This window comes from Microtus oregoni, unplaced genomic scaffold (assembly GCF_018167655.1).
Source record: "Microtus oregoni isolate MIOR12 unplaced genomic scaffold, Mior012 000021F_ref0000039, whole genome shotgun sequence".
Taxonomy (NCBI): domain Eukaryota; kingdom Metazoa; phylum Chordata; class Mammalia; order Rodentia; family Cricetidae; genus Microtus; species Microtus oregoni.
The window spans coordinates 26,395,134-26,539,312 of NW_024543080.1; the positions used below are offsets into that span (position 1 = coordinate 26,395,134).

Consider the following 144,179-nt stretch of genomic DNA (forward strand, 5'->3'; position numbering starts at 1 on the left):
TGTTTTCTATTAGTCTTCACATTTCTCATCCACAGCCATAAATTGACGTTGCATCAAAACACCATTGTCTGGATTGCTTATGCAGCATTTTGCTTTCTAACTAATCTGTGTGTTTACACTTTAGACATAAGGGGACCATAAATACACAGATTAAAAGGTGACACCTCAAGGGCACAGAATTCTAAATTAAGCAGTGTGAGAAACCAGTGTGGACGTTTTCTACATATTGATTAGCACTAATATTAAATTCCAGTTTTATTTTCTTTTTTTTTAACTTTATTTTATTGAGAAAAGGAGAAAAAAAAAAACAAGTTTCCTCCTCCTCCCAGGCTCCCATTTCCCTCCCCCTCCTCCCACCCTTCTCCCCCTCCTCCCACCCTTCTCCCCCTCCCCCCACTCCTCTCCCCCTCCCTCTCCAGTCCAATGAGCAGTCAGGGTTCCCTGACCTGTGGTAAGTCCTAGGTCCTCCCCCCTTTTCAAAATATCTTTATTCTTCTATGAAAACTATATTCTTATTCTAACTGACCTTTTCTCTAAATTGTGCATTTTTAATTTTCCAATGTATTATGTCTGGAAAAGTTCAGAAAGTGCAGAATAGAATTATAACAAGTGTTGCCATCACAATGCTTTTTCTTCTCCAAGAGAGCTAGAGTTTTAATAAAGATACTTCACTACAGTTTAAACCATTTTCCCTCAGTGAGTTTATACAGTTTGCCAAATGATCTTCAACAAAGCCAGGGTTTCCTGAATTAAAAAATGCTTCCTGATAAAAATACTTTACGGTCACTTCCATCAAATGCAAGATCAACCCAGCAGCATGAACCATGAGACCATCTCTTCCTACAAGGGGAAAATGAGACAAATCTCTAAGAGAATACTTGCAAAGAGAACCCTATTTCCTAGCGTAATTGGTCCTCCAGCTAAACACTGCCTTTATTTGCCTAAGCAAAACCAGCTGCTTAAAATCTGAGAGGTGATGAGAAATGTAATGATGAATTGCCTTAGGCATATCACCCACAGTGCCCTTAGCTACTGCTATAGCCCAAGACTTAGCTCCCGCCTTGCTAGCAAACTTCCATTTCCCATACTTACAAGACTTGCAGGTTCTCCCCAAGCTCTGGGTAGTACATTTCTTATGATGCCTCCTGCCTCTTGATTGTCTGCAGCCAAGAGTACCACCCTATCTATTTGCCTGCTTCTACTACCCAAAGACATATATATATATATATATATATATATATATATATATATATATCAACAGCTTTATTTCTTCCCACATCTCGTGTACTTATTATTGTTTTGCATTTAATTGTGTGATTAAAAAGCCATACTAATTTTAATTAAATCAAAGAACCTGTTATAATTAAACATTGCATGGACTCATTAAGATTCAAGAACAATGATAGAGAAAGCTGTCAAATCTATGAGAACTAGATTCAAGACACTGAATATTATTCTGTAAAACTGAATATTAAGAAAAGGTTACTTTCACATGAATAATGAATAAGGAAATCAAAGTTCCAGGGAAAATAGTTTGATGACTATTCTTGGTTGTCAACTTGACTACATCTGGAGTGAAGTACAATCCAGAAATTGAGGGGAACTTGTGATCTGTAACATGAGGACCGGCTTGTTGGGATTTCTGTCCAGCCCGATACCCCACAGCGGGCAAGCCCCAAAGAAAAATCACACAGTGATCTCCATAAGATTATAAACTGATTGGCCCATTAACTTAGGCTTTTTCTTAACTCTTATAACTTATATCAGCCCATTATCCTTATCTATGTTAGCCGCGTGGCTCAGTACCTTTCTCAGCTGGGTAGATTACATCTTGCTTCTCCGTGGTCTGGGCAGGAATGGGAGGAATGGGCTTCCTCCTTCCTAGCATTCTCCTGTTCTCATCGCCCCACCTCTACTTCCTGTCTGGTTGACCCACCTATTCTTCCTGCCTGGCCCATCAGCATTTTATTAAAATACATGATTGACAGAATACAGATAATTCTCCCACACCAAGAGCCCACTTGTTTGTCCTGGCTACCTGGCTAGCTTTGCCCCAAAATAACCACATAGAAGTTATATTAATTAAATCACTGCTTAGCCCATTAGCTCTAGTTTCTTATTGGTTAACTCTTACATCTTGATATAACCCATTTCTCTTAATCTGTATATTGCCACGTAGCAGTGGCTTACTGAGTAAAATTCAGCACATCTATCTCTGGCAGTGGATCCATGGCATTCCCTTGACTCTGCCCTTATTCCTCCCAGCATTCAGTTCTGTCTTCTTTGCCTACCTAAGTTTTGCTCTATCAACAGGCCCAAAGCAGTTTCTTTATTAACCAATAAAAGCAACACAAAGACAGAAGGACCTCCTACACCAGAAAGACACACGTCTTTAATCCCGACCTTGAGACTGGAAAGCACACCTTTAATCTGGGCCATACCTTCTACTGGAAGCCCATAAAATGTGAAGGGAAGAAGGAATAGGGTGGATGCATTCTTCACCTGCTTGTTTTTACCTTGTCACCACATCCATTCCTTCACTAGCATTGGAACCTTCTTCTTCAGGACTCCAGCACATACAGAAGACCAGCTGAGAGACACCTGACCTCATGGGACTGAGCAACTACTAGATTCTTGAACCTCCCATTCACAATTAGTCACTGTTGGACTGCAGTCTATAAATCATTCCAATAAATTTCTATATATACATATGTGTGTGTGTATTATTATATACATGTAATGGGGCGAGAGAGATTGATTCCATAAGTTCTTAACTCTAGAGAACCCTGACTAATACAAATGAACACAAAATTATGAAATAATATTATAAGGAGAAGATTTACTTAGAGTCTCACTCTTCTTTTATAAGGAAGTCCGAATGGGCTTCTGTACTACTTGTTAAGTTCTGCTCATGAAAGACAAAAACAAGATTAAAGTTCCAAAAAATTATGTAATGGATGCTAATAGCCTTTAGAAAATAAATTTATTTAAAAAATAATTTTTAAATAAATATGTAGTTATATATATATATATATATATATATATATATATATTGGATCACTTTTGAAGATCCTTTCTCAAGTTTATTTTTGTTCTACTTTGCTTTTTAGCTTAATAGATGGAGTCTAAATGGGATCTCATTATTAAATATTTTTGGTGGCAACCAGTGTTGCCTGTCCTTTGAAATCAATAGTTTAGTTACAGAGAATATGTGAAGCTTAAGCACATAGGGCCTCAGAATTAAATTTGACTTTTGTTCCAATTCTTTTGGTTATGTCAGTGTTTGTGTTTAATAAATTAGTTTTTGCCTGACTGATTTCCTGTCTGATGCCAGAAACACATGCAGCTTACATGAACACTGAAGACACAAGAAATTAACTTTGATTTCAAGACTTAAAAATTAACTCTCTGAAACAGTGTATATTGATGGCTGGAGAAAGAGCTCAGCATTCTAAATACTTGCTGCTCTTCCAGAGCTTCTAAGTTTAGTTCCTAGTACCTTTGTCAACTGGTTCATAACTGCTTATAACAAATAGGAAATCTTCCTCTGACTTCTGAAGGTACTCACACACCTCAAGATCCTTTCTTGGGTCTTTTTGTTTTGCTTTGCTTTTTAGCTTAATGGATGAAGTCTAGGTCAGATCTCATTATCACATGTCCTTAGTGGCAACCAAAGTCTGGCACATTAAGTTGGAGCAGGACTAAGTCCCTCTTCCCTGCATTAAGGCTGAGAATGGTAGGTATCCCACAATAGGCAATGGGCTCCAATAAACTAGCTCATGCACCAGGGATAGATCCTGGTCCTACTGCCAGGGGCCCATCAGACAAACCAAGCTTGACCACTGTCTCCTACATAAGGATGGCCTAGTTGGTCCTATGGAGGCTCCACAGCTGTCTAAAGTTCATGAGTTTCCACGAGATTGGTTCAGCTGTCTCTAGAGATTTCTCCATCATGATCTTGATCTCCTTTGCTCGTATATTGCCTCCTCCCTCTCTTCAACTAGATTCCCAGAGCTCAGCCTGGTGCTTGGTTGGTGATCTCTGCATCTGTCCTACCAGTCATTGGATGAATGCTCTATGATGACATCACCAATCTGATAACAAGGGAAGGGCAGTTCGGGCATTCTCTCCACTATTGCGAGGAATGTTAGCTGGGTCATCCTTGTGGGAAATTTGGGAATTTCCCTAGTACCAGGTTTCTCCCTAACCCCACAGTGGCTCTATCAAAACATCTTTCATCGCTCTCTCACTCCTTCCCTCCCCCCTCGACCTTCCCATTCCCTCATGTTCTCATTGACCTTCCCCTCTCCTTTACCACCCCCACTTACCTCCCATTTACCCAGGAGATCTCACCTAACTCCCCTTCCCAGGGCTATTCATGTGTCCCTCTTAGGGTCCTCCTTCTTACCTAACTTCTCTGTAGCTGTGGATTGTAGTCTGGTTATCATTTGCTTTATGTCTAATATCCTCTTATGAGTGATACATACCATGTCTGTCTTTCTGGGTTTTGCTTACCTCACTCAGTTCCACCCATTTGCCTAAAATTTTCATGTCATTGATTTTACAGTTGGTAATACTTCATTGTGTCAATGTACCACTAAGCTCTTGTGATGCCATCTTGCTCCTTAGGTTGTTGAATGTATTCTTGCATTGGCATCAACCCAAATTTTCCTTTTAACCAGTGCAAGTAATATCTTTGTCTCTTGATCCAATTGTTGTAGTCACTGTGTGTGTCTCGAGGAGCTGCTGAGGTTGTGGAGGAACGGGTAGGTTTGGTGGTAAAGTAAAACTTGCAGATTACAGGATCTGATGGGGAGGTTTGTGCAGCCTGCCTACAATAGGCTTGCTGCTGACCAGTTCGTGTGATTGAGATGGGTGGGGGAGAGGCTCGGGGTTTATCTTCCCCCCTCAGGGCCTAGGGCCTAGAGACTGAGTTACCACTTATTCCACTCTGTGTGGTCACTCTCTGTGTCTCAAGGAGCCCCAGAGGCATGGGTCCTTTACTTCATTTCTGAACACTCTGCTGCTGCAGTCGGCAAACCCTTTGTTTCCAACCCAGCAGAATTGCAATGCCTTTGTGGATGTGTGAGGCATGGGCCAGTAAGTTCCCAGAGGAAACCCCAGAAAATGTAGGATTTACTTCCTTTTCCCACTTTGTTACAAGAGGGAGGCCCTTGTTTGTTCCTGGCACCAATTGTAGTAGGAGCCTACTTGTTCATCCGGGCCACCCAGAAACCCAAATAATCACACAGAAACTGTATTAATTAAATTACTGCTTGGGCCATTAGCTCTAGCTTCTTATTGGCTAACTTTTACATCTTTATCTAACCCATTTCTACTAATCTGTATATCATCATGAGGTCATGGCCTACCAGCAAAATTTCAGTACATCTATCTCTGTCAGCGGATCATGGCATCTCCCTGACTCTGCCTTCTTCCTCCCAGCATTCTGTTCCATCTTCTCTGCCTACTGAAGCTCTGCCCTACCAACAGGCTAAAGCAGTTTCTTTATTCATTAATGGTAATCACAGCACACAGAAGGGACTCCTACATCACATCCAGTGTTGTGGGACAATGGTTTTACACTGTAAACAATTGTTTCTTGTATTTGTATAATAAAATTTTGATTGGTCAGTAGCCAGGCAGGGCAACCATCCAGGAAATAGAGGCAGGGAAATGAGAACAGGAGAAATCTGGAAAGAGGATTCTGCAAACTGCTGTTGTGACCCAGCCACTGAGCAAGATGTGACTGCCTCACCAAAAAAGGTACCAAGCCACATGGCTAACATAGACAAGAATTATGGGCTAATGTAAGTTATAAGAATTACTTAATGAGAAGCCTGAGCTAATGGATCAATCAGTTGATAACTAATATAGACCTCTGTGTGATTAATTGGGACTTAATGGCTGCAGGACCTGGTAGAACAGAAAACTTTGGACAACACCCTTTCAGTATTTAAATACCCTCTTGTTCTTTTCTATTGTTAGTTGCTCTCCAAGGCTTTAAAAATGTATTTATGTGGCATCGGCAGGAAGTCAGGCACACTATAATCTGGCCCACTCTCATGATATGGTCATTGTCTCCATAAGATTCCTAAACCTTCTTTAAAAACAATTTTCTCTGACCTTAAAAAATGTGTAAATTAGTCCTTTGCAAGACACAGTGTCCTCTTGCTTTTGACTAACAAGCTTCCAATTGTCTATATATCAGCTATCCAGTACATTCTGTCTGTTTCTGCATGTAGGTCCTCCAGTTGTACCTTTTATAGCACACTCATTGCCTTTGTGTTGTGGGACCCATTTCTCTGTATTTGTGTCCTTTGATCCTTCCTTCTAGGGTTATAAGCTTCATGAAAACAGAACTGCTTTCCCCCATGCCTGACTAGAGAATGTCTCACAGGCATTTGTTGCTTTTTTGATGATTGTATGGGTGTTATGGAGGTTGTGGTGGTTTGAATGGGAATGGTCCCTGTAAGCCCAGTTAGTAGGATTGCTTGGGAAGGAAGTGTGGGCTTGTTGGAGGAAGAGTGTCACTGGGAGTGGGCTTTGGAGTTTCAGAAGCCCATGCAAGGCCCAATGTGTCTCTCTGCCTTCAATTTGTGGGTCAGATGTGAGTTCTCAGCTGTTGCTACAGCACCACACCTGTCTGCCTGCCACGATGGTCTCCATCATGACGGTCAAGGACAAACACTCTGAAACTGTAAGCAAGTTCTAATTAAATTCTGTCTGCTCTAAGTTCCCTTAGTTATGGTGTTTCCTCATAGCATTAGAATAGTAACTAAGACAGGAGTGATTCTTTCAAACCATTGATAAGAGAATCCATTGCTATATATAGAGGCAGACAACAATGGATTGTCATCTACTCTGCTCAAATTATTTTGTTTCATATACTCATGCTTAAGCAGTTATTCTGCCCTTCTCTAAAGACCCATGAGTATCTATAACTTTGAGTGGCTTTGCATGACAGTGACACAAAGCAGGTGCTTCAAAGTAAGTTTATTTAAAAAAAATTAAACACAAAATAACTTGAAATATCTTATGGCAACATGTGTATATGTGGTAAAGGTCTATGTGTGTATGTGTGTGTCAGTGTGTGTCTATGTGTGTGTGTCTATTCATGTGTGTGAGTAGGGATGCATGAATGCCATGGCATGTGTGTGACGGTCAGTAGACAACCTTCCTCTCAGTCCTCACCATGCACCTTGGTTGAGACAGAGTTTCTTGTTCAAGCATGCATAAACAGGTTAGCTGTACTGCAAGATTTGAAGAATTCTCTTGCCTCTGCTTCTCATCTCACTGTGGAGACACAAAGATTACAGATGGTAGCATACTATTGCGTGTAGCACTTTGTGGGTTTGGGGTGTTCAAGCTCTGGTCAACAGGCTACATAGCAAGTATTTTGCACACTGGACCATCTCCCCAACTGTTCTGGCAGTTTTTATAACATTCTCCAAAGATCTATCTGAGAACATTGATAATGTATAATTAAAGTCATCTGCTTTGGCATTATTATATAACTTAAAAAAATATGGCTTAAGAATACATGGTCCACTATTCCCCACTGTTCAAGGCTTATGCTTCCCTGAAGTTAAGGGATGCATCGCATGCATTACACATCTAAAGAGTTCTAACAGACCATCCTAAAGAAGAGTACTACTGCAACAAGCACTGAGATAGGTTTTCTTTCCTTTAGGAATCAGAAACATTTGGGGAATGAGACTTTGGATATGTTAGAATGATATTGAGTTCTCTGTGATTTCCACTAGAAACCATCATCTAGCATAGGTCTTTGTTCTTTGAAGTTGCCGAATAAGTGCTTAGTTAATAAAACAACAAAAATAATCATAACCAAAAATTAAAACAAAGGTAATTATAATATACAAACTTTATTTTGTAATCCAAAAACATTACTTTCTTTAAAAAAAAAAAGCTTAGAAACCAGATTTTAGCCTTTGCTCAATAAAATGAGGCTTTCTCTGGGCAGAAGCTGCAGTTAGCCAGCACAGTTCTTACAGCGCTGAAGACCGTTCTCGTTGCAAGCTGTACACTTCAGGGCTTTGAAAGCATCCGTAAAGCAATTTCGAAACACTGACATCTTGCTTCCATGGCACACGGAGCATGGAAGGAAGCCAAAGCCTCCACAGGAGGGACACTCGTGTGGATGCTGTACTCTCTGCATAGGGTGGCAAGAAACAGGAGAGAACAGAAAACTCGTTAATGTAAACAATTCAGTCAGTGTCATGAGAGGTTGTAAAACAACACTGGTAAGATAAATTGTGGCTATGCACCTGACACTTTACTATCCTTTATGCACCGCCATTACTATCCTTGGGACCTAGGAGAAGGACAGCTGCAGGATTCTTTCACGGCCTTCCTTAATGACCACCAATGGCTCAGGCTTGGTTTAGGAAGTCTAGTAAATTTTAGCCTAAGTGTGTTGCATGGCACATACTTTCAAGAGTTTCATCATATGAAAACTTTTTTTGTCAACTAAATAAAGCAAGAGATAATTATTGTCATGAGAAGAAAATATTTTTAGCTTTCCCTTTTGACTCTCTTAACACTTTTTTGCCTTCTAGAAAAAAATACATCCAATGAAGAATTTGAAAATCAGAAAACTGTGAGCTAAAGTTTGAAGAAGCCAATATCTACTGATGATTCGCCATTGTGTTGCCAATTTGAATAATTCTTTAATCTTTCAAAGCATTTTCAAGTGTATCATTATATGCTATTTCCTCCCTCTACCCTCCCCCTCCACATACAGACATCATCTTCAAGAGAGACACAATGCAAGCATCATTACCCTCATTTGATACATAAGAAAACAGACACGGATGTCTTGAGACATGTATGCACATCGTAAACCTTTCTTAATAGCTATCAGTTTTTCCACTTCAAGCAATGATGAAGGATCTCAAATATAGAATAAATACAACCAGGCCCTGTGTGGAAGACAGTATTTCATAAAACCTTACATTCATTTCAGTTTGTTTCTTTGCACACATAAGCTTTCTCGAGTCCACTGTTGGAACTCTCCAAGCCAGGGGTGATTAGAAGCCATTGCAGGATGAGCACAAACAGAATGATGCTAAGTTCCTGACTCGCAGTAAAGGAATTGGGAGCAATGTTTGAAAGCCTGGCTTTGTGCAAAGTTAAAAAAAAATGTAGGCAAAACACACATACAGACACACACATACACACACACACAAACACATACACACACACCTGCAAAATGACAAACTCAGACAAACATATTTGAACCACGCAGATATATACAGTACTGCAATAGAGAGTCAAAATTGCACATTAAAATCTCTAAAAAAAAAAACTGAAAAGGAACCTAAACTAACTGAATTTATTTTCCAATTTCCTACTATACCCAACTAAAAGAATCTAGAATACAAATAAGTAAATGCAATTTTATCCCTATAAGTAATTTCAGAATGTAATTTGGAAAACAAGCATTAGAATATAATCAACTGCATGTCTACATCCTCAGATATCTTTTCATGTATATATTTTCAGTAAGACCCACTTCCTACTATTCTTTGGTTTAGCTCTTATAGTAAGACACAAAATCTATGCAATGTCTTATTTTTAACAGCACAGAATTATTTTGATGTAAAGTAGTTGTTGCCGATCTCAGTGACACAAATTGGAAACCGGAAACGCTCTTAAGATTAAGGAAATTCAAAAGTCTCCCAGATAGATAGATTGAATATAAATGATAATTTGATGATTTTGTAATAGTTCTGTGCAAGAATTGGTCCGTGTAAAGAAAAGTAAGTTGGTTTTAAATTTTTCGTAATGCTAAAATGTCTTTGTAAATATTGGGGGGGGGGAGAATATATTTTAAAAGCTAAATATAAGGGAATTAGCAAGTAATTACATAGTCTAATTTCAGAAATAGGATGATCAATGCAATACATCCCTATAATTGTGAGATGATACATTGAGAAATATCAAGCTGGTCTTGTTAGTATACACTTGCAAACCCAGAACTTCAGAAGTAGAGGCAAAAAGACAAAACATGTAAAGTTATTTTTGACTACATAGTGAGTTTGAGGCAAGATGATAGATAGATGATACATAGATGTATAGATGATAGATAGATAGATAGATAGATAGATAGATAGATAGAGATAGACAGACAGACAGACAGACAGACATCATGGCTTATATAAGAATTGCATCAACTAGGCAAAGTAGATGTTAAGCCAGTCGTCTATGGCTTAGAAGAGAGCAACAGGATCAGAAGTCCAGGACTCCATCCATTACTGCAATAGTGTAACAAATTTTGACTTCCTAATAGACCAAGATTGCCACATATTAAAAATAAAAATAAAGAATATTCACAAAATTTGAATTTCAGATAAATCACAAATAATTTTTATAGAAACATATATTTCCTTGGAAGTGGACAACAAACCATAGTTTATGTGAGACTAAAATGGATGTGGGAGTCTAGCTTTGGCAGACTAATAGGGCAGGTGCTGTCAGGCAGCAGGAGGAATGTTTGGAAAAGAGCTGTTTACCAACAGATGTAAATTGTTTGGCTGTTTATAAAAAATGTGCCTCAGCATTTCAGTAACAAACATAAAAGGGCATCAGGTGAACTTTATCTGTAACCAGTTGCCACTGTGTCCTGGAACACTTGTGGACGAAGAAGCTTTAAAATAACATGGTTTTCCAAAAGAATGTGTCTATAATGACAAAGAATAGCAAAGCCAAAATAAGCTGTGAGCTCCAGTCAGTCACCTCGTGCCGTCCTCTCTGTCACCCTCTCGCCCTAAACATTGGACTGTCCATACATAGAACTCAAAATTGTACTGCCACAGAATTAGAGGATCTGAAACATCATAGATCTGAAACAGAGCCTACAAAATTACTTTTGATGAACGAAAACATCAAATGTTATATTCACTAGTACCAGGAGTTTACCCTGACTTCATAATTTATCTGTAAGTCACAACTAATAAATTTCCTAAGAGAAAATTAACATATCAATATTTAAGCCACATTCTTATATTAACAGAGCCACTGGTTTATCAAGACCATCCTAAAATCTTCTCTTTGGAGTCCTTGAATTGTAAAGTAAAATCTTTCATTGATTACTTCGTTATTGACAGGATTCAGTGAACTAATCCACATTGGGCAGATAAAAGGCTGACTGGTACACAATAAGGTTAGGCATTGTAAGCCAGTCTTTTATTACTTTATCACTATCTAAAGTCATATACACCAGCTGCTGTCTCCAGATAAATTAGTCACAGGCTACAGGCCTCAACCATATTCTTTTATATTGGGTTATTTGATTTAAATGCATCAGTATTAGTCTTCTGATTTAAGAGCTTGCCTCGGTAAAGGAAGAGTAAATAATACTTTAAATCTGTTAATTCTGATGCATAAGGCACAGTGATAAAACTACTATGAGACCACTTCTATTCTAATTTTTCTTTTTTTTTTTTTTTATTTTTGAGACAGAGTTTCTCCGTAGCTTTTGGTTCCTGTCCTGGAACTAGCTCTTGTAGACCAGGCTGGCCTCAAACTCACAGAGATCCACCTGCCTCTGCCTCCCGAGTGCTGGGATTAAAGGCGTGCGCCACCACCGCCTGGCATCTATTCTAATTTTTAAAAACAGCTATTTCAACTATCAATGTGAGTCAAGACATAGCTTCTGTGTCATATAAATCTGCTTCTCTTGGCCTGTTGCTCATGTGCAGGGACATGGGCAATATCCTTCAGTAAGTCCCAGCCACTCAGCTTGCCAGAGAAATGTTCACTTGAACAGTATACATGATAGCATTCTTGAGCCAGAAAAAATGTAAATTTATTTGCTGATTTCCTTTTCCTGGCCCCATACAACTGCTAAGCCTTATCCCTCACCTTCACTTAGGATAACCACTAAGCCTTGGACTTGTACTATGAGAACAAAAGGTAGTTGTATGGATGACATGTGGCAACCAATAATATAAATGAGAACTGCAAAACCTGTCAATGTCTTACTAAAGAATAACAGTTGTCTGTCTTCTAGGATGTTCCATAAGAAACAGATCATAGTATTAGAACAGCTTATTCTCTGAACATCATACACTAGATAAATTTCTCGAAAAGTCTTGTGTCTTGTCATGATAAAGTCATATGACCCATTTACCTATGTGTCATCTGAATTGAAAGTCAGAGGAGCATAACTATATAAATAATATCGTGGGCTTTAGAGTCAGACTGATCAGATTCAGGAATCAAACATTTTCTGTAACATCTTGAGCAAATGATTTAGTCTCTTACTATGTCTATTCTCTTACACATATCATGAGAATAATATAACATATTTTAATCACTCAGTATATATAAAACACCAAGCATATTACTTGCTACATGATCAGGATTTAAATGCTTGCGGTCCTGCGAATATTTAACTCCTACCAAAACTAACCAGAGTACTGGATATGTGGGGGCCCACAGAAATGGGTCTGCTCCACTTTGACTGAAGATTAGAGAGTTTAAGCCTGCTCTTGCTCTTTCAAAGTTACTGACAAGAAGCCTGACTTAAGGAGTGGCTACAAACAAGATATCCTGACCTTGGGTGTGGTTACTTGGTGTTTTGGATATTAAGATGGCCCATAGACGTGGATCCACTCCACCTTGACAAAAGATCAGAGAATTCAAGCCTATTCCTGTCTTTTCAAGGATATGACAGGAAGTTTGACCCAGGGAGTGGCTGCCTACAGGATATTTAGTCCGAGGTATATCCACTACATGTCAGCATCAGAATGCTTAACTCAGGAATTACTTTATGTCTCAAATATTGAAGCAAGTAATTGTTCTGTTTGTCCTTTGTGTCATGTTAAAGCAGTTTTTTTGCCTTCTTCCCCTCCTTTCAAATTGGAGTATATAAGCAGATGGAAATAAATGCGGGTGGATTCAGTATTCATTGGGTTACCCCCATGGTACTATTCTCTGTCTCTGTATTTCTTTCATCTCTGTTCCTCTTGCCTAACATTTCTAATCCACATTCCCCTACCCTGGAACATATGAATCCATCAAGGCTGGACCCTGGGAGATGTTGCCCCAACATGTGGCTACGTCATAGATATTCATATTTGAATGTTGCATCCTCATCTGCTTTGCTTGATCATCTAATGCTTCTCTAGGATCTCTCTCCTTGTCTAGATTGACTTCCATTAACCCCTACTTCCTTCATAGGCAGGAATTTCTGGATGACTACAAATTTTACCCTTGGGACAAGAGGCCACGTGGCTATCAGTAGAGCTGTATTGCTGGTAAATTCTCAAATTTTCAGACCATAATACTTCATAAATTACAAACTGCATGTGCTAAAGAAATTTAGGAAACCAGATCATGCCATATTTTCTTTCTACATCCCCGGGACACTCCCTGTTCAGAAGCACTTTCTCTCTGCCTGCCCTTTTTCTCAGCCTCTGTGTATAACTGTAATGCAACTGTTACTATTATGACAGAAATTAGCTCAGAACTTTCCTGAGTTACTGCTATTTTTGAGCAAATCTTTGAGCAGACACTGTTGTCTTAGAAATCACAGCTACTCAAAAAAATTGTCAAATGAGTAAATACATCTTGATTTCCTTCCAAGAGAGACTAAATATCATTAAAAATAACTGTCAAAATCAAGGAGTGTGTAGTTCATTTGGAATGTAAATCAAATACCCAAATGAAAATGATAAAAGGGATCCTTTAGCAACCATACAATATGAAGAGTCATGGAAATAAGAAGACAGAAAAAGCTAGAAAGTATTTTTAAAACTAGTACTACGGATAGAGACTACAGACCTTCCAGATATAGAGATAAAATGAGGAATTGGAAAATAGAAGTCTAGGTAGACAGAACTTGCATTAATGAGTGGTTCTAAAGAGACCAAGGAGGTCACATAACTCTTACTTTTGATTGATTTAGAAGGATCAAAAATAAAGTTAGAACAAGAAGGGCCAGTAAAAGCATGTGGATGATGGTCTGCCTTGTTCATCTGGTAAAGCTCTAGACAATCATGAATGTATCATTTTCCCTCTTAAAAGCATTTCCATCAGGATAATAAAGCATATGGTCTTCCTATATGCAGAAAGAAACAGGCTGATACAGTCATTTACCAGAGAAATGCTAGAAGGGACAGAGGCGGAGCTGCGGCTCGGCCAGACGCACAGAGGCGGAGCAGCAGCTCGGCCAGACGCGGCGGAGCAACACCGCATACAGGAAGAGGCTTTCGGGTACCAGTGCAGCGGCAGACCCAAGCGGAGGGGACAGGCGTGCAATAAGGAGAGCAGATCGCCCTACTACAATTGAATCAAAGAGGTAGGCCTTTGGTTGGCCAGGTCACTGGCACAAGGGGAGCCTGGTCCTGTCCTGAAGATCCTTCGGAGGGGTGAGAGGGTTCCTGGCCTGCAGCAGGAACCACGAAAGAGAGTGAGGGCATTTTGTAAGCGGAGCCCTTGGCCAGCAGGGAAACCTGATCCGGTTTTTAAAGGACCCATTGGATAGGATCAATAGGAGGAGATGGGCAGGCGCCAAGGCAAGAATTCACCCAATAATCTGAAAAACAACATGAAAACACCAGAACCCAATGATCTTACAACAGAAGTATTTGAACAACCTAACACAGAAGAAGTGGAAAAAATCGACTTTATGAAGACAATAGAGTCCCTTAAACAACATGTAAAAAATGCCCTTATAGAAATTAATGAGAAGTATAACAAAAAGTTTGAAGAAATGAGTAAATGCGTACATGATACCCTGGGAAACCAAGAAAAAACGATCAAACAGGTAATGGAAACAGTTCAAGAATTGAAAACTGAAATGAAGGCAAAGAAGAAAATACAAACTGAGGACCAGCTGGATATGGAAAATCTAGGCCAACGAGCAGAGTCTACAAAAACAAGCATAATCAATAGAATACAAGAGCTAGAAGAAAGAATCTCAGATGCTAAGGACACCATAGAGAAAATAAATGAACAGATCAAAGAAAACAGCAAAGCCAACAAATTCTCAACACAAAACATTCAGGAACTATGGGACACGATAAAAAAACCAAACCTAAGAATAATAGGAATAGAAGAAGGAGAAGAGTCACAGCTCAAAGGCCCAGAAAATATTTTCAACAAAATTATGGAAGAAAACTTTCCCAACTTAAAGAAAGATATTCATTTAAATATTCAAGAAGCATACAGAACACCAAACAGACTGGATCAAAGAAAAACATCTCCTCGCCATATAATAATCAAAACACAAAATATACAGGTTAAAGAAAGAATATTAAGAGCTGCAAAAGAAAAAGGGCAAGTAACTTATAAAGGTAAACCGATCAGACTTACACCTGACTTCTCTATGGAAACTATGAAAGCCAGAAGGTCCTGGATAGAGGTTCTGCAGAAGCTAAGAGACCATGGATGCAAACCCAAACTACTATACCCAGCCAAGCTATCGTTCATTATCAATGGAGAAAACAAGACATTCCAGGATAAGAACAAATTTAAACAATATGTAGCCACAAATCCAGCCCTACAGAAAGTAATAGAAGGAAAATCGCAACCCAAGGAATCCAGCACTGCCAACACTGCCTACAATAACCCAGGAATCTAATGACCATTCACGAGCACATCTCAAAGAAGGGAGACACACAATCTCTACTACCAAAAGCAATAAGAATAACCGGAGTAAACAACCACTGGTCATTAATATCACTTAATATTAATGGGCTCAATTCACCTATAAAAAGGCACAGGCTAAAAGATTGGATACGAAAACAGGATCCAACATTCTGCTGTTTGCAAGAAACACATCTCAACCACAAAGACAGGCACCTACTCAGAGTAAAGGGTTGGGAAAAGGTGTTTCAAGCAAATGGTCCTAAGAAAAAAGCAGGTGTGGCCATACTAATTTCTAACAAAACTGACTTCAAACTAAAATCAATCAGAAGAGACCGAGACGGTCACTTTATACTCATAACAGGAACAATTCATCAGGAGGACGTCTCAATCCTGAATATATACGCCCCCAATATAAAAGCATCTACCTATGTAAAAGAAATATTACTAGAACTCAAGGCAGACATCAAACCACACACACTAGTAGTAGGAGACTTCAACACACCTCTCTCTCCAAGGGACAGGTCAATCAGACAGAAACCTAATAGAGAATTAAGAGAATTATTGGAGGTAATGAAGCAAATGGACTTAACAGACATCTATAGAACATTCCACCCAAATAGGAAAGAATATACCTTCTTCTCTGCAGCTCATGGAACCTTCTCAAAAATTGACCACATACTCGGAAACAAAAGAAACCTCCACAGATACAAAAAAATATCAGTGTCCACCTGTGTCTTATCAGATCATCACGGATTAAAGTTAGAAGGCAACAACCACGCTGCCCCCAAAAAACCAACAAACTCACGGAAACTGAACAGTCAACTACTGAACCACACCTGGGTCAAGGAAGAAATCAAGAAAGAAATTAAAGTCTTCCTTGAATTTAATGAAAATAAAGGGACAACATACTCAAACCTATGGGACACAATGAAAGCAGTCCTAAGAGGAAAGTTCATAGCACTAAGTGCCCACTTAAAGAAAACGGAGAATGCATACATTGGGGACTTAACAACATACCTGAAAGCTCTAGAAAAAAAAGAAGCAGACGCGCCTAGGAGAAGTAGAAGACTGGAAATAATAAAAGTGAGGGCTGAAATCAACAAAATAGAAACCCAGAAAACAGTCCAAAGAATCAATGAAACAAAAAGCTGGTTCTTGGAGAAAATCAACAAGATCGACAAACCCCTATCCAAACTAATTAAACGACAGAGAGAGAACACGCAAATAAATAAGATCAGAAATGAAAAGGGGGACATAACCACAGACACAGAGGAAATTCAGAGAATCATTAGATCTTACTACAAAAGCCTGTATGCCACAAAACTGGAAAATACAAAAGAAATGGACATTTTTTTAAATAAGTACCATATACCAAAGCTAAACCAAGACCAGGTGAATGATATAAATAGACCAATTACTCACGAAGAATTAGAAATGGTTATCAAAAATCTCCCTTCGAAAAAAAGCCCAGGACCAGATGGTTTCAATGCAGAATTCTACCAGAACTTCCAAGAAGAACTAATACCTATACTCCTTAATGTATTTCACAATATAGAATCAGAAGAGTCATTGCCAAATTCCTTTTATGAGGCTACAGTTACCCTGATACCAAAACCACAAAAAGACCCAACCAAGAAAGAGAATTACAGACCGATCTCACTCATGAACATCGACGCAAAAATTCTCAATAAAATACTGGCAAACCGAATCCAAGAACACATAAGAAAAATTATCCATTATGATCAAGTAGGCTTCATCCCAGAGATGCAGGGCTGGTTCAACATACGCAAATCTATCAATGTAATCCACCATATAAATAAACTGAAAGAAAAAAACCATATGATCATTTCATTAGATGCTGAAAAAGCATTCGACAAAATTCAACACCCCTTTATGATAAAGGTCTTGGAGAGAATAGGGATACAAGGGTCCTACCAAAATATAATAAAAGCTATTTACAGCAAGCCAACAGCTAACATTAAATTAAACGGAGAAAAACTCAAGCCATCCCACTAAAATCAGGAACACGACAAGGATGTCCACTCTCTCCATACCTCTTCAATATAGTGCTTGAAATTCTAGCAATAGCAATAAGACAACATAAGGAGATCAAGGGGATTCGTATTGGAAAGGAAGAAGTTAAGCTTTCGTTATTTGCAGATGATATGATAGTGTACATAAGCGACCCCAAAAATTCTACCAAAGAACTCCTACAGCTGATAAACACCTTTAGTAATGTGGCAGGATACAAGATCAACTCCAAAAAATCAGTTGCCTTCCTATACACTAAGGATAAGGAAGCAGAGAGGGAAATCAGAGAAGCATCACCTTTGACGATAGCCACAAATAGCATAAAATATCTTGGGGTAACCCTGACCAAAGAAGTGAAAGATCTACTTGACAAGAACTATAAGTCTTTGAAGAAAGAAATTGAAGAAGACACCAGAAAATGGAAAGACCTCCCTTGCTCTTGGATTGGGAGGATCAACATAGTAAAAATGGCAATTCTACCAAAAGCAATCTATAGATTCAATACAATCCCCATCAAAATCCCATCAAAATTCTTCACAGATCTGGAGAAGACAATAATCAACTTTATATGGAAAAACAAAAAACCCAGGATAGCCAAAACAATCTTATACAATAAAGGATTGTCTGGAGGCATTACCATCCCTGACTTCAAACTCTATTACAGAGCTACAGTATTGAAAACAGCTTGGTATTGGCATAAAAACAGAGAAGTCGACCAATGGAATCGAATAGAAGACCCTGACATTAACCCACAAACCTATGAACACCTGATTTTCGATAAAGGAGCTAAAAGTATACAATGGAAAAAAGAGAGCATCTTCAACAAATTGTGCTGGCAAAACTGGATGTCAATCTGTAGAAGAATGAAAATAGACCCACATCTTTCACCATGCACAAAACTCAAGTCCAAATGGATTAAAGACCTCAATATCAGTCCGAACACACTGAACCTGATAGAAGAGAAAGTGGGAAGTACTCTACAGCACATGGGCACAGGAGACCACTTCCTACGTATAACCCCAGCAGCACAGACACTAAGGGCATCATTGAATAAATGGGACTTCCTGAGGCTGAGAAGCTTCTGTAAAGCAAAGGACACTGTCACTAAGACAAAAAGGCAACCCACTGACTGGGAGAAGATCTTCACCAACCCTGCAACTGACAAAGGTTTGATCTCCAAAATATATAAAGAACTCAAGAAACTAGACCGTAAAAGGCTAATCAACCCAATTATAAAATGGGGCACTGATCTGAACAGAGAATTCTCAACAGAAGAAGTTCAAATGGCCAAAAGACACTTAAGGTCATGCTCAACTTCCTTAGCGATCAGGGAAATGCAAATCAAGACAACTTTAAGATACCACCTTACACCTGTCAGAATGGCTAAAATAAAAAACACCAATGATAGCCTTTGCTGGAGAGGTTGTGGAGAAAGGGGTACACTCACCCATTGCTGGTGGGAATGCAAACTTGTGCAACCACTCTGGAAAGCAATGTTTCGGTTTCTCAGGAAATTCGGGATCAACCTACCCCTGGATCCAGCAATACCACTCTTGGGAATATACCCAAGAGAGGCCCTATCATACAACAAAAGTATATCCTCAACTATGTTCATGGCAGCATTGTTTGTAATAGCCAGAACCTGGAAACAACCTAGATGCCCTTCAATGGAAGAATGGATGAAGAAAGTATGGAATATATACATATTAGAGTATTACTCAGCAGTAAAAAACAAGGACTTCTTGAATTTTGCATACAAATGGATGGAAATAGAAAACACTATCCTGAGTGAGGTAAGCCAGACCCAAAAAGAGGAACATGGGATGTACTCACTCATATTTGGTTTCTAGCCATAAATAAAGGACATTGAGCTTATAATTCATGTTCCTAGAGAAGCTAAATAAGAAGGTGAATCCAAAGACAAACACATAGGCATCCTCATGAATATTAACCTTCATCAGGCGATGAAAAGAGACAGAGACAGAGACCCACATGGGAGCACCGGACAGAAATCTCAAGGTCCAAATCAGGAGCAGAAGGAGACAGAGCACGAGCAAGGAACTCAGGACCACGAGGGGTGCACCCACACACTAAGACAATGGGAATGATCTATTGGGATCTCACCAAGGCCAGCTGGCCTAGGTCTGAAAAAGCATGGGATAAATCCGGACTAGCTGAACATAGCGGACAATGAGGAATACTGAGAATTCAAGAACAATTGCAGTGGGTTTTTGATCCTACTGCACGTACTGGCTTGGTGGGAGCCTAGGCAGTTTGGATGCTCACCTTACGAGACCTGGATAGAGGTGGGCAGTCCTTGGGCTTCCCACAGGTCAGGGAACCCTGATTGCTCTTCGAGCAGATGAGGGAGGGGGACTTGATCGGGGGAGGGGGAGGGAAATGGGAAGCGGTTGTGGGGACGAGGCAGAAATCCTTAATAAATAAATAAATTAAAAAAAAGAAATGCTAGAAGTTTCCCAGTTACATATTAATTTATTACACTATGTATTTGAATAATTGTGTCTCTTATGCTATAATTGTAAAGGGTACCAACAGAAATTAAAACGTGTGTCTCATAGAAATGATTTTTCCTTTACCTTCATAAATGATGAATAAGTCTATGGGAATAAGTGTGCTTTAAGACAATTTTCTAGCTTAATACTTCCTCAACACCTCTATTATGGAGAATTAGTCTCAGATAAAGTCAACTAAAAAGTTCAGTTAATAGGATGAGGTTGTTAGAAGCAGATATTTAAATCACCCTTGTTGGAGCAAATGCAATGGCAGGTGGTACCCAATTAAACACTCACACATATACCATTTTACATTTGTATGAACATGGAATAAAAATTCAACTAGGAAACCAATTACAATCAGAATGTGCCTAACATCTTTGATTACTAAAAATAAGTTGTTAAAAACACAATTACCTCAATTTTGGTTAAGAGATCTTGCAGTTCTCCCGATTCATTCATTGACAAAATTTTCTCAGCACCCTGTTGACAAGAGGGGTAGGAAGAAAAGAAAATCCATTGTGTTAATATTTGAAAGCCAAAGTCATAACCAGGAAAGGTTAGCTTACCAAACAATGAACACAAATTTCCCCCTCAGCTCTGAGTAAACTTAAAACCAAAGGCCAAAATGTTTTACTGTCACATGCCCACTTCTGTGTCAAGGCACTGAGAAGGCAGTCAAAAGGGGCAAGCTCTGGTAAATACTACCTCTCACAGCAGGCCCAACAGGGATGCGTACAGCACACCCACGGAACCCAGCACCAGGTCTTCTATCTGGAGAAGGGAGCTTTGAGAAAAATCCACAGCCTGGGTTATCTCTGCCCCCTCCTAGTCACCCTGGAATGAACCTCCTTACTGCCATACATGTACTTTTAACGGCTAACAAAATCATCATCATTAACCCGGCACTGTTGTCAGACAGCAAGCACCATCTCCTTTGATACAGTGTGCTCTGCTGCTCGCAGAAGTTGACCCTTAGTAAAATTAAGTAGCAATCCCAGAGTGTCCTCGAGAGAAAGCATAAAGGCAGCTGGAACACTGGCAGGGAAGTTGCTCCAGAGCTGAAGTTACTATGAAAGTAAGAATAGGAAACATGTAGGCTTTTTTCCACACATTCATCATAGTTCTTTGAACTATCCCCATTGTCTCTCCTTTCCATATTCTTCTTAGCATTCTTCCATTCAACTTCTCAGAGTACAGAGAGGGGAGGAAGACAGTTTGTTAATTATTACTAATGAAAGGCTCAGTTCACTTTGACCTTGTTCACGCTGTCTCTGCACTGCTTTAAATAAGAGTCTAACCCACCGTTTTCTTAATGAACAAGTCATGAATGAAGATCAAACCATATTTTTATATTCCTATTTGTGGTAAGCATGGCAAATATTCATTTAAAGAAATAATGAGATCTTATTTGATCTCATGGGAATCAAAGTATATTTTATGTGAATACATATAAAAGAATAATCCACTTACAGAAGAAGATATTAATGCTAAAAGAATGATGTATTGGGAAATCCCAACATGGCCTAAAGATATACTTGCTAGGGCTGCAGAATGCCTTCCAGGGTTAGTGGCATCTGGTCGCTTGATCACTTGTTCAGGTCATGAAGAATGTGTGACTTATTTAAGTAGGTGCTGGTTACTTCCCCATGTTGTCTAAGAACTCTAGCCCTTCTTTCATCTTAGTTTACTCTGCCTTCTAACATATCAACATGAGAAATGTCAAGTCAATATATTAAAATCCACTACAGATGAATGGACAGGGACACCGAAAATGCACAGAGCCTAAAATGAGGTAGATTATATCCATTCATTCATTGATAGCTTCACCAGGCACACAGACAGATGTGACAGTCAACATAACACAGGTGATGGAAGCCCACTGCCAGAACATTAAACGTAGAAACTTAGAAAGAACCGGTAATATTTTCGAATTCCAGCTTTCCATTTCCTTTCCTGAGCTAATCAGGCTAAAATGAAAAAATCCTCCAGGGAATTGGGCACAAGAACTAAGGCAGCAAGGAGAATATACACCTCATTTTTCTCAAATGAAGGAAAATGCACCGCAATGACGGCAAACAAAATGAATGCCCTATAAAAGCCACGGCCAGTTGGCTTCCCAGCTCTTTCCTATGCAATGCATTCTGCCTCCGTCAATGGTGTAGAATACACTATATGCTGAGGAAGGATCTAGTTCATTGCTCTTATATGCATGGAAATTTCCAGAGCATAAATTCCATCTCACATTAGATGGCTAAGCTTTCATCATATCAAGGTCTGACATAATCCCAATCGGCAAGATATAACCGAATGATTAGTGGATAGGTGGTGTACCGAGTACTCAAGATTTCAAAAAGGTTTCCCAGTTACAGGCAGCAAAGAGCTGAATACCTGCTTCCTCCATCACCAGCTGCAGTTCAAGGGTCTCCACAATTCCTCCTCAACCAGTGCTCAGATCTGTACTGGGAAGCCAGTTTCTAGTCTCGGTACCATCGGCTAAACTACAATGGTAACCAAAATCTCTGACTTTATGCTGGGCCCCACATCTCTTTGAAAGTAAAAGATATAGGAGTGGGGGTGGACAAGAGTGTTCTAGGGTCCCTTTGTCTGATCCGAAGGGCAGCAGCCAGAGGGGTGATCTCAGCCTCACGGGGCCATTTCCTTCTATGCTGAGGTTCAAAGCACTTGTCATGGAGTTCTTTGATTGGCCTGCTCTTCACTGTGTTTGAGTACTCCAAAAATCTCATCCACTCCTTTTTTTTTTCAGTCAAATCAATCCAAACCATTAATTGTCTTACCAAAGATGCCCGTGTGTGTACAACAAAGAGACATTGACACTCTCGATAAATAATATTTTTCTGGTTTGTTTGGCAAAGAATATCAGAATTTGACACTTTTCATTTAGAACTCCACCATTCAATCATAAGCTACCAGGGCAACTTTATTTTATTTATTGTTCAGTATTTTTTTCTTTTCTGTATTTTTTTCTTAAAATAAATATAATCCTGAAAACGACGATAATAGGACAGTAGTAATACATGAGGTAGATTATAGGCATTTAGTCATTGCTGCAAAGTAATTATAATTATCACAAACTTTAAAAAGAAAGAAACTAACTTTTGGAGAGAAGCAAGAGGATGCACAAAGGAAGAGAGAAGGGAGAGATAGAGAGAGACTGTTGTCCCCCGCTACCATCAAGGCTTGTTGATTAGTGAGCGAATAGTATCCAAAACTCAGTCTGAGAACTAGGAACTATGATGGGCAAATTTGTGTTTAGGACTGGCAGTTCGCTGAATTCCCAGGAAGTTCAAGTGAGTAAATGGCACTTTGTACCACAAGGACCCCACATCCACAGTGAGCATACCGGAAAAAATGGGGAAAATATAGTTTAGTTTTGTCCATTTCAGGACTGTGTTTTATCCAATTATATAGACTACACTGTGTGTGCCAGGGTAGGTTCTGTCTTGCAAATATTCATTTGTATATACACATATTTGTTGTGTAACACCTAAGCACCTATATTTTAGGTTTTGTTCATATTTACTTATTTATTCCACTTCATCTTACTAAGAGCACAACATAAGTAACAGACCTATGTCATAGCATAATAAAAAATATATTGAATATGATTTCAAGAAAAAGAAAAGGAAACAAAGAAAAGGAAAATACATCCCGAAATGACAGTTAGATTAAGGCTTACACTGGATTCTAAATTATATCCTCAGAAGAAACAAAGTCTGTCTTAGCACCGGAGTCTGGACAACAACTCAGATAAGAGGTGAAATGGCTCATACAAGTAATATCTTTACTTTTTACTGACTATAAAAATTTTTGCTTTCAATAAATACTATTAGAGAAATGGCTCTTGAAACCAACCAGTAAAACTTTCAACCTCCTGCTAGCTTTAAAGAGGATTCTTTTATTTCTCACTTAATTGACTCCCTGCCATGCATTTGTCTCCATTTTGTTGCATGCCCCACGCTGACCATTAAACATAAAACCCACACTCTCAGCAGGACCCACAAACAGCAGCATTGCTGGTTGACCAATCCTCCCAGAGCTGTCTTGCCCTACTGTAAGTTCCGCAATATTTCCCCTCCTCCCTTCTTTACATTTTACACACAGACTCCATCCATTGCCTGAACTTCTTCCTCACTCGCCACTAGGAAAACTTCAATACACTATTCAAACCCCATTAAAATGGTAAAGCATCCTTGAGTTTCTCAGGAGAATCAGCCATCCCTAGACCTCACTGCACAGCAAGCTGTGACGACATCCTTAGGTATTCAATGTTCTATGTGCCATCAACAACTCCTGAATATTTACTGTATTATTCATCTTCAAACGGGGCAGTAACACATCATTAAATTTTAAGCAAGTATTTCTTATAATCAATACTATCTCAACAAAGGTAAGCAAGCCTGGGAAATATCAGATCGTGTATTTGTGAGGGAGATCATGCTAATGTGACGCCGTGAAAGAATGTCAGATGAACAGCAAAACAGGCAGATGAAGACTGCGGAACCACTCCCAGGTCACTCTCTGGAGAGGACCGGGAGGCTAGGACTCAGAGATCCTGCCTGGTAAGTAACCCTTCTGCTATGTAATCAGGAGAGCAGATGGCACGTTTGGCACTGAGAGAGCTCAACTAGAACCAAGCTTCACGCCTGCCAAAGGATGTGCTCAATTAGTGTTTGCTGCTCTGATTGTTGTGCCCACCGGAAATGGGAGCCCATATCCACTCTGCCTAGAAAGAGGCTGCCTGATCCCTGCTGAAGAAGTGAGTATTTCCTTTAGGACTCAGCTCTGGATCTCCTCCAGTGTGTGGCAAGCTTCATGGTGTCTCTGGAGTTCTGCATCAAACACTCAGAATGGGAAACTGTTCAAAACAGGTGTAGCAGTATCCCACCAATGTCCAAAAAAACACAGCAAAGGCTCCTCTGGGTATTTGAATAATAAAACAACAGCAACAAAAAACAAAAAACAAAAAAAAAAAAAACATGGTTTTTCTATTTCCCTGCAGAGAAACTTGGGGGCAGAATTAACTAAGATAATTGACTTATTGAGCAAATATGAAACACAGACCCTTGGGTGTCCAATTCCTGCCAAAGCCGATGTCTTTAGTTTAATGTAATTAGTGCTGAGCCACTATTTTCAGTGCAGTTGAACAGGACAGTTTTCTAGTGAGGCCAATTCTTACTTCATAACAAAATTACATCATCAAAATAGAGGATCATGGGAGTAATTATTTCCTCCTTCACTGAAAGCCACTCAATGAACTTGATATTAACAAGTCAGTAAGTTGTTTACTTTGTTTGTTTGTTTGTTGTTTTAGTTTGGTTAGGGTTTGTTTTGTTTTGTTTTTTGAGAAAGGGTTCCTCTATGTAGAACTCTCTTTGTAGACCAGGCTGGCCTCAAACTCACCGAGATCCACCTGTCTCTGCCTCCTGAGTGCTGGGATCAAAGGCGTGAAACAACACTGCCCAGCCCAGTAAATTGTTTTTTAAGGAACAATATTGATGATTAGGTTAGCAAAAATATGAGGATCGTTTTACATAATAAATTCAAGATTTTTACTGTTATTTGCCCAAATTCTCTTTGCATAAACTGATTTTCAATGCAGTCATTAAGGTCACTAAAACACTGAAAATTTAAATTCTAATGCCTCCATTTATAAGTTAATCTTGAAAATTAACAACTGTAGGAATTTCTTCAGCCAGTAGCCTTTAAATTACCTGCCCACTTGGGTGTGGCCTTTTATACTATATATGCCAATGAAAAGTGCATGTCCAGCCTCTTTTCAATAGTCATCCGTATTTGTCATACTTATAGTTAGACTAATCAGTTTCTTTAGACACATAGTGATTGTACTCTATATAGATAGGTAGTCTTCAGCCACTTCAAAGAGCTATAGAATATGACATTTAAATAACTTAAGAGCTCTGTTGAAGTGAGACACGATTGCTCCTGGCAGCAATGATCTAGTCCCAAGAGAATGTTGAACACTGAAGACACTCCACTTGGAGCCTATTCTTGGCAAAACTGGCCTTTGGGCAAGGAACTGCCCATGCATCGACCACTGACAAAATACACAAATGTCCAGACAGGACAAGCAGGATACAAGAAAAAAGACTGTCAAATCTTGCCAAGACAGGGTAAGACAGTTTTGAAATTTTTCCTGACTCTGAAAATGGTCTATCAGTTACTCTAGGCCTTAGCCAAAGTTGGTTGCTCCAACTTTGCAAATGAGACTTTGGGTGATTTCCCAGGTAGCCAGTTGTCTCTGTCATTTGTTGCACATTTTGAAAGTTGCTTGGTTGCACTTCCTGCTTACTCAAGTAATATTATTTCCCTTCTCAAATCGTTGATGGGGATGAAGACTAGATAGTTGTAGTTACTTTCCTCTCATGACTTAGCCAAGTTATTTATAATATGAGACAAATTCTTTAGGATAGGATATTATTGAAACATTTAGTATGTGTTTCTTGTTTGATATTGTTTATCCTAGTTCTAATTTTAATTTTTATACCTGACATTTGTTCTTATTGTATATAATTTTGTATTAGGCTTAGAACTCTTTTATTTAAACTAAAGAGGGTGGTGCTGTAGGTATTCCTGCCCACTTAGGTGTGGCCTCTTATACCATATACGCATCTAGCCTCTTTTGCAGCTGTGGGATTTGGTTGCTGTTCTCCATTTGAGCAGAGGATTGTGATCTGTGAGTCTACCCCTAAATAAATAACCTTTTATTATACTCAATTCTGATCTGGTGTGGGATTTTTTTTTAATGTTCTTCTTCAGTTAACTGATGTGCTCTAAGAATCAATGTATTTGTGAATAAAAGGGGTGTAATAATGATGACAAAGTTGCAGGGCTGACATGAAATGATAGATAAGAGTCTAGAAACGTACTTCATACTTGAATGGGAATTCGAAGAGTAGTCTTCAAGGAGTAAATTCCTTAAGAATCCATGCCAAGCTCACAAAGGTTACTCCACAAACAAATAATGAAACATTCATAGAGTCCAGAAAGTATTTTCCATTACCTTAGATGATGTTACTATAAGTTTAAACAGAACATGATGTTTTTAAAGGGGAATGAGTGGTTGAGCTTAATAGGTACTTATTCTTCATGATAGATATTGAAAACAAATACCTAAGTTTGTGGTTTATTCAAAACAAAAGTGATGGGACTGGAAAGATGGTTCCAAGGTTAAGAGCCCCTATTGTTACAGAGAGCTTGGCTTTCAGAACCCGTAGGTAGATCACAATCACCTTTAACCCTCTAACTACAGTTTCAGGGAACTGACACCTTCTTCTGGCTTCCATAGGCTTCTGCAGGCATATGGTGCACACGCACTCACATCACACACACACACACACACACACACACACAAACATTAATCAATAGATAAATCTTTAGTAAGAAGAGTGACATGAATTTTGAGGATTCTTTTCCAGGCCATGAAAGTTTTCAGTTCACTTGAGAGATGGGTGAAGTGTTACTTATTATGGGAGATTTATCTAGCTTTTAGTTAGGGTTCCCTGAAGAGTCATGAACAAATAAAAACCTAAGAATAATTAGTTAACAACACTGCTGAAAACTAAAAATTGAGTTGATTGCTTTTCTGGAACAGTACGGATATTTAATCAGTCAGCAGAAAAAAAAATATTTGAGGCATTAATTGAGACATTGAGACAGTAATTGAGAAATATAATTAGACGATCAAAATGTCAATTAAAATTCCATTCATTGGAAGGGATTCCAACTTGAATGGGCTCTCTTCCCAGATGAGAACTGGGGATATTTGAACATAGATTGGTTACTGAAGACAGAGCACTGCAGAGCTCACATTCAACAGACTTTTGCATTATTCATATTACTCACAGTAAAACCATCAAAGCCCTGAACAACAAACACCATACCCAGCTGCCACCTCAGAGGACTTTTCTATGGTTCACATAATGGTCAAAAATAATAGAGTATCACGTTTTAAAGGTTTTGCAACAGTAAAGAAACATGGAACATCTAATGAGAGTTCTTTTTAGACTCACAATAAAAACACAATCTATCCTGTAAGATCCTAGCCGGAAACTGATGACATACACAAAACATGTTATTAAGGAACTTTTGACGAAAGCCCACAGTTCAGAAATGTAGACAAGGCTTGGTAAATACCAGGCTTGGTGATGCACAAAATACCTGCCGGCGTTGGAAAACTTTTATACCAAGCTTAAAGGTTCACTGGGAACCTTATGGCTCTACTTCATTCTTGTTGCTGTCTTTGGTCATTTCATGGTACTGGAATCTCCAAAATGTTGGGGTCTCAGCTGGAACTGGACTACAAATTCAGTAATAACCTCTCCTGGGCTCTTTTTATGGTGCTAAACTTCATCTGCTTTTCAAATCCAGTACCATCTAGGAGATGCTTACCACATGACCAAGTCAGGCAGCCACCTCTGGAAGATAAAAAAAAAAAACAAAACACTGAAGTAAAAACCTTGCTTTACTGAGAAAACTGATGCTGTTCAGAAGGAGCTAAGGAATTAGCAGTGATTGAAAAGAGAACCAGTATTATTAAGGTGAAATCTCCTGTGAAGTGTTTCCTCTGGGTCAGCACATAGATGCTATTTCAGAGGTGGACTTTTCTCTCCTGCCCACCACTTCCCAAATAACCACCATGGTGACTCAATATTAATTGTAAATACTCAGTCAATAATTGAGGCTTATTACTAACTTGCTCTTACAACTTGAATAACCAATTTATATCAATCTACATTCTTCCATGTGGCATTATCTTTTTTTTTCATCTTATGTCCCCGGTTTCGTCTGAATCTTGCTGGCCACTCCTCTCACTCTGCCCTTCTTCTTCTTAGCGTCCTTAGTCTGGTTTTCCTGCCTAGCCTTATCCTGTCCAGCTATTGACCAGTCTTTATGAAACCAATCACAACATAATTTACAATGTAAAGGAATATTCCTCAGTAGTTCATCACTGAAGGAAGTCAGAACAGGAAATAAGGCAGGACTGGAAACTGGAGGCAGGGGTAGGTGCAGAGGGTTGATGCAGAGGCCATGGAGGGGTGCTGGCTTGTCACTCATGATTTGCTCAGCCTGCTTTCTTAAAGAACCCAGAACCACTAGCCCAGGGATGGCCCCACCCATAATGGACTAGGCTCTCCCCCATCAGTCACTAATTAAGAAACTGCCCCAAAGGCTTACCTACAGCTAGGTCATACAGAGGCAAATTTTCACAGTTGTGGTTCCCTCCTCTCAGATGACTTTAGCTGTGCCTAGTTGATTGGAAACTAGCCTGTTAGGATGTTGTGTGTGCTGCAGAGGGCAGAACCAAAGAAGTGACCCAAACCCTTTAAAGGAACCCAGAAGATCACAAATGAATTCCAAATATTGAACACTGACTTATTTACACTGTTGGAATTTAGTTTGGCTTCAATCTGATTGTAAGTGTGACCTGGTTCTTCCTTCTTGAAGTAAGAAAGTATTCAACTTAAATTTGATTTTATAGGAGTACACATTGAGTTTGAACTCTTCAAACAGATTTTGAATTTTTAAAGAAACTAAACTTTTAATGTGTTTGAATTTGTAAAGAGAGTAGTAGGACTCTTAAAGTTGTTTTTGTTTTATATTGTGATATTAATATTAACATGCTGTCTTGGGAATACATGAAAAAGGAAATGTTCTTCTTGAGAGGGGTGTGTTTGTGTATTACGATGACAAGGGGTTAGTTGTGTTAGCTATTTTTATGTCAACTTAACACAAGCCACAGTCATCTGAGAGGCAGAAGCCTCAACTAAGAAAATACCTTTATAAGATTTGGCTATAGGTAAACATGTAAGGTATTTTATTAAGTAATGATTGAATTGGGAGGACCTGGCCAATTGTGGGTGGGTGGTGCCACCCCCGAGCTGATGGTCCTGGTGGATGGGTTCTGTAAGAAAGAAGGCTGAGCAAGCCATGAAGAGAAAGTCGGTAAGCTGCATTCTTTCACAGTTTCTGCATAACTCTTACCTCTAGGATGCCTGCCCTGTTTGAGTTCTTACCTTCATTGCATTTGAACTGTTATATGGAACTGTGAGAGTAATAAACCCTATTCTCCTCAAGTTATTTTCAGCCATGGCGTTTCATCACAGCAAGAGTAGCCCAAAACCTCTAACTCCTCAAGCATCTACCCTGCCTCACTAAACAACTTTCTTCTTCTGCCTAAGTTCAGGTAGAAGGCAAAGCACAAATCTGGAGATCAGAAAGAACAAAAAAACAAGCAAAAGTACCAATAAATCAAATGAATTCATTATTCAGAGACCATCACTATGTAGGTCTATTTATTTCATATTTAAAATAGAGGTAATATAGATGTGAAATTCTCCCTGCACTCCTGAAATGAGACGTGTTGGGAGAGCTCTAGCACTGAACCTACAGTTGTGATGTCGGCCACACAATGAATCCTGTTTCCTCCGATAATTAGATATCTGAACTTGAATAAATGATTTAATTCCACACAGTTTGGATTTTCAATTGGAAAAACTATTTTCAGTGTATAGAGTTTCGGGAACTGAGTGAGACAATTTATAGTAAGCGCTTAGCATACTGCCTGCCGCACATAGGTGCTTTGTAACAAAAACACCTTTTTGTTGTTTTCATAAGCTTAGTATTTGTGAACTTTCTGCTGAGCCTAAATCCAAAATGATTTCTGAAATTTTACATAAACTTGCTTTTACTTATCAATAGTAGGAATCTACCTAATAATCTCATCTTATAAGTGCTAGGCATTTGCTCTTCCACTGAATGATATACACAACCCACTTTGTTCATTTTTGAATTCTAAAACAGAGTCTCACAAAATTGCCAAAGCAATCCTTAAACTGCAAGTCCCCTGCCTTAGCCTTTTCCAGTAATCTCAAGCATATACTATCAGGCTCAGTTAACTTCCTAATTTTTAAATTAGCTGATCCCCATGGCACCACCATTCCCCATCCTTCCTTTTAATGAGAACATCCCCTGAAAGTCATCTGAAATAGTGTTCAATGAAGAACTAAATTTCCTAGCCTCTGCGATGTTTGAGTGTATCCACCAGCCTGGAATACGTCTTGACATTGCACTATGGGCTGAAGTAATTCATGCAATACCTAGGCAATTTTCTTCTAGACAATCTCCTCATCTTTTACTTCCTATTTTTAAATTCCAACTATCTAAAATTCCATTAACATGATATAATTAAAATATTTTTAATTATAAAAATGGGCTGCTCCAAAGGAGTTACAACCAAAGAACCACTCATGGGTAGAGATTTCTATATCTGTGGGAGTCCCAACCCAGCACTGCAGTCTTATTAGAGAGATGAATCATCTTTCATGTGTATCAAAGTTTCTGACTCATAATGATAGATACATAGCAATTTAAATGTATAATAAGACAAAAACATATGTATGTATACTTACATTTATATGGAGAGAAGTGTAATTTGGATGCTTGCCCTCCCCACACAAAATACTTCATTCATTGAAATCTTAATCCCAGTGTTCTTGTTTTAGGAGGTATATCTCCTTTGGGAGATGATTAGGGCATGAGGGCACAGTTTAATGAATAATGACATTAGTGTCCCTGTAAAAGAGAACCCAAAAAGCTGCCTTTCCTTGTACACCGTGCTAAGTTGGGAGAGAAAACGAACATCAATGACCTAAGAGGATGTCCTTCTGCAGACACAATCATCTGTTTTCCCCTTGATTGAACCTCTCAGCATTCAGCCTACAGAACTACAGGAAATATGTTTCGGTTGTTTCTAAGCTACCAAGCATTGCACTAAGACATGTGCCTATATGTGTGCATTTAGACATAAATACTTATGTATTGGTGGTAAAAAAAGAGATTGTCAAGATAGAGCCAGATAGGTTCAGAGAGAACAGAATCTGGCACAAACTCCTGGATACTACCAAAATTTAATAATGTAACTTCTGGGTTAACAATAAAAATATTGTAATAGTAATAACCTTTACAGGAAGTTATATATTATATATCTATATGTAGACACATACATACATATATATATTTCTGGCCATCCCTCCAAGAACTCTACCCTCCAGGAGGTATTCTGTTTGGAAATGAAGAAGTTGTAATTCTTCTCTGTGGATTCTATAATTCACAGAGGATGGATAAACCCTGCCCCCACCCCCAGTAGCAAATCTTTGCAGTCCTTTGCCATCTCCCTCTGTTTTGACCTCTACAATCTTCAAAGAAGGGAAGTTTGGGATTATCTTTAAAGCACAAGGCTCTGTGATCCATCTTCTGAGGATTTCCTGTGTCTGAGTGGTTTGAACAGTGCCAGCGGAATTTCTTAAGGATGGAGCAGAAGGGAAATTGTTCAGCACCATAGGAGTTGACAGACCCGCAAGAAATACCCTTGACCAAACACCATATTTAATCTCCTTTGCATCCTGCAAAGGTCTTTCGAATTCTTAAGTCCCAAAATTACAGAAACTGAAATATAAAGATAGCAAGAAAAAAATCAAGAGTTACAAAAGCATGTATTCAAGATAATAGAGTTACCAGGTAGCAAGGCCAGAACTGAAATATATGTGTGATTAGCATCAAAGCTCAGACTTTTGCTCATTTAAATTAACAAATGTTTTTAAAATAACATCTACCTTTATGTATATGATAAGAAAGTACTATATTAACATATATCAAGGAATAGTTTAATAAAGAAAATATTAAGTGCTTGATAAACAATATCTATTGCTGTTGAATATTAGTGTTAGTATTATTAATTTGACTCTAGCCCACACTTAAACAGTACAGTATTATAAATATTTCTAAGTGTACTATGATGTCTAGCAATAGAGAACAGGCTTTGGATCCTGTCATTTCTTGGGCCTCACTGACTTTTCGTGTTTTGTTTAAGTCATTGGTAATGGGTGGGAATACAAGCATTTATTAAAATCACATATTTAAGTCTGTATCAGATCCATCCAAAGAGAAAATATGAAGCTCCTTTGTTTACAAGATGAGCTAGCTGAAAAGACACCCTCTTATTAGATGGGGTCTTACCCATCTAATTGCCATTGACATTAGTATCAACTTTATAATTTAAACACATCTAAAGGTACTAAGCAATATTTTCAAACCACAACAACAAAAAAACCCGAGAAGGTAAAAATATATTTATGATAATAACGATCAAATTAAAAATTAGATTCAATGAATAAAAAGTTTAATTGAATCATTAAAAACTATAACTAATCAAGAAAACCCTGGAGAAAAGATATTAGTGATATAAAGTGTTATGACCAAAACCATAGGAGAGTGAGAACATTAATATAAAGAGAGCCCTAGAAATACTTTTAAAAGAAAATAAAGTGAATAAAACAGTTGAAAATATACAACATCCAGTAAGGTATTATAAAGCAGGTGAATAAGAGCCAAAGGATTTTGCAACAATATATAAGTCAGTGGGCCTCTAAGCCCTAAGCACAGTTGTCCACAAGGAAGTTATCTGAGCTCCAGAGATGAACATTCACACTGAATAAACTGTGTCTGTATGTCAGTTACTCGCTTGTTCACATCAGTATCACAGTGGTGCACACAGACTCATTTCACCCTACACCCAACCCATCACTAAGTCTGCATGCCAATCAGACTGAATGCATGAATTCAAGGAAGAGATGCTAACTGCGAGCCCCCCTGCCTTATGTTTAATATCTCACACAACCCCCATCTACCTGCTATTGTCAGGGTAACCCTGCAGAGTAAAGCAGGTTTATATATAGCCTGGCATCTTGACAACTTTTGTAATAGATTCCCTCACACAGTGGCATCTTTTTCTTCAGTAGCATAAGGTTGAACAATATGGAATTGTCAAAGATGATTGAACATCAATAATTTGTAACAGTTAATATTTAATCAATCATGAAAGCAATCACAGAACTAAAACTAAAGAATTCACTGCAAATACTGAAACATACCCCAAGCAGCCTTCTGAAGGCCAACACAACCCTGGGTATATTTAGAACTTGAAGATCCTGAAAAGACGCTGAAAGTTAAATTTCATTCAATACAGACCACACATTTCAGTAGGTACTTTTTCTATATGTCTGGGAGTACTTTTCTTATGGGATTATAGCCTTTATCCATAGGGACTTGGAGTAGAAAAGAGCACCAGTACATCTAATTTGCATCTGCAGCATTCAACTGAAATGTGAGGCAGATAACACAAGTGCCTGGAAATTATAAACAAGCTCTTTGAAAGCTGCCAGGCAAACATATATACCCCGAAAGACTCCCCCAAATCCACTGAACACCTCTCTCTCCATACTGATGATCAAATGCAGGACTTGAGCATGCTAGATAATCATACTGCCACTGAGATACACTTTCAACCCTTTTGTTTTTAAGATGGGGGTCTTAACATGCAACCCAAGCTGGCTACAAATTCAAGATGGTTCTGTCTCAGCCTGCAGAGCACCTGGGATTATAGACACGAGTTTATCATGCCTGGAAAGGATTTGCCTTTTTAAGAGCATAGATTTAAACAGTTATCCTTCAAGAAAATGGCACCTTTCCTCACCATGTGAAGTAAATGTCACTGATACCCAAATTCAGCATTTTAAGTTGGATCCTTTACAACAGTAAAAGTCTCAAATTACAGCCAGCTTTACTGGGTGACTTGGCACATGCCTGTAATCCTAGCACTCAAGAGATGGAGGCAGTGACCATCCTCAGTGACATAACAAGCTCAAGTCCAGCCTGGGATACATTAGACTCTGTACACACACACACACACACACACACACACATCCCTGATGTATTGTCTATGTGTGTATCTGTGCACAGTTGTGAAAGAGTGCAGTAAAGAAACAGGTCAATGCAAGGGTGAAGAAACCTGAAGAATCCCTGCAGTCAAAAGTGCCCTTGATAAGCCGTGGTTCTCATGAGCTGTCTTTGAATGCAAGTCTCTCCTCTATCTCTCCACAAGCCCCCTGGTTCTCAAATAAAATTTAAGTAGTCATATATACTACAAAGGCATCATACACAGGAAACAGCAGCAAGAAGGCAAAGTACACCCAGAGCACAAGCAATCATCAGAACGCAAAGCCCTCTACCCTCAGCCCCCTTCACTCTCAAGAATCCATGAGGATCTTGGGGACCTTGAGCTAAGGATGAAGTTCATCTTTACCCATCAGGCATTACGTGGCATCTGACTCTTCTCCCGTTAAGTCATTTGTTTCTATGTTCTGCTGATTCAAAATATTTTATCACAACTTAAAGAGGTCTAGTATAGACAAATCAATAGGATAAACTTTATTTCCTAGCAGGGAACCTAAACATGCTAATTTTCATACCACTATTTTTTAAGTCAGTTCTTGAAATTTAACTGTGAAATACAAAATTCTAACCAATAGCTCTAACCAAGAATCAAAACATTGAAAAAAAAACGTATCTTCTGTTTAAACTTAGATTTCAAAGACATTTTTTTCTTGAAGCAAGACCCTCTCTATGCATTAGGGAGAACTCAGAACCCAGGGAACTTTGGGAACACAGATGTTACTCTCTCGGGAAAAGTTCACGTGGGAAAGTCTAAGCCCACCAGCCCAGAGATAAATCCTGGAGGCTTTACAATACGATCAATGAGGACTTCTCTCATTTTCCTCTTTGCGTCTTTATTTTGTTCTTTTTCAACTTTCATGTGTGTGGTGTGTGCGTGTGTGTGTGTGTGTGCGCGCGCGTGCGCGCACATGCTTACGTGTTTATGTATGTTCATTGTGTGGCACAAGTCTGTGTACATGCATGTGGAGGCCTGAGGGTGATGTCAGGAATCTTCTTCAATTATTCTTCCGCCTCATTCATTGAAGCAAGGTCTCTCAATCAAACTCAAAACTCCCCAGCATGGTTAATTTTGCTACCAGCTTGCTCTAGGAATATTCTGTCTTTGTTTTCTATGGCTGGAACTAGAGTCAGGTTGTGGTGTTCTAGCTTCATTCTGTTGCTAGGGCAAATATGATTCCATCTTGCAGGTCCATCACTGAATGAACTCAGGGCAAGAGTTCAATCAGGAACTTGAAGGCAGGCCTGCTTGCTATTCCATATAGCATGCCCTCCGACAAAGGAATTGTCCAGAGGTACACCAGAAACCATGGAAGATGCTGCTTACTAGCTGGTACTCAGGTCAGATTAAACTCAACTAACTATTTTATGTAATTCAGGAACACCTGCCTAGGGATGCAGGGGTACTTGGTCCTCCTACATCAATTAGCAGCCAAGGTAATCCCCACAGATAAGCCAACAAAGCAAACCAAATTAGGCAATTCTTCAGCTGAGGCTCTCCTTCCAGATGACTACATCATCTGAAAGACTACATCAGACTGACAACTAATCACGAACTAGAGCACATGAGTCTTGGGAATCCAAACTCTGATTGTCATGCTTGTATGTCAAGCATCTAAACACTGAGAAATCTTGCCAAACTCCTCTTTTTCCTTTGCAAATCTTGGTCATTTTGATGGCTTTGTATCAAATCATTGAATATTTTTAACTTGACGTTCATCAATATGTTTGTGATATGGTCTTTAAGAGTCATAATTTCTGTATCTGCCTTTCTCAGATACACTGAAGTAGTCTTCATGCTCTACCAAGTTACATACCCATAGAGCACACTGTTATATGAATAAAAATGCAAACACTGACAGAGTAGACTATCCAGGACAAGTTTACCTATATGTTAAGAATAGAATCTCTTTATAGATGGACAAGCCATGGGGAAATGAAGAGGGTGTATTGTTGAAGGAGGTCGCTTGTTTGTTCCCGGCTGCTCAGCCCCCAAATAACTACACAGAAACTGTATTAATTAAATCACTGCTCAGCCTATTAGATCTAGATTCTTATTGGTTAGGTCTTATATCCTAAACTAGCCCATATCCATTAATCTATCTCCACGTGACTGTGGCTTACTGGGTAAAGTTCTATCCAGTATCCGGCATCTGTCTCAGGTAGAGCTACATGGCTTCTCACTGATTCTGCCTTCTTTCTCTCAGCATACAGTTTAGCTTTCCCCACCTACCTCTATTCTGCCCTGCGCAGGCTCAAGACAATTTCTTTTTAACCAAGGGTATTCACAGCATAGAGAGGGAATCCCTCATCACTTCCCTTTTTCTGTTTAAATAAAAAGGAAGGTTTTAAATTTAACATAGTAATTGCATATAACAAAAACAGTTATCAAGCAAGAATTACAGTTACAACATTTATATGTACTTTATTTTTTATCATAACTAAGAAAAACTATATCTATTTCTTAATTTCATTAAAGACTCCAGAAGGATATAATATTACCTAAGTAAGCAAAAAGTGCATTGTAAGCAACTTTTAAAACTCTAGAATTGACAGAGACATCTCGCTGCCTGGACAGTCACCCAAAGTTCTTTTGGAGCATCCATCTTTAGCCTAAAGGTGCATAGCATGAAATAAAGAGGGTGCATTTGCTAGTTCATTGTTGCTAATGACTTTTTTGTTTTTGGTTTGTTTTTGCTCTTTTTTACAAAGCACATCAAGTGAAAAGAAGCATGGTTGAGCTCTGGGGCTAGGACTGTAGGCTGATTAAGAAGATCTTATTCAAAATTTCATTCCCCCACTTTCCATCCACAGATTGTTGAGAGGGTTCCTTGAGTCTGCAAAATAAATGTTGGGTCTTCTCTCCAAAGATTCCAAAACAAACCAAATTCCAAATAAACTTCACCAAGTATTTGAAGTTCCTCATAGATGGCAAGGAAAGACGAAGAATAAATATAACAAGTCTATTACAAGACATTCTCTACATAAAAGGCACTTCACCTATGGGTAGTCATTTCCTTTTAATATAGGGTGTTTGTGTATGCATATCACTTAAAGTATAAATGACATGCAAGAAAGTTTTACACAAAGATTGTCAAAGTGGCTACTAGCTACACACAGTAAGAGGTTGAGCTAATATGGGTGGTATTAAAAAAAAAAAGAAAAAGACATGAGCACCCATACAAATACATAAAGTACTTCTTTAAGAGACTGTGACCAAAGATTTCCTTGTTATGGTAAGGCAGAGATGCAAGCCTATATATCCACAGTGTAATCTACTGACGTTTTGTTAACTGACTTAAAATTTGTGGTATTTATTGATGATTATACTTTCATACGAGCAGTATATTATTTTGGCAACTTCAGTAATTACAGTTTTGAACATATATCACAGAGTCATCTTCATAACATCATAATTAAGGATGCTGGATCTCTATAATAAATCTACACTCAGTATTTCTGAGCTTGCTGTATAAATTCACAAGGAAGTGACTACTTGACTATAATTTGGGGGACAAAAAAATAAAACTCGGTCACAAAAAAAAATCTATAGGCTTGCTGGAATTACACAGTTTATCTTCAAACTACACAGAATATTTATATGTCAAGATTTCTTCCCACACACTAAAAACACAACTTAGAAAATATAGGATGATTTATTCTCCAAGTAACTTTAGGTCAAAGTTAAAGATGACTTATTAGGGTCATAAAATCACACTGGATGTTGAAATTTATGGCTTTGCTTTGTTCCCTGTCATTTTGTAACCGAAGCTGTTTCTACCCTGCCATAATGCATACCTTTAATCAGACAGGATTAGCCACGGCAGAGCAAGCCACAAGTCACAAGGACAGAGGACTATAACTCTGTTTATGTTAGAGATGGGTTTCTGTGGCGCGACATCTAGAACAGGATTTATTCATCAAATTAAATTTCCACTTCGCTTCCTTCGTAATTTTTCTCCTAAGGAAGTCATTTTGACCCCTAGATTTTATCCTTTAAAATGTGTGATTTCCTTGCATGCTTCTAATGTAACAAACAGTAAGCTAACGGAAAATGTTTGTGCTCCTAATTGATTAAAAATTTTCTTTGAGTGGGTTGGGAGGTGAGAAAGGAAGAGGAAATTGGAGAGAAACATGGCAGCCGGGGGGGGGGGGGGGGGGGGGGGAACTGCAGCTGGGATGTAAAATAAAAAGTAAATACATTTATAAAAAATACAATTGGATATCCAAAAGAAAATTATCTGTGATAAAATAGCATGAAAAAGAAATCTAAAGGCTTGAGCATTTTTATAATTGCAATGATCTCTCAGAAGCCTGGGGATAACATTCAAAGCCATTGTCTGCATCAGTACCGAGTACCAAGTTTAGTCGGAAGCACCTCAGAGTTCTCAGAGTCAATAAAACCTTGTCATTATCTGGCTGTAAAATTCTTAATCTTACAATTTTGTGAACAACTCTACTAATTCTTCAAAGATGGTGTTCTTGGTTTTTTGTTGTTGTTGTTGTTGTTGTTGTTGTTTTGTTTTTCGGTTTTTGTTTTGTTTTGTTTTGTTGGTGTTCTGTTTAATTGATTAAATTATCCGGGCATGTGACATGTTCTTCCTTTCCTTGGATGAAATCATCAAATATTTGAAATGTCTCTGCCTGATTTATGAAAATTTATTTTATTAATGTGAAGACTAGCATACATGTACTATGAATTCTTCAGTACCTCCGTTTAACAAGACCCACGCCACCTGTGGCTTTTCCTCAATAATACGACTCAGCTGTCTACCCGTGCATTCGTTTTAAAGCGGGAACCTAGCGCCTCCTAGTGGTCAATGGTGAACAGTGACGATATCTATTTCCAGAAAAGGCTAAAACAATAGGAAAACATTACAGGGCACACTGCTTTTATTCCTCTCTAAACAGAAGAGTTATCCCCATGGATCATCTCTGTTCTGAGAAACACACATGTAAGATGTGTTTAAAATTATAATAACAACATCTTGTAAATTGTCCAAACCAGAGACACTGAAATGCACTGTTGAATGCTCTACATGGAAATACGCTGTGCAATGCTCTCATCTTTTCTGGGTTCTGCTGAGAACACAATCCCACAGCAGCAAGATTTCATATCTGGCATTATCTGTGAGGCAAACCTCTCTGCTGGAAATATCAATGTCTAATAACAAGGAAACATTTTAGGTTGTATCATCATAATAATACATTTGATGTTAGTAATTTTTTATATGAAGAAAATTGATGCTGGGGAGAAGGAAGGACAAAAGTATTTTAATATTTCGATGTATGTGCAACAGATGTGCATAGAGTTCATACGAGGGGACGATGAGTGAATGAATGAGGAATTGCGTGGGCAGCACAAATGCAAGGGAAGCCTTCTGCACGGAAAAATTGACAGCAGGAAGAGCACTGAGGAGCCGTGACCCCAGAAGCTGTGATGTCACACGCTGTCTCCTTGTAGAATCCCTTAAACTACAAAGAAACAGAAATAAGGGGTGTGTGTGTGTGTGTGTGTGTGTGTGTGTGTGTGTGTGTGAAATACATACATATAAGCACGGGGAAAATAAATTTTAAGAAAAACAGAATAACATGATGTAAAATATAATGACACCAGCAGTATGGGAGAGATGGGTTCCTACGGACTGATTACCAGCCAAGGCAGCCTGTTTGTGATTTACAGGTCAAGAAGTCCTTTCTTAAAAATCAAGGTGGATAGTGCCTAAGGAATGGTACTCAACATTGACATCTGGCCTCCACATGCATGCATTCATATATTTGTTAACACAGACATGCGCGTGCACGCATGCGCACACATGCACACACACACACACACACACACACACACTCATTCACTCACAGATGAAATGAGCACAGTATGAATAAAACTTTGTTTAAGACAATAAATTTAGCTGGCTGAATTCCCATGCTGAAACATAAATGTTTATAAACTGTGTCAGTAATATGAAATACAAGATTATTTTTGTTCATAGACCAGACTATCAACTCCTAATTATAAACAAAGAAATATAAGACTAACTAAACAAAACCCATAAATTAAATGTATTAATATGACAAAAGAAAAAGTTCAAGCCAAAAAGCCATTAGCTAACTAAAGCTGACTAATTACAATAGTAAAATATTACGTATTACAGAAGTAGAATATTAAAGCAGAAGGATAAGGGACTAACAACAGACACAACTGCAAACGTTTCAACAACCGAATCTCAGCTGATAAAATCACACCACTGCATTTGATAAAGACATTAGATGGAAGCAGGAACAAAGTATCCAGTGATGCAGCTAGAAGACACAACTTAAAGCAGGATGTGGTGGTGAGTGTCTGTCCTCTCAACACCCAACAGGAGGAGCAGGAGGACGGGAGTTCAAGACTACACTAAACAGCAAGTATGAGGCCAGCTTGGCTATATAAACCTATCTCAATAAAATAAAATAAATGCGGAATTTGAAACTGTGTGGTATTTATGTTCGCATGTGTACATACAAACGTAAAAGAAATGTATTCTTTGCAAAAGACTACAAAAGTTCTACAAAAACCTTACCATAGTTTAGACTGCAAAGAAAATATCAATAAATTCCAAATAATAAGAACCCCATGGGTCATATTGTCTGACCACAATGTAATAAAATTATAAGTAATAACTATAAAACTAAACCCATTCACTTTCTTGGAAATTAATAAATTCTTTGAAGAACTTTTACACAAAGGAGCAAACAAAATTCAAAATTCCTACCGACCCGAATTACAACAAAAATAAAGATGTGACAGATCCATTTGTATCATAAAAGTTATTTTAGGAGATAAGTTCACATCAATGAGTTTTCACATCTTAGACCAAAAAATGAACTAATAATTCAAGAAACTGCACAGTGAAATCAGAAGCATCCTAGCAAAACAAGAGACAGAAAATAATAAAGGCTGGAATAGAATCAATCAATTACAAAGCCAAAAATTACTTTACAACTAGTCTGTCCTGAGCTTCCCTGGAAGCTACTGAAGTTTCCAAATAATTATTTTCTTCAGTTATTAACTCAAAGCTTTGTAGAATACCAAGAGGAATCAATAATACAAATATGGAGATGCATACTATATCTACACCTGGTGTCAGAATTTTTTGTAGGAAGTGTCCTATCCATGCCAGGAAGAAGAGTTTAATGTTTGCAGGTGGAAGATAGTGCTTTAAGAGAATTAGGGATGGAGAAACATTTGAAGATAGTAGCTCTCAACCTGTGGGTGCCACCCTTTTGGGCAAGACATATCAGATATCCTGCATCTCAGATATTTACATTATAATTCATAACAGTGACAAAATTACAGTTATGAAGAAGCAACAAAATAATCTTATGGTTAGGCCACCACAACATGAGGAACTGGATTAAAGGGCCACAGCACTAGGACGGCTGAGAACCAGTGTTCTAAGAAAACAAAGGAAGGGCACATTTGTTGGCATGGAGAGAAAATGTGGGAAGATAGATAATAAAGGAGTCAGACATTTGGTTCAGCTGGTAAAGGCACTTTGCTGCCACGCCCGAGAATCTGAGTTCAGTCTGTGGTGGTAACCCAGTGGAGGGAGGAGAGAACCAACTCTAACAAATTGTCCTCTGACCCCTACACCAGCATCAACGTGTATTCCTTGCACACTAAATCAATCAATATGTCTCCACTGTGGTGATGAAAACTTTAAGAGGTGGAAACCAGTGGAAGGTCGTGGGGGTTTCATGAGTACATTGATGCTGCCTCATGGGAGCAGATTGGGTCTGCCAAAAGTAGAGTAACTCCCCAAGAACTGGATTATTATAAAAAGAGAGAACTTATCCTCCCCCAAAGCTCTTGTCTCCACAGACGTCTCTTCACCAGAGTGGAGTTGGTGCCATGTCCTTGAACTTCCAGAACGATAAGCTAAATAGACTTCTTTTTTTCATGAGGTGCCCAGCTTCAAGCATTCCACACAAATAGAGTGGGGCAGACTCTATTTTAAGACAAGGCTCTCTCTCTCTCTCTCTCTCTCTCTCTCTCTCTCTCTCTCTCTCTCTGTGTGTGTGTGTGTGTGTGTGTGTGTGTGTGTGTGTGTGTGTATGCTTTACACACATATATGTGGGTATATAATCCATGCAGAGGCCAGAGAACATTAGGTGCCTTGCTCTATCAGGTTCTGCCTTATTCTTTGGAGACATTGTCTCTCATCAAACATGGAACTGGGGCTGGCAGTCAGTAAGTCCCAGAGACCCTAAGGCCTCTGCTGCTCTCCTCCCCTGCATGGTGCTTAGCCCCACGCAGAGTTGTGGAGCGGGTGAGTACTCCTGATATTTTAGGGGGAACAAGGGTCTTCAGTGTAAATCCTCTTACTTATCGAGCCATCTCTCCAGCTGCTGAAGACAGAATCTGTAAGGAGATACTGGGCTACATTAGTTCATAACTTGGAAACTAACCCAGTAACATTAGTGTCTTTGTAAGAGGAGGGAAAGACATGAGAAAATCGCAGAAGACACCACAAGAAGGCAGCCATCTGTAAACGAAACACAGAGGGCCAGGAGAAACCAACATGATGAAGTCCTGACCTTGAATTTTGACTCCTCAGATCTGTTGTTTGGGCCACTCAGTCTTTGGCATTGTATACTGATGTCCTTGGATCCATAACACAAGAATCATAAAGCTGGGTGAAACTGGTCATTCAGAGACCAGGAAGTACTGCCATCCTGATTATTCTAGAATGTCCAGGCAAGTAACTTTTTAAGTATATATCTTTAAAGGTTATAAAACTATAGTGTAGATGTTCACATGACAGACACACAGATCAGTCATCCACCAATGATGGGAACTGTACCACAACTGGGCACATGACAGACACACAGACCAGTCAGCCACCGAGGGTAAGAACTGTGCTACAGCTGTGCACATGAAACAAGCCCTCAAAATAATGTCCTGTAGGAGCGTGTCCAGAGCCCAGCCTAATGTGCCCAGATTTTCTTACAACTCTCTCATTCATCGCTCCCTCCACTGGTCATAACTGGATCATATTCTGACAAATTTTAAGTTGCATATTGACATTACATTGATCTTTTTAGTCTTAGTCCAGACTTCTGGTAAGTGAAGGCCACACACCCATGTGACTACTAAATTCTCCTAAGGGCCCATTCAGTATGAACAGGTTTCATGCACATATTAACTAGTTACTTCACAAAGTGTCAAGTTATTCAACGATGAAGCGAAGTGCGAATATATATGTGTGTGTGTATATATATATATGTATAAACATATACATACTGTTTAGAAAATGTAGTTGAACATTTTATTCTGTTTGTATTACGCTAATATTTTTGATAGAACAAGTTTTAGTACATTTTTAAATAACTTTGAATGATTATAGTGACGAACTGCTGTTTAACCTGAGGCTTATTGTCCCTAGAATGACTGAACATAGCAATCTTCAGGACAGACCTTATTTTCTTTTTTATTGTACTCTCTGCCTAAGACAGTTGTTCTCAACCTATGGGTTTCAAGGCCTCTGAATGTTGAAAAACCTTTTCACAGGAGTCACTTAAGACCATCAGCATATCAGACATTTACATTATGAATCATAATAGTAGCAAAATTGCAGTTATGAAGTAGCAATGCAGATGATGTTTCGGTTGGGGTCCCCACAGCATGAGGAACTAAACTAAAAGGTCACAGTGTTAGAAAGACAGAGAGCCACTGCTCTAAGGAACTGTGCTAAAGGGCCGCAGCACCCCTGGTCTAACAAATGACTAAGTCGTTCTGCATCAGTGCTTCAGGTCAGTGAGAGAAAAGGGTTGATTTATTTTTTATTTTGACTTGTAAAACTCATAAATGTAGGTCTTTCCCTATTTCCTCCAGTGACAGAGCTCAGAAGGCAGTGGAAGCCAGATTCTCAGAGGATATCTTACTATTAAGAGGACTCTGCCTCCCCCTGGTCCTCAGGTGCTCTCTTCCACGCTTGGAATCACTCAAGGGAAAATATGAAGACTGAAGTTCAAGCCCAACTTTTTTCAAGCTTGCGAGCACAGCACACTCCAGTGACTGGGAGACACCTCGGGATCCCAGTAAGGGGTATAAAGGGACTCTGGTGCCTTTGGTCTTTGATTTCACAGCCCAGTGTAAGGCTGGATATAACAGAAAGCAACTATCATCATCTGTGCTGTGTCAGGAAAAGTCAACAAAACTTCTTTTCTTTTTTTCTTTCTTTCTTTTCTCTCTCTCTTTCTTTTTTTTTTTTTACTTATACTGATAATTCAGAGAGATCTATGTTGTTCAGGAAGTCCTTCAGAAAAAATTCCCTGAACTGCTTGAGATTTTCTATCATAGATGTCATCACGTGGATCTTTCCCAGCACCAAGAAGAACCACATCTCTCTTTAGAGAGAACCAAGGATCATTATTAACCAGGCACAGTGACCATTATTTTCTCCTGAAACCCCACGCTAAGGAAACCAGTGGTGTAGAACTAGGAACACGTTCCCATCTGCTTATTGCAAACTTACGTATGTGGTGTGAAAGGTCCTTCTGTCTGTGTACTGCTTTCATTGGTTAATGAATAAAGAAACTGCCCTGGCCTGTTGATAAGGAGGAACTTAGGTAGGTGGGGAGATGGAACTGAATTCTGGGAGAAAGAAGGCAGAGGGGAGAGATGCTATGGAGCTGCTGCCAGAGTCAGACATGCCGGAACTTTGCTGGTAGGTCATGATCTCCTGGTGATATACAGATTATTAGAAATGGGTTAAATTAAGATGTAAGAATTAGCCAATAAGAAACTAGAGCTAATGGGCCAAGCAGTGTTTTAATTAATACAGTTTCTGTGCAGTTATTTTGGGGCTAAATAAGCCTGGACGAACAAGCTGGCCCTCCTCCCTGCAACACATATGTTCCAAAGCACAGCTCAAATGCTTCCTCCTTCTTGGAATCTTCTTTCACGTTCCTAGTTAAAATATGTGATCCTCCTCCTTTTTAAATACCCTATTCCTGCTGTTAATTTAGTCCTTACCACAAATCGTACACCACTGAATGAGACAGCAGTGTCCATCACTCCAGTACCACACACTCCTTTGACTTTTAGTTGGATTGGAAGAACTGTAAGTTAAAGTCTTCAGACTGTCTAGAACACTTCACAGTGCTGTGTACCCAAAGAGTGTTCGCTATTTGCTCAGCAGATAGACAGCTTACTCAGTCAAGGTTTTCAATATGATTAATTTTAAAGTATAGAGCAAAAAGGAAATGTTCTACTGGATTCAGATGCCACTCCACACAGAGGGCTAGCGCCATGGCCCAAGTGCCAGAGAACCTCAAATGACATAAGATTGCCTGAAAGAGGGCTCAGACATTTGGTTTACTGTTACTTTAAGTTACTCCCCGAAACCTTTTTGTTTATTTTAAGTCTTTCAAGGGAAAACATATGTAGCATACAATAAAGTGTGGCATGGAAGACGCCATTTGCATTTGTAAGAGTTTGAAATCCCTCTCAGTTCCATCATAGCCCCCGACGGAAAGGAGGAAGGCGCTATTAGGGTACCACAGAGATTAATTTGGAAAGCAAAACTCCTCATCCAGACTCTTAATGCCTCAGATGGGCAGCATGAATCAGAGAGAAGAGCTGAAATCAGAACACTGGATCTGCTCACTGGCCCCTGGAGACTGAAGACCAGCCCTTGTTGGTTTCCTTCTAGAGACAGCCCATCGTGAGCCTGTGAACCACTCGCCCAGCCTCGGCGCTTGCTGTTGGCCAGATGGCGTGCTCCATTCTGCTCATTGTAGCCATTCTTCTCATCTGACTCCGTCAGGATGAAACATATGGCTGAATCTTTAGCTTAATTTTTTTGTTGTTGTTTTGTTTTTTGAAGGGAGAGGTATCTTGGGTTGAGCTCAATCAAACTGGGAGCCCCAGGTGTGATTAAAACGAAAACAAAACCATAAGACAGTGCATGCTGATTCCACCTAGGCAGAAGGAAGCCTGTGCCTGGGCTCAGGGGCTGTAGTTTGTTAAATCCCTGGGTAAAGTACTCACTCAACTGTAATCATATATAATCTCCGAGTTACAAGCAATCTGTTTACAGAAAATGAGTGCTTCGGGCCAGACATTCTCAGAGACAACACACACACTTTCCTCTCAGTTTGTCAGTCAAATAGAAATGAATGGTGTAAGAGTTGACCCAGAATTCAGCCCCAGGTTACAAAATAGTTGCCGATCTTTAAAAGTTTTTGAGTCATTAGTTAAAATTGTTCTTCCTAGTCTGATTCTTTTCTGAATAGAAATCTAAATTTAAAAATTTGATTGTAATTTATATATTTAAGACATTTGTTTTTTATTCAGATCTAAAGAAAAATGTAATACAAATGATTTATCCTATTTCTGCTTTCTTATATATTTAATATAGTTCTTATGTTGTGAGAGAGCCCTCTGGTGGCTGAGAAGACATTAAATCATGGTTCATTAGAGTCAAAATCTAGAGTCCAAACAATCAATACTTTTCTTCATTGAAATATTGATTTCAAGTTTGGTTGGAAATGGATGCCTAGGAAGTTTTCTCTACTACTTTCCATTTACCTTACTTATATTCATGTATTTGATAGTGTTCAAACTGTCTGGCATATTTTTGATGCAACTTTAAAACTAAGAAAACACTGATAACATGCAAGTACATTTCCTGTCCAATAAGAATGAGAATAATTAATAACTAATACTTAAAGAAAAAAAGCACATGGTTTGATTCCTCAGGGGCTCTAATACATGGTGTGACCTATGCCCTCATTAATTTGCAGCCCAGTTTGAAACAGACACAACTGTATTAAACTTTTATTGTGGGCAAATCCAGTGCATCAAATTAAGCCTGAGGCTTTGTGAATTCTGTAGAGTATTAAATAATGGACCACCAGGCACTTCATCAGCCATGCAGAGAATCACAGCAGTAAGAGAGAATGAAGTCCTATGCTATGTGACAATGTGTTTCAATGTGTAAAATGATAAAAAATACAAAATGAAAAACAAAAAAGGGACACTGTGTGGGTGATGCTGTTCCTGTGTAATTTAGAAGACACAGTCTTCTGTGTCTACCTGCCTCAAAACTTCTTCCAACTGGCATTAAGTTTCAGGAGCAAATAACTGAATTGTGCATTAACAGGTTTCAAAGTTTTTACTGTTTGACTTTTCTAAATATTGAGTTGACTGTAGCAATATGGGAGATAAATTAGAACCCAAACTTTGGCATTGGCTGAGAGAGAGCTCAGTAGGTAGAGTACTTGCCATGTGTGGTGGTTAGGATAAGAATGACCTCCAAAGGCTCAGATATTTGAAAGCTTAGTCACAAAGGAGTAGAACTATTTGATCTGTTTGATAGGATTAGAAGGATTAGGAGGTGTGGCCTTGTTGGAGGAAGTGTGACATTGAGGGTGGGCTTTTAGGTTTCTAAAGCCCATGCCTGACCAAGTCTTGCTCCCTCTGCCTGTGAATGAGGATGTAGCTCTCTGCTGCCTCTCCAGCAGTGTGCCTGCCATGCCTGTGGCCATGCATGCTCCCTGCCATGATGATAATGGACTAAGCCTCGAAACTGTAAGCAAGCCCCCATTAACTGCTCTCTCTTACAAGAGTTGTCGTGGTCATGGTGTCTCTTCATAGCAACAGAATAGTGACTAAGACACCAAAGAAGCATGACAACTTATGTTTGATCCTTGAGGACCCATGTTCTAATGGGGTGGACTTGGTAATACCAGCACTGGGAAGCAGAGGCAAATACCTGAGCTCACTGGCCAGCCAGCCTAATTGAGTTTCCAGATAGTGAGAGACTCTGTAAAAAAAAAAAAGAAGTTGGGCAGCATTCCTGAAGAACAGACACCAGAGGATACCTCCCACATGCACCTGCAAACAGGGACACTTGCACACCAATGAATACATGGGAGAGAGAAAGAGAGAGAGAGAGAGAGAGAAACAGAGAGAGAGAGAGAGACAGAGAGAGAGAGAGAGAGAGAGAGAGAGAGAGAGAATAAAGTTAGGGGCAAAAGAAAATTTTCATTTCTTCTGTAAGAATAAGATTAGAGGGAAAGAGTAATAAGCAGATAAAACTGTATAGCTGAAAGGAAAGATTTGGCCAATGCTACAGTAGGATGCTGCTGGCCAGCCATGATAAGCTAAGTATGAACAGGTCACCCATTTTCCAACCTCGATAAATTTAATAAGAGGCCTGAGTCTCAGTAGTTTACCCTGAGGCAATACCTGGTTCCAGGACCCAATCATCGCCCAAGAACAGACCATTTAAAGGAAATGTCTAAAATTCCAACCACAGTAGATAGGATCACCTGCCAGTGCACACTCACCAGGACACCCCTAGACAAATGTCAGCCAATCAGGGGTCCTAAGCCTCAGAGACCCCTCACCCCCACCTTAACTACTATAAATACCCAATTCTAACAGAGCTCAGGGCTCTGGTTATTCCAATACATTGGCTATGCAGAGAAACGGAGTTTGCAAACTTGGTTAAAATAAAGGCTCTTTACTTTTACATACGGGACTCGGTTTCCTTGTTGGCTGGTCTTCATGGATTTGGGCATAACACTGGCCACATTATAGAATTAAGAAGTGAAATGGTAAGTTGATGGTGTGTGCTTGTGGAAATTTGAGAAAACGTAGTACTTCAATTTACATCCGCAAGGCTGGGTTTTCAGTAGCAAGCACAAACACAAGTCATGAGCAAGAGGGGTAGGACATTTTTAATAGCTTTGATCAAACAAAAGTATCCTTCAACCTGAAAATGCAGGGCAAGAGTGAATACATTTGGGTCAGGCAAAAGCCTGGGGTTAAATAAAGCAAAGTCCTAATTTGCTGCAGGTATGACCCCAAATGTGCCCATATTTATTGTATGCCCTAAGGCATAGCACAATATTGGGGCAGACAGTCCTCTCGTAAAGAAGTACAGTCCATGACCGTCTTCAACCTGGACTTGATTATATGTTCTAGTCAAGTCAGTGACATCAAAGCACAAGTGACAGGAAGAGGGCTCGGAGGTCTTTGCTCACTGGGGCTGACCGGAGAAAGGTCTGCTGGAAAGTCCTTTGAGCATTTAGCACACAAGAGTTGGTTTCTGGAGAAGCTTGTGAAGGCCATCTCAAGCTAAAACAGAATTGCCATATGAGCCAGCTATACTGCTCCTGGGCGTGTACCCAAGGGACTCTGTATCCTACAACAGAGACACCAGCACATTCTGGTTTGGTGATGCTCTAGTCACAATAGCAGAAATGCACTCTCTCAATATTCATCAGCAGGTATTTGGATAATAGAAATATTGTACACAGCCAGGCAGTGGTGATGTATCCCTTTAATCCCAGCACTCGGGAGGTACAGGCAGGAGAATCTCTGTGAGTTCGAGGCCAGCCTGGTCTACAAGAGCTAGTTCCAGGACAGGCTCCAAAGCTACACAGAGAAACCCTGTCTCCAAAAGACAAAAAGAAAAAGAAAAAAAAGTTGTACATATAATTAATGAAATTCAGTCATAAGGTAAACTAAAATTATACAATTTTCAAGAAAATGGAAAGAATTAAAAGCATTTTGGGAGGTAACCCAAACACAGACAAATACTGAATCTTCTCACTTATGTGAGTCCTAGCCTCAAACTGTTAAGTATGGGTGTTCAGGTCGGAATAAATAATATAAATATGATAACAATAAAGAGGTCATCAGTTTGAGAGGGAGGGAAGAGGAAATGGGAAGTTAGAGGGAGACAAGGAAGAAGGGAAGTGATGTAAGTATGTCTTAATTTTAAAAATTTTAAAGAAAAAACATTTGGGTGCTTTGTTCTCAGTTGAAGTCTTTAGTCTTTACTAATGACCAAATATATATATGATCTTTAAGTTTTTTCTTTCTGGTGCTACTTATACTTTCCATGAGTGGAGCTTGCTGGACCAGCAGTTGTTCTGGGAAAGTCAGCCAGTGGATAGAGCTGGAGAGTGTGAACGCCCAGGATACCTGCACATCACTCCACATTCACTGTCCACTCAGTCTACACCAACCCCTAACAAAAATCCTCTGTTCATTCTAAAGCAACTTTAATCACTGAAATCACTGTCTCTTTTATAACATCCTTTTAAAGACCTGTTACCTCCTTTGTCAATACAACGAAAGACATGAACTGTGAAGCTCCTACCGGAATACTTTCTTTATAGTTTTTCTGGCTGCACTTCAAGAGTAATCCTTTGAAATGTTTAGAAATGTTCCTGGAGTCTCTATTCCCAGGGTGAAAAGCTGAGCTCAACAGTAAATGCCTTCATTCTTAAACGAAGCAATGCGATACTTTAAGTAGATAGCGAATTATTGGCTGTGAGACCTCAGCATCAGCTTCTTAAAGAGGTCTCTGTAGATCGATGACTGTTTGCCATGATGCCCTTTGTGCTCATTTTTGTTTGCAGCGCCATTCCAATGTGAACTTTTTAGATTTCCATTGTAGATTTGATGGTTGGTGCAGAAAAATCATGATTGCTAGTCCATTCCTTAGTGGAATGTCTAAGGTTACTTAAGACTAAGTTTGTAGAGTATAATCTTTTTATGGAACTATGATCTGATGGCAAACACCAGAAGAATTGTTGAAACCATGTCTGAGCTGAATGTACCCTCATTCCCCCTGCCAGAAAGCATCCCTAGGCAGTAAAAATTTTATTTACTAAACTAATTTTTTCTCATCAAGTCTTTCAGTCCTCAGTTATTAGCTTTGGTGGAGTCAGGAACTGTAGGAAAAGTATTCTTGCTTCTCCCATTCTTGAGCTCACTGGCCTCTCTTGGAAGAACACAGTGAATTCAGCCAGCGTCACCCACCTAGGTGTTGGTGATGATGGTAAATCAGCAAGAAAGCTACCAAACACTGCCCTGCTCTCCCTGCCCTATCTCTCTGTCTGAAGTCTGTCTGAATCTTCTCCATCTGCCCTGTCGTCCTCCTCCTCCTCCTCCTCTTCCTCCTCCTCCTCCTCCTCCTCCTCCTCCTCCTCCTCCTCCTTTCTCTCTCTCTCTCTCTCTCTCTCTCTCTCTCTCTCTCTCTCTGGCTATTTTATTCATCCCTCTTTAAAGAAAGTTGTACTGTATAGATGATTCCCACATCCCAATCATTCTCACTCACCTAATTTAAAACTCACTTAAACGGCGTCCTGTGACAGTTTAAAGCACCACAGATGTTAGGAAGTCAGCAGCAGCAACCAAATTTTCCTCCCTAAGAGCAATGTTTCATAATCTGCCAAAACCCAGCAGAGGGCATCCTTCCATTTCAGATCCATGAACTGCGCAGCAACAACTCATTATAGTGGAATGTATTTCACTGATGGTTCTGCATCAAGATGCAAATGATGGCTGGCTGAGTTGGGAGGACTGTTATACAAGTTATTCAGGGCCCCACCATCCTGAATTGTGGGGTTAGAAATCATTCTCCCCTTCTGAGAAGGAAGAAGAAAATGCCTCCATTTCCTGATTCCCTCCAGGTGCAGAGCAGCAGATTGAAATTACAGAAGCGGAGGAGTTACCCGCTGTGGCCTCTCTCTGCTTAGTGCTGAGTGTGCACAGAAAGATCAGAGGGAAGACACAACTGAGAAAGAGCCAGGATCATGACCTCATTTGCAGCCATCACCTCTGTCCATCCATCTGAAAGACAAATGGCAGATCAGGTACCGTGGCCTGGTACATGGCCTCACAAGCATACAGACATTGTTGCATTGAATGGCAATGGGGGGGGGGCAGCATCTGAGTGGGGCCAACCTCATACCTGAGGAAGCTGGATGTGCTGCCTTCTTTTATGCTGTGGAATATCTGTTTAGTGATGCAAAGATGTGTTGCATTCTTTTATGCTGCATTTGTTTAACTCCATGAAGCTGTGTTACTTTCCCTGCCTAAAATACCTGATTGGTCTAATAAAGAGCTGAATGGCCAATAGCTAGGCAGGAGAGGGATAGGTGGAGCTTCCAGGAAGAGAGAATACATACAAGGAGAAAAAGAGAAGAGGGAGGAGCAGGAAAAGGAGAGGAAGACAACAGGGGCCAGCCACCCAATAACACAGCCAGCCATGGAGTAAGAAAGAAAGAAAGAAAGAAAGGTATAGAAAAGTAAAAGCCCTGAGACAAAAGGTAGACAGGCAGGATAATTTAAGTTAAGAAAAGCTGACTAGAAACAAACCAAACTAGAGCCGGCCAGGTATTCATAAGTAAGAATAAGTCTCCGTGTATTTATTTAGGAGCTGGGTGTTAGACTCCAAAGAGCAAAGAGTTAAAAAATAAAAATAAAAACTACACTGGCAGGTTTCCATTAATTTTAGTCCTATAGTTTCACTGTAATTGAACATACAAAGTATGGTGGTTGGAACAAAAATGACCCCCATAGGCACATAGGGAGTGGCACTATTAGGAGGTTTGGCCTGTTAGAGTAGGCGTACTCTTGTTGGAGGAAGTGTCACTGGAGGTGGGTTTTGAGGTTTCAGAACCCCAACAAAGGCCAGGGGCTTACTGTCTCTTCCTGCTGCCTGTGGATCCAGAGATAGAACTCTCAGCTACCTCTCAAGTACCGTGTCTCCCGCATTCTCCCATGCTTCCTGCCATGACAATAACCAACTAGACCTGCGAACCGTAAGCCAGCCCTAATTAACTGCTTTCCTTCATAAGAGCTGCCATGGTCATGGGGTCTCTTCACAGCAGTAAAACTCTAACTAAGACATATAGTAAAACATATTTTACATTATCAGAATACTTCCCTAGTTAAAAGACAGAAGTGTCCATCTATCTTTCTTTGCCTGTTTTTTGTTGTTGTTGTTGTGTTTTAAGATGGGGTCTAATGAATCCCGGAGTAGCCTCAAACTCACTGCATAACTGAGCGCCTTGAACTTCTGAATCCTTCCCAGTATCCGTGCTAGAACTACAAGCATGTGTTACCACCCCCATATTATGGAGTGCTGGGGTGGAACCCGGGGCTTTGTGTTACTAGATAAGCACTCTACCACTGGAGCTACATGCTCAGCCACAGTCTACAATCCTTGTAAGTGACAGTCCCCTGTCCGTGAATGGACCCTATCCTTTGTTTATGGAGGAAGACAGGGAGGGAAGAATTGAATGTGAGGAAGCTGCATAACAAGTCATGGGTCCAGCCAATCTTAGTTCCCTGGAACGTCTACTTCATGCCAAGCCCTCTCCTAAGTGCTGGCTCTACATAGTAAAGTCCCTTTCCGTATAAGGGTCTTTCACAAAGCAAGGGTTAGGAAGTCAGACATCCCATCCATTCCCTCTGGTTAGCTATGTTACTTGAAGCAAAGGCTTTTACTACTTTGGGAAAGAGGAAGTTCTTAGTAATTTTTGTAAATCCGCATTGTTCCTCTCTATAAATTCTTGCAATCAGCCTATGAGGTCAGCCTTATTGTCATCCCAGTGTGTCACATGATGAGTATCAGAGCAAGGATTTAAAACAATGCTGCCTGGAGTCCATGATTTGCTTCTTCTCCAATAGCCATGGGAAGGGCTGAGAGTTGAGCATCCTGAGGGTCAGACATATGCCAAGCATAAGGCTGAGAAGGCAATAGACGATATCGCCATCACTGTCCTTGTTTTTAACACTACTGCCAAAGCCACTATTTTGTGGGACCTAAGAATGTATACATACAGTGGATAGATGATCAATATTCAAGTCAAAATTCCTTTATTTCAAAAGGTAGTACTTTTCCAGTTCTGTTTAAAATAACATTTTAAACACCAAAAGCTAAGTATTCCTGGGTTCATCACATTTATCTTTCCCTTAGATAACAGGCTGTCTCTAACAACAAGGGCTGTAGTTAGGGTAAGAAACACAAGGTCCTGGAAATCAAGCAGGAATCCCTCCCAATCTGGATTTTCCTCTATCCCTCCAAGTTAAACGTTAAGATCAGCTGCTGAGGGTGACCAAGATCCAAGTACCCTTCTAAGGTTTGAAAGTTTTTGATCTCTGATGAGGGATCATTTGGTTGGCAGCACCACTCGGCTGTTGATATGCCCCCTAGGCTCATCCTCAGAAAAGCCTCTCCTGGGGTGTTTTCCCCAAGTGTGTGCATAGATCTAAGGGAGTCAACAACACTAGCAGTGTTATCAAAGAACAAGAAGGAGGGAGGCATATTTGTAGCTCTCCTGGAAGTTGGGTTCTTTCTGCAAGCCTCATCTGTGTCACACTGCCACGTTACCAAACTCAAAAAGTGATATTAAACAATAAGCAGATAAAACTCTGGCTCCGGACCCCATTAGAAAGCTGCCATTTTTGTATCATTAGGTAAGAAACTGAATATTTGATTACAGAGAATTAAGGAAATTTGCAAATGTTCCTCTTATAAATATTCTATTTTTCTTGCTTACACTAAAAATGTAGTTTCATCTTGGGTCAGCTTTTAAAAGTCAAAGTTAACTGAGCATGTCAGGAATGGATTGGTATTCAACAAAGCAATTTCACACTGATTTTATCTCACCATGCTTCCCTGGGAATGGGCAACATAGCAGGGCATTGTTTGGAATAGAAATAAAACTCCCAGCCTTTTGGTCTGAGCTCCTCCAAATAGCAAAAGTCTGGGTGGTCGTGTCACAAGTCATCATCTCATACAGTTTCTAGATACATATGACAAAGGCAGTTTCCTTCTGCAGAATACTTACCCCGAGATAATGGCCGTCAATGAACACGACAGGGAGGGAAGGCGCTTCGGAGACACGCCTGCATCGTTCGTCCAACTCCTTCCCGTAGTCGCCATTCAGAGCTATGTTTTTCTCTTCGAATTTTACTCTATGGTTTTGGAAGATCTTTCTAACCAGTTCACATCTCTCAAAGGTTGTTCTCACCACGCGAAGGCAGGTTGTGTAAATCACCACCCGGTCAAATTCCAGGTCAGCTGATGGTTGCTGGAAGGGAAGCAGAACAGTGTCAATCTATTTGCTTTGACTTGCTTAGATTTTACTATCTGTGCACAGCTCCAACGAACAGCTTTGAGTAAATATCCTATATATTAATAAAAGACACTCACAGAAGTTGAGTGGGCACTTTGTAAATTCAAGAGTCATGTTCGTTGCTGTTGTTGTTTGTTTGTTTATTTTTGGAGGGTTTTTTTTTTTAGACAGGGTTTCTTCATGTAGCCCTGGCTGTCCTGCAGCTCGAGCTGTAGACCAGGCTGACACCACATTCACAGAGGAGCCTCTACCTCCTGAAAGCTAAGATAAAGTTGTGCTCCACCGCAGCCCAGCAGGAGTCATGTGTTCTTTAGTAGAAGAGTTGATGAAACCAGAAGGTTTTGTCATATGCCGAATCTAGATTACATATGTGTGCATGTTTATTTATTATATAAAGGGCAAAAGAAATGATAGAAGGTGAAGAAGGAAGATGGAACACATGGAACAGAAAAGCATAAATGAGTATTTAGGTGGTAAAGGAGGCAAAGGACATTCACCCAACATCAGAATAAATAAGAATAAAATATAGTGGTGCTAGTTAGATGGCCTAACAGGCTTGCCACCATGCCCCATGACCTAAGCTCTATCTCAGGAGCCCACATGGTAGAGAGAACTACCTCCCACAAGTTTTCCTCTGACCTCCATATAGGTACATATATACACAAAAGAAATGTTTAAAAAGAAGTGTGTGTGTGTGCGTGCATGTGTGTACGTGCATGCGTGCGTGTGTGTAAATGAAAGATCACAACAGAGCTAATTACTTTGTGTGGTAACTTTAAAATAATTTATAAAACAGTAAAAACAGTAAATAAATAAATAAAATTTAGAAAAACCTGAGGCATATTATTGCAATTTAGAATTTAGCGCCAGCGCCTTTAATCCCAGCACTCGGGAGGCAGAGGCAGGCGGATCTCTGTGAGTTCGAGACCAGCCTGGTCTACAAGAGCTAGTTCCAGGACAGGCTCCAAAGCTACAGAGAAACCCTGTCTCGAAAAAACCAAAAAAAAAAAAAATAGAATTTAGCGCCAGGTGGTGGTGGTGCATGCCTTTAATCTCAGCACTCAGGAGGCAGGAGCAAACAAATCTTTGTTCAAAGCCAGCCTGGTCTACAAGAGCTAGTTCCAAAGTTACAGAAAAACCCTGTCTAGAAAAAATAATTTAGCAAAAAAATAACAACATAATTTAAGTGATGTGTTTGGACTGTTTTTCCCTTCTAAATATCATGTCAAATAAGTTTACTATTGATGGAAAACACACAAGGGATATCAAGTGGTAAAGTAATGAGCAGCTGAATTTTTATTACGGAGAAGTTGTTCAATATCTGTATCTGTCTCTTCAATCCAGGAGGGAGAAGGCAGAATGTCTGATGAGACGCTGCTACAAAGCAAAAAAGGTTAGCATTTAACCAGGTGGAAATTCTTAGAGGATCCAGAGTATCTGAACCACAGGATGATCCGAAGCTGAAACAGCACAGCATCTGTGGATGTTGATGAGGGACAGGACTACAACATGCAACGAAAAGGCCCTGTCACAGGGAATACAGATTGGGTGGTACAGAATGGAAGTCTCTAGAAGCCAGCACAAGGGGGCAGAGGGACCAATTGGGGAACTAAAAATAAAATGAGTATTGGCACACACAGCAGTAGAGGCAAACAATACCCCAAGGCAAGGTGACAATTGTTCTAAGTCTTTTTTATGCTTTCTGATAAATCAGACACCTGAAGCCACTCACCTGGGAACCCTGCCCAAGAAATGCCAGAGTGAACCAATGAGAACTTTAGTCTTCCTTACATTCCAACCATGGAATAAAAGTCCTGCAGCATGAGTTGGAATAAATGTTCCCTCCTATTAAGCTGATTATTGTAGGCATTTCATCACACTGACATGTAAAACCAACTAACACAACAGGGTTAAGATTATTTAAAACAACAACACACCTTGGGAAATTCCTATGATGTCAAAAATTAAATTAGAAACTATTCCAGACAACTAAATGCTAAAACCAGCCACACAGAGCTTCACTACTTTGGATCTGAAGAAGTCAGATCGATCTTCCCGTGTACAAAAGGAAAGACAGTAGTAAATCAACCCAACTCACAAGGATATTAATATGATGGCCTCCCCTCAAAGAAAGAGAGGACTTTCCCCTGATGACAAATTTTGATAAAGATACAGGAATGACCTACTAAATCCAGATGGTGTTCCCCACATGTGCATGACAGTGGGACCATCCTCTGGAATATGGGAAACCTACAGCGGCCACATTCTCAAAACCAAATGACTCTCTTGGAATTGGGAAGGGCTCACATTGGGAGTGGTGCATGATCATTCTTCATTGTGTACCCATATCAAGTGATCAAAGATTAAAAAAAAATAAAGATAATAGGGATGACTTTTTCTCTCCAATAGAGTATAACAATTAAGCTTACAAAAAAGAACAGAATCATGGAAGGAACAGGAGGAGGAGATTTCACAACTATAAAGGCATGAGGAAGAAAAACATGGTGAGAAAAGACAGGGAGAATGACATATAAAAGATTAAATGGTTCAGGAAGTCATCAGGTTGTAGGCATGTGACCCTAGTGTTGTCAAGCATAATTGTTTTGTATATAAAATTCTGAATTTAGGAGATTATCTTATTTGTAAATGGTTTTATCTAATTCTAAAAAATGCTTTAAAGAACCTTATATGTACCAAAGTATCTGAAAGCAAGAGAAAAAGTCTATTTTAGTTCACAGGTTGAGAAGTTTCAGTCCTGGACTGACAGATTCAATTCCTTTGGGCCTATGGTGGGATATGTGGGGGAGTTGGACAGTTTACTTTATGAGGCAAAAGCGAGCAAGGGGCCGTGGTTCCACCCATAACAACACTAGAGGGCGCACCTCAGCGATCAAAAGTCCATCTTCAAGCCTTCTATCTTTTAAATATATTACTGCTTCCCAGCATCTCCTCTCTTGGAATCAAGCTTTTAATACACGGGCTGTTCGGAAACATCAAGATGTAATTTCTATTTTAGTATAAACTACTAGAGTAGAGAGAGCAGGACCTTGTCAATTAGATACAGTTAGGTACAGACCCAGACTCTGTATGTGCTTGGGAAGCCCATGAGTTAGGAAGCCTGAGCTTTATTATCTGTAACATGTGATAATTATGACATATGTCTAGCTGGTTTGCTGAGAAGTCTGAGAGAGGCTGTAGACATGGCAGAGAAGGGTTTAAACGGCAGCTCAGTATTCAAAGTTAAACAGAGAAAAAGCAGTTCCAGTATGGAATGTTTTCGATTGAAAACACACAAAATATGAAGGGAAAATGAAGGTAATCAACCACAGAAATAAACCATCTCCACATTTTAAATTTAGACTCTTAGGAACAAAGCAGGCGCTCCTGGGTCAGCCGCTCCTCTTCACATTCAAAGCCATGGAATGGAGATAAAGACAAAAGATTTATATGGTCTGAAGAGAACTGCTGCCAAGGGTCATGTCTGGGTCCGTGGCCCCATCTCAGCTAAGGTTTGCATTGATATCTGAGGCACAGTCTAAACAAAGGGTCTGCCCAGAATCATATAGTCCACACTCTGAATAATTATATTCGATCTCAATGCCAACACCTTCAGTCTGAGAGCAGAGATGAATGTACATGGGCTAGATTGGGGTTGGGGACTATGGTTATATATTACAATAGGGTGTTAGGTATAACTTAGAGGTATGCCTGTTTGGGGTAGGAATATTTGGGCTGAGTTTTGAAGAAATTTTCCAGTTTTACTTATTTTTATTTTCCAGTTTTATAATATGAATTCTAAATGAGAATTTCTTTGATCAAAAAAATTGTCTATATTTGATTCATTTTTCTATCCCTCAACAGATTTGTCAAAGCATCTGGTCCGGAATCTAAAAATAGCTTCTCTGTGGCACACTATCCCTTCTCTCCCTCCCAGAGGGTTACCATGGGAATAGCATGAGGATAGAAGGGATAGAAGTCTCTAGAATGGCAGAGCTAGGCCACTGTTGTTTTGTCTGCTGATTTCCAGGGAGACTAAGAGAGTAACAAAGTCAGGCTTCTCCTCCTTTGTATGGATTACAAAGATGAGTCTTACAGATGCCCGGCAGCTTCCCCACAACCTGTAACAAATAGACAGAAATGTGGGCAAATGGCTATGAATGAGACTGAGGGGTTTTGAGTCAGTCTGTGTGGTCTGCCCCACCCCCCATGTTACCAAGCAATAGCCACAGTGGACTATTAAGAACTTGCAACCCTGTTCATCTTTAGGCATTCTAGGGGACCAGTGAGATTCAAGCTTAGCTCCTCAGCTTGGAGCAAATCCACTGGACTGCCCCACCATAACCTTCTGTGAGCAGCTGTTCCACAGCCAAAGCTAGAAAGACCTCTTAATATAGTCTTCTAAGCCTTGTTCAGGTGTACCCCCAAGATCTTAAAGAATCCAGGAACCCCAGTCTTCAGCACACATTAAAAACTAATTAGCTGGGCAGTGGTGGCACACACCTTTAATGCTAGCACTAGAGAAGCAGAGACAGGTGGATCTCTGAGTTCATAGTTGCCTGGTCTGCATAGACACAATGCTAATAAATTTTTATGTCTTTAATTCTGAATGTCATTTACATGGTGCAATTTTAAGGCCATGGATCTAAATTCTGGATTCAGACAAAATTCTGATTAGGTGATAGAGTTACATAGATTCAACCAAGTCAGCATAGGAAACCAGAAAATTACTTTTCCAAAGTCTGGGAACTCCGGGCTCCCCATTCAACCCCACTGAAGCCAGCAGCTCACTATTGTGTCGTTTTCTTCTTCACCCCAAAGTTGCTACTGTTGCTAGGCAGACCCCACTGCCCATGAGGTAGACTGTAACTTAAAATCTTGGCCTCTTTTCCAAATTACATCTCACATTTACCAGGAACATTTTCAGGCTTGTGTGTGTGTGTACACACGCGTGTGCGTTCGTGTGTGTGTGTGTGTGTGTGTGTGTGTGTTGCTCTTTTGTCCTCCTCCTGAGAGCAAACAGGCAAAGAGATTGGCTCTGAGTTATACAGTATGTCAGGAGGCAACCTGGGACCAGACCCAGATCTCTTGATGACCTGACAACAAACCAGTCTGGAGATTTTAATCAGCAGGCAGTTGGTGCCGCAGAGCTGGAGCACAAGTTATTGCTCACTTTCCCTCTCCGTGAGACCCTGCAAACTCCTGTAGTCGACAATGTGTTAAGAAATGCATCTTATCATCACGTCAAGGAAGTAAGTTAACCCCCACCCTGATTCTCATTCTCATCAGGTGACAGTCTTCGAGAGCCCCCTGTCCATCTGCACCAGGTTCCCCTGTCAGCTGAGACTTTGGGTCAGCTTCCAGTTTAACCATTCTCCCTGTTTAGGTTCCAGGAGATGATGACTTTCTACCCTGCACTCCCCTTCCAGCACAGATTGTTATGTGATGAACAGTGGAGAGCTCTGATGTGCCCTTCTGAAGTTCCTGTGCACTGTTTGCATCGTTATGAGTAATGAGGATAATGACCCAGATGAGGAAGTCTAAGCTTGCTAACAAGCTTAAGGAGCCCAGGTAACCTAGAGGAAAAGGAGCAAGGCGGTATCTGAGTCTGTCCCTGTCTTAGCTGGGGTTTCTATTGCTGTGAAGAGGCACCATTGACCATGAGAGCTCTTATAAAGGAAAACATTTAGTTGGGGTGGCTCACTTACAGTTCAGAGATTTAGTCAGTCCATTATCATCATGGTGCAGAGCATGGGGGCATGCAGGCAGACATCATGCTGACTGCTTCTTGATCAGAGAGCAACAGAAAATAGTCTGAGTGTCGCACTGAGGGAAACTTGAGCAAAAGAGGCCTCAAAGCCCACAGTGATGCACTTCCTCCAACAAGACCACACCTCCTAATAGTGCCACTCCCTTGGGGGGGGGGGGGCATTTTCTTTCAAACCACCACACTCCTCTTTCCAGAAGGTGATGCTATATGATCCTGCAAATAATAAATGACCAAAGACACTGTTCTAGAACTGAATGGCAAGTTATAGCAGGCTGTGATTGTCCCAGGGACAATCCTGAAAACGCCTCCTTTCCTCTTCTTTTAATGTTTGATTAAATGTCACCACACATGGGCAACCATTTCCCCATTACACCGTGCACATAAGCCTCTCTGTCCTCTTACCTAGTCTTTTCCTTTAAAATAGGCAGGAATGTAAAATATTATACAGCGCACACTTATTTGTTCACTACCATGACCTACAAATAAATTATAACCCTACTGAAGCAAAGACATACATTTTCCTTAAGGTCTAAGATCACATAATACAGCCTGGCACATAGTAGATGCTCAGTAACACTGACTACGCTTTTCTATAATTCACATAGATTTTGTTAAGTCTCCTTTTTACTAAGTATCCTTAACTTAGGTATTCAATCTTTTGTCCCTTACTTGTAAAATAGGGACCTTGGAGTCTATCTTATGGTAATTTGTGAGGTAAGATTATTTAACAAATGAAAAATAACAAAAAAAATAAAAACAGATGCCTACTGAGCTCTCAGCAAAAATGTGCTTTGTTGTAAATCTCATTGGTAACATAAAACGCCACTGACATGCCGGTTTCATCACTGTTCTATAAACTAAAAGATCCCAAAGAGAGATGCTCAGCTCACACACTTCAGCGGCAGCCTTTTACACTGTTATGCAGTGACTATAAACTCTCCTACTGAGGATAACTGTTATTTACATTTGTTTTCTGTACATGAAAACAGTCAAGTTGGACATATCAGATATCACAGAAACCCCCTTCTTTTCCAAGTTCAGCAGCCCCTTTGTGACATGCACGAATGACCAAGCACATTCTGCAGGTGAATATTCCTGGGAACGGAGCTTTTTGTCTTATTAATTGTCCATGATTGTGTAATAAAAATGTCAATGAACTGCCAAGAAATTGTTTATTTGTTCACATCAATTGCTTAGCCTTCTTAGACAGTAACTGAGAAGTCAATACAATCTTACACACCAAAAATGAAATGGCTGTTTTAAAAAAGCCCTCCTGAAACAGTGCTGATCTTGTAGAACATCGGACTTTGGGCGAATGAAGAATGAAGCCTCCTTCCCCAACCAGAAAACTGGTGGGGACGGGGCAGGCATTGTAGCTCTGCCATTCACCGCTAAGCCAGCTCAAGGTTTCAGGCTAAATCCTGTACTTAAATCTTTTGGAAAATGAATGAATAAGGCAGCAGGAATGACTTGCTACCCAGCCCAGAGCAGTAACTGAAGCTTGACCCAGATTCCCCTTTTGCCAGCACTTGCTTCTGCATGTCACATTCCATTTTATCCTTCTGTATCTAAATAATTCTGTAGGAGGAGGGAGCTGCTTGTTCATCCCGCTGCCCAGGTCCCAGCCACCCAGCTAGCTTAGCTCCGAAATAATCACACAGAAACTGTATCAATTAAATCACTGCTTGGCCCATTAGCGCTAGCTTCTTATTGGCTAACTCTTACATCTTAGTTTAACCCATCTCCATTAATCTGTGCATCGCTACGAGGTCATGTGTCTCCAGCAAAATTTCAGCAGGTTTATCTCTGGAGGCTCCATGGCATCTCCCCCTACACCTTCCTTCTCCCAGCATTCAGTCCAGTTTTTCCCGCCAACCTAAGTTCTGCACTATCAACAGGCCAAGGCAATTTCTTTATTCATTAACCAATAGAAACAACACATAGACAGAAGGACCTCCCCACACCCCAATTCCACTTGCTGTCATTGTTCACAACACCCTTTAGATTTATGTTCACCTGTGGTGTCAAGGTTAGCCCATACACACGTTCACATCTGAGAAAACCCAGACATACACAGTTGATTTATTAGAAACAAACATGTTTGCTTGCTTTTGAGGCAAAGGCTCACTCTGTAGTTCCTCCTGCTAACTCTCACATGCTGGATATGGGCATGAGCCAGCATGCCCTGTTCAAGCTTTGGTTTCAGAAGCAAACACTGTGCACTGGGATGAAGTCCACCTTAACCTTGATTTTGGCAGTTAGCTATGATCATATCGTCATTGTTCAGGGGACACCCAGGAACCTGAGTAATCAAGTTCTGTTCCTGGGTTAGTGTATAAGGATGTTTCTAGAGAAGATGTTCATTTAAATTTAAGTCATTATACAAAAGAATGTCATCAGACACCATGAAGTCTGGAGAGGGCCTGAGCAGACCAAAAAGGGAGAGCAAGGCAGGATACATGGTCTCTACCAGACTACTTGACATCCACCCTCTCCTTCCCTTGTGATTTTTTTGTTCTCAGGATTGTAGACTTGACTCTCAGGATTTCAACTGTATAGAGGTTTTCCTGGATCTCCAACTTGCAAATGCACAATAATAAAACTTCACAACCTCCATAATCACAAGGCTAAAAACATACAAAAATCCCTTGCTAGACATAAATACCTTTCTGTATAGAGATAGGTAATTACCGGGTCTTAGTTAGGTTTCTATTGCTGTGATAAAATACAATGAACAAAAACATTTGGGAAAGAAAGGTTTTACTTCGTCTTGTAGCTTGTGAATACTAGAGACAAAGACATAGAGATAAATACATAGAGAGGAAGACTGGGCAGGAGCTTGAGGAACAACTGACACAGAAGCCATGCAAGAGTGCCACCTACTGGCTGGCTCCTTGAGGCTTGCTGGACTTTTATCTGGTAGAGGCATTTTCTAAGCTGCAGTGTCTGCCTCCCAAATGACTCTAACTTGTGTGAAATTAACAAAACACTAGGCAGCACAAACAGATGCATTCTTGGTCCTGTTTCCCTGGAGGACGCTAATGGAGCAGCCACATGAACTCGGGAGACAGTGACTTTTCTAGGATGAGTGTTTCTCTTTTCTAATATGGGAGTCACAATAATCTAGCCATAAGGAAACTAACGCACAATGTAAAAGGTACCTAGACACACATTGTTAATTATATAACATTACAAGTATTCCAGTGTCAGTATTGCTCAATCCTATGACTAGGGAGGAAAATACTGTCTAAATCTAAAACTTTTTCTGGAAACTATGTTCCAATAAAAGCCATTTTTCCCCATAGGACACTGGCCTTTGTCAGGATATTTGCACACACTACCGATTGGTGGTTAATATTTTCTTATCTCCACAGACCAAACCTGTATCGAGGTAATGATATCCAATAGCATCTGGTCCCAGAACACTGGGCTTACAACAGCAAAAGGCCAGACAACAAATCAATCGGCTACATCCTGACAACAGAGAGATTTTTTAAAGTCTATTTTCTTTGCATCCTTTGAAATAAGCAATTTGTAAATCCAGAAGAAAACACTGGACAATAACATCAGAATAAGTGACCAGAATGTCACATACTAGCCATTTTCATAGCTAACCCTTCATCTTATTTTAGAAGACCCTGGTACTTTTACTTAAAATCAAAGCAATTCTTTCCTTTTCACTCTCCCCCCAATAATCAATGATCAAAGAGAATGTCCTCAATTTTCCAAATCAAGGAAAATGTTTGAAGAATCATGTAAATATAACCAATTTCCTCCAGTGGATTTGGATGAGAAGAATCTACTTTAGGGGCTGGAATACCTGTACCCCACTTTAGCTCAGGCTTCCGTAAATTTCAGTGTGGTGAAGAGAAGTGATCTCAGCCTCCGTGGAATTTCCAGAACAGATTGAGAATGGAAAACTACAAAGCTAATGAAATTAGAAGTTCAGAAAACTGAATGGAGCCACAGACAAATTCCTTGTGCCTGGCTCCTTCTTGGGCTTCCATCTTTAACTCTTCGGTCCCTTGGACTGTGTGACTGATAGTTGGCCCAACTTCAACTAAATATACTCATTCTCAGACTCTAATATTGCACGTGGGAGAAGTGATTACTGGAGAATAGTATAGGAGGTTAGAAGTATGTGTAAGAAGTGTGTTTTAGGAGCTGACTGTGAGACAAGACTCATACAATATGTGTGTGTGTGCACACATCCACACACACACACACACACACACACACACACACGCACACACACACACACAGTATATAAGTGCACAAGAAAAAACACTGAGGTACAGAGAAGCAGTGTGTCCTGCCCAAAGCCAGAAAACTAGAAAAATAACGAAGCTGGTACTTAATCCAAATAATAGAATTCATGCCTTTAATAAGCTTATTAACTGCTTATTGACTGTGACTGTTTTTACATCCCATTTTATTTGGTAAAGAGTAAGAGATTAGAGGGACCAAAACAGGATTTGTGAATCATAAACTTTTACAGATAGAAATTTTAAATACCATATTCATTCAATTCATTGTAGCAAATAACTACAAGCTTAATATTCTAGAAAAGCAAACATTATTTTACAAAACTGGAGTCCCAAGTCTCCCATGAACAAATATCAAGGTGTCATCAGGTCTCATGCCCTTCAAAGCCTTGCCATGGTCCTTGATGGGACCATATTCCTTGAATCATGGTCCTTTTCCACGTCTTCAAAGCATGTGACCCAGACTTTGCTTCCTCTTTGGTTCTGACCCTCCTGCTTCCCTTTTATGACCTTCTTGGATTATAGCGGGTTTGTCCAAAAGTCTAGAACACTTTTCTCATTTTAAGATTCCTAGTTTCATTATATCTCAGAAATACTTTGAAAGGTAATGAGTCCTTGTTTGGAGGAACTATGAAACAGACAACTTTTGGAAAAAAGTTAGATAGCGATCATCCAGCTGCCTTCCACAAGCAGATAGGTAAATTTAAAGATAATAGATGCAGATAAAAGATATACATAGATTAAAGGTAGATAGATAGATAGATAGATAGATAGATAGATAGATAGATAGATAGATAGATACTAGTTTGAAAGTACTATAGCATAGCTATGGGAATAAAAAGACTTCAAGTCACACAATGCCAGTAATGGAGTTAATCCAGTACAGCGCAAGCAAGCACACAGCTTTCAAACTACGCAGTGTTCAAGGACACACAAACAAGGCCATCTTCCTTGTTAGACAAACATTCACGTATTTTAAAACTACAGCCTGAGTACGAGTGTAGTAGGTAAGCAGTAAGCATGCAACATCTTGTTCTTCTAAACCGAAAACTTTCATAAAGCCATCCATGAGTAAGACTTTTCTTCAAGTTGCTACTTAAGAAGCAGAAAGAACATAGACACAAAGCAAGTGCCCTAGAGAGAGGAGATGGTGTGTCCTTGTCAATCAGGCATGACTCACCCCTTCTGTCTCTTGCCTTGCTTGCAATAGACTTTGCTTCTATTGTCAGAGAAGCGTGGGACCTTGCTAACAAAGTCAGATACAGAGCGTGACTGCGTGTGGGAGATCCTTTTAATGCAGAGGAAAAGACAAATGGAAAGAGTTCATCTGTCTGCACTAGGCTACAGGCTGAGACTACCTCAGTGCTGCACAATGAGTCCAGATAATATTGCAGCTCAGCTTCAAAGAGAACAAATCACTATCCATAAGATTCCCAAACTAGAAAAGTGTTGTCTTAACATCTCTACTCTTAAATCTCCCAAATTAAATTACAGCAATAAAAACACCTAAACCGTGGGGCACATGAAGGCTACGGGAGCAAAGAGGCAGAGCAATGGACAAAGCATTAAAGGTCTTCTCTTCTCAAATATATGCTCTAGAGTTCAGAAAGATTGACAGAATTGTGTAAGAAAAGTTTAGTGTCTGTTATTATAGCTTCAAATGAGAAATGAACGTGGGTATTTTTAAACAAGAGTGATTGGATCACAGTGTCATTATCAAAAGGAAGAAAACAATTATTTCCAGAAATTCCCTGCATCTGGTCTGTCTAGTTTGTTAGTACAAGCCCATACAAAAAGCTGATAATAGATACCAGAGATTCAGCCATTAAGAAAGGGATCTAACTAAATTACTAAATAAATAAAGCAGTTAAGTCTCATTAAGTGGTGGATTTCATTGTGAACAATTTTACCAATAATCCAGTCAACATGGATAGCATAAAAACATGCAATTGGATAAATCCTACATTCCAAGATATTAACTGAATGTATTTCTTGTTATCATTTTCACAATGCACTACATAATAATTTTTATTATTCCTTTTCATCTACATGGAAAGTTTAATACTAAGATATTGCTAGCTTTCTTGTGGTCACAAAAATTAAGAAACTTTTCTCATTGGTGTATAGACTATTTGCCTGCCTTTAATAGTATTCTGTGGCATGTATGTCTGCTCCTTCTCCATGTTTTGAATAATCACTTTCTTTCTTAGCATCCTGGCTTCAGTAAACTCTTGAATATACCCACTTGATGCCTTATCCGTCTCCATTTCCACTGCTGCAGAATTCCAGCTGCTAACTGAAGGTTGAAAAACCTCAAATGTATATCTTCAGCTCAGGTTTTTCCCCAGCAAAGACCTGAAGTCCAGCTATACCGCTATACCATCTTCTTCTGGATATACTCTCTGGAGGCTGAGTTCAGATTTCCAAAGCTAGCAGCTAATCACCACTAAACCTGCTCAGCTGAATGCTTGCCGTTGCCCCAAGATGATCATTTAGAGTTTCTTGCTACAAGCCCTATATACTATCTGGTGTGGTGGTTTGATTGAAAATGACCCCCATGGGCTCATAGGGAGTGGCACCATTAGGAAGTGTGGCCTTATTGGTATAGATACGGCCTTGTTGCGGGCAGTTATAAGCCATCCAGTATGGGTCCTGGGAACCCAACCCCAGTTCTGCAAAAGAACAAGAAGTGCTCATAAACACCGAGCTCTCTCCAGCTACTTAAGGGTTTTGCTTGTCTGTTTTTGGTTTTGTACACTAAGAATGAGCATGTAAATCCTTGGCAAAAAAAGAATTGCTTCCTTTAGCTTGAGAATGAAATTCAAGCACCCACAAAGATTTCTTTATTCTGACCCCTACTTTTTTTCCTTCCCATTGAAGCTTATAACACACTTTCAAACACATTTGTTATTTATTTGACAAATATTTATACAGTTCTATGATCGAATATTTATCAGTTCTATATACAAAATTCTTCAGGACAACAAAACTGCTGTCCTTCTCCAAAATGTATCAAATCCTTTAGTGTCTTGAATTCCCTAGGCAGCTCTGAAGTCTGGAACACACTTGCCTCCATTGCTCCCTTGACATCTTGTCCTCTCCCTGCTCAAGTTCAGAAAAAGTAGCACCAGCTCCAAGACTCTCCAAGCCTTTCATTTAGTGGGATATGATCCAGTTGTCACCTCCATTCTCATCACTTCTGCATACCATGGCCTTCCCAGAAAAGAGGTCTGTGCTATGTAGTTTTACATCCTCTAGACTCAATGAAATTTCTGGCCCCAGTAATGGAATGCTATACAGACACTTTTCAAACTCAGCCTTTCTGTTAAAAACATTGTAACTTCTTGCTTCCAAGGACCTGCTCACAATCACCTCTTCAATCTCTGTTGGTCTTACATGGTTTGATTATTATACAATGCTGGGACTCATATCCACAACCTTACACGTGGTAGGCAGGTTCTCCACTCCTAAGATGCATAGCCCCTATTTTATTTATTAATGCTCTTTTATGTACTGAGCAGATTGTACTGAGTCTAAATGTCTATGTATTTTGAGATTTTACTATTATTGCTATTTACTACATATGATTTCACTCCTAAAATAAAGCTGAGGATGGGAGGAAAGAGTGGCTAAACGACCCTCTAAATTTCCTGTAAGATGCAAGATGCGTTGCTGTAGTGTCTGAAAATGTGGTCCATGGATCACAGCATCAGCAGCCGTTGAGTGTCTGTCTCAGGCTCCATCAACACTGGTTCTAATGCAGTACTTGGACCTCAGTAAGAGGTGTCTTAAATGCTCAGTGAAAACTACTAGTAATGAATTCTGAAGTTTGTCAGTGTTCTTGTGATAAAAACTGAACTTTAAAATAGCATATTCTGTTTATTTTTTATGACTGTCGGGGGATGGGACTTGTCACATTTCCCCCTCAGTTTCTCCTCCTTTCTGAAGGCGACTTCCTAACTCAAACCTCCCATGCAGGTGACTGTGAGTACATGCTCTCCTTTCTTGATTATATATTTTTAACAAACTGTGAACCAACATAGCATGAGACCTCACACAATATTCATATTCCTGGAACGAGACCTCAGTGTGCTGAGCTTTTCCAGCTGAATATGGATCACGTTATATCCAGTTTACCAGATATAAGATACTAAAATCTCCCTTAGCTGCCGGTTATATTTTACCAGTGATTTCATTGTTGTTACCATACCAGCTACCAGAATAGCTCCCTGTGAAGAGCTGTAGTCCCACACAAACAATGTGAGCTTTCCTCCCTCTTTGGAAAGCAGAACAAGGGCAAGCTGTGAATTGAAACCTCTTGGGAAGATTTAGAAAGTATGTTCACAAATTGCTCTTGGCAGTGGGTACACTGCATATTCCTCAGACAAAGGCTTCATTCTCTTGATAGTCCCCAGGCTGAGCCCACCCCTTACCTAAAAGAAAGATGAGGAGGGTGGTTAGATTGTTGCCACATACCTTTGAAATGGTGCTTTTTGTTGTTGTGGTAGTGGTGGTGGTTTTGACTTTCAACAGTGACGATACTTTTGTCTTTGTTAAAATTCCCATCCTGTCCCCACTGTTACATATTTTAATATGAGGGCTTAATTTTAAGGCCTTCTCCCACTGTCATTAAAGAAAAATTTGGCTGGAGCAACCCTGAGGAAGCCACACTCTGGTGTGGAGACAGTTTTGGGCTGGGAATCAAAAATGCCAGATCCCAGTTGGGTGGCATCTTGGAGGATTTTGTGTAGGCCAGCACTTGCCTTGATACTAAAGAAGAGTATGTTAAATCATCGGGTCACAAATTCAAAGGTTTTTTTCTGGAGTCAAGCAGGTGAATCAAATGGGGATCAAGTCATGATATGATTTAATAAAGGCTAGCAGACACTCTGAAGGACTAGATTTCTCCAAGCCCTCCACACATATTTGGGTTGAGAATTTTAAGATACTATTATAATCAAATTTCTGAAAGTCAAATTCAGCCTTCAGACTCACTATGATTACTATATGTGATAGTTTTTTCACATATCTTCCCGCTTTAACCATACACAGTGTTAGCCTCGTTATTACCAAAGCAAATAATAGCAATTGTTACATAAAAATATTAACACTTATTTAGTGTTTACTATATGCCAGGCTCTTCTTTAGAGGTTGTGCTTACAGTGACTCATTTTGGTCTTTATGACAGCCCAGTAAGATCGCATTATTGTTAAAAAAAAAAATGCCTTTTCAATAAGAAAAACACTAAGGCACAGAGAATGAGGAATTTTCCAGAGAGAAGCCACTTACATTTTTACATATGTAACAATTACCATTCTCAATACAATAGAGTAGACCAAGTAACAAATCCCACAGTTGGCTAAATATTCACATTATAACCCAAAATAAAGAGATTTAATGAAGAATAAAGGCAATCATCAGGAGTTAATCCTCTCCCTCATTCTGGGAATGAACTGAGTTCATCAGGCTCAGTGGTAAGTACCTTTACCCATTGGGTCTAGAATCACCCTACTATTCTACAGAACATCAGAACTTATTCCGTTCGTTTTATTGAATTTTGGCTTTTTATTAACCATCCTCCCTCTACTACCACTTACTGCCCTCTTTCAGCCCCTATGCTCTCTTCCTACAGGATTCAACTTTTTCTCACTCGCAAGTATAGGTAAGATTAGGGTGGGGTAGAATCCCAAATAGATATAACTCTCTCATCTCTCCGTGCATCAACCCTTCTCCTTCCTAAGGTTAGGAAGACAAGACAGAACAATTGACCTAACTTGTACTTCTTCCCCTTAAAGAGTAGAAGAGTGGTCTGTGGAGAAATACATCTTCTTAGCAAACCTTGGCAGCCAGATTCTCAGCTCTATAATACTGTGAGCACTTAATTCCATTTAGATTTAACTTTGGTTGTGGTTGCAATTCATTAAAAAAAGGAAGAAATCTTCTTTCAACAAATAAAACATAGTTACAAACAGATGTGGCTCGGGTTCTTCTGAGACCTTCCATCAGCACAGTGCCTGATGGAGAAGCCATTTTAGAATTCCTAACTCAATGACTCTCCACCCTACTTTGAGTGACCCTGACAGTGCAGCACAATCCTCCCTTGTATGACAGTTCTCAGCAGTGATGATCAATGAACTGTCTCTGTCTTGTAAAGGTCTTTGCTGATCCATATTGAAAGTTGCCTTGTGAATTCTGGTATGCCTTTTAACATTCCAAGTTTCCATAAATGACAGTGCATGAGAAGGATGTTGATCACCCCTCTCCCATTTTAGGAGGTAATTTTCAAAAAGGGTACAGAGATAAAAGAATGAACTAGAACCTCATGTAGACATTATGATACAGTATTCTCCCGGCTCCAGAACTGTTCCTGACTCAGAGGCAGAACTTTCATAGATGGGCAGAATAGCTGAATAGGACAGTGTTCATCTGGCAAGGTAACAGCTTGAGGACTTCCTGGCCACTCTTTCACCATTGAGCATTTGACAGGATGCTGACCTGGTACGATTTATGTCCTAGTTTTCATGGTTACCGAATGGTGGGAATAAGTGAACAGACTCCAAAAGACCCCTTGTCCCAAAGGCTGTCCTCAGAAGTAAGCAATGAGTGTGGTGTGTATGAAGCTTCATTGAAAGCACCACCAAGAGTTTGCTAGAATGCAGACCCTCAGTCCTTGCCAGGCTTCTTAAACCAGACCTTGCATGTTAGCAGCATCCCTGGTGTGTTTCTATGCTAAGTACATGTTAAGGAATGAAGCTACATCATCCCTAACTTCTCTCATCTAAACTGGATAAAAAAAAAGTTGAAGCCAAAAGAGGAGGAATGTTGGGAGCAATGAGACCCCAGATCCTGAATTTCTTGTAATCCCCTGATCTGAGTGCCTACAGCTGCTCTGAGCACGAGACTTTCAGGAGTTCCTGATGGCAGGAGAGTGGTTTCTGGTGGGTTTGGCTAGGGCATGGCTATCTCTATATAATCTGCCCCTGAACACAATAAAGGGTAGGTATTCTTGGGGAATTCAAGGATGACCCGTGTCGCTGTCTCTCTGTCTGTGTGTGTCTGTGTATTTTAACCTCCGGCCCCTTGCCCGAAACTCAGTAACTGGGTGCCAGCGCACAGAGCGCAGACACAGGGGTGCGCGAGCGCAGACACAGGGGTGCGGTGTGCGGTAGAGGAACACAATTTCCTTGGAATGTGCTGTTAGAGTGCACAGTAGCTTTCTATTGTTTACATAGCTGAAGTCAGAGGGAAGTTTGAAAAGAAACACTCAGATTTTGGCTGACCTATTTCTCTTTTAATTGATTAAAAACTCAGCAGGCAAGAGACTAGCTAAGTGGTCATGGCTGTGTAATAAAGCTGTGGTGATAGACAGAAAACTGCTCTCAAATCAGTTCTGAGGGTTAGTGTACGTTGCCTTGTAGATCAAATGTGAGCCTGGAAACAGGGAGTATCCTGGAGCTATGTGAATCCTGCTGAGAGAGGTACCAATGTGGAGAGATATTCAGAGACAGTATATAGGGAACCAGAAGGTAAAGGCCAAAGAAGGAATCAGTACAAACCTTTTGGGGTAAATATTAATGTGTAGCAAAAAGGATGGCAATTGATATTATGGTCCAAGGAATAAAATTGCATTTGACAGAGGGATAAGCTCAAGCTATTTGTTTTATAACATAGCAACCATAATTAATAACAATGTTAAAAAACATACTTCAGTCATAGAACACGAAAAAAGTGAAGCTGGTTCAGACACGAAAGCTTCATCCATTGTGGATAGTTTTTACAGAGCTAAAAGATGCTGTGCAAACTAGAAAATTATCAACAAATATACTCAGCTATGAACCATGTGAACTATAAAATTTACTGACCTGGTAAGTTGTGACCACTGGTGCAATAGTGGCATGAACATCACAGAGGTAACCAGTCACTTTCTAACCGGAGTCAAGTCCCACTCCACAAGATGAAGTCCATACGTGACATCATTATCAAACTAAGAATTAAGAGCTAGACTAGTAACAGGTCCTAAGGTAGAACCTACTATTTTTATAGCACAAAATGGACATAGTATTAAACCAATCCATAATGACTTATCATGCCCATAAATCAATGTATTTTTCTACCTCCATGAAAGAAGTTGTACAAGTTTCTCTGAAGTAGATGGTGATTAACATGGAGACCCACAACTGCCTAAAGTGCAGAGAATAAGAGATTGAAGAATGCTTGAGTCTAAAAGGAGACTATATACCACACACCCTCCTCCAAAGCTCAGGGATAACAGCAGAAGAGGAGATAGAAGTGTATTAGAGCCAGAGGCAGTGGATAGCTACAAGGAAACATTGTCTCCTGGACACAGCACCTATGAACTCAGCTGTAGTTAGCACAGTATTTATAAACTGTGCATTCCCAAACCAGATGAAGTCTCAGCACTCCACCCTTAATCATGGAGCTATTGGCAATGCTTAGTTTCTGGGAGATGGAGGTAGTTCCTTTTTTGTCAGTGATGTTCTCCTGCTACAAATTCTCAAGTGTTCAAGGTACTGGGAGACAAGCAGGTGATGAACCTCTCTACCAGATAAACAACTTCATACCATCTCTGTCAAGCAAACTTGCACTGTTTTCAATGAGAAGTTAGGTAAGAGCATCAGGATTCAAATACCATTCTTGGGGAGAAAATTTCAAAAGTGAGGAAGGAGACGGACCGCAGGTTTTTTTTTTTTTTTTTTTTTTTTGATATTTCGAGACAGGGTTTCTCCGTAGCTTTTGGTTCCTGTCCTGGAACTAGCTCTTGTAGACCAGGCTGGCCTCGAACTCACAGAGATCCGCCTGCCTCTGCCTCCCGAGTGCTGGGATTAAAGGCGTGCGCCACCACCGCCCGGCCGGACCGCAGGTTTTAACTATACAAATTTGGCACCTTTTTAAAAAAAATGTTAGTTATACTTAAGAATATCTTTTGGAAATGGCCATTAAGCAAAATGCTAGAGAATAAATCATAATCATAATCAAGTGGTTGCAAAACAAAAATCTGTTGAAATCAGTGAAATTTAATTATCTGCCATAATTTATCCTTATATGAACCACTAATTCAAGGTACTGATGTAGTCTATAAAATGCCTCACTTTTAATTTACTTCTGTGGTTGAATAATTCTGTGGTTTTTGTAGTGCTGTGTAAAATAAAATTGGTTTATTTTATTTAGGGATACCTGGCTTTCATATTCTGACCTATTAGCAGTATGCCCCCACTAACCCCCCTCCAAAATTTCATCCTATCCTTTCCCGTGCAAAACACATGATGTTGGTCCTAGCTAAAGGGGTGTTCAGCTAAAACATATAATCTATGTGCCTCGTCACATTGTACAAAGCACAAAATGCCTCTTACATGCATTCAGACATGTTTTGCTTTAGGAAACATCTCACAAGCTTTATATTTTTTCCTTTGTAGGGAAGCTCAGAAAAATGCATACATTGCCACATATAAAAGAAATGCTAACAAAAAGCTTTGAATAAGCTACAGAAAGCAGCTAAAAGATCCTGTTAATGAGAGCGCACTGCTTACAGAGCAACAGCCCAATTTAGAGAATTCAATAAAACTGCAGATGGGTTGGAAATGACATCCAATAATACAGGACAATAAATTAAGGTCTCTCTCAAGAGTCAAACCCTCTCCCTTCATTAGAGAATTTTGCTGTGTATGGCTTGTTTTATCTCATCCTGGAAATTAGTATCACTAGTATTATAAACAATTCTACAGCTTTTAGAAGGTAGATTTTTAATGAATATTAGCAACAACATTTACAAGTAGCTTACCTTTTGATACAGGTAGAGAAAACTCCAGGCTATCACCAATAACCACTACATGCTCTCTCTCTTTAGCACTCTGAAATGTTCCCTTAGTGAGAGAGAATGGGGTGAAGGCCACCATCGTGAGTGAGGCATGGATTTCAGTGGTACCCATGAGATGACACTGGTGTGTGCATAGCATCTATCTTGTGTGTCTGTAAAAGGGGAGAGAAAGAAAAGAGGCAGAAAGGCGAACGAGGAGAGAAAGGAGAAGAAAGGGGGAGCCAGACATGACAGTGATACTGTACACATGAACTCACGATGTAAATGGTATGTACAGACAAAAGAACCTCGCTAGATCAAGCCAGCCAATGTTCCGGCATGGATGAGGGAAGGACTCAGAAGTTCCACTCTTATCTGGACTGTTATTGGCAAATGATGGCTAGTGGGAGTGTCTTATTTTATTCAGAAATGCGAGCCCTAGGAGGCTCCCCAGGTGCAGAAGACTGCCCCACACCTACGCATACAGGCAGCACCAAGAAGACTCAGAGGATTTTGGGAGAGGAGGACATGACATTAGGAAGACAAGTGGAGAAACTGGTAGGGAATAGAGGAAGAATTGGAGAGGCGGGAGTGGGGTGGGTTTGATCAATCCAAAGAAAAAAGAAAAATGAAGAGAAAGAGAACAAGGATGGACCTGCTCTGGGTCTCCTATACTCATGACTTTCTGCATCTATGCAAATACCTGCACCCTCTTGTAGCTCACACTTTAACTGTGCAATACTCCAGAATGCTCCCTCTCTGTCAGTCCTGCTTCCACAACCTACAGAGACTCCTTCTTGAATCTGTTCTCCACAGGAGCACAACTTTTAATCCAAGAGCTCGCTGTCTGGAGCACATGAGAAGAGGTGAAATAAAGCTTGAACAGTCTGGTGGGTGGTGACACACAGGTGTGGGAAGCATCTGATCATGGGAGACAGAGCCAAGACAGAAAAGATAGGATACTTGACCTTGGACCCCAGATGGAGAATGAGGCAGGGGCAGGGACTGCTCATCTTATGCCGTCACATTAAAAGACAAATTTCCAAGAACCTGAGGAACTGGAGAACCTAACCTGGCTTTGCAGGTCAGCAAATCAGATAATTGTCAAAAAAAAGGCAAAAAGCCACACTGGATGTAGCAGGTTTTTTGCCTCGATATATTATTCCTTAATGTATTTAAGACATAAATCTATGCCTTCGTTTTCCCCTTCACTCTACACTCCACAGATGTTGTGGATAGACACCAGAGGGGCATCTGTGTCAGGCGCAGAGCTGATCAAAACGTGAAGGAAAAACGCTGATCGCTTTGATTCCATTTTCTTCCTCGCAACCCAAACACGGGAACCTGGGAAAGGGAGGGAGTGAGGGAAAGGAAGCCAGTGTGTGTTCGAGAAACAGGCCACCCACATGTTTGTCTTAGTCTTCCTAGCCTTCCATACACAAGCAAATCAATGTTTCAATAGGAGAGAAGTATGGGGTCTTGGTGGTATTTGTTTAAAATCTTAATGAAATATTTTTTGAAAAAGCATTAAATGAAATGTGTAGAAAGACAGAGGCTCGAAAAAGTCAAACTCAAGAAAACAATAAAACACAGCAATGTACCAAAGGCAGATGCTGAGGAAGGAGGGTATTGGTCAAAGGTTACAAAACTTGGAAAAAAAAACTGTAGGGATAAATTTGAGATATTATAACACCTAGTGATTACAATTAACAGCATTCATATACCTGAAAATACAAAATATATTAAAATAGTTAAGAATAGATTTTAAGTGTTTTAGCACATACAAAAATAGTAAGTACATGAGGTGATATACTTCTCATTGGTTTTATTTATCCACTCCATAATATGTGTTAATACACATGTGTATATGCATATAGATACATACACACACGTGTACCAAAACATGAGGTTCCATAACTTGAGGAACCTAACTATAAATACATATTTTGTCAATCAAAATGACATTTTTAAGCAGTTAAAAAATAAAATTATTTATTATTTGTTTCACCAAACCACAGTATTTAGTAAACTGTTTAGAAGTGAACTGAATGTGTATGTGTGTCTGTGCATGTGTGCGCACATGTGTGTGTGTGTGTGTGTTTGTGTGTGTGTGTGTGTGTGTGTTAGTACCCCCTATATATCAGTGGCAAATTCTTAGTTAAAAAAAAAAATACTTCTGTCCTCCGTTAGAGCATTTTCTGCAATGAAATTTTCAGTTACCAGAAACCTGATACAGTCCTGGATTTACAATCGTAGAAGACCCTAAGAGAGAAAAACACACAAAGAGAGAGAGAGAAAAGGAAGCCTAAATGAAGGTGCAAATGAATTCTTTATAGGAAACTTAGTGACATTCTTTTTTTTTTTTTTTTTTGGATTAGAGGTTAGAAAAGATCTTAGTGCTGATCTGAATGACAGATAATCCTACTTTCAAGTAGACTGGGAAAGATTTATCAGTCTACTTGCTGAAAGATCAAAGGTGGGAAGAAAGCCAGGGGGAGGAATTATCAGAGGTGATTATTAGAGATAATAAGGATCCAACCAGGACTAAGAAGATGGCTTGGTATGGGAAGTAAGAGAAGAGTAAAACATATGATTTCCCAAAAATAAATCAATTTCATGAAATTCTATCAAAAAATTATATATATATATATGCACATGTACATATAGAGAGAGTGTTTTTATATAAACTACTTTAAAACTAAGTTAAAAGGGAAAGGGAGAGAAAGGGGGAAAATTTCAACCCTGTAGGATTTCTCTAGTTGATGGGAGAGGAGAAGCCCAGGTTGTGCCACACGGAAGTGGATCTGCCGTAGAGACTCCACTCTTTGTTACACAGTTGTCTGCCAACACCATGTAATTTGTTCCTCAGCTCTGTTTTCTCCGGGAATGTTTACCACACATTACAGTACTGTCTGCTATTTCTATGAGACACACTGTCTCAACATACACATCATAATGTCATATTTGGCTCTGTACACCATTCTTCCCCATGTGTGCTAGGCGTGATGGCGGTAGTAATAAATCAGTTCTCACGTTAGATCATCATAAACTGTGAATGACTAACCATGCCATCAGAAATATTAGTAATCCTCTTTGTTGAGCGAGCTGTGTGGTCCATACTTGCTGCCTTTGCTCCTTGCTCCCCTCCTGCCCCTTGCCTTCACCTTGCAGATTGCTGACTCCGGGGAACAAAGGCAGTCTTGGAGTTCCTTCATCACTGTGCCTACTGCCTTACATCAAACTCTCAACCAGCGATGTTGAGGAAGCAGATTAGAGGAAAACCCTACCAATTAATAACCAGCGGTGTCAACACCCTACCCTCTCATCACACACCAGCAAGGTGTCCCCTACTCCTTTGGAGAACCCGGGGCATGGTACCATATGCCACAAAGACAAAGCTTTGTGAAGGACAAAGACCCACGGGTATACTGAAAACATCGATGATAATTATGCCACATTTCCTATCACTCACAGCATTTGGATTCTGAGAGGTATCCAAGTTAACCAATTAATTTTCAAGTCAGTAGTATAAATTATAGAAACCAGCCTCTATAAAAGTCTTAGTTTCTAGATATAAAATAAAACACAAGTTCTAAGACCTGACTTCTTTTCCCAAGTTTGTGACATATTCTTGGATATGGCCATGTACCTGTTAATCTGAAAAAGATACAGCACTGTAAGAGAACCATGGGCTGGTGAGCTTCTGAGTCATCCAAAGGCAGCCTTTGCACATTGTGAGCTCTCCGCTCAAGGCAGTGTCCTAAAGGGCTCCAATCTTTCTGTGTCTAGAACCACAGTATCCCTGGATAACAGGAAAAGAATTAAATTCTGTAGCACACTGTAAAAAGATGAGCAGAAGCAAGCTGGATGCTTTTAAAACATCATATCCAAGAAGTTAGACCACACCCTCAAAGTGCCCATGGAAGATTAGCAAGCACTTTGATGGTTCTACATGAGCTGGGGCCAGGAAACAAGAGAGTAGACTGATGGGAACTCCTGGGCCCCTCAGACTTGCACTTTGGGAAATGGTAAAGAGTAAAAGTGGGCTAGCCTTGACCCAGCTACCACTGGAACCAAATGAGCAAATTCAGAAAACTTTATTTTTGCCCTGTCCCATTTCTGTCAAGAGATGAGACTAGTCCAGATTCTATGTAAATTCTCCTGATTTAAAAATATTAGGAACTATATGTTGTTTTTATCCCAAATATTTTCAGATGGTCATTAGATGCTATTAAAATAGCATCTTAATGAGCTTGCAAGTTGAGCCTAAAATGGATCCATGTGTGTGCAGGGCAGCAGGAAGAAAGACCTCCTGGGACTTGCATTACATGAGTGGAATTGGAACACCTGCTGAGAAAGAACTCGTGTACCCAAATAGAAAGGCTGAAAGTGAGAAAATATTGCAAAAATAATAAGAAACAGTAGGGGTCAGGACAAACACCTTAGTGTAATTTTACCCCGTCAACGTTAAGTACAAATAGCTTCAGTGCAGGTGACATGGCCATTTTCAGAACAATATCTGACCATCAAAAGCAGTGATTTAACACAGGGTAAGTCTTTGCCACAGTGAGAAAAGAAAGTGGAGCTGGGACAAGGGGAGAAAACAGTCATGATGCCCAATGCTACAGACTGAATGTCTTCTAAAAGATCCCAGTGTTAGAAGCAAAGCAGCACTGAGAGGTATTTAAATAACAAGGGCTCTTCCCTCTCAAATTAACTGGGAAAAAATGGCTTTCAGAAATGAGTTTATCCCTTTAATGTCTTCTGCAATGAAAGAAAGAATGTTTCTCCTCTGTGGCAGATCCAGAATTCAAGGTGCCATCTTGATAGTGGAAATTACCAAATGGCCAATCTTGAACCTCTGTGCTTCGAGAATTGTGAGAAATAATCTTCCACTCCTTATAAACTTGCTAGTCTTGGATATTTTGCTAAGGTATGTTAAAATGGACAAAGTTATCAAGGGAGACATGTTATGCTCCCAGGCATTGCTTTCAAGGCTTTGTTTTTGTAAAAACCTTTGTCTGAGTATCTTGTCACAGTATACATTCTGATGTAATAAAGCTAAGTGATACCAGGAGCCTTCCAAACCCTTCTCTGGTGGTGCTGATGCTGCTCCCCTCAGCTGACTGGTTACGAAGGTAGACCCTGCATTTACCCAGGAATGTTAGTGCTTTGTAGCTAAAAATAAAATGGTTTAGAACCAGAATTTATGTGTAGTTAGATAGAAAGCAAAGCTCAAGCTTAAATGAACACAATCATAGTCTTTGCCCTTCCGGGTTAGTATGGAAAGGACAATACCCACCAGATAGGTCTTGGAGAAATGTTAGGTACATATAATGATGGAGCCAAAGCACCCTACATGCAGATGTCAATATGGGCCGGCTACCCTGTCCATTCCCCAATTTAGTTCCATTTTAGGTCTTAGAATATATAATAACTAAACATTCGTGTGACTATTTTATGTTTTCTGTCCTCTTTAATTGTTCAAATACATTCTTGTTTCCCTACTGCAGAATTTGGTTTGGACCTAATAAAATCCCAGGTGATCTTATTCTACCCAGAAATACCGAAGTGATTTTTAAATTTTTTTAGCCACATTTATTGTGTGTGCATAAAGGTCAAAGGACAACCTGTGGGAGCTAGTTCTTTCCTTCAACATGTGAATCCCTGGGATAAGGTTTGGTGGCAGTCACCTTTCTACACTGAGTGCTATCCCCAAAGTCTCTTTTCTTCTAAGGAAGAGTTTTTATTTTTTTTTTTTACAGTGAATTCACTCTCCCTGAGAAACCTGTTAACCTTCATCCTGACTGGACACCTGTTTCTGGATACTGTTTAATTAACACAAGTGTCCCTGGCTTCATTTGTCACTCTCCTCCATGTAAGGAAGAGTAACCATAATGTCTGGAATTACTGCCAGTAAAATCCTCACTTGTGTGTCTCAGATGAGCTGCAGACATGCAACATTTTCATTGGCAGTTCTTCCAGCCCTGCAGTTGGGATTAATTCCTCTGCAGGAGCTGTCTGCCTAGCGTGGCAAAACAATTTTCATTCATCATCCGCGGGTGTGAGATTAATGAAAGCCACGAGCTCACTGGAATGAGGCACTGAGTTCTCATTTGTACTGTCAACATTGGAGAAAATGGGACACAGTTTTCCTTTCTCCATACTGCTTTTAGCAATAGACCAGTACAGACTTTCATAAACACCAAGTACAGTACCTTTAAATAATATGTACATTTGTTGTACACATACTATAAACTATATATGTTTATTTATAGTGTGTATGTACCATATATGATGTGGGTGTGTCATAAATAGACCACATATATGGCATATATACAACATAGAATATGTATACCATCTACATGTATATGCCATGTATATATAGATATTATATACCTATATATGGTATATTACATGAATTGAGAAGATATTGGCAGCTTCCATAGGCAGGAAATAAACTAAAATTTCAGAAGCCAGCCTCACATAAGTCCTATTTTTAAAGATAAATTATTGGGGTTTGTTATATAAAATTATCTTCTTTGACCCTGAAGCAACCACATTAGGGTAAAATGTTGCATGGCATGAGATCATAAATTTTCAACAGCATGCATACATATATTGGAAGTCTCCATTTGAACTTTAATTATCCTAAAGACAGATAAGGCCTGGATAAGGACAACCTGGAGAGATTTGGGATATCAGACAGAGCCAGTGATCAGATAATGAGAATATGATGGATCTGAGTCACATACCTACCTCAGATCAATCCGGTGATCAGATAATGAGAATTTGATGGATCTGAGTCACATACCTACCTCAGATCAATCCAGTGATCAGATAATGAGAATTTGGTGGTTCTGACTCACAAACCTACCTCAGCTGAAGCCAGTGATCAGATAACAGGAAATTGGTGGATCTGAGTCACATTATCCACCAAATGATGAAGTCAACAGCAGCAAAATAAAGTGAGCCTGACCTTCTTCACAGAGTAGGGAGGAGAAAGTAGCATGAGCTTCAAACAACAGCAACAATCTTGTGTCCCAAAGCACAAAATTGCTCAGTAAATTGATAGGGACATGTTGAAAAGATACTAAAACCTGGGATTTTATTTATTTATTTATTTATTTATTTATTTATTTATTTATTAGGCTTACATCCTGACTTCAGTTTCCACTCCTCCAAGTCCCTCCCCTCTGCTCCCCACGTCCTCTCTTCCTCTGTTTCTATTCATGGCAGGCCTCCCATGGATCCCGACAAAACTTGGCATATCCAGATGCAGCAAGACTAAGCACCCCCATTCCTCGCATTCGGGCTGGGCAAGGCACCCCAGTATGGGGAATCAGGTCACAAAAGCCAGCCAAAGTCAGAGAGAGCTCCTGCTCCCACTCTTAGGGGTCACAAGCTTTATAACATCTATGTAGAGAGTCTAGGTCCCATGTAGGCTGCCTGTTATCTGACTAGAATCTGTTCTATAGGGTTCCCACCTGCAAAACCTCGAACATTTAGAAAATTAAATAAGTAGATTACAGCCCAGTGAATAAGAAGCCACAAGTATGAATATATAAGATAAATAAAACTGTGAGAAGAGGGTAAATCGTGTTACTTATAGAAAATGCAAGCTAATATCTGTATTTTTTTTAAAGAAAATCGTGATTTTGAATAGTTTTGAACCCACTCATAGCCCAGGCTGCCCTCAAACTCTCAGGGGTCTTGATTCAGCCTTCAGAGTAACTGTGACTACAGATCTGTGTCACTAGGTATGGCAGTTTTGCAAATATTATCCTAAAAGTTGATTCAGGTAAAAAATCACCAGTTACTTTTAAAAAATATTGTATATAGTATATATAGCATATAGAAGTTTGATGAGGAAATTTACATGTGTGTGTTCATAGAAACAAAATATTGATACATGTTTAAATTATCTCCAAAAATTAATTACAAGAAAAACCTACTATACAGAAGAGAAATATTAAAACACCATATGCAGTTATGAAAATTAACCTCATTAGCTGAGGTAAAATAGAAACCATGTGTCTTCAGATACTTTCCATGAAGGATGTGATCACCTGGCATTCTAGTCAAAACTGTGTAACCTAACTCCAGGTATGACGAAATTCCAAAATATTTCAGGTAGAGTTATAGTCTATAAAGTCACCTAAATGTCAACCATGTCAGGGAAAGCAGAGAGTTGCAATCATCTCAAGGACATGCATCTAACTCATATTTGAATTATGATTTCTTTATTTTTTTAACCATTTGCTAGTTGGTTTTCTTTTCATTCTAGAGTTTTCAGATGTTATGTTAATTCATTAGTGTGGGATTTTCCAGCTTCTTTATCTAGACATTTAGTGCTATGGACTTTCCTTTTAACATTTTCATTGTATCCCATAAGTTTGGGTATGTTGTGGGGTCATTTTCATTGAATTTCAGGATGCCTTTAATATTTTCCTTTATTTCTTCCTTGACCCATTGATGATTCAGGTGAGCATTGTTTAACTTCCATGTGTTCATAGGCTTTCTGAAATTAGTGTTGCTGTTGAATTCTAAACCATGTGATCTGATAAGGTATATTGGGTTATTCCAAATTTTTTTTTGTATCTGTTGAGGTTTGCCTTGTTACCAAGTATGTGGTCAATTTTTGAGAAGGTTCCATAAGATCCTGAGAAGAAATTATAATCTTCTATGTTTGGATGGAATATTATATTTGAGTCATAACATCTATTAGTTCCTTTATTTCTCTGTTAAGTTTCTGTCTGACAGACCTGTACGGTGGTGAGAGTAGGGTGTTGAGTCTTCCACTATTAGCATGTGGGGTTTAATTGTAATTTTAACTTTAGTGGTGTTTCTTTTACATATGAGAGTGCCCTTGTATTTGGGGCATAGATGTTCAGTATTAAGATTTCCTCTTGGGCCGGGCAGTGGTGGCGCATGCCTTTAATCCCAGCACTTGGGAGGCAGAGGCAGGCGGATCTCTGTGAGTTAGAGACCAGCCTGGTCTACAGAGCTAGTTCCAGGACAGGCCCCAAAGCCACAGAGAAACCCTGTCTTGAAAAACAAAACAAAACAAAAAAAAAAAAAAGATTTCCTCTTGATGGATTTCTCCTGTGACTAATATAAAATGTCCTTCTTTGTCTCTTTTGATTGATTTAGTTTAAAGTCTATTTTCTTAGATATTAGAATAGCTACACCAACTTGTTTTTTAGGTCCATTTGATTGGAAAATCTTTCCCCACCCTTTACTCTGAGGTGATATCCATCTTTGAGAGTAAGGTATGTTTCTTATATGCATCAGAAAGATGGATTCTATTTTTGTATTCAATCTGTTAGCCTATGTCTTTTTATGGGTGAGTTGAGTCTATTTATTTTAAGGGATATTAATGACCAATGATTGCTAATTCCTGCTATTTTAGTTTTCGCTGTTGATGATGTTATTGTGTGTGTTTTCCCTTTCTTTGGGATTTATTTCTGTGAGATCATCTATTGTCTGAGTTTTTGTGAATGTAGCTAACTTCCTTGGGTTAGAGTTTTCCTTCTAATACTTTGTGTAGGGCTGGATTTGTGACTAGGTATTGGTTAAATCTGGTTTTGTCACTGAATATTTTGTTTTTCCATCTATGATGACTGAAAGTTTTGCTGGCATCCATGGTCTCTTAGTATCTGCATAATGCTTGACCAGGACCTCACTTTCATTGTTTCCACTGAGAAATCAGGTATAATTCTGATAGGTCTGCCTTTACCTTTAAATGTTACTTGGCCTTTTCCCTTTGCAGTTCTTAATATTCTCTCTTTATTCTGTATTTTAGTGTTTTCATTATTATGTGGCAAGAGGATATTTTTGTTCTTTTGTTTATTTGGGTTTTTTTTTTTTTGGTCCAATCTATTTGGTGTTTTTTAAGCTTCTTGTATCTTCATATGCATATCTTTCTTTGGGTTGTGAAAGTTTTCTTCTCTGATTTTGTTGAACATATTTTTGGTGCTTTTGAGTTGGACTTCTTCTAACTCTGTTCTTCTTAAATTTGGTCTTCTCATGGTATCCTAAATTTCCTGGGTATGTTATGTTAAGTTTTTGTTAGATTTAACATTTTCTTTGACCAATGAGTTTATTTCCTCTATAGTATCTTCAGTGCTTGAAATTATATCTTCCATCTCTTGTATTCTACTGTTTATGCTTGCATTTGTGGTTCCTGGATATTTTCCCATATTTTCTGTTTTTAGAATTCCGTCAGTTTGTGTTTTCTTTATTATCTCTATTTCAGTTTTCAAGTCTTGAATCATTTCTTTCACCTCTTTGATTGCTTTTTCTTGGCTTTCTTTAATGAATTTGCTTTTTTTCATTCTTTTGCCTGTCTTTTCTCCATTTCTTTGAGAGAATTTTTTATTTACTTTGTAAGGGACTCAAACATTCTCCTAAAGTTATTTTTAGGTCGTTTTCATCCCTTTATTTGTACTGGGTGTTCAAGTCTTTTTGTTCAAGTCTTGTTGTCACTTGATTTTGATGGTACCATGTTGCTCTTTGTGTTGTTGAGTGTATTCTTACCTTGTCTACCCATCTTTTCCTCTAATTGGTTTTGTTGGGGTCATGTCTCTCCTGATCACTCACTCTTCCAGATGCCAGTGGATTCAAGGCTCAGATGGTTACTCCTCGTGGTGGAGTCAAGGCCAAGGTTTTAGTCACCCCAGAGGCCACTTGGCATTGCCAGAGGTCACTTGGTCCTCCTGGAGGTTGCTCTGTAATTCCAGATGTTGTTTGGGCCTGCTCCCAAGGAGGTTGCTGGCTTGGGCTTCTTCCCTTGGAGGTCGCTCCCTTGTGCCTACTCCTGTGGAGGTTGCTGGCTCAGGCCTGAGGCAGAGGTCACTGGCTTGGGCCATGATTTCTTTATTAGCATGTGCAGCGTTGTTTGACACTTTTTTATTTATTGGCCTTTCTCTTGTTTGATAAGTTTGTGCATCACTGATAAGGTTGTCTTTTTGGTGTCTGAAGATCTCTCACCATCATTTAGCCTAGCAACCCAGTCTGGTCCAGATGCTGCACATTAGCCTCTGAGGATCTTCTGATACTATTCTTGAGTTGGACCCAATGTTTTCTGAATTCCAAATCATCTCATTTCCTAGGTTATAACTTTTTACCTTAAAAAGTACATTCTTTTGAAGGGCATCTAGGTTGATTCCAGGTTCTGGCTATTACAAATAATGCTGCTATGAACATAGTTGAACAAATGCTTTTGTCATATAATAGGGCATCTCGTGGATATATTCCCAAGAGTGGTATTACTGGATCTTGGGGTAGGTTGATCCCAAATTTCCTGAGAAATCACCACACTGCTTGCCAAAGTGGTTGCACAAGTTTGCATTCCCACCAGCAATGGATGAGTGTGCCCCTTACTCCACAACCTCTCCAACAAAGGCTATCATTGGTGTTTTTGATTTTAGCCATTCTGACAGGTGTAAAATGGTATCTCAAAGTTGTTTTAATTTGCATTTCCCTAATCACCAAGGAGGATCAGCATGACCTTAAGTGTCTTTTGGCCATTTGAATTTCTTCTGTTGAGAATTCTCTGTTCAGTTCAGTGCCCTATTTTTTAATTGGGTTAATTAGCATTTTTGGATGCTCACCTTCCTGGTCCTGGACAGAAGTGGGAGGACCTTGGACTTCCTGCAGGGCAGGGAATCTGGACTTCTCTTCATTCTCGAGAGGGAGGGGGAATGGAGTAGGGGGGAGGGGGAGAGAGGTAGGGGAGTGGGGATGTGTGCGAGGAGGGGGAGGGAAATGGGAAGGAGGCAGAAATTTTTTTTTTTGCAACAACTAAAAAAAATTAAAATAAACAAAAAAGAAAGAAATATATAAATACAAAAATTTTAAAAAAGTGCATTCTTTTTTATTGATTTTCATTGAGCTCTACATTTATCTCTGTTCCTCTCCCTGCCTCTCCCCTCTCCTTCAATCCTCTCCCAAGGTCCCCATGCTCCCAGTTTACTCAGGAGATCTTGTCTTTTTCTACTACCCATGTAGATTAGATCTATATAAGTCTCTCATAGGTTGTTGTCTAGGTTCTCTGGAATTGTGATTTGTCGGCTGGGTTTTTTTGCTTTATGTTTAAAAACCACTTATGAGTCAATACATGTGATAATTGTCTTTCTGGGTCTGGGTTACCTCACTCAAAATGATGTTTTCTAGCTCCATCCATTTGCCTGCAAAATTCAAGATGTTATTTTTTTCTGTTATGTAGTACTCTATTGTGTAAATGTACCACATTTTCCTTATCCATTCTTCAGTTGAAGGACATTTAGGTTGTTTCCAGGTCCTGGCTTTGACAAACAATCTCAGGGATGGCTCAGCCGTTAAAGGCTAGGCTCACAACCAAAAATATAAATTTTACATTCTTAAGCAATTTGTTTTTCTAAAATGATGTAAGAATAGCAAAGTCTCAAATCTTCACACAAATGATAAATCTCTTTTCTATAGTTGGCTGAGCACAGAAATATCTGTTCAAAACCATTTTTCAAGATTTCCAAATCTTTTTTATTTTTGAGATTTTAATTTGATTACAACATTTCTCCCTTCCTTTTTCTCCCTCCAAACCCTCCCATATAATCTTACCCACTCTCTTTCAAATTTATTGCTCTTTTTTTAACTAATTGCTATGACATGCATATATGTATACATATAGACATATATTCCCAAATATAACCTGTTCAATACATATAATTCTACTTGTATGTGTATTTTCATGGCTGATTATTTGTCAGTAGGCGACCAACTTGAAATCTAAAACAGTGAAACTGTAGAAGAAAACATAGGTGGTACCCTAGATGATATAGATGTAAGGCAAGACTTCCTCAATAGGGCTCCATTTTCTCAAGAATTAAAGTTAACGATTGACAGGTGGTACTTCATAAAATTAAGAAGATTCTGCAAGCTAAAGAAATAATCAACTGAATGAAAAAGAAGCCAATAGAATAGGAGAGAACTTTTGGCGGCTATACATCTGACAGAAGTTTAATATAAAAAATATATAAAAATTCAAAAAATTAAGTACACACACAAATGGGTCTAGGGCATTGCTTCTTCTCAAAAGAAGAGAAAATGGCTAAGAAATATCTTTTAAAACTGTTCATCATTCCTAGCAATTAGAAAAATGCAAATCAAAATAACTGTGACTTTATATTAGCCCAGTCATAATGGCAAAGATCAATATAAAAGCTGGCAACAAATTCTAGAGGGAGTTCAGGGAGAAAGGAACCCACATTCACTGTTGATGGGATGCAAACTGGTGCAGCCACTTCAGAAATCAGTATAGAGAATTCTCAAAATCATTTTTGGGAGAGGCGTCCAGTTACAGTGAAGTACAGAAGTGCTCAATCAAATGTCCCAAGGACCTCAAAATTAGAGATGAAATGGAAAAGAGGAAATTCCTTAAAAATCAAAACATGATATCAAGAACTAGAAATAGAAGAGAAGCAACATGGTAAATAAATGAAGTCCAGAACTCCAAAGCCCTGGGCTGAAGCAGAGTCTATCTGGAACAGGGTATCACTCTGGTCTTAATAGCTGGAAGGAAAGCAAGCCCCACTGGTGGCCTAAAACCACAGACCAAAAACAAACAGAAGCTCGCACCAGGACTTCCACAAAATACATGCTTGTTTTATGACTGTGTTTAAGACATACCCCCAACCACCAGGGTCTTAAGTCACCACTTGAAATGTGGTTCCAGACTGGGTGGACATGCCAAAAACTAGTAAACGGGAAAGCAGATGGGGACGTGAAGAATACCATCAGAGACAACCGTACACATCTGAGAGTGGTGCATGTGACATGGAAATGCTAGCACATCTGGAGATTCAAAGACCCCACTCAGCCCATTTCAGATCCTCGTGGTTCCATAGCTCTCCCAACCTGATTCTCGCTGTGGTGCTCAGCTCTGCATGAGTTCTGATCATTGTTAAGCAAAGACTCAATAACAAAGTTCACCACTAGCCTGTCTCCAACATTTCAGGGAGTAGACTCAGGTCCCCTCAACATAGGGGCTATAGCCTTGCTTTTCTGAGCATAGTTAATGATTTCATATTTCACATCTCTAAGGCGTTGAGATCTCTATTTCATAGCACAAGCACCCATGCTTGAGTTCCCCTTTGCGCTATACTGTCCATCAGATGATAATGACAAAGTACAGAAGAGTAGTCAGACACGGCAGGTGTTGTCACTGTCACAGCTGGAGTGAGGAGGAGCAGAGCTCCCAACCCCACAACTGAAAACATTTCATGACTGTCTTTTGAGTATAACGTAAAGCACACCCCAAACACAAGGAGCTGTGTACTTCAGTGACAATGAGTTCTAACCTTTTAGTGCTGACTTTTTGTTTCACAAATCAAATTTACTTGTTTACTTTGACATTTTGAATTACAATGAGAGCATATTCCAGCCTGCCAATACATAAAATGGAAAATGGATTTTGTCGGATTACCTACTGGGTGTGTACATGGGTTTAGCCCTGAGACTTAGGAAACTTTAATCTCTTGGAGAAACACTGAATAACACTGGAGAGGAAGACCACAAATGCCTCTCTCTTTTCCTTGGTAGCATAGATTCTGAAAGGCATTTGGACAGTTCTCCAAATGCCAGCTCAGAGCCCAGTTACCTGTGGCAGCAATGCACGCACCCATGCCTCACCTTTTCCATCCTTCTCCCACACTCCTCCACACCCACTACCTCTTACTCCAGCATTGCCGCCTCAAGAAACTACCTGAACGCAAGTCCATGTTTTCTACTCTTCCTTTGAGAGAAACTCGGGCATCTACATCAAACTGGTACATTTGATTTAAATGTAAATGTTACAGAGAACCAAGAGTCTGTCTTCAACAGAAGAGAACTGCAATTAGACTATGCAATCATCTGAGCCCAGAGACTGGAGGCTGAAAGAGAAATGTAACCATGTTTCTATGTTCTGCAAGGTAGCTAGACAGCAACTAATCAAACCCAGGAGGCAGATGACTTTTTTAATGAGAAATGGTTCTAAAATCTGACTAGCCAGATGGCACCTTCTGATTGCCTTTTAGGAAAAGGAAAAAATGCAGGCACTAGCCCTGGCTGCAGAAATTATTCCGTGCATACAGCATATTTGTGAATTGGGTGCTTGGTTTGGTTTGGTTTGGGGAGGGTAGACTAGAGACACTATTGTTCCGCACCTTTTCCTGTTGTGACAAGCTTGTTAGCAGTCTCACTTCCAGAGCTCTGGCAGCATTGGGCAGTTAGCTACACATTGGGAGGTTTGAAAGATACACAGAATGGCCTCCTCTCTTATAACCAACAGCCTGTAAGAGTCAGCACTGGAAACTGCAGATCTCTAATTACTAGCCAGAGGAATGGAGCCTAAGTCATGTCTCTGGCCCTGAAAGCAGCTGTGACAGATTAGACTGGACAGAAGGTCATTTAATGGATAGCCACCTAAACCCAGTTCCAGGAAACTTGTAAGATAACAGAAGATAAAGAAGCTTTGGTGTAGAGCAACCATATGCCACTGTAGGCCCTTCTAAAAGTCAACCTCAACAGGCCCATCAATCACCTGAACAGGAGAATGTCCCTCAGGTAAGCTGAGTATTCTAACGCCTTTATAAATAGTGTAAAGGCTTCCTACATGTAGGTTGTCACGGGGTCCCCTCAGGCATTGCCCACTGTCACCCTTGAGAGTGTTCTCTGCCGTGGTTGCTTTGGCCACAGCTCACTCGATTCTCTTGAAGACACCTGCTTTACCTATCTTCTACTCTTTGCTCTCTGTATCTCTTCAGAATTCTTTCGATGGAGATCACAAAAATGCAGGGGCCACACTGAGGCAAACAAAAGGTGCTGTGACAATAGAAAATGGTTTCCCTCAGACGAAGATTCCCAATCTGTAGCACTTCCTGATTTCTGTGGGGTGAAACTGGGGCAATGGCTAACTGAAAACTCCACAGATCTAACCACTAACTTCTGAGTGTCCAGAGGACCAGTTCTCCCCCTTTTCTCTTCTGTCCAAGGCATACCTACCACTCTCAGCTTTCCAGTGCAGTGTGTCTATTAGAGATCCAAGTATCTTGAATCTTCATCAGCTCTCTATCCCCATGTGCCCACCTTTTGTTTCTAGATGATGTGACTTTACATTGACAGTGTGTGGCGTCTACTGGTTTCTGTTCTCCATTAGTTCCAAAACCAAGCTATTGCATCATCCCCAACTCTTCTCAGCTACCTCTCTCTCCAGACAGAGAAATGCTTCCTCAGGTGATGGGACGGGGTGGCATTTCACTCAGAAAGTCTATGTGAGAAAGATCAGCCAAAAACATAAGCCACAGAACTCACACTGGTCCTTTAGCTGCAGTAACATCATTGTAATGAAGTGCAAAAAACCCTAAGATTCTGTGTAGCAACATTACATTTGTATTCTAATAAATAAAGCTTGCTTGTGGAACAGAAAGTAAAACAGCCACTCTGGCCAGCCTTACAGAGAAGGCAGCAATGACACACATCTTTAATCCCATAACCACACTAGTTCACCATAGAAACCAGGCAGTGGTGATACATGCCTGTAGTGATGAGGCGAGCAGGCCTGCTTTTCATCCTGCCCGGCTCCCTTATGGCTAGCTTAGCCCCAGAAATAATAACACAGAAACTGTATTCATTTAAACACTGCCTGGCCCATTAGTTGGTCCATTAGCCTCTTATTGGCTAATTCTCACATCTTGATTAACCCATTTCTAATCATCTGTGTAGCACCACGGGGTCGTGGCTTATAGGGAAGATTCTATCCTATGTCCATCTCAGGCAGGAGCTTCATGGCATCTTCCTGTCTCTACTTTCTTCCTCCCACAATTCTGTTCTGTCTTCCTCGCCTACCTATGTTCTGACCTATCATGTCAAGCAGTTTTCTTTATTAATTAACCAATGAAAGCAACAGATAGATATAAGACCCTCCTACATCATATGCCTTTAATCCCAGAACTAGAAAGGATTATAGGACAGGAAGAGACAGCTTTCAGGATTAGGCTCATTCTGAGATTCCTTGAGGCAAGATCACCATTTTGGACTGAGGTAGAGGTAAAAGCCAGTGACTGACTGTTTTGCAGTTTTGACCTTCAGGTTGAACCCCAATTTCTGTCTCTGAGTTTTAAATAATCATGCTTCAATTCTGGATGATTTGATAAGCAAACACATTTTGTAGAGACTGAAATAAACCAAACATAGAACTCAACAAAAAGCCAACAACTTTTAACTCCTGCTGAAGCATTTGGGAGTCTAGTGGCATGGGTATGCTGGAGCCATTCTGTAACAGCTAAGGACCAATAATCCGAGTTTTTGATTCCCAGTTCTATCAAAGAAGCACAGAAGATAGTGGGGTGTTTGGGGTGTTTTCGGTGTTTAGGGTTTCAGAACCCTCTATGCAGTGACACAGAAGCTTATTGGTTCTGGTGTAAGATCCAAAAAGGGTTTAGATAGTTCCAAACTGAGGCATAAGGAGCCCTGAAGCTTAGTTCACACAGCCCAGTAGATCTTATGATCCTCGAATTATCTGTAGTATGGAGGGTCACCATTTGGAGCCTTCCTCTGGTCTATCTCAATAAGGAAGTCATAGCAGTACCCCTAGGGCTCGGGAGCATGACCACATTGTAAACAAGAGAACATTCACAACATTTTAGCAAAAGCTACTGGCATGACCTAAGCACTGGAAATGTGAACATCTGCCATATCCAGCCATCAAAATTCCCCATCAGCACCTCTCACATGTACGTGCACACCTTTAAAGTCACAAGGTCAAGCAGGCACAGTAGAAATTCATCACAAAATGAGAGGGGTTCATCTAAGATCAGGCTCAAGAAGGTTCAAAGATTCAAACTATATGTATAGGAAGGGACATTGCCCTGACGTGTACCTCACTCTCCCAACTTGCAACCAAATAGCTTTAGAAGAAAGTACAGTAAGCTGCAGGGTCTGTTTGGAGGGTCTATTCAGGGGAAAGAAGCATGGTTCTTCAGCTTCACACTTAGATCTAACCAGCCTCCACCACATAGTGCTGTGTTGCCAATAGCACTCATGGGGTCAGGAACCATAGGAAAGATGCAAGGTGCCCCATTCCCCCATCACTCCCAGTCACCCACCTGAAGAATTCTGCTTTACAGCCCTGCAATGGCAGAGCAGTCTAAGTGCTTGAGCCCAGAAGGAAACTCTTCTTCCAGATAACAAAATAGAGGTTCAGTAAACTGTAAACTCCAGGGGGCATCCTGTCACCCAGCACACACCATCACCCAGCGCACACCATGACATTGATTCAACTGGTAGACCAAGAAGTTGCAAGGAGCTGTAGAGATGGTTCAGCAATTAAAGATGCTTGCTACTGTTTCTGAGAACCTCAGTTTTAGTTCGTGGAACCCACATGTGTAACTCCAGTTTCAGGAGATTTGATGTCCTATTTTGGACACACAAACGTCTCTCTCTCTCTCTCACACACACACACACACACCACCACCACCACCACCAACAATAACAACAACAACAACAACAACAATAGAAAATCTTTTTAGATAAATAAAATTAAAAAAGGAGTTTTCATAACAGCAAAGGCAATTTGCCATGACTGTCACAAAGAGGTACAACTAAGGAGCAGGAAAAAATATATTTGACGCTTGGTTACCTCCCTTGAAACTCAGAGGGATTTAAATAAAAACGAGGAAATACAGTAAGATGAGGGTATAGTGTTAAGAGCTCAGAAACTGCAGGCATTGACAAGATAGGCCATTCAACCATGGACGCCATTAAGATGAGGAGAAGTCCTAGCTCAGTGCAGTGGACTCATAAATAAAGAGAATGGTAAGAGGACACACTAAATCCAGGTTATCACCCCAAGAACAACAGCATCTTAGAAACTATACTCTATTCCGCCAACTGTGGCAAGGCTGAACCAGACTGGAACAAAGAGTACCAGGAAGCAAATGAGACAAGAGGTGCGCAGTGGTAATGTGTTCCCAGCTGGCCAACCCACAACTAAGCTGCCATGAGCTAGGAGCCAAGGACAACTGACAAGGTCAGAAGAAACAGCAACCTGGACCTCCAGCAAGTTGAGTTTGTATTCTATATCATACAGAAGGTGTGGACTGATGCTGGTACCTGCTCACCCCTTGCTCAGCCTCCTGGCTGCACTAGCTGCTTCCTGTACATCCTTTTTTTTCTCTTGAGAGTGTCCCTTATAATTCATTTTTCAAAAGCATCTTATCTCCAGATCTGTTTCTTAAGAATTCAAGACAAAGAAGATCTTTGGAACAAAGAAATAAAGGAAGCAACAGAAAGAATTCCAGGTAGCAGAACAAAGGGAAGATGGGAACATTTGGGGTGAGATGCTTTCGTTGTCCTTTTAATTATTTGAGGTGTTTTTTTCATCTTATATGACGTAAATTAAGGGTTAAAAATATACTTCCTGGGATGATAGCACACACCTTTAATCCCAGCACTTGGGAAGCAGAGGCAGGCAGAACTCTAGAAGTTTGGGGCCAGCCTGATATACAGAGTAAGTTCTAGGACGATCAAGGCTATATAGAGAAAAACCCTGTCTCGAAAAAAAAAATCCAAATAATTAATAATGATTAATAAATAATAATAGTTACTTGTTGCCAAGACTATAGATTGCTCTCCACAAACTGACAACTCCCTCCACCCCCCAATTTACTTAGGACATCCATTTCCTCTTCCCAGTGAAAGGGGGTCATCAAGATCATGACGGGGAAACACACAGAGACAGCTGACCTGAGCTTGTGGGAGCTCACAGACTCTGGACCAAGAGCTGGGGAGCCAGCATGGGACCCATCTGGGCTCTCTGCATCTGGGTGACAGCTGTGTATCTTTTGTGGGGCCCCTGGCAGTGGGATTAGGAGCTGTCCCTGAGGCATGGTCTGGCTCTTTGGAGCCTATTCCCTATGGTAGGATGCTTTATTCCGCCTTGGTGCAGGGAGGAAGAGCTTGGTCCTGCCTCAGCTTGATGAGTCATACTTTGTTGTTTCCCATCTGAATGGAAACAGAGAGGGGTGGAGGGGAGGCAGGGGGGTGGAGGGGAGGCGGGGGAGGGAGTAGAAGAAGAAGAGGGAGAGGGAACTGTGGTTGGTATATAAAATAAATTTTAAAATGATGGATTTTGAAAAAGAGTTTAAGAACCAAAGGGGATGAAAGACACCAGGAGAACAAGGCACTCTAAATCAACTGAGCAAAGCTCATACGAACTCACAGAGACTAAAGTAATAATCACAGGGCCTACATGGGAGGGCACCAGATCCTCTGCATATATATGATGGCCTTCAATTTAGTATTTTAATGGGAAAGTTGAATGTGGGCAGGGTATGCCAGTCATACCCTGGAACAGGTAGGACTGAGGGATGATGGGAGGTCCACTTTGATAAGTTAAATAGGCACCTCAGCCATTTGTCCCAGATTTGAGACCTAACAACAGTGCCTACTCTTGGGTTCTTTTCCTTATGTTTGTCTTGTCCGACTCCAATGTGCTTTGTATTATTTATTATCATCCCTTAGAAAACTGTTTTCTAATGAGAGTAGGGGTGGATGCAGATGGGAGGAGAGGTGGGGAGGAACTGGGAGGAGTGGAGGGAGGGGAAACCATAATCAGAATGTATTGTGTGAGGAAAAAAATCTATTTTCAATAAATGAAAAAAAATAGGTACTTTCTAATACATTCAGACATTCAGTAAAAGGTTTTTCTCTTATTCCTAATGTGGAAGCATGCTTTCAAGTAATTCAAAAATAAAACCAAGCTTGTTTGTGAGTAGCAGAAGGAAACCAGCTGAAGCCAGTTTGCTTGGTCTCTCTGAAAATGAGTCTGCCTGGCTCTGCATGCAGAGAGCTTTCTAGCATTGTTCTCAGATGGTAAATGACTTCCAGCCCAGTGCCTGCAGAGCCCCTGAGGAACTGGCTTCTGAGGCAAGGGGGGAGGAAGGAGCTGTGAGAGGGAACACAGTTGTGTGTTTTATTTTTGATTTACTGTAGGTAAGCATCAGAAAGAGACAAAGCCATGTGCATTGTGGTGCAAAAGCTGTTTTCTCCTTTTGATTGCTCCGGCCAGGTCAACTGCAGTGTGCACCTTTTCCTTTCTTAATTTCTTAATTTTAACTAATTTTAAATTTATATATGTGAGCTGTATCTATGTCATTTCCCCCTCTCTCCTCCCTCTAAATCCTCCCACATCACCCATCACTCCCCCACAAATTGATAGCCTCTTTTGCTTGAATTATTATTGTTATATACACACACATACACAAATTAGTATACAAATGCAACCTGCAAGTTTAAACCAAATAGTTTAGTGTTGCCCAGATGTATGTTTTTAGATCTGAACATTTGATATTGTATAACCCATCAGCAGGTTCATCTCTGGGGAAGACCTATTCTCCTCCTCCTACCAGACATTAATTACTTGAAATTCTTCATCTAGAACTGGAGCCTTCTGAGATTTTCCCAACCAACCTTGGCAAGTCAACTGCTCCATTTTCTTTGATATTCATGGTGATTGGATTCGGATACTCAAAAAGTATGTCCCTAACCTAAATGTGTGTTTTTAAAAATTATATAACTGACTAACTATAAGTGGATCATATGAATAGTATAGATGACCATAGATACAATAGGTGACTAATATGCTAACACTTCACAGTCATTAATATAAAATTGTTTCCAGTTTTACTGTTATTTGAAGTTACTGCAATTATAGTATTACATATGTAAACATGTCAATTAAAAAGCTTTGGACCTGGAGGTGGGCAGAGATAGATACATAGACAGAAGATAGATAGATAGATAGATAGATAGATAGATAGATAGATAGAGGCTATAAAATAAGAACACTATAAAAGTACTTTTATAATTCAGGTGGTATGGTGGCATTAGTTAACATGAAATAAATGACAAAATAAAAACTAGGTATGTCAAAGTACTTGCACAATGGAGAGGCAGTCCTGCCTGTTTATCAACAGCTGATCCCAAGCCCATCTTCCTGTGCTACCGTCTACCATTTCAACAAAGGCGGCGCCAAGTTCATCCCTAGCTGCTTCTTATAGCCATGTAAAGCAACAGAGAAGTAACTCTAAGACAGCATACCTAGGATGCTTCTAGACTTATCTTTTCCTAATAAAACAGTAACATCTGTACAGAATATTCTTATTTGCCCCCTCTTCCCTTCTACTTATTATCTTGTCCTGGCTTTCAAATCTATAAGAGGGTGCCACAGATACCCCAAAAACCAGAGTGTGATCCAGCATCAAAAAAGGGCCATTGAGGAAAACCTCTGGTCAAGAGTCTAGAATCTCTGCCCTGGTTAAGATCTGACATTCCAGTTAGACAGCTTCAGTCACACTAAGAGACCACCCCTGGATGGTGGGCTCACCTGACATCACACTAATGAGGTGTGTGGAATTAGTCCTAATGAGTATACATTTTCTCCCCAGAATCCCACATCTAGTGCTACAGCTTTGAGCCACACTGGTGTAGCATCAAAAGTCTGTCCACTTTGATGAATTATTTAGCCCTTTGCTGTTTCTCTCTCTTAGCATGCCTTTTCTGACACCTTGGGATTTTCCCTAACCTATGGGCATCCTTCCTCTTTCTCTCCACTACTGAAATCCAGCCCCCAGTGCCCTGTCCTGTCTTGTCTGCCAGGTGAGCCAGTTTAAATGGCATAGATTTATTTTTTCCTCTCCTTCATTTCCCTCTGCCAGGAAGCAGCTTAAGTGTACAGCTTGCCTGCCCTGGGGTTTTCTTTTAAATTCTAATAAAGCTGTCCTTAAGCTTCCATTTGAACTCATTCTTAATTTGTTTTAGTAATGAGGCTAGGAACCCCAAGAGAGAGATAATACTTTTCCCTGTATCAAGTGGAACCTCAGAAAAATTCTGGGTCTTTATCATATTATCAATCCACCAGATAGACTCGGCAGCTGCTGCTCCTAAATTCTTGTCATATACCAAACTCTGTGTGTTAAGACCTGTCTAGTAGTGTCCTCTGTGGCTTGTAGCTGAAAACCTTCCATAGAGACAAAAGAATTCTGGATTGGCGAGAAAAAAAAAAAAAGCATGGGAAACCAACCCAGAAGAGATCGAATTTGCCTACACCCTGAAAGTGCAGGCTAGGCTTTGGGGTGACAGGTGTGGGGAGGGGAAGCAAAGACACAAGGCATGTGGGTGGCTGGCTATGCTGGGGACCGCTTCGCCAGGTAGCCAAGGGAGGGAAACTATGCCATCCACAGCAAAGGCAAGGGCCAGAGCCAAGGTAGGATGCCCGAAAGAGGAGCTGGCCTCAGGAACGCAGGTTCTTGAGGCAGAAGCTGAGCCAAATTTAGAGGTAGCAGCTGAGAGAGAAGTGAGTTCTGGCAAGAGAGGGTTCATGGGCAGGCTGCTGCCCATGCAGCCTTGGGTTAAACGATGCTGTCTGGAGCCAACAGCATCTCACCAAGGTTTACACAGCTGGGTCAGATGCCCGACCTCTGTCCCCTTAGAAGCTCCTGAGTTCACGTTATATGTTACCAAAGTGTGATATTTTTCATAAGAATAAACTGAGATTCTCTTAGGATAGGAAGTGTGTGTTATTAATCTTTGCACCATCATTGCTTAACAGGGCTCTTTCCCACCTCCATAACACCAATTTTAATTTTTAAGACAGGAAAATGTATTTGCAATACACATTGGAGAAACATGAATTTTTTTGAGAACATAATATAATTTCATAATTTCTTTTTTCCTTTTCTTCCCTCCATACCCTGCCATATACCCTCCTTTCTCTCTTTTAAATTCATGCCCTGTTTTTCCTTTAATTTTTGTTACATACATACATATATCCATATATATAAATGTGCACACACACATATATATATACATATATATATTCCTAAATACACCATGCCCTGCTATAGGCTCAAAGCAGTCCTTTATTAACCAATGGTATTCACAGCATACAGAAGAGAATTCCACATCACATCACACACACACACACACACACACACCATATATCCTAAATACACCCTACTCTGCTCAATCTGACTACTACTTGTATATTTGTGCATTCAGGGCTGATAATTTGACGCTGAGTAAGCAGTTGATGTGCTCCCCTGGGGAACCCTATTTCTTCTGCTCTCAGCACTTTAGTAGCACCTTGCCTATAATTTTTTGAGACAAATTATATAAGTAATAAAAGCATTTATAAAGCACTTACAATTAGCCAAACATTGGGTAAAATACTTTTTTTAAAAAAAGCTTATTAATATCATGAAAAACAGTGACTACTACAATCTTCTCTTTGTCTCTTTGTCAACTAAGAAACCGAGATATGTGTGTGTGTGTGTGTGTGTGTGTGTGTGTGTGTGTGTATTTTTACAGAATACACGGCTAAAAGCAGACTGCATCTGAAAGGAGGCCATCTCCCTCCAGAACACAGCACCGTTACTTACTAAAGTAGGAGAAGTAAGCACATTAATCATTTAAGATTACTAGGGAGTAATCTTTCTATTCTTTTTCTCACAAGGGAAAATGGGCCTTTGGTTCCTGAGTCTCCTCCTGCTTCTCAATAACTGGCAGAACCACGGACAGGGAGGCAATGAAATTGGAGAGTTTTAAGAGTCAGAATAGTCCATGGGCACCATGGGAAAGAGGTGGTGGAAGAGCTTCACGGGCTGCCTATGGCACCAGGAACACATCACAGGGCAAAGGACAGTGATGGAGATAAATGCGTCGGGACTCATGGGCCAGGACTATTTTGTCAATCTCCTGGACCCTTACTGTGCTGTTTATCACTGAGTAGGAAAATCCCTGAAAGACAATGAACAGAAATTCTAGTCCACTCCGAAAAATAGAATTTAAGCATGACTTTAAATCTGACACAGAAAAACCAAGTCAAAGAATGTCCCTTTCAGTCACTGCCATGTCCTGAATGACTAACAAGGGAAAGGAGAAAATGCAAAAGTGCTCATCCAGGCAGTGCTGGCAATTACCCAGTTTACCCCAGTCCTTGTGTCTAATTCAGCTCTCACTAGCTTCCGTCATCAAACCTATTCTTTGAGGGTCACTGTTCTATCCTCAGAAGTCATTTATATAAGAGATCCTCCTTGAGGAGATCAACTTATAACTGAGGCGGGAAATACTGGCTTTTCATGATAATTAAGAGGAAAGCCAGGAGATAAAGACATAGAGAGATCATCAGACAATGATAGTTATAGTTGGGGTTAACCTTCCCCTCAGAGCTCAGAGAGATGAGAAGAGGAGACAGAAAGATTGCAAGAGCCAGTGGGGATGGATGGCTACAGGGTTAGTGTCTTCAGGACACCATAGAACTGACACACAGTTGAGCTCACAGAGACTCTGGCAGCATGCCCAGGTTTGAGCCTGATGGACCCCAGCACTGCGATAAGTGGAAACGAGCCCACATCCCTAACACAGAAGCTGTCTCTAAGTGTCAGCTACTCCCAAATGACAAAATAGTTTCTCCAAAAAGAACAACAAGTAGAAACAAGCCCAAGAAAGTTCAAACATTAATAAGGCAAACATTACATCTCAGAACTGGAACATTATTAGTCTCTTGTTTCATGTGATACCTCCTAGGCAGGTGGAGCGCCCCTACTTCTGTGACTCTACTGCAGTCAGTCAGCCACTCAGATGTCTCAGGCTGGCTTTGCACACCAGTTCCGTAGCTTTCCCACGTGGAGAATCTAGTCTGGGTTTCTCTGTGACAGAGCTCTACCCACAATTCCACACAACCTGGCCCTTGTGTGCCTACTCTGTGATAATTCTGCCTCTGCGGCACAATGCACTGGATGCCTGTGCTATGGTTAGGGCTGTGGAATGCTGCACCAGGCAGAAGGGAGTAGAGTCCTGAGGTGAACTGTATGGAGAAGTCTATAGAAGGTTCTCTGAAAATCACTCTACCCTCCAAAGGCACTAGGCTGTGGGGGCGGGGGGAATGCTGGGAGAGGCAACCTGAAAAATCTCAGATATTTATATAGAAACAGCTGACTTTCTCAGGACCAATTTCCTCTCTTATTCTCTTACTACTGAAACTGAGTAATTTACAAAAAAAAGAAAAAAAGAAGAAGTTTATTCTTAGGCTCATGCTTCTTGGAAGTTCAAGATTATGTAGTCATATCTGTCAAGACCTTGTGGTGCTTCATAACGCGGTGAAAGTTGGAAGCAAAGACTACATATATATATATATATATATATATATATATATATATATATATATGAAGAAATGAAGGCAAATTACTGTGATAGTTAAGCAATTTCTATGATAAAAGAATTTATCCATTCATGAGGACTCAAACACCTCTTAATAGAGCTGGCCCATCTTTCAACACTACCACATGGAAAAACAGTATTTTCAACACATGACATTTAGCATAGTAATAGCAGTGATACATAAGCCTTCGAGGACTAGTGAGTCTTATACTAAGTAAAATTTCTGCCATGGCAAGAGTAATGTATAAGCATTGTTCTTAAAGATCATTTTTAGAGAACTCAGTAAGAGGTACTGTGGAAAGTCCTGATGCGGACTTTGTCAGAGCTACTGCTACATCCTCTGTCTCCCTCTTCCTTCCACATTTTTCTCTTCATTGTCAAATACCATTAACTTAACTCACAAGTCTGAAGATTACTAGGTGACCAAGGTCTTCATTGTCTCTCTCTCCTGCTTCTGGGACAACTGGGTTTTCCAAACATGTCCTTCTTATAATAGTGGAAACAATGTAGAAAGTATGAGTGTGATCAAGCATGCATATTTACTTTGAGCCTCCAAGTGTGCTTTATCTGTTACTGTCTTATCAGTCAACACCTGTATTAAAAGGTTAGGATTGCATTCTGCTCTTAAGTAGCCATGACACATATATGGTAATATAATACTTCTATATAGAAACAAAACAGCATGGGACAAGACTTTAGTCTATTACACAACCTTAATATACTCTGACAAAATTGCCTAATATCAGAAAGAATAGGCAGAATAATAAGTGACAAAATGCCCATATCATAATCCTAGTGGCCTGTAAGAATATTCTTTTACATAACAAAAGATTTTGTAGACAATACGGATCCACACATGTTGGTGTAGTAACTCTTAACTGTTACAACAAAATATAAGAGAGAAACAACTTAGGGGAGAAAGGATTTTATTTTGCCTTGTGGTTTCTGGGGTTTCTGTCAGCGTTACTTGTGTTAGTTGCTTCTCAATTCCTGTTAAAAACAACATCAAAGGAAGGAGTAAGTGGCAGTGTGAAATGACTTTCCTCATGGTGACGGGACAATGAAGGGAAAGACAAGGATGGATAGGAATAAAATGTACAAACGTCAAGCCCCTATTGACCTATTCCTCCAAGTATTTTATTTCTTCCTAATGACACTAAGCTATCAGCAACCCCACCATCCTCAACCCCAAGTTCTATGTATTTCTCTTGGCAAACTTTTAGTATTTCACATATTTTTACTCTGCTCTTTCATCTTTATTCTCACTGTAAATTAGGTTCTATACAGCCAACCACGAGTTTGACATTACTTGAATGTACTAACATTTTCTCCTCCAGATTAAGGCTAGACATAAAGTCTCTGGGCCTGGCCTAAATATAGAACGTTATTTTACAACGTACCATAAGTATTCTAGTCCAGTTCCTAATAGAGTCTTTGTTCCCATCTGAACCTTCATGAGCATGATCTTCACGATCTGCATTCTCATCAGCACTCTGGTCTTCTGAGCTCACCATGGTCTCCCATTAAGTTTCACTCACAACACTCTTGGGCCTCTCCCATGCACATTTCCAATCCTTTCCAAGTTCTTTCTGGAAAGCAACTCCCATCCTTCTGAACCATATCACTGAGTACAGTCACAGTAACGACTCCACTTATCAGTCCTAGTGTATCTGTAGGCAAGCTTTCTGATGCTGAGACAAAAAAAAAAAAAAAAAAAAAAAAACACACACACCATGGGAAAGACAACTTCAGAAGGAAAAGTTTAATTTGCCTCCTGTTTTCAGAGGTTTCAATCCATTGTCAGTTGGCTTTGTTGCTTCTTGGCCAACAGCGAAATGAAACATCCTGTGAGAGAGAGTGCTGCAGAACAAAGTAACTCACCTTGTAATGAAAGGGAAATAGAAGGAAAGAGCGTGGAGGTGTCAGGGTGAAAAATAAAGCCATAAAGCATTCCCCGGCAATCTACTTCTTCATGCTTCCAGGTCCTCCTTTTTCTACCACTTCCAGTTTCCACCACCCGCTGGGTACCAAGTCTTTAACATATGAGTTTTGAGGAATTATTCCAGATCCGAATAATAATGGTATGCTGTCTTAGACTGTTTCAGTGAGCCCAGAGAAATCATAAATGCTTAAACAGGGTAAAGAAGAACAGTCAGAGAAGACATGCTATTGGAAGCAAAAGTGGGAATTGTCCAGGGCTAGGAGCAATGAAATGCGGACATCCTGTGGAAGCTGGAAAATAATAGTAAAATATTCTTAGATCTTCAGAGAGATTGCTATGTCAAAACCTTGATTTAATATTGTAACACACAGGCTTTGGATAATCATCACTATAAAGTAATATGCCTGCATTATTTTAAGCCACAAAACTAACAGCACTCATTTTAGCACCAATAGAAGGCTAGCATATTAGAGTGAATAGCGATCATTATTTACCCTTTATTAAGCATAGATGCTATATGCCTCAATTCTTATGTAATCAGCTTGTTTGATCTGAGCGCAAAGTCACAGCTCTCTATCCAGGGGAAGTCGTGAGTCTTGGATCAATGCAAACAAACATGTTGAATCGGAACATGTTGGATGGAATTCACAACAATCTTCATTACAGGGGAGGTAATCACTTCTTCCAGATGCCATACAAGCACAATGCTGATAGCTTTCAAAGGAAAGCACTCCCTAGATGTCCATGAGGGTATATGAACCTGGTTCCATCCTCTCAGTAATATGGAAATAAGAATGGATGTTCAGTGTCATGGCTTGGTACTGGGACTTTCCATGATGCTTTAGTTTTAACTGATGAAGTAACATCTCTCAATCTCTAGACCCATCAGTTTCCCCCTGGGATCACAGCCCATCTAGATCTTCCCACCATTGTACCTAAGATGATCATCATTCAGGCCCTACCACATGCTCAGATTCTCTTATTGCCTCTTCTCTTTTCCTAAAAGCTATCTGGGACAATAAAGACACTGGCTTTCACTTTTCTATTACCCTTGTAATCTAATAAAGCTTCTACAGGATTTCGTTGAAGAAAGATTATAGACATACTGAGTGGCAATGGTGCACGCCTTTAATCCCAGCACTCAGGAGGCAGAGGAAGGTGGATCTCTTGAGTTTCAGGCCAGCCTTGTCTACAGAAAGATCGAGTTCCAGAACAGCCAGGGATGCACAGAAAAACCCTGTCTTGAAAAAACAAAAAAGGAAGAAAAGAAAGAAGGAAAAAAGAAAAGTTACAGAGCATAAATTTTATAAAAGAGGAAAAGATCAAAGATCAACTTAACTTTTTCACAATCCCAACTTGTTGCCTAGAAATTGATAAAATACCAAATACTGTTATTGTTTATTGAATTTGTAGCAAAGTTATGGAAAAAAATGATGATATTTTTTTTCTCCCAAGAAAATGTTATAAGGCATAATTTGTCGGAAGATGGATAAAATAATGGTTATTGGGAAAAAATGTATGAAAGAGACCTCAACCATTAGTGTACTTGTCGCATAAATAAACTTCTCTTAATTAAAATTTTCTGTATGATATTTTATTTAGTTCATAATTTTGTAAATGTCCTATAGGTAATAATGACTCAGGCATTGGCATATTTATATAAATATATAATTTTATAGACTAAATTCTTATATTACTGGTGTACACATTTTGAAATATATCAGAAATTCTGCCAGCATGAGCTAGCCACCAACAAGAGGCTGTCTGGCTCTGTGGTGACAATGCTTTCTTAAAGTCTAGAATCGTATGTCCAGTCTTCCAGATCACTGATTCTTCCTTCAGCCTTATCGAGTCTTCTGTCAAAGCCTGTTGTTGAATTTGCCAATTCACTTATTCTGTTCTTCATCTCTAGAATTTTTATTTTGAAATGGTTAACTTTTATTTCTCTGTCAAACATCTCATGTTGCTCATGAATTATTTCCCGAATTTCGCTTAGTTTTTTGTCTGTATTTTCTTGTAATTCCCTGAATTTTTGTAAAAGGACAATTCTGAATTGTTTGTCCGTCATTTCGTAGATTTCCTCTTCATCTTGGTCTGTTTCTAGAGGTTTCTTGATGTCTTTCAACAACGCTGTGTTTCTCTGGTTTTTCATCATCCGGTTATCCTTAAGTTGCTGCCTGTACATTTGATGAGACGGTAGCCTCTTTGAACCTTGGCTGGCATTCTTTGATGGCAATAGATCTTTACTAATTCTAGCCTGGGATTCTGCATGGCCCGGCTGGTGGCAACCCAGACAATGAAATTTTCCAATCAGAGGAGAAAAAGAAAAAAAGAATGAAAAGGAATGAAAGCTTAAATGATTTATAGCATAGCATCTAAAGAGCAAAACTACAAGATTTTAGCATTCAAAAGGGCTGAAAGACAGGAATAGAAAGCTTACTTATAGAAGCAACAGCATGAAAGTTTCCAAACCTGTAGAAAGATATAAATATCAGGGTTCAAAAAAGTCAAAGGACACCAGTCACGTTTAATCAAAATAAAATCACCAGAAATGTATTCCAATAAAACTATAAATGTTCAGACTCCAAGAGAGAATTCTGAAAACAGCAACATAAGATCAGAAACACTGATGACAACTTATGCTGGAGAAGATGTGGAGTAAAGGGAACACTACTGCATTGCTGGTGGAAATGTAAACTTTGGAAATAAGTATGGCAATTTCTCAGAAAATTAGAAAACAACCTACCTCAAGATCCAGCAATACACTTTTGGAAATATACCCAAAGGATGCTCAATCGTACCACAAGGACATGTGCTCAACTATGTCCATAGCAACATTATTTGTCACAGCCAGATCCTGGAAACAACCTAAATGCCCCTTGACCAAAGAATGAAAAAAGAAAATGTGATGTGGTACATTTACAAAATAGAGTACTACACAGCAAAAAAAAAAAAAAAAATCTTGAAATTTGCCAGCAAATGGATGGATCTAGAAAACCAGTTACCCAGACCCAGAAAGACAAATGTAATGTGTACTCATTCATAAGTAGCTTTTAGACATAAAGCAAAAAAAAAACAGCCTACAATTCATAATCTCAGAGAACCTATACAACAAAGAGAGACATACATGGATCTAATCAACATGAGATGTTGAAAAAGACAAGATCTCCTGAGTAAATTGTGAGCATGAGGATCATGGGAGAGAGTAGAAGGGGAAGGAGGAGAAAGTGCGGGGAGTGGAGAAAAAAATATATAGCTCAATAAAAACAATAGAAGGAACTGCTTATGTACCAAATATCTCGGCAGAAACATTACAGGGCACAGAGGGGTAGCATTCCTCACTTAAAGTACTGAATGGATCCCTGCCAACCAAGAACACTACAGTCAGAAAAGGTGCCATTCAGACATCAATGAGGAACAAAGACTCTCAGACTCAAAACTAAAAGAGCTCGCTGCTGAGCTTGTCTTCTAAGGAATGCTAGGGAGAGTGATAAATGGAAACACTGAATCAACCCTAGACTCCCCTAATCTTGTATACTAATATGAAATTTAAAAAGCAAACTTATTAAAGAAAAGGAGCGTCACACAAGCATAAAGATGTATGTTCAACCCAAGTACCCATACAAAAAGTCAACCATGGTGACTTCCACTTTCAATCCTCTACCTAGAGAGGCAAAGGCAGGTGAGTCTCTGGACCTCATTGTCCAGCCAGCATAGCTGGTCTGAGTGAGAGATTCTGTCTCAAAAGAAACAAGACAGACAGCACCTAGGGGAATACCTTAGCCTCCACATGTTATACACAAGTGCACATACACATGTGCACACATATACCATATGCACACACATACACCAAAAAGAAAAAGTAATCAGCCAGCCTTGGTGGCTCACACCTTTATCCCAGCATTCAGGGAGGCAGAGCCAGAGAGGTCTCTGAGTTCGAGGCCAGCCTGGTCTACAGAGTGAGTTCCAGGACAGGCAGAGATACACAGAGAAATCCTGTCTCAAAAAATAAAAGGAAATAAATCATAAGTAAAACGATTCATTAAGGAATATACAATATAAAGACATATATAATGCATAGCATCAAAAAGTTAATGTGGGAGAACCAGTAAAATGAAAGTGTGGAGTATTTTTATAACCACAGTTACGTTGCTATCAGATTAAAATGTCTCTTGTAACTACATGTTTTTGTAAGTCCCATAGTAATCACAAAGTAAAAACCTATAATAATACACTAAAAACAGAAAAGGAATGGATAAAAACATACTACTTGAGGAGAAAAATTGTTTAACCATAAGCAAGCATGAACCAATTCAGAAAAATGAACAAAATGACAGTGGTATATTTTTGCCCACCAATAATTACTTTGGATATAAATGAACTAAATTCTGAAATTAAAAGATATACAGTAGGTGCCTGGATTAAAAAACAAAAACCAAAACTCAACCATCTGGAATGTAAATGAAACATACTTTTCCTGTAAAGAATTATGTCATCTGAAAGTAAAAGAACGGAGAAAAATATTCCATGCAAATGGAGACCAATGGACAACATTTCATCAGACAAAGTAAACTTGACCAACAAAAACTGTAACAAAGATACCACAAAGGTAACTGCAGAAAAATGCAGAGGTCAGTTTAACCAGATAACAGTTATAACTATGTATATACCTGCTGTGGGACAATGGTCTTTTATCCTGTCACTTGTATTGTTTTTAATAAAATGCTGATTGACCAATAGCCAGGCAGGAAGTAAAGGCGAAATTTATGGGAAGAGGAACGTTTCAGTCTGCAGCTGTCACCCAGACAGAGAGGAAGCAAGATGTAACTGACACATCACTAAAAAAAAAAGGTACCAAGCCACGTGGCTAACACAGACAAGCATTATGGACTAATATAAGTTATAAGAGCTAATAAGAAGCCTGAGCTAATAGGCCAAGCAATTTATAATTAATGTAGTCCTCTGTGTGTTTCTTTGGGATTAAATGGCTATATAACTGGGTGGGACAGAAACCCCAGTCAAAATATACCCAAAACATGAGACCTGGAACATAAAGCAAGTGCTAATGGGTGTGAAGAAAGAGTTAGACCATATTAAATGACAAGAGAAGACTTCAACATTTCATCTGTGGTGGACAGATACAGATAGTCCAGACACAAAATTATCAGGGACACATATTTAAACTATACTCTAGACAAAACAGACCTTATAGATATTTATAGAACATTCCATTCGATATCTATAAAATACACACCTTTGATTGCATGCACATAAAACATACCCCAGATAAAGTGTTATCTACACACCTTGTTTATTACAGTACTAATCACAACAGCTAAAACATATAACCCACCTAAGTCACCATTAGTGAAGAAATGAATATGAAAAGGTGATATATTGATAATAGAATATTATTACACCATAAAAAGTGGAAATTTGCAACAATACTGATAGCCTTTCAGGTTACCTAAAATTAATCTAAACAGGCATATAAATGCCACATGATCTCATATATGAGATACGAAATGTTGACCTTCCAGAGAGTAGAAGAGTGGTTATCAGACATTTGAGGGACTAGCAAGAATTGAGGACTATGGAGCTGTTTGCCAATGGATGTATGACTACAGTTATGTAGGAATATTGTGTTTAAATGGAAACATTAGGCAGATAACTAGGAAATAGACAAGCAATTTCTTATAGCCAGGAAAAATAGTGAAGAAAGGAAATGCAGGAGGGAGACAAGAGAAATGAAGACAAGTGCTTACAGATTTTCTGTTTAGATAATGAAAACATTCTTAAATAGCTTATAAATAATGAAAGTACAGTTTAGTTAACTCAGTAAAAGCATCTGGTGGTGCATTTTGAATGGGTGAATAAAGTTACATATGATTTATGTTTCAATAAGATTATTACAAAAATATAATTTGAGAAATCATGGGCTAGTTTCCTTAATTACGTGGTTACTGTATATTATTTGTAAGAGCTTATTGATGGTTACAAGTCATCTTGCTGAGAGTGTGTGCTTGCTCAGCATATTGTTCTGGAGTATGACCTCAGACAGATTCCTGAGGCTGAGGTCATGTAACCAAAACCAAAGTTACACAAGTTCAAATATCATAACAATAGAAGAGTCTCACAAGGTAAGGAGAGTAGGCAATACTGATGGAAATAACAATGTCAATAAAATTCACAGAAATTGGAAAAGTGCTAATTTTCTGAAGACTTGTAGAATGAGAATTACAAGTCCTAGGTTACACAGATTAACCTCAGTCCTAAGTCTATAAGGAGGAGCTAAATTGGAAAGAACAAGGAAAAAAAACACAAGAGAAAGCAAGAAAAAAGACCAAATGGAATGATGGAATAATGAATGATGACATGCCAACAGAAAATCAAAGGGAAAAACATTCAAGAAATTAAGAATGAGTAGCAGAAAATATTATCCCAACAACAATAATAACAGAAAAACCAGAAAATCATTTGAGAATGGGAAGTAAAGCCAACTTCAGATAAATTCTTTCAGAACCTGTTTTGGACCATCATCCATAAAACAGCACTTATTCCACAGTGCTTAGTTCACAGTGCTTAGTCCACAAGGATGACACCAGCTAAGACCCTAAGCAATAGAGGAGAGAGGGCCCCAACTGGCTTTTCCCTGTAGTCAGACTGATGGATATCTTAAATATCACCATAGAACCTTCATCCAGCAACTGATGAAAACAGAGGCAGGGACCTGCATCAGAGCACTGGACTGAGCTCCCAAAGCCGAGTTGAAAAGTGGGAGGAATGAGAATATGAGCAAAGAGATCAAGACCATGATGGGTATACCCACCGAAACAGTCTACCTGAGCTAATGCAGCTTACCAACACCAGCCAGACTGGGAAGGAACAAGCATAGGGCCAAACTAGTCCCTATGAATGTGGTTGACAGTTGCATGGCTGGGGCACACCGGAGAGGCCATTGGCGGTGGCACCAGGATTTATCCCTACTGTTTATACTGACTTTTTGGGAACCTATTCTCTTTGGATGGATACCTTGCTCAGCCTAGATATAGGCCATGGACCTTCCCCAAGGCAATGTGCCTTACCTTCCCTGTGGATGGATGGGGGGGATGTGGTGGGGGGTAAGTGGAGGGAATGGGAGGAGGAGAGGAAGCGAAAATTCGATTAGTATGTATAATGAAAAAAATATATGAATAAAATGAAAAAGATAGTTTGCTTTCTTTAAAAAAATAAAAGTAAAATAAAATAGTGTGCCTAGAGTAGTTGTCTACAATATTCGAGATCATATCAGATATCCTTAAGGTTCATGCCTAATTCCTGATAACTAAGAAGGCAATACATCCATGCAAGTTGTCTCTAGCATTTTTTATAGACAAATGACTTTTAAATTCTACAAATTAATTTTTTCTCATATAGAAAAAGAGCTTCACAATAACTAATTTGTTAATACCAATACTAAGATTCCTGTGAGAAATTAATATGTTAGTACACATATATAATAGGAATACTGTCTGGTGTTGAGGCATTACTTATTCAGCCCTCAGAATGCTTGTTGTTGCCTTACAGAATTCTTCAAGTAAGAGAGCAAGGTCACAACTCATGAAGAGTATTCCAGGGAACAATAGAATATTACCAGACCTATACTCTATGAACCAAAGATAGATAAAAGTCTTCCAGCAACTTCTATCACTATCATCCATCCTGACTCAGTGGACAAGTCTGAGAGTCAGGCTTTGTTTGTTTGTTTGTTTGTTTGCTTACTTGCTTGTTTGTTTCTCAAGAGAGGGTTTCTCTGTAGCTTTGGAGCCGGTCATGGAACTAGTTCACATAAACCAAGCTGGCCTTGAACTCACAGAGATTCTCCTGCCTCTCCCAAGTGCTGGGATTAAAGGTGTACACCACCACTGTCCAACCAAGAGAGTCAGATTGCAATCTCATGACTACTTAATCAATTGGAAATGATGTCTGTGATAATTTTTTAAAAAACTGTTAAAGCTGAATAAATACTGTCTATTTCTTCAGACCTCCCCAGCTGAAAACCAAATATTAAACCAATAGTAAAATTTAAAACCTCACAAATGATGAAATTTTAAAAGATTAGATGATATCATAACATGATATATTTAGTCTTATAAATATTTATGTTCATCATTATTAAATTTTAAAAGGTAAATTTGGACATTTTTGTATTTGATATACTTTTAAAAGAAGAAATGTTAGAATTCATGTATTATTAGCTTTGAACCAGATACTTTATCTATAACACTAAAAACATTATCAAAGAGTATGGATTGCATGTATTGTAAGAATAATTGTCAAAAGTTATGAAAAAGTAAGAATGAATTTTTCTAATTATCACCAGGGACATAACAAAAGTCTCTTTGCTTCTTTCATTAGAGTTTTAGGTAAAAAATAATACACAAGAAAGTTCTGTGCATGATGCAAATTACTATGCCAACATATCACTTTTTTGTCTTAACACATTAAATCAATCCTAGGTGCAACTACCATAACAAGAGATATGCATGTATGCATACAAACATAATCTATGTATTCAAGGTCCTTCTTTGGATTCATTTTTCTTTGATAATTTTACATTTGAACAAGAAGTTGTTAAAATTATGGAAACTAAAAAGGTATATTCTACAAGAATATCCTAACATAGTTTGAGGAGAAGGTCAAGGAATGAAAACCATCTAAACTATAGATTCATGACAATATATTGGCAAGACTAAACAACATTGATTATCTGCATCACCAGTCCACACTAAGACACTTTATTTAATGTTGCTGCTAAGAACAAAGAGTACCTCAATTTCATCCTGCCAACTGGACCATAAGAGCTGTGAGCCACCCAGAACCCTTATAATTTGCTTTGCATGTGATTACTGACTAGCACTGAGGGTGAAGGAAAAGAGGAAAAATAAGTACTGTAGGTATTGTAAATTATTCCAGTAATCTGGATTTGATTCATATTAGTAGGTAGAAAAATACCCTTAGAGTAGACTTGCTAGTGCTACAGAGGTCATCCACCTTAGACAGCATTGGTAACACCTGTGGGCCTGTCTCAATTGACCAATTGATGAGCTTAGCTTTGATAGGAAACATGGCTCCTCTTCAACTCCAGGAGATCTTCCCAGTAACCCAACCTGATCAGAATCTCACCTCGATGCAAGTCTCCTTCATTTTTCCCCATTAAATATTGACAGGGTAGGCAATGGGAAGGACTCCTATTTTACACTACCCAGGTAAATTCGCCATCTGCACAGCTGTTGAGTTATCTTCACACCTTGATGTGTGTGAGAATAAACTAAAAAGCTTCTAACAGAAGCAAATTCCAAGTTTTTGCTTAAGAGATTCTAATCAATACACATTTCCATGCTCAAACTAGATTTGAGGCTTTCAGATGTCCGGACTCGCCTCTCTTCAGCATTGCCTTCTGGATACCTGTGGCAGCGGTGAAACAAAAACCAGCCTCTGCCTTTGAAGACTTATAATCCAGACCAACTGGAGATCCCTGACTAATGTATCTGAGCTCCACTTCTCTTCCAAGCCCAGTGGGCCACCAGGTGACTGACCACAGTCTCCTCACTTCTTGTCACTACAACCATCACCCCAATAATACTGTGCATCCATTGTCTGGTTTCTGTGGTGTAAACTAAGAGACAGAATAGAAACTAGTTCAGCTAGCTATCCACTTGAGAGTCTAAATAAGTACCACCAAGAAGTAAAAATGATTGAAAGAATCATTTAATCAACTCGTCTCTGTATAGTTGAAATTTTTGGAAGTGGAGCCAATAGTTTTTGACAAAGCAGTAACTAAGCAAGGAAATAACAGAGAGGAAGCCAAGCATCTCACGTGCACACTGGATGCCTTTATCTTTATTTAGCACTTCCCCTCAAGTTTCAAACTGAGTGCTTTAAGATTTTATAACCTGAAACAGGAAGAAAGGTCTAACTGTTTCTTCAATCATGGTTCCTTGTTCATTGAGAGGAGCTTTATATCAAAACCTGAACCAGATGTCCGAGAAACTGGTTGTTCACTTTTTCCTTCCTCCCTGAACTAAATCACTAAGTTATGGTGACATTCAGGTAAGTTTGTTGCACAGTTTGCTAAAGTTATGGAAAAGGGCAGATCCAAGAAGTGATACCTATGGAAACCTACTCATCTCGGGCATCCCAGGCAAGACATAGGGTACCATTTATGATGTGCACATTCTTTATGAAGTAGCACGGACTCAAATCTGTTCTCTATATAATGCCCCAAATGTCTTTTTTGCTCCTATTGCATAGAGCTACTGTTCTTACAGTAGGGAAAATGACAGCCTTGGTCCAAAGTCACAGACCCTTTAACCTATGCTTCTCCCTGGAGAGATCAAATAGCATTCATTTTATAGTAATGGTAATTATGATGAAACTAAAGATAATGTCAAAACTTTGTGATTGCAAATGCTGATTGTTTCAACACTTGGAGTAGACGAGATCATCAAAAAAAGTTGTACTGAATTTGTGCTCACAAAATTGTTTACCAAGTCATGCAAAGAAAACTATGCAAGTAATTATTTAAGTGGCAGAGTTTTGACTTGGAAGTTTCCTTTGATGCTCGATTGTACATTTGTAGCACTATTGGGTGAAAACAGAAGAAGAAAGCTAGAGTTTCCCTTGTAGGTTTTGGAGTTTGTGGCGTTTATTCTTAAGTGTCAGTATTTTTGAGAGGTTGGTAAACAAGTACAAGTCAAAGTAATAAAACTAAAATAACAGTTTTGTGATAAAACCTTCAGCCATAAAGCAATTCAAATAATAAGAAACTGATTAACCACCGGGAATGTACACATGTAGAGCGTATTGCCATATAGAAGCTTGGTCTCGAGCCTGACAGTAAAAGTGTTTATAACGAGGCAAACTCATTCCTGTAAGGTTTTCTTTAACCCAGAAGTCACATCTCTACAAATTTCTGTGAGACCATTCCCTATCTCATGAAGCATAATTATCAGTCTCTGATTTTGACTCTCATCCTTAACCCACTAAATCATTCATGAATGCGTTCTACATATGTAAAAAACCACCACTCTTTGCTGCTCTTTTTTCTTTGGGTAAGATCTAAATTTGCTTCTTTAGATTCTCATGATTTGATCTTTGCACAAACTTCCTTTGAAATAAAATATATTGCAGTGACATTTGGTTTGAAACTCTTTCTCTCTATCATCCCTGTTTCTTTATAGAATATAGAAGCATGGAATAGTTTATTACAAGAGGTCATTTTGCTTAGGGATCAAAAATAATAGAAAATGCAATTGCAGTGAAAGAGGTGAGTTGCCGCTGTAATCACAGTGATTATGAACACTATTCCTGGGTTGATATTTTAAACAACCTCAGAAAGATAATCCTACTAACACTTCCAGGAAATTGGAAACGTTTTCCTGAGCATTAGATCATTGTCAAAGGCATCAGATCTAAATAACACATACCTATGTTCGGGTGCAGAACCTAGCACTTCTTAAGCTTATTTCCTATGAAGTCTAAATCTCTGTATTTTTAAAGCTTTTTCAAGTACTGCTCTAAAGCCATTGAAAGCAAATTAAGGAGAAATGGACTTCAAAAAGAGTACACCATCCTTGAAAATGGGAGGAAGACCCATTGGTCTTTATAACTGCACTACTGAACACATTACACCAAACGCGAGAGCATTCTGCTTTTCTGGTGTAGTTATCAATGTAAGCCGCAAAGGATGCTGATTTAAGGATAGGCCAGAAAGGAATTAACTTCTAGGCATTGAAGAAATGCTTTAAGCACTCTAGTTTGCCATCTTCTTTCTTTGTTAAGGAATGGATTCTGTGCTAGTTTTCACAATCAGAGGAGATGACGTACAGGTCAGAAATTTGGTTATGAGAAGGCCGATGTAGTTTGCCAAGAACAATGAGCCGTGGGCATCTGTGCACACAGGGTCTTAGATGGAGAGAGCCCCATGAAGTTGGAGGAGTGAGATGCTATCCTGGAGAACGGAGAGAGGTGGAGAGTGTGAGTGAGGAACAAAGCTCAGAGCGGAAAAGTGCAATGACTTACCTGTAACACTTTGGTCAAATTGTTAAACAGAGCTTGGCCAGCACTCACTTTGTATTTGACGCCTCTCACTGTACCATTTTTGCTTAAAATGTTGACTCGTCTCGTTCCAAACGTCTTCTCACTGGCTGTCCTGGCTAATACCAGCAAGTCATCCTGATCTTTCTCATGTTCACTATCTTCTGGTCCAATGTGGCCGTTTTGCTGTCCCTCAGAGTCTCTGAGTCCATCTAGTCCACAGACACTGGCACATTCAGAATCCAGAGAGCCCGGGGGTTGTCCATCTTCATAGACTTCTTTCAGTACTCTGCCGCTATGAGACGAGGCAATCCGAAACCGGACTTTCCGCGGCCTGTCACTTTCTGCCTTTGTCTCTCTTTTTAGCATGGTCTCGTCCACCCACATGCACAGTTTACACCATTCTGGATCTGCTGTCAGTTCCTCCCTTGGCCACAGCAACAGCAGAGCTGACTTCCAAAGACGGCAGCCCTCCCGTGGCACAAAGAGTGAAAGAAAAGAGGATGCCCAAGGACGTGTGGTGTGCCTTGGCTATCAATAATGCATGTGCATGTGTGCTATGGTTACCATTAAACTAAAACCTGCAAAACGATCCCAGACCTTAAATATTAAACATGCAGGGTGGGCTCTGACAGAACAAGTGCAAGAAAGTGGCCTGAGATGAGACAGACAGGAAGCATGCCACAAGGACGTAAGGGGCTTGAAGGTCAAAGCAAATGATGGGTGTCGAAATGATCTTAGCAGAAACTACAGGTTACTGTCTAGAATGGAGGTCTGAAATAAAACGTAGAATCAAATGTGTGGGACACAGGTGCCCCCCTCATCCCTAAGTGCCAGTTTCTTCTCCCACTCTCTCCAGGCAATCTTTCAAAGGGACGGCGAGTGTGCTCCACGCCTGCATAAACCTGCAGGGTTAATTCTAGTTTAGTAGCTGATGAGACTGCAATACCATTGCATAGGCAGATTTTCGGCATGTTCTTGGTAGTACTCTTCGAAAGGCAAGCTTTCACACTATGAAAGAAAGAACTTCAGGTCGGTCACCTTCCTACTTCTGCTAGGAGGGAGTGTTCTCCTCGACACAGGGAGGGGTTTGGAAAGGAGATGTGGAATGATGAAGGAAGAACGGAAAATCCTCCAAGCTAGCCAGATCAGCAACAGCCATCCAGGCGATGGGCACTGATAGATGCTCCATCCAGTCACTCCTGCATAGAGAAGGCCCTCTGCACCTGCCTGGTGTGTTTTCTATCACTTTGGCAAACATCCAAGAAGCTTTTTAAGTTGTAAGATTGTGTTGAAATGTTGCTAGTGAGTGTGGTAAGCTAACTGAATACCTCGAAAAGAGGGGAATCAACTAACCCACAGTGCATTTTATGGTCAATTGTTTATGTTTTAATCTACGATCTTTGTTGATATTGTTTTTCAAAATTAAGAAAATACTCAATAGAAAAAATTGAAGACAAAAGTCTCACCAGACACATTGAAGTTTTTTTGCGTTTTGCAGTGTGTAACATGGAGGTGGTCCAACGCAAACAAAACTGGACAGCTTGGCTTTTTGCTTTTAAGGACAAGAGTAACCAACTGCCATCTTTGGTCAATAAGAAATGAACAGAGTTATTAACCCCTTATGGTCCAGAGCAGTTAAGACAGAGAGTCTTCTGTCTGCAATTTCAAGAAATCGTTGGGCATATGACCCCTTCCCATACTGGTTTGGTCATGTCCAGGTAGTGTCCAGCAGCAACAGCCACTATGAGTTCTTGAGTCCAGTAGTCCTGCCATGCCCAAAGCCACTGCTTTGCTGCCGTCCTCTCCGTCCTCCAGCTCCTGTCATCTTTCTCCTCCCTTTTCTGCCAAGGTCCCTGAGCCTTGCAGAGGGCATGGTATAGACGTGCGCTATGGGCCTGAGCACCCCACGGTCACTTATTCTCTGCTCTTTGACCTGCTGTGGGTTTCTACTCTAACTACCACCCACTGCATGCAAAAATATCTGCTCTCATGTGGTCTGAGAACTGTACTATGAACCTGTGAATATAATAGACACGATACCAGTTTGAGATTAAGCTTATATAACATAGAAATAAGAACAAAATAAAAAATGTAAGACGAATTACAAAGAATAAAAAAGTAGATACAACTTGAAAGGATGTAGGAAAGAATTCTCCTGTAGATCAGGTAAAACTGATGAGACTTTAGGAAGAGAAGGGGTTATGCTGGAGTCTAACAAAATTAGGAGTTTCAAAGTGTGTGAAAAACTAGAAGTTGGTCACTGTACCAATCACGAGCTAGAACCTCAAAAGCTATGAGCCACACAAACCTTCATCCTTTATCATTATCTCCAACACTTACATAACAGACAACTAACATGGGAATAAAAAGCAGTTTTCCAAATTGAAACAAAAGCGAGTTCCGAGTGTGGAATCTGGGGAGGCCAAGTCCTTAGTGCGTCCTTTCACTACTGAGCTTAGAATGGCCTCAGAGAAAGTGTAGAATTTTCAACCTTTTGAAGTACAAGACTACCTTAGAGAGTATCCTATTAATAAACTAACATAACAGAAATCTCCAACTTAATACAGACATCTTGTGTTATTTTTATGGCTGGCATGTTTTTAAATACTAACTTTCGATACCTTGTACCAGTAAATGACACAAATCTAAAAAGAATAGCTACCAGAAACTAGGTTGTTACAAATTATATTTCGCAATTGCCTTGTTTTCCTTTCATCCAAGAGCATGAAGCTAGAATGATGCCCTGAGACGTTCTAATTCTATTAACCTATCAGCGTTGCCAAGGTAACAGGGCCTGCTGATCCCACTGTCTGAGGTTAGAACTGGCAATGAGAGGCACATCAGAGAGGCAGCAAGCCAGGAAAAAATAACCCTTTCCTCGTTTAGGAAGCTAAAGGTACTTTTGCTCCTCTGTTAGGATTGCAGTTTTGACCTTACAAATAAATGAGAAGGATTTTTTTTTAAGAACAGATGAATGAGAGGTACCCAAAAGAGGTCAGTAAGAACAAAGTTTCTCTAAAAAAAAAGCATAATGGATAGAAATTATGAGTTTCCTTATTGGGAAAGACATATCTTGCCAGAAAAAGACGTTGTCCATTCAACAGTCCCAAAACAACAGTTATGCAGCAAAGAGGGTGAGGGCCGCAAATCACCAAGATAGATTTGTGTGACCCATTGGGATCAAAAATAATTTGACACACATTCCAAAGCCTTTATACATGTATACTACTATAATTTGTCTTAATTGGTTCAGATCTTCTTTTTTGCATAGGGAATCTCTCCAGAATGATTCTGCCAGTCATGCTAGAAACAGTACCAGTCACTGACCATTTATGTTGACTACGAGAATGTGAAAATATTCACAAAGTACGTTTGAGAAAATGCTCACTTTCAAGATATTGGGAATCTTAAATTCATTACAGAGAAAAGAGATTGTTTGTTAATTAAGAAAGGTCCATTACCATTGCATTAAACCAGCACATTAGGACATGGGCCCCTATATCTTCAGTGCTTATGTATTTTGCATAAATTAATACTCACAGGAGTCACTACTGGTTTGTAGATAACAGATGCTTCAGTGAGCAGAGAGCAGGGACTATATTATACATTATTTTTCCTGGTGAGGGATTAAGAAAGAGAGTCTGGGAAATTTCAGAAATGTTATCATGAAACCTATCTCTTTTCTAAAGTTCAGCTGGTTTGAAGCCCAAAGGCTGGAGGTGTTACAGATGAAGGTGGGCAAACTCGATGAACTGGAAATACACCTTGCTGCTTTAGAAACCAGAAAACAAAATGTGACAATGATAGAACCATTTTTACTATCTCTTCACAAAAGCTCCATCTGTGATTTGCAGTTGAGGGAACATCAGAAGCCTGCCCCTCTTGGCACAGATGTTACAGCTTTACAGGGTGGAGACCACAGCTGACATCCAGGCAACTTCACTCAGCACAAGTCAACGAGGAGAATCAGGCCCCATAGGGCTAACCCAACAGATTGCTGGGTGTTTTCATGCAAGATTAACCGAATTTCCTTTCATGAAACCATCAATGAGGTTTTGGAGTTCAGAGACCTGAGGTCCTGTTTCTGTAATTTATGAATCATATTCTCCCAGACCATGGAAGCCCGCAACATGTAGCTGTTGTTGCATCTATGTGAAAAGCTCCATCTAGTATGAAGTCTGTGAAGGACAGACCTTGGGAGACTAGGACTGAAGAGACATCCTAGCGTGTTTCATCAATTCAAATGCTCAAATGTTTTGTTTTGTTTTCCGTTTAACATCTCTGAGACTATTGCACACCAGGGTCTTGGATCGATCAGTGACAATCATGATATAGTTTGTCATTGCTGCCTCAAAACTCACAGGGCATAACTAGCTCGGGAAAATTTTCTGGAAACAATGCCAAAACGCATTTGTAAAAGGTGATACATCAGGGCTGGAGAGAAGGCTCAGAGGTTAAAAGCACTGACTGCTCTTCCAGAGGTCCTGAATTCAATTCCCAGCAACCACATGGCGGCTCACAACCATCTGTAATGAGATCTGGCGCCCTCCTCTGGCCTGTAGGCACACATGGAGGCTGAAAAGTGTGTAAATAATAGTGAATAATAAATAAATCTTTTTTTTAAAAAAGTGATACATTGCCACCAAAGCTCTCAACTGCAGGTAAGACTGAGTTCACCATGTGGAAGAAATACAGACATCAGTCCTGCTAACAGAGACACAGTCCAGAGGACTGTGACTGTAGGTGGGAACCCAGGGTCATAGCCTTAGGCAGCGTTACTATTGCTGTGATGAAACACCACAACCAAAGAAACTTGGGAAAGAAAGGATTAATTCAACTTAAACTTTCACATCATTATGCATCATGAAAGGAAGTCAGAATAAGAATTCAAACAAGCCAGGAACCTGAATAGAGGAGCTGAAGCAGAGGCAAGGGAGGAAATGTTGCTTACTGGCTTGCTCATCATGGCTTGCTCAGCCTGCATTCTTCTCAACCCAGGACCACCAACCCAGGGACAGCACACCCACAACAGGCTGGGCCCTCCCCCACAATCAATTAAGAGAATGTCCTACTGCTAAATCTTAAGGAAACATTTTCTCAGTTGAGGGTCTCTCCTTTCAAGTGACTCCAGCTTGTGTCAAGTTGTCATAAAACTAGATGGGATTGTCATCAGATCATTTCACAGGATTAGACCTCGTCTGTATGGTCAGGAGCCGCACATGAGTGCGACCTATGTGTATAGACATCCAAACGGCTTCCGTGTGTTTAACAGGAAATTTTCAAGTGGCAAAACCCTTTCAGATGACAATAAAATCTATGCCACAGTTAAGTTAGCAGCACTTTGATTTTCCTCATTTATTGATTCATACAATAAGGCTGCATCTTCCATTCTAAACTTTAGATGCTGTTGACTGCTGTCAGCATCTTTAGATTCAGCAAAATGTGGGTAGGTATCACAATGCTTCTCATCATTCAGAGGGACCAACAAGAATGAACTTGAACTTGTTGATCAAAAAGGAAATATTTCTAACATTCTGTCAGGAACTTATTGTGGTCCAAAGGAACAGCATTGCTATCTCCATGGGAACCACTGTGCTATCTTGTAAAGATAGAAGCATCTTTCGTCCTCTGAGAAGCATCCAGAATTTTCTTCTCTTCTTTCACTTCTTCCACTAACTCTTCCTCCTCTGCCCCTCACGCATCCCCCTGGGATCCCAGATCTATTTGGTTGTGACTCTGTGTAAAAAGTCATAAAACTTGGTTCCTTACTCCTCTAGGAGAACTGACTCGGGTCTTACCGACATTTTAAGATAATTCTCTTAGAAACTACCGAGACATGCTTTTGCCAGCACTGATGGCATCTTATGGTATAAAGGCAATGGCTTGTGAAGAAGCCCTCTCTGGCTAGGATGAGGATGGGAAGGGATGAATTGTAGGAACTACTAGAGAATGCTTCCTGCTGCTTTATTTCAACTAAAAATAGTCTCGAGAATTTGACATTATAAAGAAAACTTGAGATTACGAAGAAAACTTGAGCTAAGTGATTGAATTTCTTGCTAAGTTTTACATGGACTGATAGAGTGAAGGACTTTTGGAGACATTGGCTTAGGTTTCACTGGAGGAAAATAAGTTACTGCCAGTAATGGCTCATCACATGTTTAAAAGTGTTTGAGTCTCATGGAGTTTACTGAGAGAGGAATCTGACTTGATTTTAAACAAAATAGTTTTATTACTTATGAGTAGATTTATCTGAATATCTTATGTTTGTGTGTACTCAATTCTAATAAGATATTAAGAAAGCTACAAAGACACGCAGGGATAGTTTATATTATAATATAAGTTATATCATCTAAAACAATCATCACAAAGATAGTAAAGTAAATCTAGGCAGTTAACACAAAAATATTTACTTTCCAGAATCTAATGAGGTACAACTTTATATTTAGTGTTTCTCCCCTTTTATCATATATTATCTTAAGAAACAATGAAATCAAAGTTCCATGTCAATCAGAAAATCCTATATTTTTACTTTCCCTATTATGAAGCCCTTCTCTTCATTTCTTTGATCAATCCATTTATTCAGTCAGTGCTTTCCAAGCATACTTTATGCATCTAACAGGGCCCTAGGTAGACCCCCACACACAGATGACAAGCCCAGTGCTCACCCAATGCAGCAAGAGCCTGCTCTACACCTTCCTTTTCCAGCCCACCAGGTCAAATACCAGCACAGGGCTATTCAATTGTATTTATCTTCCACGAGCTCCCAGGATCCCCATTGTCATTCGTTAAAAGAATGATGTTGCAGGGCAGTGATGCACATACCTTTAATCTCAGCATTTGGGAGTCAGTGCCAGGCAGATCTCTGTGAGTTCAAGACTAGGTCTACAAAGTAAGTTCCAGGACAGCCATGGCAAACATGTCTCAAAAAACAAAAACCAAACAACAACAACAACAACAGAAGAAGAAGAAGAAGAAGAAGAAGAAGAAGAAGAAGAAGAAGAAGGAGAAGAAGAATGCTTATAAAAGTAGTGTTTATGTGTAATAAAATTCTTCATTCTGGAAAGCACACAGAAAAAAAAAAAGATGAGGCATTTCCTGGTTCATAGTCTGCCTGAAACATCTTGTTAAAGAATGTATTTGTCCTTTACAGATAGATTATGCTATCCACATACAGACCACAGTGTGTTGGAGAAAAAAAAAACTATTGTCAAGCAAGTATTTCCACAGAAAGTTATTCCATCTTTCTCAGAATTTCCTATTCTCTCTAAAAGTCAAAGTTTCATATAAGTGCAGAATGCCACTCCAAAAGGAAGGGAGGGAAGGAAGGAGGGAGTTACAATCAGCCTGTTAGCTTCCTTCCCCCATAACATGGAATTCTTATCCTTTTTATATTTACAACCTCCCACTCTACACAGCGAACACGGATGGTAAAGGTTCAAAGAACCAAAGTCTACGTATCTGTGTAACTTTGTGAGATGACAGTATGTCAGTGGTAAGTTCTCCAAAGCTGATTTTCAGCAGGCCACTCATTGGTCTGAAAGAACCACTCTGGCCCTGGAAGAATTTTATCAGAGACGGTGTGAGAAAACAGGAGTAGTTGAGAGGCCTATCAAGCAGCTGAAAAGACTGAACCATTATAGAATGAATGTAAATATTGGGTTAGTTTGCCTAAACTTCATGAAGAAACCTACAAAAACACTTGATGTATGTAAACAGAAATCTATTACTAAAATCAGGACATTTAAAAATTCATTTTAAAATTACATTAATTTTTGAGCTTTTTTTCCCTGTGTATTTTCAAATAAGGAGTCTATCCTTGTAGCTGATAGAGTATTGGTATTTCTTAGAATTGTTTTCCCATCACGTCTACAGAGATATAAATTACAAACATTAAAATATGCCCTTGTAATACTGCATATTGATGAATTTTAACAAAAGTCCAATTTTTAAGAGACTTACTACTACCGGCTTTTTGCCAAAACCTGGAGGGTTTTTTTTTTCCTTTACATCCAAAGACTTTTAAACATTACTCAAAATTTTATACTTACTTTAACTTGAATTTTATAATACATCATTTGGAATCTGGAAAATTAATTGTGTCAATAAATGCTCCCATAGCTACAAGTAGGAGAGCATTCTTTATTTTTGCACATGAAGAAAATGTACTGTTGGCAGCAAAAAAGCAGAAAACCTAACATCTTCTTCTTCCATGAATTTCATTTCTAGACCTTTTTTTCTGGGTACCATTTGAAGCATCTTGAATGTATAGCATGTCAATACTTCATGTATTTAAAATTATGACATCCTAACGAGAGTGACAACTTCTAATTTACTCATGATTTTCTTTGCTCTACCTGCCACGGTAATTTCAAGGATCTAGGGAAGCTTTTGGAGAAATCAAGAGTAGAGACACACAACTATCCAGGCATATGGCATGAAAGTAAGGCTGAAAGGTCATACAAATGAGCTGTTTGTACCCTACCAACACAATATAGCTACTGTGGACACAGGATGATGGATGTGAGGTGAGGTCACCCACTCAAGACAGTGCATGATAGTCCCATAACTGCTGGGATATTGTCCCTAACTACACTGGTAACAGCTTGTAGTCTAGCACAGAAATCAGATATCCCTACCCCAAATAAATTAATTTATGTGCACAACGTTGAATGCAAGAGTCCCAATTGCCTGCCCAATTTCTTTCGAAAATATTCTTCATATTTGTGTTTGCTCTGAACTTACCAGTGGAGCCGTAGAGCACTCAAGCAGGCAGCTTCTGTGGTTTAATTCTCTTCTGTCACATCAGGAGATTGCAATCAAGCCTTAATAATGTTCTGTGCAGCCCATGGAGACATCAGCTGTCCCTAAAGCCTGGCTAACTTGTCATTCCAGGCATGTGCTCAGAATGGATCAAAGGCTGCCCAGTGTAGGCTGCAACCATGCACACTTCACGGGGGTCTCCGCTAGTGGCCTCAGAAAGGCAGCCATCACCTGGCCTTCTGTCCATCATTGGATTTCTCACATCTGATAGATCTGCAAAGACCCTTAGTGTTGTGCCGTGGTGTAGAAGATAAGCAGCAGTGGTTGAAAATACCATCTTGAGAGGAATTTTTTTGTTTGCTTGGTTTTGTTTGGTTTGATTTTCAGTTTCATTTTTTGATAGCAAACTGAGTCCAATCAGTGTTCTCCATATATGCGTGGATGTGGGACATCCACTATGGTACAGAAAACCTACAAATGGCCACATCCTTCCCTTCGCGAGCAGGTGCCACGTGCCAGTAGTTCCGAAGTGAGGCCTGGGACCTGGAGATTGCTGCTACTTTAAGTACATTTTTAGTTTCCTTCTTTCTGTCCTAGAATCTGTGACTCCAAGCTTCCCAGGAGACACCATTCATTATAAAGTGATGATAATAAATTTTGCCTTCTTTTCCTGCCGTCTTTTCTAAGAGACACTCACATGTTGTGTGTGTCTCATACACCAACCTAATGACTACATTGGCAAAACAACTCCCACGCCTGTGTCTTAGGATCATTACAGATGAGCGAGTAGAAAGGTTGTGACAGTCAGAGGATCCAGGTGTCTTCTAGTAGCATCAGAAGCTACGTCCAGAAACTTTCACAAACACGACTATCTAAAAATGAGCTAAGCAGGGATAGTGAAATCGTAGAGAGTGGACAGGGGAAGGCTCAGGAGGCCTCAAACCTATACAAAGAACTATACAAGTTATAGTGATATTTTATTTATGTTTTAAATAAAATCGGAAGAGCAAAGCTAAGCCAATAGAGGTCAGGCAGTGGTGGCATACACCTTTAAACCCAGGATGTGGGAAACAGAGGCGGATGGATCTCTGTGAGTTCAAGACCACCCTGGGTTATATAAGATGAACACTGAAACAAATCTAGGTGGTGGTGACCTACACTTTTAACCCTAGCACTAGAGGGAATATAAAATGGGAGGAGAAAGAGGCTTAGTCTGCTTAGGCTGTTTAGTCTGTTTGGTCTGTGGTTGCCCAGCCTTGGTAGAGGTGAGACTTCTCTAGTGGCTTGGCTGCTTTGCTTTTCTGGTTGTCACGCTGTACCCCAATACCTGCCTCTGGGTTTTTATTATTTCTGCTACAACAGGCGACTAAGGAATGCCGAGAGTAAGAAAAACAGTGTTTTTTAAGGAATAGTGCACCAACCAATTATCCAATACCAAACGATCAGCTCTGGAAACAGACATGCAACATTATAGAGACTGCACGGGGTGTATTTGTGTCCTTGGGAATATATATGTGTGTTTGTGTGTGTGTGTCTCTGTGTGTGTAAATATATAAATATAAAAAGCAATTTAAAAAAAAGGCCATGAATCTGAAAGAGACCAAGGAGGAGTACATGGGAAAGTAGAGAGGGAGGAAAATGAAGAGGAAATTATATAATTACAATTTCAAAAATAAAAGAAACTTTTATTCTTTATTTTACTTTATACTTATAAATGATACTTCGCCCCCAGCAAGCTCTTGTTTGATGTCCAGATCACACATGTCCAGGTCCTAACAGATTCTCTCAGCAGATTTTCTCCTGGCTCTTTATATGCATTCCCAGGCTTACTTCTTGGATCTCACAGTTAGTTTTTGTGGACCTTGTTAGTGTTTGTCAGCTCAGAAATTCACTCTCTTCCCTGTTTTGAGCACTAGCTCGTTGTTTTATAGACTGTGCGATCTCCTGGGATCTATAAATGCATTGCATCAGTGTATCCTAGCCTGAATTCTCTCCTAGTAAAGAACTGAATAATTTCTAGTACTTTAAATGACATTCAACAGTCAGTGAGCACAACGGAATAACTATGGACTTAGGAGTCAACAATCTTTCATCCAAATGCTAGCTGAGTCAAAGTACATGTTTTTTTCAAGTTTTATCTGAATATAGTTTTCGTAGTAGGGTATTCTGTTTTGTTCTAAACATTATCTCTAATCAGAAGAAACTGCCATTCCTACACATCAAAATAATTAGAGTATAAATAATGTCGCACAGATCTACCTAGCAGCATTGTGCCTTTCTTACGAGTGAGCAAGAAAGAGGTTTTAAATACTTAGTAAAGGTATTTCCAATGAACAATGTTCTGTAATTTTGATGAATTGCTACTGTTGCTATTTAACACACTGTTTTTGTGCACCCAGCTACTATATGATGAGAAAGAAGAGGACTTAGGGAGACAGAAAAAGCGTAAACTTCCCATTATAGTTTAGATATGAAATGCCTCTCTGAAAGGCTCTTTTAGTAGAGATATTCACTCCAGTTAGCAGCAATACTAAAAAATGACTAGATAGTGAGAACATTAACTTAATCAGTGTATTCATGGTCGGATTAACTTTTAGGAGATAGAATCAAGTTGGAAGAAATACATCACTAAAGCATCACTAATGGCATGCCCCTGAAGAGTACATATTATCTCTGTCCCCATCCTATCTATCTATCCATCTATCATCCATCTATCATTTATCTATTATCTATGATTTCCTCTTCCAGCAGATACACTTATCCTTCCACCAAGCAAGCTGAGTGGCCGTGGACTGAAGTCTCAGAATGGTGAGTAAAAATCAACCTTTTCTCCAATGAAATAGTTTCTCTTGAGTATTTTTTTCACAATAATGAAACCTTCCTGGACCGTTTTCTTCCAGGACACATAGAGGATAGGTGGCCACATGAGAGGAGGTGCAGGCGCATCACAAGCTGAACTGCGACAGTGAGATCAACCCAGGCTCTATAAGAACACTCCGAATCAGAGATACACAGAGGAGACAAGAGGCAAACTCAGAACAGAGGTGCAGCAGCCCCCCCCCCCCCCAAACCCTTGACAGATGTTATCAGGCTTGAGATGAACCAAATCACTTGCTAGAAAGTGCTTCCCTAAGTGGAGCCATAGTTGAGTCCAGCCTGTCACAGAGCAGCACAGCCTCCTCCTCCTCCTCCTCCTCCTCCTCCTCCTGGTCCTCCTCCTCCTCCTCTCCCCCCTCCCACCGCCGCCGCCGCCGCCGCCGCCGCCGCCACCCACAGTTTGCAAAGGGCTTCCAACTGGCTGGTGTCACTTGCTCTCCACCCACCATCCCATGTGAATGGTCATGGCTCAGACAGGGCAGGCTAGCCAGTGTTCATGGGACTGGTCCTAGAAGTGACATTCCTAGGAGCGGCAAAAGCCATGGTGGTCTCTTTCTGTTTTGTAAACTCGAAAATTCAAAAGACCTATATATGGCTCAGTGAGTGAAAATACATGTCATGCAAGCCTGAATATGTGAGTTTGGGTACACAGAACCCACTTAAAAGCCAGGCAGAGTAGCATGAATCTGCAACAGAAGTACATTTCCTGCAACAGAGATGAAAGGTGGAGACAGGGTTGATCGTACATGGCTTACAGAGGCAAAGTGACTCTATCCAAAACATGATGGAAAAGTGAAGATCAACACCCAGAATTTGCCCTCTGGCCTCTATACATGTGCACATGTGCAGTGATTCACATACATTCACACCCACACTCATGAGCAAGCACAGATACACGCTCACCAGTGTACACATTACAGCACTTTTTAGTGGAGAGCTTCCTCTTCAACACGTAGCAGGCATATTAGAGGGTACCTGCCTGGCCCACCATTCTCCTCGGGGCCTGTCTAGCAGCTTGGCTGACTGGCAAGGAGTGGTCCAATCAGATTACTGAGAATTTAGAGCATAGCAATTGGGCTCTTCAAATACAGAGTAAGATGGAGAAAATGGTTGCCTTGATACTTGGCTCTTCTCAAAACTTGGCGTTCTGACCTGCCTTCTATACCTCTAGATTATTCCGCTGTTTACTTAAATTGGTTTGAAGCTTCCGGTGTCTTCCAACAACAGCCTCTGAGTTGGCAGGGAAAGCTCATCAAAGGGATTATTTTGTGTGTGTGTGTGTGTGTGTGTGTGTGTGTGTGTGTGTGTGTGCAGCTTTTGAAATTGTTTTTATTGAATTATTTTCTCCACTGAGGTTATTCCTTCTTATTACCAAAGTGGGAACCAAAATCCCAATGCAAAGGTACTGCCTGTCTGAGGCTGCCAAGTATTGTGAGTCGAATTTGGGCAAATGAAGCATTTGAATGAAAAGATATTGATAGTTTAAACTACTTCCTGATTTTCTTGTTCTTATGTGCTGAGTGGCCGTTGCTGATAAATGGGATCTTGTCACCTGAATGCTCCCCCTTCCTATCTCCTGTACTACCGACACTACCTCAGTCTCTCTCCACAAGGCTACCAACTCCACAGCATCACCCGTGCCTCCCTGTAAACATCACTGGTGTGTCCTTTTCTTCACTGAGTCCCCACTTCAGACCAACTTCTTGTGTGAAAACTGCACTCCGAATTACTAGATCTACGTTTATCTATAAACAGGCTTTGACTTCCATGTTTTAAGTTTAAAAAAAAATAGGTTAAAGAGTTTGAATGGATAAAAGTAGACTAGTGAGTCCACGTAAAACTTTTGAGGGAATAATGATCATTTCTCATACAGCAAAAGAGCTCTTTAATACAGCTCTGTGGTTAGTTTTATCCCCTTCAAATTGGTCCCATGTGAGTCTTCTTCCTCCTCCTCCCCCACCTCCTTCTCTTCATTTACCTCTTTCCTTATACCCATCTCCTATGTTTGTGACATATTTTGTTCCATTTTCACCCCCTTTGATTTCTGTGCTCTGGCATCTGGTGAGCACATGAGTACACTCCAGCTTTAGACAGTGGTACAGCTTCCTATAGGAATAGCCCATTCATCCTACAGCTTCTAAAGTCCAGCTTATGAATACACTACATAAAAGGTGCAGCCTTCTATGGGAAATGGAAAAGGACAAAGCCCCTGATGACCTGAGACCTTGTCTATCTTTGTAAACTCAGCTTTATGATTCATTGTGTAAAGGACTAACATTTTCATATCAACAGAGCACCCATGGCCCTGAGAGCAATCCATTGTTATAAAAGCAGGTGGGGCTGAATAATGTTAATTGTATATTTCAATATTTTATGAATGGGCTTTTACCCATTTCATCCACCAAATCTAGGCTTTAACCCAGTCAGTGATTCCCAGAATATGGTTATTTAAAAGTCTTTCTTAAACTGTGCCAACTGTATCACAGCCTAAACTCCCTTTTATGTTAATGGTTTTATACTCCCTTTACTCTTCTGAAAGGAAATGCATAGCTATAAATCCCACCCCACAGAGATACTCCATTCATCCTACAGTTTCTTCTCCACAACTCTTAAGCAAAAGGTCAAGTTCAGGAAGCAGACGGTGTTGATGTGTGCTAACAAAACTCACAATGCAGCATCTGACCCAGACTGAGAAGTGCAACGTATGTGTGTGCGTGTTTCTTTGTGTGTGTCTGTCTGTCTGTCTGTGTGTCTGTGTGTGTCACATTTATAAGGACATATATCATACTTACTTATGAAAATTTGCTACAGTAAAAGCAATATGTTTGATTTACCTCATAAATATACCCCCATGTTTTACAGAAGTATTCCATTACATCAGTTGTGCGTATTTCATAACCTACTCAAAATAGGAAAGAGGCTAAAACTCATTCTAACTAAGAGATTCAGGAAAACAGTTGGATACCTATATAACCTACCTTCACACAAAAACATGATATAATACTTTGGCTCTACAATGAACTCTATGATAAAGAAGAGACAAATTAAAATCATACATATAAACTAGAAGCAATGCATTGTGGGCTGAATTTTGTTTCCCTAAAATTCTTATGTTGAAGCCTTCATCTTCAGTACCTAAGAATTCTCTTGGCACTCCAAGTAAGGACTCTAAGGAGTTAGTTCCACTACAATGGAGTCTTTTTGTATGGGCCTTTAACCAGTGGGGGAAGGGGGCTTTATAAGACTAGATTAGGGTTCAGTAACAGATGCCAGACTCCTTCATGGTCAGAAACAGCCATACCAAGGGAGAGTGAGAAAGTGGCCACCTACAAACTAAGGAGAGAAGTATGAGGTGAAATCAACCCTTCCTGAATCTTAAGCTTGGACTTCTAACCTCCAAAACTGAGAAAATAACTCCTAGTCTTGTAAAATACCCAGATTGCAGCATTTTGCTACAATAGCTCCAGCAACCTGCTGCAATGTACATATGGAGTTCTGGAAGTCCTTGACTTTGACCCAGTAACAGTACTCAAGTGCGCTGTGCACCTGGCTGTCACTACATATGACAAGAAAACAGGTTTGGCTTACAAACGCACACCCATGCAAACAGGTCAAGATGTCAACAAAAACATTACAACATGTGATGCATCAGGTGTTTGTTAGGGCTGTCCCAGGTATGACAAGACACCTAAACCTCTAGACAAGACTTTCCTAAATGACATCACTCACAGCCACCTACCCCATCATCTAAGCAAAAATATGCCACAGCTTCTGGAATGCCCCCCAGGGGGCAGTGCTTCCCTTCCTGAAAGGCACTTATGCAATTCATCGTCATTTCTCCTGGATCATGTCAACTTACTCCAGACTGGAAAAGTGGTTCCCATGAGACCCAGGTCTTTCTGGTGCTTTAGGATTCCCATGTGCTTCTCTTCCCTGGAAATCTCATGAGAACGATCAGCATTCCCTCTGGGTGTATCCTTGGCTCCTCCCCCAAGAATACTGGCTTTACTCACTCTTTCAACAGTACATTGAACACAAAGTATACAGCTTATGTCCTGTCAAAATTCCTTCGGCTCCTGCCCTCAAGAAGCCACTAGCAGAGAGAGACTAGAGACGAATGAATGAAATAGAATGGAACATAGAAATACAGATGTGGTCCTGCGTTTCATAAACAAACATACAAGGTCATGGAATTGTGTGTGCGCGCGCATACCCACACACAAATTGTTGAAAGATTATTTGAAGAGTTCTACACCAAACTCACTAAAGTTCTTTATCATGTAGTTCTCTCATTATTTTCATGCCTTGACCTCCCCCTATAGACTGTAGATTAGAATACTGAATCTCATGTATGTTGTTCTAAAGAGTTATAAATATTCCATGTATACCGTCTAGTTTTCTGTCACCTTCTTTCGAGAAGGGATATGCTGCTGCAACTATGGCATAGAACACAGATCTAAAGCCTTTTGCCTCCAAAGCTCCATCACTATCATTTCCACTGATTACGCATTCTGGCTCTTTGCAAACAAGGTGAAAAGAGAAATAAGCCTGCCAATGGTGACACTGCTCAGTAAACAGGATTCATTCTCCAAGCAGAAATTGTTCCTAGGATTCTGCTCTGTTGATGATGTTGTTTTTCCACACACGATACCACTACTGGAACATACAACTAAGAAGTTGCTTTGCATCCTGGGAAGACAGACAAGTAGCCTATTTAGAGGATCTCAGTGTTTGGTGTTTTGAAAGCTTAAATGTTTTCTTTTGTCTGTAAACTTCTACTCTTTCAGAAGCCAAGATTCATAATATCCAATTGTGAAACTGTATCTGAAGACAAGAATTTGGCTGTGTATAAATTATTTGGAGTAAAACCTTATTCCATTCTATTTGGCTACTTCCGTTTTGGATGCTTTGTAAATATCAGTGGTAATGACATTTTTTTTATTTACTATTTACCAAAAAGTGTTCCATATGTTACTTCTTTCAGCCCTTAAAATAAGCCTGTGTAATCTAATATACGCCTCTGCTTTGCACATGGCAAAGCTGAGGTCAGAGACATTAAAGGCATTGCTCAAAATCATCAAAGCAGAGTAAGGATTCAGATGCAAATCTAATTCCTGTAGTTTAGCTTTAAAAGGTTGGGATGTCAGAAATGGAAAAACGAGTTCCTCAGTGCTGCTTTCTCTCACATTTCTGGCTGAATGAAACCGCTTGTTCTATTTCTGGAAAATGCAAAGGGCCTCTTATCTTTTGTGCTTCTGTATGTGGTGAACCGTGCTCCCTCAGCCCGTGCAGGGAAATATTTCACTCCACTGTCTCTTACAAACCTATTGGAAGATCAAAGAGGAGCAAATAAAATTCCTCAGAGTGTAAAAGCAGTCCGGATTTATTTGACATTGGCATTTTCCTAGAATTTCTAGGATATTTGTATTCCTTTAAGGGGCTAGAAAGAGCAGTGGGTTGAATCCATAGTGCTGCTGGGACCAGTTGTAGGCATGAGTCACAGGCAAAGCTCAGAGACAGAACAAGAAGGGAGCTTTAGAAATAAAACTCCATTGTTTCCATTCTCAACGAAGAAAATCAAGGAAGCCATATGGATAATTAGGGACACTTTGCAAATTGAAACTGACTTTCAGTGGACACATTTTCCCCTTCCCACTGGTGTGTGGTACCATGACTCACTAGTACCTATGAGATCATGTTTACGCTCTTCAAATTAAATCTTAAATTCACATTATTTATTGACACACTCTGTACCCTGTTGAATATATGGCCTGCTGAGGCCATCAGTGTTATTGGGGCTTCTCTTTCCCATTATTCTCCCCTGATAAGAGCCAGGCACCTGCTTCTCCATTATTTTCCCTTCCACAGCACACCTGCCGGCCTCTAGAGCATCTGGCTTGACAAATTTACCCATGCAGTTGCCTTCCCCTCTCTGATTACCATTCAAAGCCTCTGTTTTATTCGGAATGGAAGGACTAAAATAAAATTCGATCAAGATAAAGGAGATGATGGAGTACTCAGAAGAAAGCCATGTATTCAGGCTGGCAGAAAGGAACAGGCTAATTAAGAGAGTGAGTGGCTCGGGGTTGGGGGGGGGGCATAGAAGAGAACGAGAGCCAGGTACAGAGGCATCAGGGTCAGGGAGCATGTGACTAATTCAAACACCGTTTTCATATGAGTACCTGTGTTCAAGCAGGGGCAAAGCCCATAAGGCCCTACAGCAGAAAGGTCAGGCAGGAACTGTTTTCAACACAAGGGTATGTTGAGGTAAGAGACAGGTCTGGGCCAGGATTCCCTGAAGAGATGTAGAAAAAGCTAGGCAATGAGTAGCAGTTTCTGAAACCAAGAAGAGTATGTGAAGGTCCAGGGTCAAGACCAAGGAACAGCAGGGATTGGTACAATGAACTTTCACAGAGCGGGTTGAAGATGCTGGTCAGTGCTCAGTGGAGGATTCAAGTGTTGTCTTTGGCTGCCTGATTTGACTAGGCTCACCCATTAGCACTGCATTGTAACCTATAGCCTCTGAAAATGGTGTAAGTTCAAAACCCAAAGGTGAGCTTAAGAAAACTGATGCTACCAGATCACATGCAGCTTGCAGATCAAGGTAACAAGAAATAAAGAAAATTATGATAAACAAAAACATGACAGTTGAATGAGTATCACAGCATCAATATGGAAGCAGACCTGTGGCCCCACCTCAACACTCCCAACAAAAAATTCTATTTTGAGCTAAATCAAATCAGTTTTGAGAAATTTTTATATATTTCTCCATGAAAATAAGACATGAAAATTCAACTAACGAGAGAGAGAGAGAGAGAGAGAGAGAGAGAAAGGATAAGCCATGTAGCTAAAATATAAACATATGATCTGATGTTTTAGATTGTTGTTGTTGCTTTTATCTTTCCTGTTTGTTGTGTATAAACTTCTGGGAGTCTAATCAATAAAGAATCAGTTAGGAATGACCCTAATAATTTATGATTTGTACCTTAAAAGTCTCCACCAAAGTCAAGTGTCCCACCTGGTGACACTGATGGGAAGAGGAGAGAACGGGGTTGGGGGAATAGAATAATAGAGGGTATAAATGCGATGAAAATCATCGTGAATATATGGACCTGTCAATGAAAGCCCTCATGCTGTGCAGTTCAAATACACAATAAAACAGGAATTATTGCAGCACTGGTCTGAGATTCTTGACTCTTTAGGAGGTGGTACTAGAGGAAGGAAGTTAAATCACAGGAGGCCCATCTTTGAAAGGCCCATCTTCGGAACAATGGCCCCTTCCTCTCTCTCCCACCACACATTTGCACCATGATGTTATGGGCTCAGAACTGCAGGGCCAGGTGACCATGGACTGAACCCTCTCACTCTATTGGCTCAAATAAAGCATTTCTACTTCTAATCTGATGTCCTTGGGTGTCTTGCTTTGATGACAGAAAGCTAAGAGTATTATGAAGAAAGGACATGTAGTCAAGGGGAATGGTTATGCAATGTTAGTCAAAGTCAACTATACTGAGGTTAAGTCAGAAATAAACCAGTGAGATCCATTCTCTACTTTGACATAACAAGTTTCTTCAAAATCAATTGACTCAAACAACAGGAATTCACTATCTTTGTCCAGTGACACTCTCCCATACACACACCAAAGTCTACCTTGGGCTTACTGACATCAGGTTAGGTTTATCAGGTCAAGGTATGGCCCTGCCCATCACTGTCTGGGCTTCATTCTCCTCTTCAAAGTGATCTGACAAAGTTGTTAGATCTGTGGAATCTCTTCCCATGAGGCAAGTTTCTCCTCTGGCTGGCACTAGTATTCAACTTTCTTCTCCAGCATGAGATTCCAAGGGAAAATTTGGTTTCTTGTAGACCATTTTTCAGGAGCTGTCTCTCTGGCCCCCATATAGACTTTTTGAAATGGCACTAACTCTTGGCTTCTGACTCAGCTTCCTTTGCTGCCTTGTAATGTCTGGATGAGATTACCTCCCAATGTCCCACTTCTAAAAAGAAAAAAATCACTTCTTTCCTAATAGACTAAATATATTTTTATTGTTCTTAAAATGTTTTTACACAGGATTTTCCTACAACTGATTTAGTCACACTGAAACTTGTGACCAGAGTGTGTGTTACCTGGGTTGATGATCTCAGTCTGAAGAACGAGTATGGCTCCACCAGCCCTCAGAATGGCAGTCAGGCGTGTACAACTCCTCTGATTCTAATGTGTGCGATGTAGTCCATCCTTATTTTTACAAAGTATTACTTGAATCATTATGTCATCTCTCTGATTCTTTTTCTCTGTGTTGTCTCTTCCATCCTAATTTTAGAACCTCTAATGTTGCCGCCCCCATCTCCTTTTATTTTAACATGGTCTCATTGTCTGTGTGCTTTTTCTCTACTTTTAAATGTGTCTTTCCGTTGACCTCCAGGCTCCAATTCTGATCTCATAGTGACTAATCTCTCTTTAATTCCCTTTTCATTTTTAAACGTAAAACTTCAAAACCTTGAGTTTTAAAGAATCTCTTTGGAGTTACAACAGAATCTCCTGAGTCATGTGATTTGCTCTGGCTTCCCTCTTCCTCCTGTTCTCCTTTCTTTCTTCCCTCTTTCTTCCCCTTTGACTTACTGCAAAGGGGTTGCAGGGTCCTCTTAGGTTGTAATCTCTTTCGCATGTCTGGGATTCTATTCTTTTGCTGTCGGTAGTAAGGAGACAGAGACATCACTCCACACTGCCACTGCATTGGTCTGAGATGGTCCTCTAGACATTTTGGCATCTCAGCTCTAGCCAAACAAGGATTCATGGTTGTTGCACCAAATATTGGGAATGAGTGTCATAGCAAAGTAGGGTTAGAAATATTTTCAAAAATGTTTTTATCTATGCATAAGCCATGGTTAAGAGAAAGAGAGGACTTAAAAGAAAGACACATCTAAGTGTGAGTGTGAGTTTCTCAAAAGAGTCACAAAAAGCAACTTTACTCAAGTGTGGGCACAGCTTTGTCCAAGAGAAAGTAAGTAATGTCTTAGCATTAAACATGTACACTGTTGCCGGGCGGTGGTGGCGCACGCCTTTAATCCCAGCACTCGGGAGGCAGAGGCAGGCGGATCTCTGTGAGTTCGAGACCAGCCTGGCCTACAAGAGCTAGTTCCAGGACAGGCTCCAAAACCACAGAGAAACCCTGTCTCGAAAAACGAAAAAAAAAAAAAAAAAAACATGTACACTGTTTTGATGACTCTCAGAACACATCTTGAAACATTACTAAGAAACCTCTCTCTCCCTCCCTCCTTCCCTCTCTTTCTCCCCCCTCTCTTGGGGAACTCCATCCCCACCCCATCTTCTCAAAGAGATATGTCGGGTGGTTTTAGGAATGCCTTGGATGGAGTCAAAACCTATAAAGTAGAGCTAGAGGCCACTAGGGTTTAACAAGGGATCCGACAGGTGTGTTTTCCCTTCTTGTGGGAATTCCCATGGGATTCCTAGAGAAATACAAGTTTGTGGCTAGGAAGGAAGAAAGGCCCCAAGCAGTTGCTGATTTGGGTAGAAAGGAAGTTGTGCCTTGCTTCTGGCAAAGACTTTGACTAGATTGCCTTTACTAGAGCTTCTTTCATTCTCATCCCCCAAATTTTCCCTGTCTTTTAATCTCTCCTCATTGTCAGATTAATAGCACAGAGAGTGGAATGGAAACTCTCCCACAGGAGCCAGAGTTGCTGGTCACAGGCAGAGGTGTGCAGTCTGTAAAGCCTTCAGTCTCTTCAATGAATATCCAGAGAAGCCTGGTTCATGTTCTCGCAAGCAAACAAGGAGACTTGAAGGTCAGACTTTCGCCTACAATCATTTGCTTGGGTGAACACGGTTTTTCCTCTGGTGATTCACAGGTCCCAGAATTACATCTCTCTCCCTGCACACGAGTCTAGATGTCCAAGCCAACTGCAGCACCCAGAACTGAAATCAGCCCAAACTCACGACTTAGCAGTGAGTCATCGCACCAATCCCCCAGTCACAGTGTCTGTTCTTTATGGAGACAGAGTTGGGACTGGGTGTCAAGGAAACAGGGACATGTATTGAGGCTACATCTTGTCTGAATTCTGGAGATTGTGTGTTAGATGGAAAAGATAACAAAAGCAGAAAACAAGATACACTGAAACAGCCAATATTGTCTGTTTTATACCTTATCACTTTCCACAAAAGATTTATATGATTTACCATAGAAGATATTCAATAAGACAGCAAAGCACAAAGAGATTAAAAAAAAATCGGAGCCAGACAAAGTGTAATCTAGGAGAGACTTGGGGTAAAGTCACGCATAGAGTAGAGCCACATTAAAATTCTAAGCATCGCCTATTGTTCTATTCTAATTTTAAAGAGTCCAATACCAACAGTCAGCAAAGGTTCTGAAGCTGAATGAAGCTAGCCACCATCTGCACAGGAACATGAGGGACTTAGTTTAACAAACTACGGCTTCTAAGAAGTTTCAGAAATACTGGGATCCTATAATATCTATAAATTAGGGAATATAAGTGAAGAAAACAGAAAATAGTTTGACAAATGTTTTGGATATTGGATATTGTGCTAACGAGTTAATACATGATTTTGGATCTGGTACTTATTTCTTAGAAAAAATAATTACCCACCACCACCACCACATAATCTGAAACCTTTCTTAAATTTCAGCTTTATTTTTTCTTGAGGCAGGATTTTTCTGTTTTTACTTGTTTATATGTGTGCGTGTGCATGTGTCTGTATGTATCCGTGCATGTGCACACATGACGTGTGTGTGGATGCCAGAGATCAGTCTCTAGGGTCTTCCTCTATCGCACTACACTCCTCTTGAAGACGAGTCTCTCACTGATCTGGAGTTCATCAACTGACCAAGCTACTTGGGTAGCAAGCACTGAGCATCCTCTTGTGTCTGCCCCCGAAGTACTAGAGTTACAGACACAGTCCCTCACACCGAGCTTTTACCTGGGTGCTAGTTGCAAATTCAAATCCTCATGTTGCTGCTTGAGTGAAAGGTACTTTACCAACTGAACCATCTCCCCAACTCCTATGTTTCAGGGTTAAAGATATCGTGGCATTGTGTTACACAATCAACAAGAAGCTTGTTTAAGTCATTCTTCTCTCCCAACTTGACCAAAGGTTCCCACACAAAGCCCATGTTAAAACCAAAAAAAAAAAAAAATCAGTGATAATAATTATATATAAATCTAAGCTGTTATTCTGATATCTCCTATAAGTTCATTCTCAGTGAAGAGTGAATAATTCTTTTACACATGTCAGTCAAAGGAATAGACTCTCCTAGTCCTATTTCATTCATCTCCTTCAAATTTTGATTTGTGGACCTATATTTGCTCACTGTAAGGTCTTATATGGTTGATCAATCTGACTGGCTCTAGAATTGGCCATGATACAAATGCCTGGGGGTAAGGGGGATTCAGGGATTCCCTGCTAATTCAGGGAAGAAAACCCTATGAATTGAGTTCTAGAGTACATGAAAAGAAAAAAGAGATCTGGGCATAAGCATTTACATCTGTCTACTTCTTGACTTCACTCACAGTGTGACCAGCTACCTCCTTCTCTGCCTGCTGTGTCATCCTTGCCGTAATGAGTGTATTTTCTCAAACTGTAACCCCAAGTAATGCCTTCCCTCTTTAAACTGTTGCCCATCAGATACTTGGTCAATGCCACAAGGGAGGTAACCAAGAAACCCATACACTCTGGATTTTTGCTTCCTTAATCTTCCAAAAGTCCACTAGAAGTTGGGGCTAGCTTTTGATCCCCTCCTTCAGTAGGGCTGGTCCTCATTCATGATCCTGCAAGATCATCAGTTTCTTAGAAAAGCCAGTTCAAGGGCAGGGCAGACCAGGTATTGCTAAGGAGGCAGTCCAATCAGATTCTTCAACTTTAGTTCTGTAAGAAACATATTTGGAATGCTCGGGCTATTTTAAAAGATAATGCTACAGTTTAGATACTAGGTTTACCTCCCCAAGACTTATGTGTTAAACATTTGGTCCCCAGTGTAAATTTCAGAGTGGATAGTGGCTAAACTTTGAGAGCCTTGAACTAATCCACAGATGGAATTATAATTGAGTAGACTCTTGTGAGGTGGGGGAAGGGGCATTGTGAAAGATGAGGCCTAGCTGAAGGTGGTAGGTCATAGCCATGAAAAGCGAACACAAAAGTTAAGTGTTCCTTGTAAACCGGACTCTCAGGTTTGAAAAACCAGAGAAGCACCTGAGCAAAGCTGAGCCAAGGCTTTGCTGCTGGGAGGAAAACAGCAAGCCCACTTAGTTACTCCTCTTGTGACATTTTGACATATGAAATGCCTTTAGCGCCTGAGCTACAGCTACAGCTTTAATTTGCTCGTGTTGTGCTCATCTTGCAAATTCCCTGTAATGTCGCAAACATGGAGCTAAAAGGCTGCTGGAGCAGCCAGCCACACATTAGAGTCTCTGACTTGTTTCCATTCCACCACGGCTCTCCAAGCAGCCGCTGAGCTAATCCAATTTTCAGGCCCATTAATCTGGAACTTCAAATCAAAAGAGACCACGCATCTCCCCGATGGGTTTTTTAAGCTGTAACAACTGTAGCAGAAGCATCTTCTCAAAGTTCCATCTCTGCCTGCAGATCAGTGAGTGCACCATTTCCCAGTGCCCCTGATCCACATATGGAAGGCCCCTTAAAGGAAAGGCAGAGGGAGGGGGGGGGGTTGAATTTACTTCCCCAGCTTGCCATTAAGATCAACATAATCCAGCCTCTCAATAATGTAGACCGGAAAATGTGTGTTGCCAGAATCTCTAGGTGCCCCACTGAGCTCTTCTGGTGGTGTGATGAGTCACTTTCCTATACCGCGCTATTAGCATGCCATTCAGTAAGATGTCTGATTTCAATGAAAGCAAAAACAAAATGCCCACTCAGTTATCTCAGGTCCAGATGAACACAAGACGGTGTCTTCTGTGCTCTAGCCACGATTGAAGTGTACCCCACCGCCAAACTCGTCACCTAGAAACTTAATCCCCATACAGCATTGCTGAAAAGTGGTGGAGGCTTTAAGATGAGGGGCCTAGCAGGTGGTGGTTAGGTTATGAACACCCTTGGGAAGGGAAAGACACTGGCATCACAGAGTGGGTTAGATCCTCAAGAGTGGACTAGTTCCTGTGAGTAGTGGTTATGAAATAGCAAGTACAGCCCAGGCCTCTGATTCTTGCTTCCTGCTTTGCCCCCGAGCTGCATCACCTGGACCATGGTTACATGAGATAACCACCATGTAGTGTCATCTCCCAAGCTGTAAGGCAGCCAGTATTACAAGCCAAATAAGCCTCTTCCTTGGACAAGACTTCATGCAGGATTGTTAGCATAAAGCAGATAAAGATGTAATCACTATCACAAGGTTTATCAGCATTACTTGAATAATAATCACTGAAGAATTGTTTAAAGTTACTAGGATGTGGATTCCAACCCAGGCAAAGAGAACCAAGGTCTTCTAGGGTTAGAACACAAGCATGGCATTATTTTTCTAATCACTTCTTGATTGAATCAAATCTGTTCTTTGATATGCATAGGGAAAATGAAGCATTTAAAAAGTTGAATCTCCCATTTATAGAATTTCAAGCAACAAAAAGCAAGGCAAGTATTTGGGGGATCTAGTGGAAGGAGGGAGGTTTTCCTAGAATTCTTAAAATTCCTTAAATATCCAATTTACTTTCCACTATTTAGATATAGCTCTGAAAACATTTCATTTATGCCAATCAAATCAAACCTAAGCTAAGGGGCAAGGTCTCATATCAGTTTTGACTCTGAATATCTGTAGGAAAACAAAAGCTGCTTCCATATTTCAGCTATAGATTCCATCAACCGCACATTACATATGTCACTAGTAGTGACAACAGATGACATTGCGGGACAGAATTTTTTATTTTCTGTCAGTGTGGTTTATTAACAAGCACTGTGTGAGCATTCACTGTAGATAGCATGTACTTGGAAACTTTAGGGGGTTAAGGAATAATCGCAATCCTCTTTGTCTATAGCATCCCATGAGTGTGCTGCAAATCTCTCCTAAATGTTGCCTACTTTCAAAGACTTACTATGGCATGGGATTCTGACAGAATCAGAAGTCACATGATGTTCCAATCTCTCTCTTTTCTAGTTTGCCTATAAATCCCCATTTCCTCTACATGAGTCAATATAAGAGTCATAGACTTGACTTGGAAAAGATAACACATTTACTGATTGGTGGTACCTATCTGAAAACGTTGTCCACTAAATCACCTAGAACAAGTCTCCCAAGCTTTAGGACTCAGAACAGAAAAGTTATACCAAGAAGATAAAATAAGAAACCTTGAACCTTGGGCAGGTGATTGATACAGTGAGGAATTGGGGGCGGGGTAGTGGATGCTGCAAACTGGTAATAACAGACACATTCATTGGAGATAACTACAAGGGTGTATCAACAGGTATGGTCATTATGTGGGACTTGTTGAGAAAACATATTCTTGACAGTCTGTGGGTACAGCGACCCTGCCATGTCAGGAAGATGCTGTCTAGCAGCAGGGCTACTGGTACTCTGGTCTGGTACTCTGGTTATTAAACCTTTCTGAAGGGATAGAAAAGGCATAAGCATTGTACTCATGCATGAAACTCTCAAAACATTTTAATTAGATTTTAAAAAGAGTAACTGGCATAGCACTTTAGAATTTGTGAAATTCTCACACACTATGCTTTTAGTTTACTGTCTTATGATAAACAGGTATGACAGACACACTTTCCCTCTTAGATGCCAAAGTATAAACCATAACTTCCTCGCAATCTCACCATCTGTAAATGGGGAAAGTGGGCAAAATATACGGGAAACTCAGCCCACTGCCCTGTTTTACGCCTGTATTTTCTTGTATATTAGCACCTGCCTATTCATATTTTAGCAATATTTTTATTATTTATTTGATAATTCCATACAGTGTATTCTGAACAAATTCACCTTCCTCTTCAACTCTTCTCATTAACATCTCTACTTTCCTGTCCTCTCCCATCCATCTTTGATATTTCTTCTTCTTCTTCTTCTTCTTCTTCTTCTTCTTCTTCTTCTTCTTCTTCTTCTTCTTCTTCTTCTTCCTCATCTTTGGATTGGGGCCTATGTATGGTCAGCCTATCAGGAGTTATATTATTAAAGAACAATGACTCTCCCTCTCATAGCAGCTACAAAATGCCAACAGATCCTCAGTTAGTGTGAAATTTCATATCCACCTTTCTCCCCCTCTATGCTGAGGTTTTTGTCTGGATGGCACTTGCTCAGATCTCATGCATGGTTTTATAATCTCTATAAATTCATATGTGCATCTGCTCTTCTGTATCTAGAAAGCTAAAGGGAATAGATTCTTTAGGTGTTTGTCTGCTTGCTAGCCTGGTCCTCGCCTGAAGATCTCTCTCCCTCCACTCTAAACTAGAATTTTTCCCTGGCTTGCTCTTGTGTAGGTAAGCACTGTTTCTGTGATTCATGCATACAACAACATTATGTCCACAGGACAGCAGCTAACATCCTATTACCTTATTTCCACCTCTCTTTTACAAAATGTTCTCTTAGCCTTGGGGTGACAGGGATAATATAGCCCTCATCCATGGCTGTACACTCAATTTGAATAATTACTCACAGAAAAAAATAAAAACCTTCTTGACGCAAGATTAAAAACAGCTCAGATCTCTAGATATAAGCATAAATATTTAGAAGACAGTTTGACAACATGATCATTCAGCAAAACAACTTGATTAGATTCTACTCCAAAGCCTCTGCCTTTTGACTCTGTTTACAATACCAAGAATGATATTCTGTCCCATGGAGAAGGCTTCAGACCCAATCAAGAGAGTAGCTACTGCAGAAATCTTTAATAAATAAATAAATTTCTTAAAAAAAGGAAAAAGAAAAAGAGAGTAGCTACTTAAGTCTGTAAACAGTCTTGCCCATATTGCACCATTGGGCATATCTTGTGTTATACGGAGATATTGCAGCATGCAAAGTCCCTACTGGTTAAGATCATTAATGCCTTTTATCCTCTAGCAGCCCGTACAACACCTTCAAACACTATGACAGCTAACCAACAATGAGAGAGTTAACTTGTCCATTCAAGATTGATGGTTTTTTTTTTTTAGTACTGTTACCAAAGTGTGTGATCTCTTTAGCAATGGGGTCTTACCATGCAGTCATAGTAGGTAACTAAAAACAATAGCAATCACCTGTTTAAGTGCTTCTGGGGCCCCATTGAACCATAATTCATAAGAAGATATCTCATCCCTGGCACTGAGATTTTCATTTAATAACCATGTCATTTGGACACATTATTCTCTCATGTAGAGTACCTCTAATTCCAACTTCTTTTTAAAATAAAAATTTATAGTTTTAATTAGCGTATCAACTAATGGGGTTTCATATGACTCCTTCATATAATCTTAGTTATGGTTAACTTAACCTTCATTTCCCCCCACTCCTTTGCTGCCATTTCCACTTTATTTTCAAGTATTTCTCTTTGT

The 144,179-nt window shown here is 39.9% G+C and overlaps 1 protein-coding gene across 1 annotated transcript; it reads right to left on the minus strand.

Moving 5' to 3' along the window:
- Positions 1–7,890: 7,890 nt before the first annotated feature.
- Grxcr1 (glutaredoxin and cysteine rich domain containing 1) lies at positions 7,891–116,422 on the minus strand. Its single transcript, XM_041671652.1, has 4 exons — positions 116,021–116,422; positions 55,644–55,886; positions 20,580–20,645; positions 7,891–8,173 (listed from the first exon to the last, which is right to left on the minus strand). Exons 1-4 carry the CDS (start codon positions 116,420–116,422, stop codon positions 7,994–7,996), a joined length of 891 nt encoding a protein of 296 aa, XP_041527586.1. The 3' UTR covers positions 7,891–7,993.
- Between the last annotated feature and the right edge of the window lie 27,757 nt (positions 116,423–144,179).

Bases quoted from the DNA above. Each gene is read 5' to 3' on its own strand.
- Grxcr1 (XM_041671652.1), bottom strand. From the start codon at position 116,422: ATGTGGGTGGACGAGACCATGCTAAAAAGAGAGACAAAGGCAGAAAGT. The intron at 55,887-116,020 runs GTAAGTCATTGC...CTTCCCTTCCAG, and splicing joins ATTTGACCAAAGTGTTACAG to CAACCATCAGCTGACCTGGA. The intron at 20,646-55,643 runs GTAAGTATTCTG...TCTTGTCAACAG, and splicing joins TTGACGGCCATTATCTCGGG to GGTGCTGAGAAAATTTTGTC.